The sequence below is a fragment of the Lagopus muta genome, chromosome 18, assembly GCF_023343835.1.
Source record: "Lagopus muta isolate bLagMut1 chromosome 18, bLagMut1 primary, whole genome shotgun sequence".
NCBI classification, from domain to species: domain Eukaryota; kingdom Metazoa; phylum Chordata; class Aves; order Galliformes; family Phasianidae; genus Lagopus; species Lagopus muta.
This window is the reverse complement of record NC_064450.1, coordinates 4,249,160-4,374,793: the sequence shown is the minus strand read 5'-3', so window position 1 is coordinate 4,374,793 and position 125,634 is coordinate 4,249,160. Positions and strand designations below refer to the sequence as shown.

The 125,634-nt window shown below is 53.4% G+C and overlaps 7 protein-coding genes and 2 long non-coding RNA genes across 21 annotated transcripts in view; 3 read left to right on the top strand and 6 right to left on the bottom strand.

Annotated features, from left to right (window-relative positions):
• The first annotated feature begins 4,293 nt into the window (after window positions 1-4,293).
• AANAT (aralkylamine N-acetyltransferase) lies at window positions 4,294-5,074 on the top strand. The gene is made up of 3 exons (XM_048964891.1): window positions 4,294-4,450; window positions 4,530-4,684; window positions 4,769-5,074. The coding sequence occupies exons 1-3, from the start codon at window positions 4,294-4,296 to the stop codon at window positions 5,072-5,074; spliced, it is 618 nt and encodes a 205-aa protein (XP_048820848.1).
• A 1,028-nt stretch (window positions 5,075-6,102) lies between these two features.
• RHBDF2 (rhomboid 5 homolog 2) lies at window positions 6,103-21,006 on the bottom strand. The gene is made up of 19 exons (XM_048964841.1): window positions 16,677-21,006; window positions 14,753-14,881; window positions 13,468-13,613; window positions 13,255-13,379; window positions 12,729-12,921; window positions 12,447-12,659; window positions 11,761-11,889; window positions 11,251-11,384; window positions 10,848-11,054; window positions 10,566-10,677; window positions 10,275-10,349; window positions 9,799-9,960; window positions 9,614-9,714; window positions 9,096-9,159; window positions 8,866-8,960; window positions 8,561-8,636; window positions 8,338-8,438; window positions 7,942-8,095; window positions 6,103-7,456 (listed from the first exon to the last, which is right to left on the bottom strand). The coding sequence occupies exons 3-19, from the start codon at window positions 13,594-13,596 to the stop codon at window positions 7,037-7,039; spliced, it is 2,490 nt and encodes an 829-aa protein (XP_048820798.1). The 5' UTR covers window positions 13,597-13,613; window positions 14,753-14,881; window positions 16,677-21,006; the 3' UTR covers window positions 6,103-7,036.
• Window positions 21,007-29,570: 8,564 nt separating this feature from the next.
• CYGB (cytoglobin) lies at window positions 29,571-36,950 on the bottom strand. The gene is made up of 3 exons (XM_048964892.1): window positions 36,523-36,950; window positions 30,301-30,532; window positions 29,571-29,735 (listed from the first exon to the last, which is right to left on the bottom strand). The coding sequence occupies exons 1-3, from the start codon at window positions 36,663-36,665 to the stop codon at window positions 29,571-29,573; spliced, it is 540 nt and encodes a 179-aa protein (XP_048820849.1). The 5' UTR covers window positions 36,666-36,950.
• A 4,822-nt stretch (window positions 36,951-41,772) lies between these two features.
• Window positions 41,773-47,240, top strand: LOC125702063 (uncharacterized). Of its 2 annotated transcripts, XR_007380425.1 has the most exons (4): window positions 41,773-43,081; window positions 43,160-44,976; window positions 45,157-45,310; window positions 45,395-47,240. It is a non-coding gene; the product is annotated as an uncharacterized LOC125702063 (long non-coding RNA). The 2 variants fall into 2 exon arrangements; XR_007380424.1 differs by having other exon boundaries at window positions 41,773-44,976.
• An 11,865-nt stretch (window positions 47,241-59,105) lies between these two features.
• LOC125702061 (uncharacterized) lies at window positions 59,106-62,032 on the top strand. 2 transcript variants are annotated; one of them, XR_007380422.1, is made up of 5 exons: window positions 59,106-59,150; window positions 59,748-59,854; window positions 60,859-60,948; window positions 61,614-61,703; window positions 61,955-62,032. It is a non-coding gene; the product is annotated as an uncharacterized LOC125702061 (long non-coding RNA). The 2 variants fall into 2 exon arrangements; XR_007380423.1 differs by lacking the exon at window positions 59,106-59,150 and adding an exon at window positions 59,242-59,621.
• A 1,652-nt stretch (window positions 62,033-63,684) lies between these two features.
• On the bottom strand, window positions 63,685-69,849 carry ST6GALNAC2 (ST6 N-acetylgalactosaminide alpha-2,6-sialyltransferase 2). 4 transcript variants are annotated; one of them, XM_048964869.1, is made up of 12 exons: window positions 69,828-69,844; window positions 69,439-69,512; window positions 68,963-69,268; window positions 66,832-66,924; window positions 66,683-66,740; window positions 66,184-66,358; window positions 65,270-65,435; window positions 65,051-65,189; window positions 64,692-64,795; window positions 64,531-64,614; window positions 64,010-64,109; window positions 63,685-63,922 (listed from the first exon to the last, which is right to left on the bottom strand). In XM_048964869.1, exons 2-12 carry the CDS (start codon window positions 69,444-69,446, stop codon window positions 63,695-63,697), a joined length of 1,461 nt encoding a protein of 486 aa, XP_048820826.1. In that variant the 5' UTR covers window positions 69,447-69,512; window positions 69,828-69,844; the 3' UTR covers window positions 63,685-63,694. The 4 variants fall into 4 exon arrangements, with proteins under 4 accessions (XP_048820826.1, XP_048820828.1, XP_048820827.1 ...); XM_048964871.1 differs by lacking the exon at window positions 69,439-69,512 and having other exon boundaries at window positions 69,828-69,849; XM_048964870.1 differs by lacking the exon at window positions 69,828-69,844 and having other exon boundaries at window positions 66,683-66,737; window positions 69,439-69,561.
• Window positions 69,850-72,406: 2,557 nt separating this feature from the next.
• Window positions 72,407-94,415, bottom strand: ST6GALNAC1 (ST6 N-acetylgalactosaminide alpha-2,6-sialyltransferase 1). 6 transcript variants are annotated; one of them, XM_048964861.1, is made up of 15 exons: window positions 94,258-94,415; window positions 93,619-93,791; window positions 92,044-92,959; window positions 90,249-90,532; window positions 86,072-86,161; window positions 85,097-85,347; window positions 84,537-84,684; window positions 80,741-81,359; window positions 77,734-77,902; window positions 77,373-77,544; window positions 77,075-77,213; window positions 76,342-76,445; window positions 75,711-75,800; window positions 74,366-74,465; window positions 72,413-73,997 (listed from the first exon to the last, which is right to left on the bottom strand). In XM_048964861.1, exons 8-15 carry the CDS (start codon window positions 81,326-81,328, stop codon window positions 73,827-73,829), a joined length of 1,533 nt encoding a protein of 510 aa, XP_048820818.1. In that variant the 5' UTR covers window positions 81,329-81,359; window positions 84,537-84,684; window positions 85,097-85,347; window positions 86,072-86,161; window positions 90,249-90,532; window positions 92,044-92,959; window positions 93,619-93,791; window positions 94,258-94,415; the 3' UTR covers window positions 72,413-73,826. The 6 variants fall into 6 exon arrangements, with proteins under 6 accessions (XP_048820817.1, XP_048820818.1, XP_048820819.1 ...); XM_048964862.1 differs by lacking the exon at window positions 94,258-94,415 and having other exon boundaries at window positions 92,044-92,294; window positions 92,828-92,959; XM_048964863.1 differs by lacking the exon at window positions 94,258-94,415 and having other exon boundaries at window positions 92,044-92,294.
• A 109-nt stretch (window positions 94,416-94,524) lies between these two features.
• MXRA7 (matrix remodeling associated 7) lies at window positions 94,525-116,798 on the bottom strand. Of its 3 annotated transcripts, XM_048964888.1 has the most exons (5): window positions 116,240-116,797; window positions 111,755-111,815; window positions 109,561-109,660; window positions 108,001-108,081; window positions 99,764-101,497 (listed from the first exon to the last, which is right to left on the bottom strand). In XM_048964888.1, the coding sequence occupies exons 1-4, from the start codon at window positions 116,705-116,707 to the stop codon at window positions 108,048-108,050; spliced, it is 663 nt and encodes a 220-aa protein (XP_048820845.1). In that variant the 5' UTR covers window positions 116,708-116,797; the 3' UTR covers window positions 99,764-101,497; window positions 108,001-108,047. The 3 variants fall into 3 exon arrangements, with proteins under 3 accessions (XP_048820842.1, XP_048820845.1, XP_048820843.1); XM_048964885.1 differs by lacking the exons at window positions 99,764-101,497; window positions 108,001-108,081 and adding an exon at window positions 94,525-96,901 and having other exon boundaries at window positions 116,240-116,798; XM_048964886.1 differs by lacking the exon at window positions 108,001-108,081 and having other exon boundaries at window positions 116,240-116,793.
• A 4,327-nt stretch (window positions 116,799-121,125) lies between these two features.
• Window positions 121,126-125,634, bottom strand: part of JMJD6 (jumonji domain containing 6, arginine demethylase and lysine hydroxylase) — an 8,301-nt gene continuing 3,792 nt past the window's right edge. Inside the window, exons 4-7 of the mRNA XM_048964881.1 lie at window positions 124,340-124,475; window positions 124,083-124,221; window positions 123,494-123,621; window positions 121,126-122,125 (exon numbers count right to left, since the gene is read on the bottom strand). Coding sequence (XP_048820838.1) covers window positions 122,089-122,125; window positions 123,494-123,621; window positions 124,083-124,221; window positions 124,340-124,475 — 440 coding nt within the window. The 3' untranslated portion in view covers window positions 121,126-122,088. The remainder of the gene's footprint in view (window positions 122,126-123,493; window positions 123,622-124,082; window positions 124,222-124,339; window positions 124,476-125,634) is intronic.

Below are 125,634 nucleotides of genomic sequence, written 5' to 3'. Positions count from 1 at the left end.
GAGGCAGAAAAAAATAATAAAAACACAGGAGCAGCGTTTTCCCTCTTTTCATCCTTCCCAGCGAGGAGGTCGAGCCCCAGCTCAACCAATGGGCTGCAGCTTCTCTGTCCAGCGCTCCTGGAGGAGACTGGAGGAGCAGCGCTTGGATGTTGTGTACAGCACAGCGCTGCGTCCTTCTCACAGCTCCACGGACATGTTTCCAAGCACGGCTACGGTAGCGATGCTTCTCATCATCCCTCCGATGCACGTTGCAACACTGCTGATGAAATACAGATACGGGCAATAGGCACGAACCGGTGCGCAGATGGAACTGTCCCTCTTCAGAGCCATTACAAGCTCTGCTCCGGACCCACCGAACCCCTCAGACCCCGTTTCTTTTGGGCCCGGTTCCGGTGCGTGGGGCGCTGCTGCCACCGCGCGGCCGCTGCTCGGTGCCGCAGGGTGTGTGCGGGCCGGCAGGGAGGGACGAATGGATGGGCGCCCTGCTCGGGTGCACGGATCCTTGCGGCGAAGCCAGAGGAAGGTGTAAAACGGGACTGGCAGCAGTGCCTTCAAAAGACAACGCTGCAGCTACCCCAAGCAGCGTGACCGCGGAGCACCGGGACAGCCGGGAGCAAACAGAGGGAGCGAGGAGCCGCCGGGCTGCGCTCGTGTCGTCTCTGCAAAGCCCATCCCCATAGCGCTGCTCTGAAGATGCTGAGTGCTGCTGCACGGCGAGCCTCTGGTGTTGGCCTCTGCAGCTGGAGGAGCAGACAGAGACTGAGCAGGCTGCTCTCTCTTGCCATGGTTCTGCCTTCAGTTGCTCTGAAATGCCATTTCTGAACAGCAGAAAGTTTTTTTTAATGATTACTTTTGCTGACACAGAATCACAGAATGGCCCAGGCTGGAAGGGACCTCAAGGATCATGAATCTCCAACCCCCTGCCACATGCAGGGCCACCAACCTCCCCATCTAATACCAGACCAGGCTGCCCAGGGCCCCATCCAACCTGGCCTCGAAAACTCAGCAATGGACAGGGCATCCACAATCTCCCTTGGCAGCCTGTTCCAGCACCTCACCACTCTCTCTGTAATGAACTTCTCCCTAAATCTTCCCTCCCTCAACTTCAAACCTCTTCCCCTTGTCCTGCTGTTATCTACCCTTTCAAAGAGTTGATTCCCCTCTTGTTTGTAGGCTCCCTTTAGGTACTGAAAGGCTGCAATGAGGTCACCCCACAGCCTGTCTTTGAGGGAGGTGCTCCGGCACTCTGATCATCTTCATGGCTCTCCTCTGGATCCTCTCCAACAGCTCCCTGTCTTTCTTGTACTGGGGGCTCCAGACCTGGACACAGCACTACAGATGGGGCCTCACAAGAGCAGAGTAGAGAGGGACAATCACCTCTCTGTTCCTGCTGGCCACCCCTCTTCTGATGGAGCCCAGTTGTTCCCTTTCCAGGAGCTCACGCTTGGGATAATCCCCATTTGGTTACACTAACAGGGACAAATACAGCTGGCTTCTCTTATCCTGCTCCTCGTGTAACAACCCCAGGAGCAGCTGGGGGTGCACACAGAAGGATGCATTACGTCTTTCCCAGTCCAAGCCCTGCTCTCCCTGCCAGCTCACCCCAAGTACGCAGCAATCAGCTAAATCAGCTTTATCCCCCCGCAGGCAGTCACGCCAGGGTAAAGAAATCAGCCTCAGCTGCCTGATGGGATCCTTTGCCTGCTCGTCATCTTAAAGCCTCTCACCTCGTCTTTCATCATGGTTATAAACCCCTTAGAACTTCATCACGTGCTCCATAAATAACAAATATATAAGCGAGGCTCTGTGTGTGGCTGCAGCCCCATCCCTGCTGTCCCACGGCTGTGAGGAGCCACAGGATCAGGCTGGAGAGGAGCAGCACCAGGTCCCCATCCCCATCCCACAGCCGGTAAGCCCAGCGTTTCTGGGACCTGGTGGTCCTCATGGCCTTGGGGATATCTGGTGGCCTGTGGGTCACCGTGTTGTTCTGGGCTATGGGGAGTCGCCTCAGAAGGGAGGGAGCTGGGACACTGAGCTTGACTTGCCTTGGATTTTGGAGGTGAGAGCATCTCTGTGGGCCATGCAGATGCTCTGGGCTCTGCAGTGCACAAGCACAAAAGGAGGGGACAATTTTACAACGTGTACTTTGTGTGCTAATAGTACACCTGACATACGGGGATGTGGAAAGGAGCCACAAGGTGCCCCGAACCTTAATATAGCCTGGGTTATAAACAACTATAAAAACATGCAGGAGGCTGTGTTAGAGTGACAGGGAGAGACAGTTTGACGGAGCTGGGAGGAGAGGGGTTTCCTCCTAACTCTAGCTATTCCTCACTGTGTGCCCAGCAGCCATCTCAGTGTGCACATTCCCTGCATGCCAAAGACCTTTGCGTGTGCAGGGAGCTGAGGAGCTGAGCAAAAAGCAAAAGCTCATTTCCAGAAAAGAAACACAACTCCACCAGCCCGCTGGCTGTGTGACCTGGGCTGCCAGAAGTGCCGGAGGGGAAAAGATTCAATGGGAAGGAGCTGAGAGCAGGCTGCACCCCACAGCACTTCTGCTCACGCTGGTGTGTTGGGGTGCTGAGAAGTTTCTATAAGCACAGGGGGTGTCTGAGCCACCCCAGCCTGCTGCAGAGCCCTGATGCAATCAGGGGGTGAGCAGATCTGGCAGCTGATACCAAGCTGTGAATTCTACAAACACCACAGCATTCCTGCAGTACTGTCTCATTTTGCTCCCTTCCCATCCATGGGAGCACAAAGCACTCATTCCCAGCACGTGTTGGTTTGTCTTGCGCCTGCCCCTTGGCAATGAGAACTGGCACAAGGGATGCTAAATATTTCCCCTGCCCCTGACACCCCTTGTGCCCAAAGAGCACATCCACTGCTAACCCAGCAATCCATTGAAAGGGAATCACAGCAGCACCCCATCTCACCACTTCCAGCACCCAGCCCTCAGCCTTTCCAGATGGAAAATTCCCAGCTCGCTTTGGCTCTGCCCTGTGCAACGCTTGTGCTGGTAATGCTTTTGTTTCTATAAATCCTATTAGCTGGAGGCAAGCCTATAATTAGCAGGGAAAGCCGGCACCTCTCAAACAATAATCAGAACTGACCTGGCTCCATGCTGGCTTTGCTGTGAATTGCTTTGAATATTGGCTGACTGGTGGCTCCCGCTTGGCTGGGAGCTGCTGCCACTATTCCTGCCCGCAGGCCAGGGCTGCTCGGGTTGCACTTCTCCCTGGGTTTATTAACTTGGTTTGATTAGGCATGAAACATGAGGCGGATTTATGACACAGAATCTGACCCAAGCAGAGGGATCTGGCAGAGATGTGTAGGGTAAGTGGTGATGGATGGGACAGAGCAGCAGAGACAGTCCCACGGGCCATGGGACCCATAAGGGCTTTTTGGGCAAGGCTGGGGCTCTGCTTTTCTCTGCAAGGGAACACTGGAGGACTGCTCTCCTGAGCAAACTTCTACACAAGCATTTATAGAGTCTGATCCCACATCTGTTCAGCAAGGACACCCTGACAGCACACCCCTGGATCTCCCAGCCTTTGGGGTGGTTGTGACCACAGGCACTGGAGCAGCTGCAGATGGGCTCATCCTGCCTGCTGGCCTATCTCAGCACGGCCATGATTTAGCCATACGATTTACCCCCTGAGCAAGCTGGAAAAGTGAACAAAGCCCCCAGCAGCACAAGCATGACACAGAATCACAGAACAGCCAGAGGTGGAAGGGACACACAGGGACTATCAAGTGGAAGCCCTGGCCCCACACAGCACCACTCAAACCCTACATGTGAGAGCAGTATCCCAACACTCCCTGAGCTCTGGCAGCTCAGTGCCATGCTTGCTGCCCCAGGGATCTGCTCCATGCCCAGCACCCGCTGATGCAGATCCTTTCCCTAATCCCCAACCTGATCCCCTGACGCAGCTCCAGGCTGGTCATCTCCGGTGCACACACAGCACCGATGTCACCTCTGTGCTCTGGACAGGGACAAGACGCCCAGCCCCAGCTCCATCCCACTGTCCAGACCCCTGGGGCTGGAGGTTGGCTACTTATGCCAACTCCCAGGGGTGACAGCAGGGTTGCCGTGGGTGGGTATTTGCTGTATCTATACCCACACGCATATATAGCTAAAGGATGGCAGGCAGCCTAATCCCATGCGTGATCAACAGGTATTTTCGACAGCTAAGAGCCCAGGAAGAGATTGGCTGAAACTAAAGGTGCCGTGACACCGCTGGGGCCCGGAGCTGACAGAGCTGCCCGGATAAAGGCGGCGGGGAGCAGAGCGGGATGCCGGTGCTCAGCGCGGTGCCGTTCCTGAAGCCCACCCACCCGCAGGGCCCACGCCGTTCTCCCGGCCGCCAGCGCCGGCACACGCTGCCCGCCAGCGAGTTCCGCTGCCTCAGCCCCGAGGATGCCGTCAGCGTGTTTGAGATCGAGAGGGAAGGTAAGGGGCTGCCCACCTCCCCTCCCACCCCGCCTCACCCCGGAGCCGGAGCTGGGAGCTCAGCGCCGTCCCTTTCCAGCCTTCATCTCCGTCTCCGGTGACTGCCCGCTGCACCTGGATGAGATCCGCCATTTCCTGACGCTGTGCCCGGAGCTTTCCCTCGGCTGGTTCGAGGAAGGGCGCCTGGTGGCCTTCATCATCGGCTCCCTGTGGGACCAGGACCGGCTCAGCCAGGTAGGAGCCGGACCCAGGGTACGCGGAGCAGAGACTCGGGTTGCCCTGCACGGCCCCGCTAACGGCCCCGTTCGCTCCCTGCAGGCGGCGCTGACCCTGCACGAACCGCGGGGCACGGCGGTGCACATCCACGTGCTGGCCGTGCACCGAACCTTCCGCCAGCAGGGCAAGGGTTCCATCCTGATGTGGCGATACCTGCAGTACCTGCGCTGCCTGCCCTGCGCCCGGCGCGCCGTGCTCATGTGCGAACATTTCCTCGTGCCCTTCTATGAGAAGTGCGGTTTCAAAGCTCTGGGTCCCTGCCAGGTGACGGTGGGCACGTTGGCCTTCACTGAGATGCAGCACGAGGTGCGGGGCCATGCCTTCATGCGCAGGAACAGCGGCTGCTGAGCCCTGCAGCCCACTTACACGCCAACCGGGGAGGGGAAGAGGGCAGGGAGCGAATACTGTGAGCCCTCTCCACCCCCACCTCGGCTGCACATCTTTCCCTGCTGGCCCCAGCCACAGCTCCCTGCCCACACATCTGCCTTTTGGCCAAGGGATGAGCGTGGCCCCAGCTCAGCCCTGTGCCTCACTCTCCCAGTGCTGGGGAAGAATTCAGCCTGCAAGCACTGAGCCTGCACCCCCCCCCCAGCCTTCTATAGTTGGGGCTGTGAAGGGGAGCTGAGGAGGGCTGTGCAACCAAAGGATCCGCTACGGATGGAAAGAGCCTCAGCAGAGCCTGTAAGCCTTGAGCCCCCAGTCCAAGGGTCCCCTTCCCCAGCACAGCCCAACACCAGGCATGAAGCCAAGCCCTGCTCTGAGCAGCCCTTGCAGCCACCCCTCACCCAAAGACACCTTTACAGTAAGCACGAGACCCCCGGGGTGCCCCCCACCCACGGCCACCCCAAATCACACAGCCAGGATCCTCCCTGCAGGGCCAGTCCTGCATGCAGACATCATCACCTGCCCACAAAGAGCCCTCTGCAAATGCCTTGGTCTATTGTGAAGCAGCAAATAAAGATGCAATGGTTGTTTTCTACATGCCTGCCTATCTTTGCCCCCAGCTCCATGCACAGATGGGTCCAGTCAGACAGCCCAGACCCATCCACTGCTTTTTGGGGTTTTTCAGCTTTAAGCAAAGTGGGGCCGATGTGTCCCAGGGTATCTGATGGGGTGATGCTGCCCTTGGGCAGGGAATGGAAGCCCTGTATGTCATTACGCCCTGCCCCAGGAAGGGTTTTTAGATGGGAAGTAGGGAGAGCATCCCCCTGCAGAGCAAAGACAGCCCTACTGACTGCTGCCAAACCCCCCACCAAAAGCACAGAGGGAATCGAGGCCTCGTGGATCTTGTTAAATACAGGTAGAAATTTATTCAGGGTCAAAAAAATTCCACAGCTTTTTCTTTAAAAAAAGAAAAAAAAAAAAGTATCAAAAAAAAAAAGACAACGGAGGTGAGGTGCCAATCTTTGGCTGGAGCAGCACCGGAGGAGCAAGGAATGGGGCTGCAGCCGGCCTGCGGCAGAGCAGGGGGGGCACACATGGGGCTGAGACCCCAGCACCTGGATCGTTTTGATGAGGGACTTGAGCTGCTCCTGTGAACAGCGCTGTCACACACAGCACTGGATGTCACCTGCTTACACCCTGAAGGACAAGAGGTGACACCGTGGGTCCAGAGCAGCAGCAAGGAGGGGGTCCTGAGGAGCCAAGCCCTGCCTCACCCTGGTGATCCAATAGGAGCCGAACAAAATCACTGGAGTGCTTTCTTCTATGCTTACATACCAGCACAGTGCTCCACTTACAGGGGGAACCTCACTGAGATGAGGGGAAAAAGCAGCACCCCCATCCCACCCAGTGAGGAGCCCACCATGAGGAGCACAGCTTTGCTCCTGAGCCCCTGGGGAGCAAACAGGGGGCTGAAAAATATCTTCAATCCTTAGCTCTGAGTGTGTCAGAGCTGCAAAAAAAAACAAAACAAAACAAACAAACCAAGAGGAAAAAAAACCAAACCTCCAGAGTCCTCCACTGTGGAAACCACCAGGGTCCCCCCACAGCCCATTCAGGAAAACACCTCCAGCCTCCCAAAATTAAAAATCCCAAGGCTGAGAAGTGCTGGAGGACCCCATCCCACTGGGACAGGTTGGAGAAAGGGATGAACCAGAGCGTGGCCACAGAGCCCCTGTAAGCCCCGAGGTGATGGACACGACCAAGAGCCATCGGTACAAAAGCGCCCCTGCAAAAAGGGGGGTTGTGTTCACAGTAGGATTGGCACTGCTGGGCCCGGCTGCTGCCTCACCCCACAAGCTGTCCTGGGGTTAGGAGGGCCTGTAGGCCCTAAGCAGGCCGGTCCCAGCTCCGCAGCCCCTCCGTGGGTCAGTGCAGGACCTGCTCCAGCTCGTACTTCTCGCAGAACTTGCTGGTGAAGGGCAGGCAGGTGAGGTACTCGATCCAGCGCCAGTTGATGGGGTAGACATACAGCCAGATGAACAGTGAGGTGAAGAGGCCCAGGAAGACCAGCAGGGACACGATGATCATGGCCCGCTTGCGGTACTTGTCCATCGTGCCGAAGGTGATGTAGGGCAGGAAGGCAAAGGAGAGCAGCAGGCCGCTGAGGAAGCCAAAGAGGTGGGCAATGTTGTCGATCCAGGGCAGGAGGCCGCAGACGAAGAGGAAGAGGACGATGCCGGAGAGGTTGAGCAAGGCTTTCCATGGCTTCTCCAGCGCTTGCCAGCTCTGGAAGAGCTCCACGAAGAGGCAAGCCAGCAAACCGAACTGAGACCCAGCAGGGCCCACCTGCAAGAGGTCAGACCCAATTACATCTCCCATCCGTGTCCCCACGTCCCCAGGGTCTCTCCCCTCACAGGACACATTTGCCCTGGGAGCGCCGGTGCTGTTTTGGCAGAGCCAGGCGTTGGGTACCTCCCACACCACCCCACCCAGCAAAGGGATTAAGGCACTCGACGTGATCCCCTCTAAAGCCTGCCAGCTCTGCTGCCAGCAGATTAGCCATCTGCCAGCCCGCACACACCAACACGTGGGGCACACAGCCCATGTGAGCCCCGCACATGGGGCAGAGACCCCCTCTCCACACATGGCACAACCTGCCAAGGGGTGAGACCTCTGTGCTGGGCTCTGCAGCCCCCTCCCCATGAAGCTCAGGGTGGTGATGCTCTATGCACACAAGAACATTTGCTCAGTGCCCAGCCCAGAGCTCATCTTGGGGGGGGGGGAGCAGAGTTATGGGGGAGATCCCCCCCAGCTCCACAAGCTGCCCTCACCTCCGCCCGGTACGGTAGGAAGATGGCACTGGCCAGATTGCCTGTGATGCCACTGAGGATGAAGATGATGGAGATGCGGAGCCAGCCCGCCAGCTTCTCCAGATCCCGCAGCACCGTCATCTGGAAGGTCACTGACACCAGGCAGTGGATGATGCTGGAGGTGGAGGATCAGTGTTAGACTCCTGCCCTACCACAGCCCCTGCCCAGCGCTCCCACCTCCCAGCGCTCACAGACATGAGACAGCTCACAAAGCTGTCCCCCACTGATGGCATGCATTGCTATAGCTTGGGAGTGCTCCCCCATCTCCCCTCCCATCCCATTAGGGACCACAGGCAGGCTGTCCCAAAGGATGCTGCCATCCCAAGCCACCCCCAGTGCCCACAGCCTGCTACTCACCCTGCATGCAGGAACAGGGACAGCCACAGGCGGTAGATCTGGTCGGGGACCTCCGGGTTGAGGAAGGGCAGGAGGCCACAGACTTCATCCAGGCAATGCACCTGGCAAGGCAGACGTGGGTGGGAGGTGATGGGTTGGCAGCCCATCCTGCCGGTGCCAGCACAGCGATGCCCAGCCAGGCTGCTCACCCCAAGCCCCCTGCGCTCCCCCCACAGCCCCTCACCTGTGAGCAGAGAGTTGCCTCCTCGTGGAAGTAGCCATGCATGAACTCGCAGTACTCCCGTGTTGTGATCTCACAGCTGGGCAGAAGGCAGGCAGTGGGCTCACCTGAGGCAGGGTGCACCCCCTGCTCCAAGCACCCCCAGGTGCAGGGTCCTGACACTGCGTTTCCCACCCTCAACCCCAGGGCCTCCCTCTATCCCTGGCACAACTCAGGACACCGATGGGGGGGTGCTGAGGAGCACCAGAAGAGCACACAGAACACTGCCCAACCTGCCCCAGGTTCGGTGCCCTCTGGCTGTATCTCACCTGCCCTTGGTGCCGATGCAGCACGGCCTGCCCTTGATCTGGCAGTCCATGTGAGGGAGGCCTGTGTGATTGGTTTTGGTCTCGTAGGTGCAGATCTACGAGAAGGGAAAGGAGCTGCAGTACGAGGGCTGCTAAGAGCCCACTACAGCCCCACACCGTGCTTGAGGCTGTCCACTTCCCACAGAGGCTGCGTTGGTGTGGACGGTGGGCACCTCACTAAGGGCTCTTACCGGCCACCTGGTGATGTCATCTGGCCACACATGGGGGGGATTTGAGGCCGGCTCTTCACACGTCCTGGTGACAGGAGAGGATGCGGGGGTCACTGAGAATCTCCTCTCCCCAGGCACAACCCTGCCATCAGTCTGAGGCCAGGCACAAGACAGGGGACCTGCAGCCACCCCTCTAAGGTTCCCAGACTCAGGGAGATCCTTGCATGCCCAATAACCTACAGTGAAATGCACTGCAGCCAGATCACCCATCATGTAACTTCACTGAGCGTCCCCTTAAGATGTCACGTGTCCCTGCTTATCTCAGCCCAGGGATCGGGGCAGGCAGGGCCAAGCTCAGGACAGCAATGCTCTTCAGGTAGCTTTCTGGCCCACCCACCACACTTAGAACAGACCTCACCTCCACTTCCCCACCAATTCTCTCTTCCTCATCACCGCCCCATGGCACGGAAGAGCCACCAACCCCTCGGCCAAACCGACTCCAGGCATTCAAGCTGCAAACCCAGCCCCACACAACCCACCTGGGGTCCTGGTGACACACAGCCCCTGACGTGCGCTTCTCACCAGAGCCCATGGTCGGCGTGTTGTTGTTGGGCCACTTGATGAACGTCGCCAGCGTTTCCTGCAGGGATGGAGATGCTCAGAGCGTGGGCATGCAGGAACTGCTCTGCTCCACGTGCATCCCGTGCCCCAGCCGTGCCCGCACCGAGCAGTCCTGCGGCAGTGTTTGGATGCAGCCCGATTTGTCATTCTGGACGCAGCAGCCAGAGTTCCGCTCCCGGTCCCGTTCGCGCTGGATGAGCCGCTCCACCTGGCGGTCCTTCCGGATGCAGGGTGAGAATTTGGCTCCCAGATGGATCAGGTCGATCTGAAAGGAGGGAGTGCTCTGAGGGATGCTCCAGGTCACGTGCCATCTCCACCTCCCTTCCCAACTGCTGCCCTACTGGTGAGATCCCACCCAAATGGATGGACGGCGGGCAGGGGACAGGCTCTCTCCCAAGCATCCACTGTGATGCTTTGGTTCTGGGAAATGCTGCAGAGCCCTGGGAGCAGGCAGGAGGAGCTCATAGAGGCAACCAAAGAGCAGGACAGCAGGTTAGGACTAGGATTACTGCCACGTAGCTAGGGGAGAGGAGAAGGGAGCACCCCTTGAGCCCCACCTCAGGCTGGCAAATCACTTACCGAGCTGGGCCCGATCCAGAAGTTCTCCTGCTGGATGTACTTGACACTTTCATACACACCTTTGTTCCTCAGCACCTGCAGAATGAGACCAGGGTCACACAGCCAGTTGGGGGGGGCACAGCCCCATAGTGCCACATCTCCTCCAACCACCTGCAGGGGCTGAGCCCTTTGACCCTTCTGGGGCTGCATCCCTCACCCCAACAGGATTACCCCCACTATGTACTTGAGGATGACATTCAGGAGTCAGGCACCCAGGAGGGGACAGGCCTGGCTGGGAGCTCTTAAACTTACTAACTCTGTCGTCACGTGCTGGGTGAAGCCAATGGGAGCGATGCCATACGTGCCAATGACCAGCAAGGTGATGATGATGTGGACAAAGGTGATCCAGTAGGTGAAATACGGCCTGGGGAGCAAAGGGAACAGGGTCACGGCCCCATGTTGGCACAAGGATGCTGTAGGAACCTGGGGAGAGCAGCCCTGAAGCCCACTCCAATAGGGACACAAATCCAAATTGCACCTGGGGAGCCCCAAGGAGCGGGGCTGACCCGGGCGGGCTGCAAGCTGTGCGCTCACCGGTGGCTGTCAGTGATCTCCAGCTGAGACTGCACGATGCTGCTGAGGCTGCGGCGGTACGTCCTGTTCAGACACTGCCCCACCACCCCCAGTCCATAGTAACGTTTCTTGCGGTCGAAGGCGAAATGCTTCACTTTGGAAGCGATGCGTCTGCCCCTCTGGGGGGCCGGGCCAGCTGAGGCAGCAGCGAGACGGGCACCCTCACGTCTGCAGGGAGAGAAAGCCATCAGCGAGGTAACAGCCCGGGGGCTGCCCCACTCATCCTGAGACCCTGGAACGGGGGCTGGGGAAATTTCTTGGCTTCGTTCTTGTAGCAGCATGCTGGATGTGCCCAGCACCCTACGGGTGGACGTGGTATTGGCTGGGGGGAGGTCAGGGCAGGGGGCTTGGGGTTGGCACTCACAGTGCGGTCTGCTCCACCTCTGGGGATGCCCTGACATCCTCCCCCACTGAGTGCATGCGTAAATACGTGGCTGAGAGTGGCGGTGACTCGAAGACGTCATCTGGCATGGAATAGGTCTCGTCGTGCGTGTCCATCTGGAAGGAGCACGGAAGGGAGGGGGACCACAACGTGATCCCAATGACCACACACTACAGCCCATGTGAAGCGCCCATGATCCCATCACCAACGATTATCACTGAGTCCCTGCAGTGCTGGACACAACACCCACTGATGCCCTTGCTCTTGGGGTGGGGCTAAAGCACAGACACCAGGGGCCCTTGGCACACGCAGCTCCAAATACAGCCCAAACCCCATTTGGGTAAGAGACCAACCCCGGACCATGCTAAGAGCAAAGGAGGTGGGACAAACAGGGCTGCCCAGTGAGCCACTGTCCCAGTCAGAACGCTGCTCAGCCCCACGTGGGGCACTGGGACCCCCCAGCTCCAGCAGCAGGGGTGGAACAGTGCTTGCCTTACTGAAGAAGGAGGAGTCCAGCGTGTCAGCAGTATCCACCACGTCCTCATCCATGAAGCTGGGGTACATGAAGCTCCTCTTGGTGCTCCTCTGCTTCTCAGTCAGAGGCTCCAAGACAGAGCGGCCCTATGGCAGGGGAAGCAAATGAGGGTAAGGAACACAAAGCCTCAGCGCTGCAAAAAGTAGGGGGGCTTTGTCATAGCCACTCCCAAAGCCCAGCAAGTGGTGGCAAACATTAAATGCCAACCACAGCCCCATGCAGAGGTCACGCAGCTGCCTGTTGCTCTGGAGAGCCATCAGTGCTGGGCCATGGCTGTGACAGGTGGCACAATTCTAAGTCTCATTTTAGGTCTCTGCCCCACATCTCCTTGGAGACCCATCTCCAAGGCTTGCAGGGGACTCCCCAGGTGACAGAAAGTGCCAGAGAAACTTCCCCTGCAGCAAAAGGTTGCTGGCTGGACACAAAGGCTGCTATTTTCGAGGGACGGCATATGAGACAGTTCCACTTTCTGATCCACTTTCCACCAGAACTTCTCTTTTTAAGGTTAAAACCCACCACCTCCCCCTCCCAACACGCAGCAGAGTGCAACAACCATCTTTGTGCAAAGCAAAAAGCCAAGAAACGAAGACAACAGAGGGCTGAGAAGTGAACCAAGAGGACGATCCCTTTCCCCAACACTCACACGGAGCAGCGCGGCGGCCGCCCTGAAGCTCATGTGTGCCACGGAGAGCCTCTTGCGGCGTGGCAGGCGGCTGTAAGCAGAGCGGGCACTGCCCAGAGATGCCAGCGACGTGACACCAGGGGTGTGGGGGGGCAGGACGTGGTGGGGTGTATGGGGACGGTCGGTGTCATCGGGGTGGCGGAAGGGACGGCCCCTGGCCAGAGGGTCCACGATCTGGAAGAAGGAGAGGAGTATTGGTGATGGGGAAGGGTCGGCGTGCTGTTCCTGTGCTCCGAGCTGTACCTTGGGCATCTTGGCCGGTTTGGGTGACTCGGTGCCTTGGAAGGAGGGCACCTCCTGGCTGGGCAGCTCCATGTCGCGATAGGCAGCCTTCAGTTTGCCGTACCTCATGCTGCAGTGCTGCAAGCTGCGGCGCTGCCAGTGCTGCCGCTTCCCCTCCCAGTCGCCGCTGACGCCGAACCATTCCGCCGTGCCCCTGGGTGTGTGATGGATGCACTCCAGCAGCCGCTCAGCCCCCCGCTGTCACCGTCCCACCCTGCCCTCCCTCCAGCTGGGGATTGGAGCTCGGTGGCTCAGCACGGTGCTGACAGATCTGTGGGTCGGGGCAGACGGGTTGCTGCTCCACTGAGCCGAGATACCCTGTATCAGGATGCACACAACTCGAGGCATTTGCTCCTACAGCACCAAGACATTTTCACAGCCAATTCTACCACGTGCTCATCCAACAGCTGAGCCACGTGGCACCCATCAAGGCCTTCCCTTGGGCTGGTGCCCACATCCCTGCCATGGACACCCCCCAAGCCCTCACTTGCGGATGCTCTGGGACAGAGATGTCTGTCGGCGGAAGCCCGGCCGCCGCTCCGAGTTCTCACATCCCTTTGAGCGTGGCTCCTGCAGGCTCTTGCTCTTCCGATAGATGGGCACCTTGGAGGGCTGGGAGGCAGAGCACAGGGTTACAGAGCACAGAGGATAACGATAACCAAACCCCATGTGGGACGGAGAGGTGCCTCCCAGAGCTCACCTCCTTGTGGGTGCCATCCTCCTCCGCCTCCCGGGGCGGGGGGATCACGATGGAGAGGTTGGGGGGCTTCTTGCTCTGCAGGCGGCTGCTGCTGGAGCGGCTGCTCCCATTCTTATTGCTGGATGCCATCTTGAGGGGGTGGCAGGCTGCGGGGGGGGAGCAGGGAGTGAGTGGGGGAAGGCAGCCACAGCCCTATTGCTGCATCCCTTCCTCCTGTTCTCTGCAGGGTAAGTGCATCGGTGTGGAAATGGCAGCAGGAGCATTAATGTTAATGGGGCTCTGCCTGAGGGGAACCCCAGAGGGAAGGGAAATGCTGCAAGCACTTCCCCCCTCACTGGGAGGGATGTGCATCGCTCTCTTCTGATGGCTTACAGCTACCTGGGAGACCCCGCAGGGCAGCACTGAGGCATCCCAGACAAGAGGACAGCCCCAAGGCTGCATCCCCAACACCTCCTGGCCATAGCATCAGCACAGTACCCACGGGACTGGGCATGCAAAGCGTTCCCCTCACGCACACGTTGGGCTCTTGGCCAGCAGGACAAGGCAGAGCACACCAAAATCTTCCCAGCGCACAGAGCGGGGGCTTAACAGCCAGGAGCAAAATCTTCGGGCAACCCCTTCCTGAGAGTCCCCCTGCAGCTCTGCAACACCAGGCAGAGCCTCACGAGTCAACAGGGAAAAGTAATTCCATCTGAGCACAAGGGAGCAGTCCTAAATCCTATTAGGGACTGTGGGCTCCTGCTGGGATGGATGCTCAGCCCCTTGGCCTCTCACCATCCACGTGCACCAAGGGCACCTGCCCAGGGCTCGCTGCTGACAGGCATTCCCCCATCCTGCTTGGTGTGTCCAACAGATGCCAGAGTCCTGCTGAGGGGCAGCCATGAGACAGCAGGATCAATGGCAAGGCACCCTGGAGTACACCTGCACCCTGCTCTGATCCCTTTGGGCTGCTCCTCCCCACCACTGGCCTTAGGAGCTCGGTGTCCCATGGGATGAACTCTTTGAGGACGCTGGCACTAGAGGGCAGCCACTACCCAGCACAGCCCCGTGCTGCAGCCCAAACATGCAGGGCTTAAACCCAGCACTGCTGTCCCATAGAAAAGGGCAGAGGGCTTAGAGGGCTCCCTTTCCCCAATTAACCCCACTCTCCACCAGTCTCGATGAGGCTGCAGAGGGTAACTGATGGAGAGAATCTGGATGGGAAGAAGAGAGGCACCACTGCCACAAATGTGATTAGAATCAGATGTTTGAAGCCCCCATCTCAGCCTATCCGGGATGCTCCTACCTCATAAGCGTGGCAGGGATCCCACGCAGTGCGTCTCAATGGACTCCTTCTCCCTTCTCCTCTGTCCTTCACGCATGGGAGTCCCAGGGCATGGCTGAGGTTCTCTTGCTCTGCCTGGTGGGACTGGTGCTGCAAGAGAAAAGCAGGGGTGAGAGATCAGGTCCAGCCTGCAGAAACCTTCCTGGGAGAAGCTTTGGGGACAGGGCTGTGAAAAGAAGCAGAAGCACCAGGGTAAGGGCAGAGCCATCCAAAAACATCAGGGCAGGATGCTGGGACAAAGCCACAAAGCCACACCGCTGCATGGCTCTGGGCAGCCACAGGACATGGGGGATCATGCTGCGGTCACTGGCACAGGGTGAGGGAAAGCCACTGCACCTGGCACCTTGGCTGAGACAACACAGGGCTGAAGGGGAATTTTTTTCACCCAAAGCTCTCAACAGAGTGAGAAAAAGAGCAGGAAAGAAACACAAGTGCTGTGCAGAGGTATTTGATGACTGCTGAGCTGGGAAGGCGCCAGCCAGGCGGTCCGGCCCCAGCAAGTGAAACTTTCCATCTCACTGGGGAACTGCAGATGCTGTTTGTTTTCCTCCCAGGGTAGCCAGCAATGAGGCAGAGGTGCCAGCTGCAGGCAGGGCTGGCTCCAGGGAGCCTGGGGAGATGGGGGCAGGGATATGCTGGGCACAGGGACACGCAGCTGTGGGTGCTGCTATGACCACCAGCATCCCTCATGCTGCCCCTGCCATGGATGCACTCAGCACAGCAAGCAGGACACAGGGGAAACTGGAGGAGAACTTGGAACCAATGCTGCTGTTTGGCGATGCGAAAGGAGCGGTGCTGTTTGTGCCCCTGATCCCATCACTAATTGCTCCATCAGACTCCCACACAGCTCCAGGTGAGAACCTTAATGCTCTCCGGGGAAGCACATTTGCAATGCACCCAAGCACTGAGTGCCTCCCACGCAGCGTGGGAGCAGCAGTTGGGCAGCTGTACCCCATCTGGCACCTGCAGGCCTGATCATGTGGCCAGAGCACTTTTCACGGCTCCTTGAATTAAAGCAATGCTTGGCATCCAGAGAGCAGGAAGAGGGGAGCAGCCCCTGCCAGCGAAGTCCCCTGGGTTATCCAGGCACAGGGCTGGGCAGCATCCATCCCACGAGGTGTGGGAAGTTTCACCCCACGCCAGCAAAAAGCCTCTGGGATGGGGCTGGGAATGCATTTATCCGTTCCCCTACACTCTTGGCACTGGCATGCAGCCCTTCAAGTGCTGGCACAGCTCTCACTCAGTGTGCTCAGCGTGAGAACAGGCAGCCTGAGCCCGAAACAAGCTGCAAGGAGCTGCAGCCACAGCCAGCACAGCCCTTCACCCTCCAAAGCACGGCACAGAGGGGTTTGTCAGCGCTGTGGGGCCCAGTCTTGCTCACCTCAGGGTCACCCATGTGTCCCCATAGGGGCCAGGCAGGAGAATTTTGCCTTCACCCAGGCAAGGGCTGGGGCTCTGGGCTGAGCCACGAGAGATGCTGACCCAAGGAAACACACCCAGAGAGGAAAGTGGTGGAAAAAGTGACGCAGCTCACACATGGCATCAGCACAGGGCGATGCCAGGATGCTCTGAGCAAGGAACCAGAGCAAAGGGACTGGCAGCAGTACCACGCACCAACCCACAGAGCCCCCATACAAGACACTGCTGACACCCCTCTGAGGCAGCCCTGCAAAGAGCCGTTCCATTAACAGAGCACCACAACTCCAGCACGCCCATCAATGATTCAGGAGCACACTGAAGCTGCCCATCAGCGCTGGAGCCTCGGTTACACTGAGATAAAGAGCTGCCTTCGCCTTGCCAAGCAAACCTCTTCAATCTGCCCAGCACCTCCATGGACTCCCCAAGCGTGTCAGCCCAAACCTAAAACCCAAAGCTAAAACCTTACCGAGAGCAGCCGGGCCGGGCAGGAGCCTGACAAGTTCCCTGGGTGCGCAATTGGGAAACTCTCCTCACTTTCCTTCTGCCTATTCCCACAGCAAGCAGGACGTTGGGCAACTGCCGCGTGGTTTGTTCATCCCGGATGAGTTTCAGGCACTCGGCACACCCTGGAAGGAAGCAAAACCACGCGGCCGAGATAGAGGCACCAACCCACGGAGCGTGCTGGTGGCTGTGATAACGCTGAGCCAGCTTTCCTCCTCCCCCCTCCCATCTGCACGCAGCTCGGGCATTGGGTGAGGAGGGGAGGGCAGATGGGCAGCACGGCTGTGCATTGGGGCACCTCCCCGTGGCACAACCCTACAAGAGCACAGATCCCCCGTCAGGACCACCTCCTCCCCACAGCAGTGCTTCCAGGAGCCGTGTTTCTCCGGGTTTCCTGAGCCACTATCTGCACGGAAAGGGAAGGACTTGCCCACAATAGCTGGATGGGGATCTTCCCAGCCCACTTCCCAAGGCACATTCATTCCCAGCACGTCCCCCTCTGCCCAAGGAGTTGATACCCAAATACCCCCCAACCCATTGCAAAAAGGCTCTGCTCTTTGTGATCCCATCTGCAGCCCCACGTCCTCGCTGTACACGCACCCCAACACCACGTGCAGCACAGATTCCCCAAGCTGCTGGGCTTCATTAACCCGGCTCAAGCTGCACAATTCTTCAGAGCTTCCCCAATTCCTGGTTGGGCTCGGGGTCCCCCTGTGCAGGGTATGGCTCTGCAGAGCAGGGAATATCAGGGCTGTCCCCCAGCTCGCTCTCACTTCCCCAGATGCAAAATTCTTTGTGTGGGAGGGCAAAGGGCAGACGCTCATTCCTCCACATCTGCAAGATGCTGCTGCTTTGAGAGCTGCTCTTGGAAAGAGCACGCGGCCAGGATCTGCAAACTCCCTCAGCACTCTGCTCCCAGGAGGAACGTCCTGCTGGGGTCCCTGTGTTTGCTGGGGATTTCTCCTGAGCTCAGAGCATCGCCATGGGATACGGCAGCAGGAGGTGATGCTCGGTCCTGTGCAGAAGTTCCACCCACCCAATCATGAGAGAACTGTGGGCATTCAGTGCAGCCCTCACCACAGCCAAACAGTGAGGAGAGCTGCTTGGCCCCAGGCTTGTATCTCCTGGAGCAGAGTGCTTATCTGCACACAGCCACCCCCAGGCTTGTGTCACTGTCCCACCACTGCACGCATACCCACCCCTCCTCCAAAGCATCAGCCAGTTCTGCAGCCTCATTATCTGTCCCAAATTCCATCCAGGAAGGTTTATCCCACTCCTCCCCAGTGCAAGACCTGCATTCCCCACAGGAAAGCCCAGCTGGGAGCGGTCTACCCTGTCCCACACATCCCATCCAACGCAGCACGAGCAGAGAGCACACAGCACCCAAACACAGCAACACCACACGATGCTGTGCCCCCATCCCAGCCCCACTTCCCTGCTGTGAGCTGCCAAGCCCTTCCCAGGCCCAGCACCCCTCCTGCACATCATAGCAGCATGCCAGGAGCACACTCTGCAGCCTCTCGGGTGCCAAGAGCCGTTGCCTTCCTCCTCCTCAAGCTGGTGTGGTCCCAGCATTCACTTACCCATCCCTCCCTCCCCAGGGATGCTTTGCCATTCATTCCCATCTCCCAGCTCCTTGCTGGCACACAGGCTGCACCCACAGGGCCCCCACCTGCAGCACGCTCACTCCCAGCCCTCCCCCCAGCTCCAGCATTCCCACAGCCAGCGAATTACAGGGATAACCCAGCCAAATCCCCAGCACAAGCTGCTGCATGACGCACAGCGGCACCTTGGAGCTGGGCAGCATGAATGCATGGACACAGCCCTGCCCTGAGCTGCTCAGCACTGGGGACATGATGGCACCATCTATGGGGAAACCCACAGCTCCCAGCCAACCTGCTGTCCCTGGGTACACAGAGCAGCCCCTGTGATGGGGTCACGGATGGAGCTGAGCCTCGCTCGGCCCACTCTCCCCATGCACACATCAATGCAGCCCCATGCTCAGCACGTGGCTTTGCACCCACGCCTGCCCCACGGATGTGGCATTTTGCAGGTGGGGAAACATGAGGCAATGTCTTAAAATGAGCTGCCCGCTCACAGACATGGAAATTGCAGAGTAAAGTGAAGGCAGTGAGGTGTGGGCAGGCAGCAGGGGAGGTGTTGGGGCCCCCCACACAAAGGTTGAGCCCACAGCCCTGCTGCAGTGCAATTATGTGAGAAATAGAATCATAGAATGGCTTGGGTTGGAAGGGACCTCAAGGATCACAAATCTCCAACCTCCCTTACTGCATGCAGGGCCACCAACCTCCACATTTCATAGCAGCCCAGGCTGCCCAGGGCCCCATCCAACCTGGCCTCGAACACCTCCAGGGATGGACGGGGCATCACAGCCTCTCTGGCAGCTGTTCCAGCACCTCACCACCCTTATAATGAAGAACTTCCTCCTGACATCCAACCTAAGTCTTCCTTCCTTCAACTTCAAACCATTTCCCCTTGTCCTGCCATTATTTACCTTTCAAAGAGTTGGCTCCTCTCCTGTTTATAGGCTCCCTTTAGGTACTGGAAGGAGCTAGAGTGAGAACGGCAAGGCTTTGCATGATGCTTGCAAGAAAAAGCACAGCTCTCAGCACTACTCAAAGGCTGGGGAAAAGATTGTGACCCCAAACACCATAAGATTCCCAATGACCCTAAAGCCTGGCTTTCAACACCACTTTGCTGACATCCCCAAGCCCAGCGACCACTGGACAAAAGCTCTTCCAAAGCAACGAGTGACGTGGGCTGTATGGATTTAAGAGAAGTAACGTGGTCTCAGCCTTCAATAATTTACTCACATTGTGCAAACCCCCTGCGGCACAAAGCCCCCCCCCCGAGAACACAAAGGAAGAATGGGGCTGCAGGGACATCCAGGTGGGGTTGGCTCCGGCTCTGTTTGCATGAGAGAAGTTCTGAGGGTTTTTGCTGAGCAAAGTGAGGTCCACTCACTGCTCCCCACCTCCTCCTTCAGCCCTCAGAATGGATGTGGAGCCCAACGCCTCCAGGGCTGTTTCCCAAGGGAAGGATGGAAGCGAGGCTTCCTTGAGTTTACACCAAGTTAAACAGGGGTGACATCAAAGGTAAAAAACAACAAAACCAACCAGCAGCCCTCAGACAGAGGACAGCCACGTGCTGCAGCCAAACAATGCGACCCAATTCAACGTGAATTCCCCCACTCCTCCAGCCCATCCCCAGGAGCTTCAGCCCCATACCTCTATGGGATTCAGGACCTGGCCCCACAGCACACACACACCCATCGTTCCCCAGCTCCCTGCTTGCATGTGTGCCTGAAAGCCATGCCCTCACAGCCCTGTGCTCATCACAACACAGCTATTTTGCCATCACCCCTCAACCCATGCTGTGGTTTTAACCCTCATCCACCCCACAGCTCCAGCACCCCTGGGTGCAGCTCCCACTGCAGCCACCTCTGCTCTGCAGGAGCACAGCAGCAGCGCTGAGGGTCCCAAAGCATCTGTGGTAAAGGGACCCCAAAAACAACAAAGCAGAAATGTCCCAATGGACCTCTAAGCATTCATGGCCAAAAGGGTCCCCAGTCAAGGGGTCCCCAGTCAAGGGGTCCCCAGTCAAGGGGTCCCCAGTCAAGGGGTCCCCAGTCAAGGGGTCCCCAGTCAAGGGGTCCCCAGTCAAGGGGTCCCCAGTCAAGGGGTCCCAAAAGACCCCAAAATATTTGTGGCCAAGGTTTGTAAAGCATCCCCAAGCATCCGTGCCAAAAGGGTTCCCAAAGTGCCAATGGCAAAGGGACCCAAAGGACCCCAAAGCACTTGCGACAAAGGAACCCAAAGGGCCGCAGAGCATTTGCGGTTCGGAGGAGCAAAGCGTCCCCGTAGGATCGCACAGCACACGTGGCCGGGGGTCCCACAGAGCGTTCCAGAAGACCCCGAGGACCCCGAATTCCCCGCCCCCCGGAGCTCAGCGGGAATCCCCGGCGGTGCCCGAGCGGGACGGTGACGCCGCGGGGCCGGGACTTCCTCCTCCCGCCGGGACCGGAGGCCACAAAGCGCCCTCTGAGGTCTCCGGGTGCGGCTGAACCCGGATCGCGGTAACAGCGCCGGGTGCCCCGCAGCACCGAACCCGGCACGCGGCGCTCCGGGGCACTGCGGGACCCTCCGACGGGAACGCTTCGGGATCGTTCGGCCACGCGGAGCGGGGGGAAAAAAAGCGGCCGGAGACAAAGCGGGGAAAGGGGGACAAAGTAAAGCAAAGCGGCGAACGCAGCAGCCCTCCGCCCGGCCCGGGAACGCGACGCGCTCACCTCGCCGCATCCACGCCCCGCTCCCACCGCCGCTACCGGCGCCGCCGCCTCCACCTGGGCCGGGCGGGACGGGGCGGGGCCTATATGGGGGCGGGGCTTCGGCGTGGGGGCGGGGTGTTTCGTGGGCGTGGTCTGGGAGGGGGCGTGGCCCCGCGTAGGGCCCGCCCCCTAGAGCGCCCCGCCTGGTGCTGCACGTGGGTGCTGCCGGTGCCGTGTGTGGGTGCTGCCAGTGACATTCATTGGGTGCTGCTGTCGTAGCAGGGTGCTCCTCGTACCATCACGTGGGTGCCCCCAGTGCCATGTATGGGTGCTTCCAGTGCCATGTGTGGGTGCTCCTGGTGACATTTATTGGTGCTCCCGGTGCCCAACACGAGTGCTCCCACTGCCACGTATGTGTGCGCCCAGTGCTATACTTGGGTGCTCCCTGTACCATACATGGGTCTTCCCCGTGCCATATATGGGTGCTCCCAATGCCGCATGAGTGCTCCCAGTGCCATCCATGGATGCTCCTGGTGCTGCATGTGGCTGCTCCCAGTGCTGTACGTGAGTGCTCCCTGCTGGCTACTCGCGGAGCCCTCCCCTCCCCCCTCCCCAGCTGCTGCTGGTGCTCACAAGTTCTGAGTCCCTGCGACAGTGGAACCAAGCACTGTAAGCCCACTGAGGAAGGTTTGGATTTTAAGCACTAAAAGCCTCTCCAGGGAGCACCAGAGCCGTGTGCTGTGTGGTGCAATTCAGGGCCAAATTCAACACAGGGCATTCCCAGGCATGGCTGCTGTGCAGACAGAGGGCACCCACTGCTCACAACCAGCTGTGAAGCTGAACACCTTCCCTACCACAGCTGCCACACTGGGGCTGCCTGCTTCCTGTCCCTCCAAGACCCCCCAGTCCTCCCCTGGGTATCCCCAGCCCTACTGCTGGGAGCTGGGCAGACACACTGCAGGTCTGGGCACATCCTGCTGGCTGGGCTGGATTTGGGGTGACACATTCCCGAGGTTGGAGCTGTGTGGAGCTGCAGAGCCAATCATATGCGCTGCACAGGGTGTCTTGGCCAGAAAGGGATGGCTGTGAATTCCATGGGGAAACATCTGCTTCTGTGGTCCTTTACACCGGGAAACCAGCTCCAAGCTGAGATTCATCCCACTCATATTGATAAGCTTTGTGGTGCTGAGACATTTGCAGTCTGCTTTTGGCATGCCTGCACTGCCGAGGCTTCTATATGGGAATGGGTTTTGCCGTAACATAAACTTAGTTTCACACCTTGCAGCCCTGTCCCTGCAGCTCAGCGCTGAGCTGCACCCCCAGCAGCCTCCTCCCAGCACTGAGTCCCTGCCCTTTTCTGAGAGCTTCTCATGTGTCGCATCCTACAGAAGCAAGGCTCCAAGCCAGCCCTCCCCTTGGCACCCTCACGTGGGTGAGATCAGCCAGCAAATCTGTTCCTGGTAGAAATGAGGGTGGAAAAACCTTTGGGTTCCACCCAGCTGCTTGGAAGCTGTGGTTGGAGGTGGGTGGAGCAAGGCAGAGCCAGGTGCCTGTGACAATGGGGTGACAGTGAGGAGAGGTGAGGTGGGGGTGTCCTGGCACTAACCTCCCTGGGATGGGCTGCAAGCTGGGGCAGGAGGGAGGAGAGCAGGGACCTGTGCCAAGGTGCCAGGCACCGACATCTCCCTGTGGCTGAGAGGGGACTTTGGAAGCAGCAAGACCTGTCCTCTGCCTTGTTGTCACCTTCACAGCCCCTTCTGCACTTTGGTCTTCAAAGACTGCTGGAAAAATGTCCATGTTGGGACAGCGGATGCATCCTTCCCTGCGGGAGGGCTGTGCTGAGGCTCAGGAAGGGAGAGGCCATGAGGGTCACCCCTGTGAACTCAGCAGAGCGTTAGGCAATAAGGAAGCAAAGTAAGTGACCGAAAAAACCCCAAGGGAGCAATGTTACAGCGTTACACCAGTGTGCCTGTGAGTCACCTGCGGCCAGGCAGTGTGCCTGGGCTGGATTGTCCCCAAAGGGCTGCAGGAGGGGACACGTTGCTGTGCACCTCATGCTGGGGCCGGGAAATGTGCTGAGGCTGTTTGCAGCTGCTTATCTGAGAGCTCTCAGCTGGGAGTGGAGCTCCTGGGCACAACCCAGGTGTTTGAAATCCACCTGTCCCATTGCCACCTACATGGCCCAGTACCACCAGCACGGCCCAGTGCCACCCGCACAGCCTGGAGCTCACTGCCTGCAGCGCTGCCATTCCCAGCACGAACAGCAGAGGCCAGGCCACAAGCGCTGCAGGCACTGAAGCTGTTCCCTGCAGCAGCAGCAGAGGATGCTCGGCCTCTTCCACCGTCCAGCAGCTGCTTGACACTTGTGTCCATCCCATACAGACTTGTGTCCCGCACCAAGCGTGGTGGCACAGCTGTCACCCCCCAGCCCGTGCAGGATGTGTTGTCACAGTGAGCTGACATCCCCCAGAGAGCCCACCCCCACGTTATCTCCCATCTGTACCCCCTTCACTGCTGCTTCCTCCTCCATCAGCCTGCGGTGGGAAAGCACTCGGAAATCAGACATCAAATGCAACAGCAGAAAGGCTGGTGGGAGTTTCCCCTTTGGGTTTTCCTCCTCTGTTATTGCTTTCCCAAAGAACAAACCTATGGGAAGGCGCAGGGGCTGCTCCCTTGGTGCCTGTCACAGGGCCATGTGCTGCCCGTGGGGGTTTCTTTCCCCTGCAAATGGCTCTGATGAGGCTGGAAATAGCTTGGCGGTGCAGGGAGGCTCTGCCTGGTGCCTGCAGTGATGGGATGGCACAGGGAGGAGGAAGGATTGCAGCAGGCACGCACAGCAGCACAGGGGCTGATCTTTGAGGAGCAGTGCTCCTCGCTTGCTGCTATTTACCTGCCTTCCCAAGGCTCCTCCTGCACAGCCCGACCTTGGCTGGTGCTGGCAGCCCCGCTCTGTGCCTCAGACCGGGTGAACAGTTTTGCACTATTGCTTAGAAAACATCCCTGAATCAAATCCCTGTGCTGTCCTGCTTGAATACAGAAGCACCGCCGTGCAGCGGAGCCGATGGTTATTTTATTTGAGGGTCTGTTTGGGTGATCAGCCTCGAAGCTGCCTGAACACACAAACAGCATCTGCCAGGTGGTCCTCTGAAGCTTTGCCTTAAAGCAAATATACCACCAATTTTTTATTAAAAAAAAAAAAAGGACTCATAATAAACATTAATAAATCCTGGCGAATGCTGAAACTCCCATCTTCCCCGAACGGAGCACAGAGACGGGCTGAGAGCTGCTGCAGTGTGAGGGGCTTTCTCCGTGTCCCAGTTATCTCACTCCAGTGATCCATGTTCCATGTCCTGGTTATCCTTGCTCCACATCCCAGCTATCCCCGTTCCATGTTCCAGTTATCCCTGTTCAATATCCTAGATATCCCCACTCCATGTCCCAGTTATCGCTGCTCCATGTTCCACTTATCCCCCTCTTCTTGTCTCAGTCATTCCCACTCCATATCCCACTTACTCCCACTCTATACCCCAATAATCCCCCTCTCCATACCCCAGTTATCCCCACTCCATGTCCCAGTTATCCCTGTTCCATGTCCCAGTTATCCCCTCTCCACATCCTGGTTCTCCCCACTCCTCCCAGCCTGGGGACAACACGAGGGCTCTTCCATAGGGTAGGACAAGGAGGATGCAGCAGGCTGCCCCCCCCGATCCCCCTCCTGCCCTCAGCTCAGCACCCAGGAGAGGAGGAAACCTGGCTGTAAATACACCCGGAGGATTTTTCTATCTGCGATGCTCACTTCCCTCCCTTGGCGCTGCTCTCGCATCCCTCGGCTGCCAAACTGCTGGGAATTAATCCCGTGCTGACAGCGTTTACATTGGGCTCTGCTCAGATAAACCATATCAGAGGTGGAGCCGGGCGAGGAAGGAAGGGTCGTGCTCCTGCTTAGTGTCAGACCGGCTGCTCCTCATCGCTGCAGCACGGAGCTTCTGGAATGGGGAGAGCACAGCATCCAAGCCCTGCAGGACTGAGGGCTTCTCTTGCACCTTACCTCAATGTACAGTGGAGAAAAGAAGGGAAATGTTCTTCAAGTCAGTAGGAGCCTGTGGGCTTGGTCTGCAGCCCCATGGCATGTAGGACACAGGGACCAGTGTCCCTCCAACATCTGGTTTGGATCTTAGCATCCATGCTCTGCAAATGGAGGGCTTCTCCAAGGGCTGGTTTTAATGAGCGTTTGCACAGCACAGCTCTTGCAGACTTCATTTCTCCCTGGTAGGAGTATTCCTCTTTCTCTTCTTTGGTGTCTGGAGATGGAGGTGGATGGTGATGGAGATGGAGATGAGGTGAGATGAGATGGAGACAGAGATGAAGATGAGAAGGAGATGGAGATGGAGATGGAGATGGAGATGGAGATGGAGATGGAGATGGAGATGGAGATGAAGATGGAGATGGAGATGGAAATGTGCCGCCTGGAGCCCACACCTGCAGGGACCCCATGGCCAGATGGACACGTGGCAACACAAATCCATGACGTGGCCAAGAAACCAGAATCCTCCTCCCTCCATCCTTCAACTCACATCTACCATCCTTCACCACATCGCTGGGGTGGTTCCTAACATCTCCTTGGCCAAGGGTTCCTCCTGCAAAGCAGCATCCCTGGGCTGTGCCACGTGGCAGCTTTGGGGCTCCCTGGTGCCCTTCTCCTGCATTGCATCCCATCCCCTGCCTGTGGGGTCCAGGTCACGGCGCAGTCGTCACAGTCACCCCAGTGACGGGAGCCAGGGGTAAATATTAGTACAAAGTGAAGGGCTGTGTAAATATTTTCTCTCTGCAAGGTATTGCTGAAGTTCCCGGCTCCTTTGTCAACAGCCTTTAGGAAATAACAGCCGTGTGCTGGTGATTTCCAGGCTGCGCTGGTTCTTGTCTCAGAGCAGCGTGCCAAGGGCGGGGAGCATCGTGACCCCACAGCAGCTCCCAGTCCCTTTTCCCCTGGTTTCCAGGCCAACATTTCCCACCTGGAGCAGAGCAGCATGCCGTGCTGACCGCTCGCTTCCACCTGGAAGTGCACACAGGATGTGGCAGAGACTCCAAGGGCGGCCAATTAATTGTGCTGACAGCACCGAAAGGTTTTCCCCGATAAGAGGAGATGGTCAGAACCAGCCCTTTGGTCCCCTCGCCATGGCCATGGCTGTTGGGTTTGCCTTTGGCCGAGCCAGATTGGTGCTTGCTGGTTGCAGCGTGCCACGGGCACTGCCAGCAGTCACAGGGAAGGAGTAAGGCCCTCTTGTGCAGCCCTACCCGGCCATACAGTGGCCCCCAGAGCCCCTCGGAGGACACACACTGCCCACCAGCATCACAGCAAAGAAACCAGGAGGAGCCAGGGGGGCTTTGATCGATTTATCCACTGAAGATACAAGTTTCAGTTTAATAACACCATTCTGTCTGGTTACAAACATACTAAAAACCTACAAAAAAAAAAAAAAAAATAATAATAATAATAAAACCAAAGAAAAGAAAAGAAAAAAAATAAAAAAAAGAAAAGCCAACCAAACAAAAAACCAGTTACATCCATCGTACACGAGACGGCATGTATAAAACCAGCACGGAAGCGCCGAGGAACACAAACATGAACAGCATCCGCAGCAGCATCGTAACGGTAACACACAGAGCTACACTGAACCCCACGGCTCCGTGTGGGGCCGCCAAGACGAACAAACAATTAGAGACAGCTCTGGCAATGGGAAGAGTGAGCGGCGCGGTCTGTTGGGCGCTCAGACCGCGCGGGCGGTTTGATCCCTCTCTTCCTAAGTTGGTCCGTGTTGGGGTAGCGGGGTTCCTCCCTGCTCCTCTGGCACCTGATGGGCAGCAGGGGGCTGAGCTCTGGTCTCTGGGGTGGCTGAGGGCAAGGGCACAGCCCACGGGGGAACCTCGAGGGGCAGCGATGGAGGGGCGCAGGGTCATCAGGGCTCCTTGTCCAGGTGTGTGTGATGTATACGTATGGCGTGTGTCAGCTGTAGCTACGAGGGGACAGGGATGAATGGAGACTCTGTTCTGTCCTATACCCAGCAGGCACACACGGCTCCATGTCCCATCCCTTTGCCTTTGGGTACACACCCGGCCAAAAGCTGGGGGGAAGGATGCAGACTGGGAGCACTGGGCGAGCTGGGATGGGGTGCTGGGGGCCGACCCTGCCTTGGGGACACCCAGTCCTGCTCCTGCTGCTGGAGGGGGACACCGGGTCACAGCACCAAACCCTGCCCTGCTGGTGGGGCAGCAGCTCTGAGCACATGGGAGGTGCAACGTCACACTTCCCAAAGGGCTGTGACACGGAGCAGCTGTGACACACGTGCACACGTGCTGGGGAGCTGCACTCAGAGCCAGGACCAACCCTTCCTTTCCTTTCTTTCCCACAGCATTTTTCATCCCTCTGTCATTCCGGAATGATATTTTTTTTCCATTTTTCTGCTCATTTTCATCTCTCCCCAGCTGACAATTTTCCTGATTTAAGCAATGCTTGCTCTGCCGAGGGCGGCGAGGAGGGGGTGTTCTCTCAATCTCCATCATTTCCCTACACAAGCTCTGCCCCAGCCGCCCTCCCTGCTCCATTTTACGTCCCACAGAGCTGATAAAAATAAACATGTTTTTGTTTGCGTCTGTTTGAGTGGTTTGCAGTGGGGCTGACGGGGGTGGGACAGCAGCTGGACACATCTGGATTTGGTTTAGAAAATATGCCTGGAAAAACAGCCTGTCCTACGCACACATGCGCGCGCACATGCAGTTATAGGACTGCTGTTCTGGGGGGAAAAAAACAAAGGAAAAAAGGGAAGAAGAAATCAGCCCCGAATAAAAAATTTCCGGTTGGAGGATATTAACCTCAAAGGTTAATGCACGGACTTTGTCTGAAGATGAAACATCTCTAACAGAGCCGGCCCAGGTCTGCAGAGCACGGAGAGAACGGAACGAATGGGCTTCTCCCATCTGCATGAGCCCGGTGAGCACAGCTGCCCTTTGGGAGATGCTGCTGCAAGCAGTGCTGGTGGGCTCAGCTTTGGGGGCACCTCGTCACTTTGTGTCCCCTTCCTTTCCTAAATCCTCTGTCCCTGCACACGTTGGCTCTATTCTGAGCAGTTTTTCCATCCAGTCCATCATACCCAGGGCCAGCTCCTGCCTCCGCCTCTTCTGGTTTGGCAGTAGGGTGGCCAATGGAAGAGGGCTGGGTATGTTACCAGCTAGGCAGCAAAACACCCAGAACAGTGAAAAAAAACTGAAAAGATTCCCTGTGGGTGTCTAAATAGCAGTGGGTGAGCAAAGCAGGAATCGCTGGCTGGATGCTTGGAAAGGGGAGGTCACCATAGGGACATCATGGTATTTGTCATAGGCACCATCCCCATCAAAGCTCTAAAAATCACAGAGATAGTTTGGGAAATAGAGGGTGACAAGGACGCCAAAGCTTCCTAGGGAATGTGTCACCCCCAACTTTCCACCAGCCTGACCTACATGCATGTGGGAGTCAGTAGGGCAGCCCCTCCATCCCCTCCACTCTCTGGCCAAAAGGGAAACTGAGGCAGCAAAACGCCGCAGACTCACCCACAGCCCCAGCACTGGGGCAGGATGAGACATACAGCCCCAGAGCCTCACAGGGCATGGGGCAGCCCCCAGGTAGGGCAGGGGAGCACTGCTGGTCCGTGACTACACAGACCGACTTCTAGCAGGCACTTTGTTTGCAGAAGCCCAGTTTGACCCAGAGGGCAGAAATACTCCCTACATAAAGCAGTGTCAGCATCAACAGAGCTGGGACCTCCCTTCACACCCCATCCTTCATGTGATGGATCCTTCATCTTTCCCTATCCCAATTCTTGAATTCCTTCTCTCCAGGCAAGGGGCCCTGGTTCCACATCCCCACCTGACAGACACACAGCGGCCAAGGCACAACGTGTGTCACTGAGCCCATCCTCATGCATGTCCCTGGCGCAGGGACCCAGCGCTGCGCAGGGCACCCAGGGACACCCTGCCTTCCTGCAGTGGGGACGAGCGGCACTTCTGTCCCCTTGCTCCCTCCAGCCCCAGGATGGGTTGCAACAAATAAGCCACGAGAGCTGCGGATGAAGCGAGCGATGGGTGCTGCAGCCTCTGGGCCGGCTGCCCTGCGAGGATGAGCAGTGCAGGCAAAGCAAAGTGCGGCGGTCCTGATAAGCATCGCAGCCCAAAAACAAGAAGCTGGGCTGTCCTGGGGGCGAGGCATGGAAAGCAGAGGGGTGAGCAGTGCTGCACACCGCTGCGTGGCAAGGCATGGGCTGTGGGAGGTGATCATGGACCAGGACAGCGAGACGGAGCCAACAACCAACGCACCCTTTGCCCACATCCCGTGCTTCACCCCGACCCACCCACACCCCCGTGGTTCTTAGTTTTTGGCTTGCTTACTGATATATTTTTTGAAAACCCTATAGAGATCCAATTGTGATTGGCATCTACCAGCACTGGCCGGCCCCGCGCGGAGCAAAGACCTCGAGAACAGAGCAGGGCGGATTCCTGGCGCGTCGCATCCCTCCCTGCCCCTCGCCCGTCCCCGCGGTCCGCTCACAGCGTGGCACTGGGGTAGGACACCCAGCCTGCCTCTTTGTACGCGGCTGTCACGTGGGTGTAGATGAGGGTCCTCATCTTGGTCCACGCGCCTTGCGCCTCTGGGGTGAAATCGTTGCCGTACGCCTCGGCGATCACCTCCAGCATGACGCCAGTGAGCTTCTGCGGGGGACAGCAAAGGGTTAATGAGCTCTGCAGGGAAGGCAGAATGAGTGAGCTTTTTTTTCCCTAAAGAAATGCAAGGCGGGGGTTGAGTTCTGGGCACAAGGCTCTCTGCTGCATGGAGGGGTGATCAGGGCATTGCAGCGCTCACAGAGGGGCTGGGCAGGAGGCTGACGCAGCGCTGCCGAGCATCTCCTTAATTTTGGCAGCTCTAGTGCCATAGGTGCCATCCACCCCACTTCATTGCTAAAAGAACTCAAGAAAGACCCCACAGCTGTGCAAGAAGAGGTGCAGGATACAGGCAGGACTCTGGTGGCGAGAGGAAGTCCCAAAAGCTCCAGAGTTGGCCGCCTCTGGGGATGCTGCTATACATGAGGCAGCATCTCGATAGGAAACTGCAGGAATGAGGGGAGCAGTCCTACAAGCAGCACCACCAGTCCTCCCTGACTCCCCATCAGTGGTCACGGTGGGGATGGGTCAGCTGTTGGTCTCAGTGGTCTTAGTAGTCTCTTCCAACCTTAATGATTCTAAAGCATCCCAAGAAGTTTTCCTTCCCTCCCTTTACCTTAAAGTAGATGGGCTCCACTTTGTGCTTGAGGGCATGGGCTTTGCCCACCAGGGCCAGAACAGAGGAGACCTTCTCTGGGTCGTTGAGGTTCTCCACCACAGAGTTGATGGCACCCATGACCCGCTGGGCGTGCTTCCGCAGCTGCAAGCTCCTCTCCATCTCCAGCGTGTCGTCCATGTGCTTGAACTGGCTGAAGTATTGTTTGGCAGATGGAAAGTTGACAAAAAACCTTGGGAGAAAGAACAGACAGAGCACAGTCAGGAGAGCAGAGGTGCTGGGAACAGCCCCGTTACCTCCAGCACAGCCAAGGCGAGAGCTCATTGAATTGCCGGGGAAATACGGTAGGTTTCGTCAGCCTTTCTCACTTATCTACTACAGAGGCATCCCAGTTGGATTTTCATCTACAAAGCAGAGGCAGGACTGAATTCCTTATTTTTTCACCCAGAAACTTCAGCCCAGCATGCTAGATGCCATGGCCATCTCCTGTATGTCAAGACATCTCCTCCTGCCTCAGAAAGATGGAGAAAAGCAAGCGAAGCTCGTCCTTCATCCAAGCAAGCCTCTCCCTGCCTATCTTGGGCTCTCTTCATGCATTGCCACCCAAAGAGCCCCTCCTAACCCAGGATGTGCCCAGCATTCACAAATCCACTTCTCCAAAGAGCTCCCAGCAAGACCCCAGCCCAGGTCCCCAAGTCCAAGGAGCCACTGCCAAGACATCCCCCAGGCACCCAGCCTACAGATGGGGACCCTCTTTGCTATGGGAAGAATCAAACCCCACGAAACTCAGCTGGAACGAGTGAAGCGGCTGATGGCAGGCAGCTGTGCCCAAACGACATCTCAACATGCATCCCTTTCCCATCTGATTCCCATCTGATTCCCATCCCTTTCCCATCCCTTTCCCATCTCATTCCCATCTCATTCCCATCTCACTCCCATCTCATTCCCATCTCATTCCCATCCCATTCCCATCCATCATTGCATCCCTCCAGCATCAGCTGGGATTATCACCCCACTCACCACCCCACAAGCAGTGTCAATTCATGGATCTGCTCACTTCCCACCTCATTACCCTCCCTCTCCCTGCTCCCAGCCTTCCCTCACTCCATTGGCTGGTGCACAACTCATGGCATTGCCAAGGAAGCGGCTCAAGGGCTTCCTTGAGCACACTGCTCCCCAAGGCAGCTGGGATCCATCAGCCCAAAATAGGTTTCAGAGGTGTGAAGAGCAGAAAGGTTGGGGAGGAAGGAGAGTGGAGGGGGGGGGGGACAAGATGTTGTTTGGAAACTCACATCAGGTCAGTGTCAGCAGGAATCCCAACTGGGAGGCTGCCTCTAGCTCCCATTCCCATGGATGTCCTCAGGCCCATCCCGTTGTCTCAGAGATGCCATGGGGTGAGGGATGGTCGGGACCCATCTCAGGGCTGGGGCACAGAGTTGGCCGTGGAGATGGCACTGCGACTGAGGTTCTGCCTGGAGCCCTCCCCAACAAGTGCATGCCTCAGCCTGGAAATCTCAAGTCCCTGTTTGCTGTTAGAAGCTCCCTGAAAAGCCCCATCTCTCGTGCTCTCAGCATGATGAGAGGACTCAAGGACTGAGCTTGGAGTAACCCCCAGAACCACAGCACAGAGGGACCAAGCGCAACCCCAAGGCCGTGTCCTCCACCCACACGGATAGAGGCTCCAACTCTGCTCATAGCATCACAGTTCTGAGCAGGGACCCCAAGCCTGGAGCAAATCTGAGCTGTCAGAGCCAGAAAGAGAGGGAATGAACCTTTCTCGTAGTTGCTAATAAACAGAGAAGATTAATTTAACACAAAGGTTAAATATAACCCAAGGGAGCGGGGGGAGGATGGGGGGGGGAGAAGGGAAAGGAGGAAGAAATAAAATAACTCAAACAATAGTGAGATAGAAGAGGTGTTCACTGGGTTTGTTTCTATCCACAGAACATTTCTGAGAGTTCAAACAGCTCAGGCTCTGGAATTTTGTTGGCTCATTACTCGTGTGTGTGGTTCGGGCTTTTTTCCTTCATTGGAGTCATTAAAAATATGACATTTACCATTGCATATCACACGAAATTATGATTGATGGAAAGCAGATGCCTGAATCCCCATCTCATTAAATTTCTTTTTAAGCGGTTCCATTCTGCACCCGCTAATTTGTTCCCGGCGAGCTACATCTGGACCGAGCACACAGGATGTCGGAGATGTTTTCCTCCCTCTTTTGCCCTTTTAACAACTTTAAGGACACAACCTTCACCAGTAGCAGAGCCAAAGGAAATGATTAAGGTGCACAGCGCCATGATGCTGCTCTCTGTGCACAAGGAGCAGCGCTGCTCCCTGCGCGCCTTCCCCACCTTCCTCCCTTCCCCATCCCTGTAGCAAACCAAGCGGGGCTGAACCCCAGCTCCGGCCCTTGCATGGAAGAATTAAGGTTGGAAAAGAGCCCTAAGATCATCAAGTCCAACTGTTCCTGCCTAGCATGGCCGGCACCAGCTGGAAGCATCAGTGCTTCGTCACCCTGAGAGCTCCAACCCGACCCATAGGGAAGGCAGCCCTGGGCCCACCAGGTTGCTGGGATCCCTGGGATGAACACCTGGACACTTTCTGATAGATTTTCAAATCCCAGAATATCCCAAGTTGAAGGGACCTATAAGGATCATCATCGTTTTCCTACCGATGCTTTCACGCTTTCTCTCATTCCTCTACGTGGGAGAAGCTCTCAGCCATCCCCACATCCTTCCCCAGAGCTCCGAGCCCCGTTCTGCTCCAGTGCCCACAAAGCAGCTGCTGGAGGTAGGCAGGTGCTATTTATTGAGCTCAGGATGGCTCAGCGCTTCGCCTGCACCTTCCCAGTGCTGTTCCAGCCACCTGTATGTAGGTTTCTTTCGGGGCTGGGCTTCTGCAAAGGGATTGGGATGCTCCAGCAAAACCCAGCAGGAAAAACCCAAACGAGTTTGGGGAGACGGGGATCCCAGTGGTCTGGGATGGGGAGCTGCAGCCACACAGAGAGCACAGCCATGAGCCTCTACTTCCAGATACAGTGCTTTAAATCTTCCCCCCCCTCAAACCCTTTTTCTACCCCTCATGGGGAGTTGATTTTTTGGGAAATGTTCCTCTTGAGCATCCTCATGAGCAGAGCCCTTTTCTCCAGGAAAACATCCATTCAGACTGACCGCAGTGATTCGTGAGTGCATGACATGCAGTGGGATGGGGATTGTCCTTCTGAGGGACCCCACTGCAAAGCATTTTGGGGAGGGGGCTCAGTTGGGATGCTTTGCCCTGAAATGTACCTTTTGGCACCAGAAATAGGCTCCTTGCCCCGAGGGACACCCGAACAAAATGCATGGCACCTGCAAAACCATTGCTTTAAATGAGATTCTGGGGGGATTCAATCCACTGATTTGATTCTGAAAAATAGAAAGGGTTTTCTGCAGAGCTGGACTCATTCCTTGGGCTCTATGGTAGTTTATCCTGGCGTGCAGAATGACTGCTGTGCGTGTTGTGCTTCTCCAGCTCTGAGCACCGAGACTGACAGAGAGAGCAAAAGAATGGGAAATGTGGACAGGTGGTGATGGGAGCAGAGAGAGAGGGATGGGGAGGCCCTGCAGCACAGGGCTCAGCACAGCTGCCACACTGAGAGCGGGTCAGACTGGGAGTTAATGGAGACTGCCCCTGGGTTTCCTCCTCAGGAGCCCAAGGGGATCCATAGAGTTTTGCAGTCCCACACCTGTGGCTGCAGCAGTGGGTGTGAGGGTCGGGATGTGGGGACTTCCAACCCGTAGAGGTTTCCAACCACGCTCGTGTTGGGCACATGGCTGCATGACGCTGCACTGCGAGCTCTGTGCACACACACCCAGCCTCCTCTGAGGACCTCAGCGGGCAGCATTTTCCCAAAAGGAACAATTCCTAGGTTACAGATGGGGAAACTGAGGCACGGCGATGCACCCAGAGCTACGGGCAGGCTCCATGTGTGCTGCAATGTGTCTCTCCATTACGCTGGCTGGAACGACCCAGCCGAAACGCAGTCCCACATGTGGAGCTTAAGGGTGCCCTGCCCATCCCCATCCCCACCCCCAGCCCCAATCCCACAAGGGTTAAGGCAGCTGCTGTGAAATGGATCCTGGCAGCGATGCTGCAGAGGCCCCACGCTCCCCAGGAGGAAGATGAAGCTCCCCCGCCGAGGAAATGGTCAATTAGCAGCATAGTTCTGACCGCACGGCGCAGATTCCCATGATCCGGTGGCTGCGCTGCCTGAAACCCTCATTATCTGTGATCATATCCCGTCGGATCCCAGAGGCTGCACAAACTCAGGACCCCGCTGTGCTGCTGGAAGGACCATAGAGATGTGCTATGGCTCTGAGCAAAGCTGCAGCCACAAGGGCTGGAGCCTGATGGCCAGTGCTGGTGCACAGCCTTGAGCCTCAGCGTCCCCATCTGCAAAGCAGAGGGTGGGTGAGCCAGCATGGAAATGGTGTGAGGAGGAGGGAGATGCACTGGGACACACAGCAGAACTCCTGCAGGATGGTGGCACTGCAGACCCTCACTCCAAGCTCGCCCTTTGGTTGGGCAGCCCCCCTTCTGCCATCACAGCGAAGGATTGGCCCCCAGCTTGGGCTCAGCCCTCAAGGTGCAGAGGTGGCTGTGAGCCCCCATGCATTTCCCGTAGGAAAAAGTCATCACCAGCCCAGAGCAGGTCCTGGAAGATAAATGGGGAAGAGCAGAGGAAACCTCCGTGGGGCAACACAACTCCCCAACAACAGAAATGCAGCTGGGCTCTGGGCATGTGCCATGGTTAAGGCTCACAGGCAGCCAGGTCCATCCCAGGTCTGTGATACCCTGCTGGCACTTGGGAACACCCACCACCACATTGCCACGGCACCCTCTGGGGACAGGCAAGTTGGAGCAGAAACTTGGATGGGAAGAGTTTGGGTTGGGAGCAGAGCTCAGCCACACGTCCCCATGGTTGCACCTCACTCTCCTCACCCCTGCTCTGAGCCCCATCGCTGCACCCTAGATACCAAAAGCAAGGAGTTGCCCTGGGCTAATTCCCCCATGGCATCATCCAGGCAGCATCCTGCCCAGACACCTCTTCCCAACACTGCCATTGGCAACACAGCTGCTGCACACTGCTGGGGCTCAGCCCAGCTCCATGCCCACCCCTGTGCATCGGGGACATGAAGGCAGTGAGGACGCTGATGCCGCACTTTCCACTCCCCATTACCCTGTGCCGGAGCTCACAGGACTGGGAGAAGGAGCATCTTGGCTTCCCAGGGTTGGGACAGGAATTCTCTGTGCTCTGCATTTCCCATGGGCTCAGGGCATCAGCTATCAGCCCATGGAAAACTTTTAGATGGCCATTCACACAAAGCACATGCATGCAAAGGGCTCACACCCCACACAACAACGAACAGCAAAAGGAAAACCTTCCTGTCCCTATTTCCCCTCCAGCAGAGCATAACCCTTCCTGATTTTGGCATGATGTGAGAGTTTGCATTTTGCCCATTGCAGCCACCCAGCCCCATGCTGCTGGATGATGCTCTGTGCCGTGGGGCAATACTCTGTGCTGTGGAGCGATGCTCTGTGCCATGGGGTAATGCTCTGTGCCATGGGGTAATGCTCTGTGCCATGGGGTGATGATGCCCCATAGCTCAGGCAATGCTCAGGGCTTGGAGACCGCTCGGTGCTGCCACCCCCTTTGCCCCCACCCCATGTGTGCCCTCCGTCCCCCCCCCCCCCCCCCCCCCGCCACCAACTCCAGCGCTCCCTCCCCGCCGACGCTGCCGCCGGAGGGACAGATGGTGCCCTCGGAGACACCTGCTTGGGTTTTATCTTGGCTCCCAACTTGCATTATTTCACCCGCCAGCCTGGGACGTACCAACGCCATCCGCACGGAACTCAGTGGGGGGGGAAAAAAAAAACCCCAAACCCAACCGCAACAAACCCACCCCCGGCGAGCCGAGCCCTGCACCGCGCTGCCTCCGCGCTCCCCCACCTCCACGCGGGTTAAGGTGACCTTTCCGATGGAAACCGAATCCCACCAAGTCCCCGCGGTGCTGCCCCGCTCCCCCCGTGCTGAAATCGGAGGAGGGCTGCGAATCGTCCCCGCTCCAATGGATGCTCCGCGCTCCCCACTCGCTGTCATTCATCGCGTTCCGCTCTACAGACCGTTCTGTTTTTGTCTATAAAGGGCTTCGCTCGGATTTGCTTTCTTCCCCCCGTTACCTGATGAGTATGGAGACTCCGACGTCCTCGCAGTTGGCGTACACTCTGCTCCATGTCTCCTGAATAACCTTCTTCTCCGCGTCGGAGATCTCCTCACTTCGCTCCCACCTCTCGATCTCCATTTCTCCCTGGACTTTCTCCATGGGGAGCTGCGTGCGTTGCGCCTGGAGCCGGGAGGGGATGTGAGTGCGAGCGGCGAGGTGTGCGCCCAGCAGCTGCGCCCTCAGAGCTGGAATTTCGGGTATCTCCTACAGCTCGGGTCTCCCCATGGCTGTAGCAGCTCCCGCTCAGCCTGGATGCGGGCGGCTGACTGATGGGAAACTGCCGAAAAGTGAAATATTCAAAGGCATCGCAGGACCAGCCTCTTCCAACGTGTGAACGTGAGCTCACTTTCCCCTCTCTCCTCCTCTCTCCCACTCCTCCCTCCTGCTCTCAGGGAGGGCGGGGGGTGGAGGGGGGGGGGGGGGGGGAGGTGGAAGTTGTTTTTTTTTCAGCCTTTTCAGCGTGGAGGACATAGAGAAGGCGAAACGCGCTGCTGAAGTTGTCCTCCCAGTGCTGGCTGGGCCCAGCGCTGCCTTTGGGACGCCCACCACCTCCCGGAGGGACACATCACTTTCTGTCCTGCAGATTGCAAAGGGAAGGTGGGGAAATTCATGTCTTTGGGAAAGGGTGTGCAGGAACACCTCCGTGCTGCTGGCGGGTTGTTTGTACCCAAAACCATTTGCAGGTTGCTGCAGACCCAGGCTGTCAAACTGGCAGCACAGGAAAAGGGAGAATGCTGCTGGGACTTGGAATGACCACCGGGCCTGCAGAGGGGGTGGGAGAAGCAGTGGGGATCCTGCAGTGCCCTGGCAGCTGCTGCACATCCTGACAGAGGGACAGCAGGCAGACAGACAGGGGACAGAGCAGGGGGACAGACAGGCAGATAGGAAGACAGGCAGATGGGCAGGCAGGCAGGCAGACAGACCAACGGACAGATAGGCAGGCAGGCAGACAGATGGACGGTGACAGATGGGACAGGTGAACAAACAGACAGGCGGATGGAAGGCGCAGCTCCAAAGCACACCTGGGCAGGGGCTGGAGTGTAGCTGAGCCCTGCTGTGGCCTGTGCTCTGTTCCTGCAGAGCTGCCAAGGCTTTTTGCTGTATTTCTCCTCCAAATCATCCTCAGCTGCCACTCTGCTCTCAGCAGGAAAATCGTTGGCATCAGCAGATTTGTGCTTACAGCTGTGAGGGGAGCAGGGGGGGATGCTGTCCTGCTGCAGGCCCAACCCAGCAGAGCAGGACCCCCCTGCCACAGCCAGAGCTGTGCCCTCTTCCTGGCAGCAGGGCTTGGGTGCAGAGTATCGATTCTGTGTTAGAAATGAACGAGGAGCCCCTGAATATTTCCAAGAGGGTCCCTGCCCCTCTCTGGGGATATCACACCCAGCTCTGCCACGTGCTTGGCTTCTTCCCCATGGGAAGCCACACTGAGACACGTGGGGAGGACTGTGTCGTGGTGGAAATGTGCCGTGCCAACCCACTGCCTACCAACCCCAAACACAGCCCTCAACTTCTGCATCTCCTCCCAGATGTGAATCAGAGCCGTGAGCACAGCCCCACACTGTGACAGCGTCCCATTTCCCCCAGCTAACGTGGTAGGATGTGACACATTCCAGGAGAAAGCTGCTGCATTGACACTGCTGCTCAAAACCTCAGTGGGTCAGCATCGCCTGCTGTCACCCTGCTGGTCTTTGTCCCTGCAGGGACCTGAGTGTCCCCCCAGTCCCACTGGGGTTAAGTGCAGCACAGAGGGAGGTGGAGGCCCTTAGGACACAGTGGCATTTGCCACCCTGCCCTCCCACATCGCCTCTGCTCCTTCTCCTCCTCCTCCTCCTCCTCCTCCTCCCTGCGCTGGGTGCAATGAGGAATGCACTTGGCTCCTGAGCCTGGAGTGGGAGGTGAAGGCAAAAAACACGACTTCAGCTCCACAGCGCGTGGGACGGGGATGGTGGCAGAGTTCCACCCTTGACTCCTCACTGAGGGTGAGGTGCAAACCCCATAGCCAAACCACAGCCAAACCTCACAGCCAAACCCCACAGCCAAAGCCCCGTCAGCTCTGGATGCTCTGGGCTGAGCACCACTGTCCCTTGTGCACGGGGAGGAAAAATAAGGAGACTTTAGGAAACAGCTTTGCGGTGCCTGCAGCAGCCAGCGCACCAGGAGGGGAGGATTTAGCCTAAAGCCTGTGCAAATGCTCTGTGCTTATTGCAGGTTTCCTTCCTCCTGCTTCTCGGATCCCCAGGGAACCATGCAAAGCCGGAGCTCCTGCTCCAGCTGCGGCTGTGCCAGGGGCTGAAGGGGGGCAGCAGGATCTCCAGCTGAGGTTGCACTGCTTGTCTGTGTCCAGACCCCATGGGGTGAGACCCCCAGGTTCCATCCTGACTCCATCACCCGTAACCCCAGCACACCCAGGTGCTGATTTGCTCCCCTCTGCCCATGTCCCCCCCCCCCCGGCAGTTCTGGGCAGTGCCAGGAAGCGAAACCCAACTGTTTGTGCAGAGCAAATCCCGCAGCAGACATTCCTCCTCTGATTGAAACCAGACCTCACGCGATGCTGCCGGGGCTGCTGGCGAGGGCGTGTTAACCAGAACAGAGCATGAGATCCCAAAATGGGAGCGGGGTCTCTCTGCCTGGGGACACGGGTTGGCCAAGTGGGTCAGGGTCCAAGTGATGGGATGGAGGTGTGTGGGATGAAGGTGTGTGGGATGAAGGTGTGTGGGATGGAGGTGTATGGGATGAAGATGTTCAAGATGAAGGTGTACGGGATGAAGCTGAGTGGGATGGAGGTGTATGGGATGGAGGTGGGTAGGGTGAAGATGTGCAGACCCAACAGCAGCAGCCACAAGCAAAGAGGAGTGAGGAGGATGAGGCAAGGAAACCCCCATGGCCTTCTCAAATGTTGTGTCATCTCTTCCCTGAAACCAAACAAAATCAGCCCACACAACTTAAAATTCCAGCATTAGGAAATCCAGGGGAAAAGAAGGAAGCGGAGGTGCAGACAGGGCTGGGAGGTGGGTGCTGCCATGCTGCAGGCAGGGCCTGAAGCTCCAGGGCAGCACTGGGAACTGCTCTACAACCCGGTCCCATGCCGAGAGCTCTCCTAAATACCCCAACCCCACCCCAAGGCTTCGGGGAACAGAAACGGTGATGCAAGTCGGGATGAAGCAATAGTGCTGGGAGGAAGCAGGGAATGGGGATGTGGCGTAGATGAGATTTGCTCCTCTCCATCCCAATCCCAGCAGGAGCCAGCTGAGCATCGTCCCCATGTCACAGCCAGTGAGTGGGGATGACAGGGTTACTGGAAACAAGGTGACACTTCCAAACAGATTCTCTTTGCTGCTCTTTCCCTTCCTGAAGCCGGCCTGGCTGTGGCAGGGGTTGCTCAGGAAAGCCAGCAAGCTAATGTATTCATGTCATCTTGCATTTGGTGCCAGGACATGAAGTAAACACTGTCAGGGACCTCGCTCAGGTTCAAAGACGAGCCCTGCTTCTTATTCCGATCACATTATCCGTGGTCCCCGTACAGATTCATTGATTCATATCTTAAAAAGAAAAGCCTTCAAAACCCATTAAGCCTGCCTTGCCATTCCAGCCCTGCTCTCAAGGGCTGGGGCAAGAAGCATTAACTAATCTGCTCACATTACTTTGCCTTTGAGCCGAGCATCTCTCGGTGTCAATCAAGCGTGTCTGGAAGTGATACGCTCCGGCGCAGGGCAGCGAGTTCACTGCATGGAAAATCAATGTAGGAGCCCTCAGCTGGGCGCTGGGTGGGCAAAGACACCTCTGGAAAAGAACCCACAGATGAGGCTTTGCCGTGGTCTTACCGATGGCTGCTTTTTCTCAAGACCTCAGATGGTGTCTGGGACACAAGTGGGGACATCCTGGTGCCACCAGGTGTAGAGAGGAGCAGGCCAGCCAGAGGAGGTGCTTGGGATGGTCCCAAAGAACTCCCATCCCGGTGGAACCACTGGGGAGGGTCCATCCCCTCTAACCCGCAACTGCAGGGACTGATTATGGGATGAGCTTGGAAGGATTTGTCTTTACAAATATGTTCAGTGTTTTTTAGGGCTTGGAAAGGTCCATGAGGATGTTGTCACCGAGTGGGGATGAATCACAGCATCCCAGTCTCTTGCTGATGGGATGGAGAGCCAGGATCCCCCAAAGCTCACTCTGCTTTCTCTTTCTGACCTCATCACTTCATGAACCAGGCTGATCAAGGCTGCTTGGATCTGACCCTGGTTTCAAAACCCATTTGTATGGGGAATCATGTTTTCCAGCACAGAGGTGTGGGGAGAGGTGTGCGTGCTGCTGAGAGAGGGGAGGGGGAGGCAAAGCCATCCTGCAGACATTGGGATCAGCTGGCTGAGACGTGGCCATGGGGAATTACATGCAGGGCTGAGCCTGTCAGATTACCCGAGCGGGGAGGGGGGAGGGGGAGAGACAGGAGATGGAGGGGAAGGAGAGGGGAGAAGGTGGGTGAGGAGGGGAGGGAGGCACGTGGGGAATAGGGGGCCCCCAGCACTGGCCCCATGTCAGGAAATGCATGGGATGCATGGGGTGGGAATGGGCTCTGTGTATTGGTGCCCACCCCACTGGCATCTGTCTGGATGCAGCTCAGCGCTGAAGGTTTCGCAGAGCTCCCTCTCCGATCCCACCCGAAGGTCAGAGGAGAGCGTCCTCATTTGCTGCCTGTTAATTACTTCTGATCCTGCTCTAATTCCTCCTAACACCATCCCCGAGAGCCTCCAGGTGGCTGCTGGGCAAAGGGCAACACCAGGGCTGGGACAGCGGGGTCCTGGCAGGAGGGACGCGAGGGGCTGCGTGGTGATGGAGCCATGTGCACCACCGCCCTGCTGCTCGGCACGCTGGTCGTGATGCTGCGGAGGCGCTTCTCCAACAAAGTGGAACCGTATGTCCTCCTCTGCCATGGGCTTCGGGTCCCTGTAGCTGGGTACAGGGTAGTGAGGGTGGCCCTGGGGTGGATGGCAGTGGGTGGTTCAGCTGGTGGGGAGGTGACAGCTGGGATGGGAGTTGCTGCAGTCCTGTGGTTACAAAGCCGTGCTGGAGAGCGTGGTTGGTTCTGTGCATCCTCACCTCGATGTGCTCACGATGGGAGGGAGCATTGCTCCTGTTGGGTGCTCACTGCCTGCCCCAACGCCAGGCTCAGCCGGAGGTTTCCACTGTAGACATGCAAATCTATTTACCGACGGAGGCTGGAGACATCCGAAAGTGGGGAGGTCAAATTGGTGCTTAATGAGCCAATTAAGCCAGCGCATGGAGAATAGGAACTCGAGGCAGGGAAGGCATCTCCTCCGCTGTGCACACTGCAGCCCTCCCCTACCTGCATTGTCCACTGAATTAAAGCTGCCTGAGCAAAGAGGGGCTGTGTAGGGTCACCAGGGCTCTGTCCCCAGTGGAGTTGTGGCCACAACACGAGCCTTGCCCTGGGCTGCTGGGAGCTGGACACAGCACGAGGGCTCCATTCTAGGCTATCTAAAGCTAAAGGAGCAGCAGGTCACCTCCTGCCCAGCCTTGCAGCGGGTTTGTAGCAGAGAACAAAGCTGTTTCTGCAGGGGAAGGTAACAGGTTTTCTGCTTGCTCTATTTTGGACATCCATCTACCCACCTCGCTCTGTGCTGGCATAAATCACTGCAGCTCCACTGACAGGTTTATACCAGGAGAGAATTCGTCTCCAGCCTTGAAAATAGAAGTGACAAGAGGGAGAGAAAGAAGTGTTGCTGGTCAGAGACTGTGGAGAAATGTGAGAGGCGAGCAGGGCAGAGTGGAGCAGGCTTCGGATGGGCACGGCAGAGGGTGGGCAGCCTCCTCCATCGGGTGCAGTTGGCTGCTGGCGGTTGTGTTGGGGTTGGGGTTGCTTTGGGCCAGGCAACCCCTGGACTCCACGCTCCGCAATAAAGGCCAACATTTCCATTGGGATGAGCCCAGGATTAAGGATGGCTCTGAAATCCAGTGCGTGCTGAAGACTGGAGCACATGGGATAAAGCTGCTGCGGTGCAGGAACGTCCCCGGCTCTGACGTTCCCGTGCATCCTGGGCAAAGGACACAACCGTACAACACAAGCAAGATGAGATTATGTAAAATCCCCTGCTCATTGACCTCCTTCACGTCCTGTCTTCTATTTATATGCCCTGGGGCTGCCAGGGACAGTGCGGGGTGTCCTCGGTCTGTGTTGGCAGGGCTGGGGTGCTCAGCTGTGGGGTGGGGGTCAGGAGAACCCTGGATCTGGCTCCCACATCCCACATGGAGGGACTCCAAGGGTTTCCTCCTCACAGTGCTCACCTGGACCAACCTCCCCATCCAGGGACAGGGAGGTCCTTGGGCTTCAGCGCTTGGTTTTTGTCACCCAGCAGGGTTCTGCTTGCTATGTGTAGTTATGGGTGGCTGCTCGGCTTCCTTCCTCAACTTCTTTCCCCCAGTCTCCAGTGAAGCACAAGGGCTGCACGAGGGGACATGAGGTTGAGAAGGTAGAGGTGCCATCAGCCAGAGCTCTGTGCGAGGTGGGAGCAGCCCCTCTGCACCTCGGGCTGCCAAAAACAGAGCCAGTGGCGCAGCATCATCTGGATTTCACCTCCCAGCCCCATCCCCTCTGGGAAGCAGGATGTGAGCTCCTCATTTCCAGCACCATCAGGACACGAGCTCCTCATTGCCAGCACCAAGCAGGACGTGAGCTCCTCATTGCAAGCGCATCTCCGGGCTGGAGCAATCAGCACACAGCAGGCAAGCACAGACAAGTGTCAGCTGAATCTCTGTGCGATTTTAAATACATTAGTGAGGCCACGAGTACAGCTCCAAGCCGATAAATAACCCCCAAACCAACCAGCAGGAAAATAACCCCCTCCTTCCACCGGAGACGAGGCAGGAGGCAGCGTTAGCATCGCTTTCCCCCTTGTTTCTAAGAGCAGATCTCCGTGCTTTAATCCAGAGCCACAAGGGTCAATTCTCTGCCACTTCTGCGGAGTCATTATACTGCCTGTTATATAAATGTCTGGGCATGCACAAAAGGCAGCGCTGGTACAGAGGCTCCGACACAACTCTCTCCAACACCTGCTTTCAGCTGGGGAGAGAGCCGAGCGCGAGAGCATCTCGAGAGCTGTCACACTGAAAGCTGCTGTCTTTCAAGCTGAATGGAGGTCTAAATAGCTCTCACTTCTCCTTTAGAATCTCATTTCTAAATGCAATTAATATTGGCACATGCATAATGAGAGGCTGACAAGTGAATGCAGACTCTGGCAACAAGAAGGCAGCCCAAGTGCTATGTAAATATTACAAATCCTCACTCAGAGCTGACCTGGGAAGACAGCTTTCTGATGATAAAACCCAAGTGACAATGCCACTGGATTCCGACATCTGTCACAATACTACCTGCTGCTACATAATGTGCTACGCCAAAAGAATCAGCTCTCGCTGCTCCTTAATGCAGATAAAATGTCTATTTGCAGAGTGTAATTAATCTCTTCTTCAAAATCGGGAACCTTAGTGTCCTTGGTAACAACATGCCAGTGACTCAGAGCGAGTCTCAGCTTTCTCCTCTGGTTTTTGAGTGATACTGGAAGTGACCCCCAGTTCTTGCAATGGAAAGGAAACGGGCATCACAGGTGGAGGAGCCACGGGGTGCATGGGGTGGAGAAGGGTTCAGCCCTGCTCCGGGCTCTCTGATGGTTTGGGTAGGCCAAAAGGGAGGTGACCAACATTAGGTCCCCAAGGCACAAATGCCCCTTGATCTCACTGATCACCATTGGGTGACAACATGAAAGCAGCAGTGCCAATCAGAGCATCACACTGCACACTGCTCTGCCCCAGCTCCCACCGTGGGATGGGACCCAAAAGTCAAATCCTCCACCCCAAAGCACTCAGGGCTGCAGCAGCTTTCTATGAACACGGCTAGGAAGCAGCCACTGCCGCCGGGTTCTGCTCACTGACCCAATTCCAAAGCCCAAGGGAAGGATGCACGCCGCGATAAAGGGAGAGATGCTGGAAGGAGGAGGCGATGAGGAATTGTATGATTTATTTATTTCCTGGCAAAAAAAAAAAAAGAAAAAAAATGATGTGTTGGCTGAAATCAGCGTATTCCAGGCCAAACTGTGCTGCAGCAGAACCTCGTGGGACTTCAGCTGAACAGAGCTGGGGAAAAACATAGGGAAAATATGGGGAAAACATGGATAAAAGGCAGGTTTGGGCGATGATGAGGGCTCAGCTCCTTCAGTGCAATGCTGTGAAAGATAACACCTTCCATTTGGAAAGCCAAATGGGTCCAGATGCTCCCAGTGTAGCCCAGTCTGGGCTCACCTCATGTTTTCCATCCCCAGGCACCCCAAGGGAGAGGAAGAAGAGCCCAGGAGGGAGGAAGGCTCTGAGCCTCGCGCCACCTAACCGTGCTGTGGAGCCAGACCAGGTGGGATGGATGACGTGGGAGAGAGTCATGGAACGGCTTGGGTTGGAAGGACTTCTGGGGAAAGTGTGGAAATGAAGGAGAACTGGGGAGAAAAAGCCTGTTCTTTTGCCTTTCTGTCCTGCCACATCTCTCACAGGCTCTGCCTGCTGTTTAACAGTGGTTTCTCCATGTTTCTCCCAGGATTTACAGGTCTCTTTGCCTATCGGTGAGGCTGTGTGCGCTCTGGAAAGTGGCTGCTCCTGAGGTGCATGGAAATAGAGACACAGAGCCTGAACTGGGCAGACCAGGGGGGAAGAGCCCTTTCTGGCACTTCCAACAGCTGCCCATCTCCCAGGTGAGGGTACCTCCAGCCACGTGGATACGGGGAGCATCCTGGCTCCTGGATCACCTCAACTAACAGCTCCTTCTCCTCCTGCAGCCTCCCAGCCTCAGAACACATCGAGAACCCCTCCAAAACCCACCTCCATGGTGCAGCTCAGGGTGAACCGAGGCCAAATTAAATCCTGAATGCTGTGTCCGGGGGGGGCTTTGGGTAGTCCCACAGCAATGCCCTTTGGGAGCCACAAGGCAGCCCATGGGCACGGGGCAATGGCACGTTGTGCTCCCGGCGCTGGGACTCTCCCAGCTCTCCCACCCGTGCACACACATTAATAAAAGATCAGTTTGCAGACGCAGTTTGCTGTAGATGACAGCATTAGAGGCGCATCTGGTTTCTGCTAAGCACCGCTCTCGTGCTGGGTTTATTTGGTCCATTTGTGGCAGGGAAGAGTTGCTTTCGGCATTCAGTGGTGTCTCGTGTCTGGGAGAGGTGGGGGGGAAGATGTATTTTTGGTGCAGCTTAGCCACAAAAATTCGGTTTCAGAATAAAGACAAATATTCCTGTTTTCTATCTGCTGCCAAACGGAGCCTTCGTTTGTCTGAGAACTTGGCATCCTGCTGGAAAAAAGATGTTCTGATGGGAAAAGTCCATGGGTTGGTATTGATCAGGCATTGGGACTGGCAGATGTCAGCTTCAGCCTGGCCAAGAAAGCAGTTCCCATCCTTTCCCCAAGGGGTGTGAAGGAGGAGGAGGTGGCGCTTTTGTGGTTTTGGCTGCTTTTGGCTGAATGTTGGCACAGCAGTGGGAAAGGCAAGCACCTAAGCTGGGCTGCTCCCAGCTTCACTGCACCTCTCAACCCTTCCCACCTGCAGGGCGCAGGCAGACACTGCAGCTCCCTTCAGGCTGCTTCTCTGCAGGGAGAACTTGCTGAATGTCCACAGAGGTTTCCTAATAGATTTCTTTTTCCCCCTGAAGCTTTTTAATTAAACCTTTCCGATCCCAACTCACTTTTGATTTTACTTTCATAAAGGCATTGTGATATTCAGGAAGAATAAAACTGCTATTGTACCTGGAGCTGCCTTCATTTCACAGCAGAATGAAAGCAAATGTGAAGCCAGTAGTGCCAGGAGCAGAGGGAATGCCCATGCAGCACAGGAGAGACTGGGGGCTGGAAAGACAAAAGCTTATCTGGATGGGAGCCTCAAAAGCAGAATCAGCTCCTTGGATGCTATACATCACCTGGGCTCCCTGGAGGTGCTGGTACTGTTGCAGCACTCTGTGTATTGATTTAAGGGAGAATAAAGGTCAGGAGCTGAGCGGGAGGAGGCTGAGCACGTTTGGGTGGGCAGTGATGAGCGGAGCTGCGTGTGGGCAAGGACAGAATCGGGAAGGAGATGAGCCAGAGCTCCAACAGCCCCAACACGTGAGCGCAGAGCCCGGCACAGCTCTCCTGGCAGATGGCTGAGCCCACCAGCAGGGCTCATCCAGCCACAGCCATCCCAGGTTTAGGGAAAACCCAGATTTCAGCCTAGGCTTTACCATCAGCAAGTCTGACCTTTCCTCCCATTTGGACTCACACACATACGTAGCCAAAAAAGAGACAAAATAAAAGCAGAAAGGAGCACGCCAGCAAAGCGGAAAGGCCAGCTGGACGTGGCACAGACGGCCGGCGCTTTGGGTCACTGCGCTGCGAGCCGTGCTCCATCAGCTGCATGGGGGAGTGGTGGATTTGGGGCCGAAGGTTTCCTGAGCCAGCCCTCAGTCTGGGGACCTTTGGGACGGATGGTTTCATGAGAAATAGCCTCGATTTACTCAACCCGTTGCAGCAATCGGCGGCTGGCCGAGGTGGCTGCCGCCTGTGCCGGGATGCGTGCTGATCCCGGGAGGTCTTCAGTGGGTGGGAGGGGAAATTTGCTCAATCTCAGAAACTGCATCGCTGCTGCTGGCCAAAAGCTCACTGTGCTTTACGAGAAGAGCAGGTCCTGCAGTGTCAGCCCTCGTGGCCCCTCCTAGGGGATGCATTACTGCTGGGGAGGAAGGGAGGGTTGGGACATCTCCACCTCCCGAAAATATGTTCTGGGAGAAACCAAATGGGAAATGGAGGAGTGGGCTGAGCACAGCTGGGTTGAGGACCTGCAGCCCCACAGAGCCTTACTGGAGGCGAAGCCTTGGGCTGCACTGCGCTGCTCCCCGGGGTCTTGCTGGCTGTCTGCTTTCATCATTGCTCTGTGAGAAGGGAAAGGGACCACACAGCAGCAGAACGTCCTGGAAATGTGTGAGGGAGAGCGTTCCCAGAGCCCTTCCCTCTCCCCTCGCCTCCGTGCACAATTGGCTATGGAGGATGTATGGCTCTGTATAGGCTCCAGCTCTGTGAGATAATGCTTCGCAATGACATCCCTAATTACAGCCAGCAGGAGCACTTTCCCAGCTCTGATCGCACACGCAGTTTTCTGCTGGACCAAAAGAGACGGGACCCAAACTGGCTGCATCCCCTCTGATCCCAAGGCATCCTGAAAGTTCCTTGCATCCCATAACTTGTCCTTTCATAGGAGAGAAAAGGAAAAACAAACAAACAAAAACAAGGAAAGCAAAGCTACAATAGAAGCAGGAGAAGGAAAACACTTCAAGCTTCTTAAGTACCTCATGGAAGAAAAATGCTTCTTGGGGCTGTTCAGGGAAAGAGAGGGTCAAATGTCCCTCATTACTGCTGATTTACTCAGCGGGCTGGGAAGTGGGAGAGGGAGACGGTCCAGCTGCCTGCTCTGTGTGCTGGAGCCTGGATCTGGGATGGGATGAGGACAGGAGATGGGGAGGAGGCCGTTTAATGGGGCTGTTTCCCAGCAGAAGGCACAGAGCACCCATCAGCAGACCGGGACCCTGCGGGCCTCACCTGCACCAACGCAGGGTTGGGCTCTGGGCTGCCCATGGCAGCTCAAGAAATCATTGACTTTCAGCCAAGGGCAGAATAGGAGCCCTTCATGGGGTGGCAGGCAGCCCTGGGCAGCTGGAGCCCAGCAGGGAGGAAGGGAAGAGCGCTGGCCCAGATTGGAGGGTGTAAAGCAGCAGGGTTCCTCTCCAGAGAGAGCTCAATTACATAGATTTACACTTGCTGCGGATTTGGTCCATTCAACCCAATTAAAACTGCAGAGGAAGAGCAGAGGCAGGATGTAATTACCCGCACTGGAATCCCGGCTCGGAACAGGAGGCAGAGCTCTCCGCATCAAATTAATCCCTGGTGCAACTCTGCCCAACTTACACCGGGGCTATAATTGGTCTGAAACATTTTAACTATCTCATTTAATGTTATTCATGCTCTGCTGGAGATGAGAATGTTTATCCCAAATGAGAGACTTTAATGCTGCGTAGCAATAACGGTGCGAGGCTTATGTGGTTTCTCATTTACGCGGGTGCTGGGGGGGCAGATTGTCACCGAAGATGTGGCTCCCCAAATCTTTAACCATTTCCAAAGCTCCTGTGGAGGCTGCTGTTGTCTTTCTCATTCCTTCTGCCTCCCGGCTCTTTGTAGGCATTACCCTCATGTGAATTTCCAGGGTTTCCAGACTGCTTTTAACAATGCTGAGCTTTCAAGTTGCTTCCTTCTAACTTTCTCCTATGCCTTCTCAGAGCCTAAACAGCATCGATTGCTCCCAGATGTCTGCAGTTTGCTAACCCCGGAGCAGCGTTGTGCAATTGTTTGGAAAGAAGGCTGATAGCAAGCAACATTCTCTTTCCTGGTTCACCAAATTACTTCCTGAACAGAAGAGCAACGAGATTTATCATGGGGATGCAATCCTTTGGCACCAGGTGGCTGCAGGGAACAGGCGTGGAGGTGGCTGAAATCCTCTGGCTGATAAAGAGAATTCTCCTCAAGCACAGGTTGTTCTCCAAACCCAATTCCCCCTTGTCCTCTCAGCAGGATGCTGTTGGGGTGATGAACCCATGGAGAAGCCCAGGAGCAGGGACTGCTCTCACCTCAACTGGATCCCAGCCATGAGAAGGCCACAAGCCAAAGGCCAGCAGCACAGTGCAAGTTTTGCTTGTCCTGAGAGGATGCATGTGCAGATTGCAATGGGTCTCATGGGGAGCAAGGAGCATCACCCGACTGGCCACATTCCTAACGAACCCCACAGCCCTCCTGACCCCTGCTGCTGTCATGCTTCAGCCTCTCGCATTGCTAAACATGCACAAAACATCTCCGTTCCCATAGCAGGGTGTAGCCGAGTTGGCAGGAGACGAGGTTCCTCTCATCCATCAATCCGTCTTCCCGGGGTCACCCCAAATTTCTCAGTGCCTCCACCCATCCTGCCTGCATCCTGCAGCCCCCACAGCCCCACGTTTGCAGGATGGATGAGGACATCTCACAGAGCACGTGGAGCAGCACGCCTGGGCAAGGCAGGCAACAAGCAGAAGCACAGGAGTAGGAAAAGAAGAAGGGAAAATAAACAACTGATCGGAAAAGAGCATCCAGGGAGCATATTTATTTAGCAGAAGGCTGAGTTAAAGGACAAACCAACCTCCCCAGCTTCTTGGATGGGGTTGAATGCCATGGACCAGGAGGGTTGTGTAGCTTCTGAAACCCAGAGTGTCCCCAGTGCTGAGATAGACAGAGCATCCCCATCCCCATCCCCGGCTCCAGCCAAGGTGGTGGGAGCAGGACAGACCCCTGAGCTCCAAGTGAGAAGCATCAGTGCTTGGAAAGCGCAACCAATTTGCTTTTAGTACAGTTCATGCCTCTCCTACAGTGCCTAGAATAACAAATTCCTTCCACCCTCCAAGCCTGAATGCTGGAGGAAGCTGCTGAGAAACTTAATTGATTAGCTGGATGCGTGCATGGAAAAAAATTGCCAAGCATCAAGGAAGTCACTGTGCTGTCAGTTAATGCTAGTGGGAGAATAGAGAGACCAGCTGCAGGTTTTCTATCACACAGCCCCTTCTTTTAGCTTGGGAACAAGGAGAGGTCTGTTGTGATGGGGTGACCCATTCTGCAGTCATATCGAGGGCTGCAGCATCCACAGCTGACCACCTTCATCCAGGGAGGGCAGGGCTGCCTGCACACCTCACCCCATGGGGCTGATGCTCTCAGCATCCCCAGCTCTGCCCCCACCTGCTGCAGGGTCACTTGAGGCTGTCACCATGTAGGATTGTTTCCTGGCAGGAGAAAACAGGAAGCCAAAGGCCTGCGAGGGCTGTGAACTTGCCTGTCATGTTCCTTGACAGCACCAATACCTTTTGCTGTTTGTGTTTTTCTCAAACTGTCACCACCCATCACACCCCTTGTTTAAACTCCTGATCCCGAAAGCTTCCCCGAGCCCTCTGCAGAAGGAACAGAAGCAGCGTACGCCGTGTCCCAGGGGTCAGATGCTGTCACAGAACCAAGAGCTGACACCACCAGGCTCTGCAGCTCCTTAGAACAGGCAGAGCCAAGCGTGAGCCAACACTGAGCCCCCGCTCCCTAGAAATGCTCAGCCCCACTGTGCTGAGCAGTGCTGCTCCCCTGCTTCCCCCGTTGCTGCTATTTGACCTGAGCAACCCAGAGGAATTTTAGTCACGGTGCATTCCTAGCACAGCATCTGTTTTCTAGAGCAAAACGGGAACAGCTGCCAAGAAACAAATCTTCCCCCGACGCCTGGCACTTCTCATGGGTGGAATGAAACTTCTTGAAATCCCAAGAGAAAAACCACCAGATCTCAACTGCAGCAAAACCCATCCCCTGCAGGGAGGGGGCTCCGACGGGGACTAATGAACTCCATGATAGCATCCATACGGCACCGCTTTGAAAGGCGGAGGAAAAGAGGAGCTAAAGAAAGATCCCTTCCTTAGTTGAATGCTGCAGGAAGGAGTGCACTTTGGCTGAACCCCCAGCATCCACCTCCAGCTGCCCTGTGTCCTGCTACCTGCCCAGGCTTGCTGCGAGCAGCAGGATGAAGTCAGGTAGATGGTGCTGATAGGGAACACGGAGAGCTGACACATGGCGCTCTGTGAAAGGGCTTCTGAGGTTTGGCAGGGCTCAGCAGGGCTGCTGACACAGCCTGGTGCTACCGGAGTCAGAGGGGTGAGGAGGGGTGCACAGAGCGTGGCATGGGCTGTGTCTGACCTTGCAGAGCTGGCAGGGGAACGCAGCCCCTTCCCACAGAGGTTCATACCCCAGAATTACCTGGGTGTGGGACAGAGCTTGCAGCAGCACGCAGTGCCCATGGGTCGCTCCGCATTGCTGTGGCTCAGCTGGTTTCCAGTGGAAGATAAAAGCTGATGTAGGCAGTTTCTGGCTGCTGGGAAGAGAAGGAGCAGAGCTGCTCAGGGAGCTGATGCAGTCAGGGAGCTGCTCTCCAGGGAGCAGTCACAGTGCTGGCTCCAGGGAGGCAGCAAGGCCATACGCATTTCCTCGCTCCCCCAACTGAGACTTGTCTCCAAAGCACCCACTGCAGTGCTCAGCAAACTCAGCCTGGTCTGACAGCACTAAGCCTGATGGATGTGCACTCTGCCCCTCCTTGGCGTACCGTTTTAGCCAGAGCTGCTCAAACAAACCCAAGCAGAACCGGGCACCGTTTCTCCACCCGTGAGGCTTTTCAGGCTGGAAGTTCACAGCTTGCACAGATGTAGCGCTGCTCTGCTCAGTGACACCGAGCGAGTTCCAGCTTAGATGCATTTCAGTCTTTCCTGAAGGTGATGTGAAGTTCACATTGCATCACACAGCACATCTGCGGTCACCGAGCCCCAGGAGGCTGCTGTGAGTGCTGCAGTGACTGAAGCTGCTGGCTGCAGCAAGGCATGGCAGCTCTTCAGCTCCTGGGTTGAACATGGAGAAAAAAAAGGGGAAAGAAACATCCAATACTTGAGAAAACAAGAGATCATAAGTGATCCAGGTTCTCAGGTCAGGTCTGCAGAGCAAGGGAGCCTCAGCAAGACCAGACTGCAGCTTCCCCTTCCGCTTCTTGGCTAGACCAGGCCGTTCTGTTACAGCAGCACAGGAAACGTCCACTGCCGCAAACACCATCTGCTGAGGAGGAGGAAGGTTTCACACTGCGTCGCTCTTTTATCTCGCTGGAGGTTCTGCATAGAGCTGGCTGAAGTTGGAAGAGTAAAGGAGACCCCTGGGGGAGCTCACCCAGTGCTGCCTGGGGTGGTGCTGAGCTGCCTGGAGGAGGAACGTGGGGAGGGGGGACAAGGCACCAACAGCAGGTGGACCAGCAGCTCAAGGAAACACCACAGGCACCCTCACTGCAGGACCTGCAGGTAGGTACAGGAGTGACAGCAGCAAAGTCAGCTCCTAAAACCCCCCAGTGGGCAGCGGGGCCTCTCTGCAACAGCATCTTCTTGCTGCAGCTCAGCACCACACCAAGCGGTTGAAGCAGGAACACAGATATTAGGAAGCAAACACAGCCTATTTCTATAGCCACACAGGCTGTGTATGCCAGCCAATGACGGGCAGTGACACCCTGGGGTGGTATATACCCTGCAGGGTCTGAGCAGGATTGGGCAGGAGCAGAGCACGTGAAAGCAGGCAGCAATGAGCCCTGAAGGGGGCTGGTGGCCAGCTGAGACATCAGGTTGTTGAGGAGCATCGACCTCGCTGCTCCCCGGGGACCTTGTTCTCATAGGTCCCCCCACCAAGGACACAGTCTCTCTTTCTCAGCCCAAGGTCTACCCCACGTTAAGAAGAATGGCCCCTTTCCCCAGGATCCCCATGGGGGCAGATGCTCCAAGGCTTGGAACCTGGAGAGCAGCCACTGGTCTCCAGCAAACCCTCTGTACCCAGGGCTTCAGATCCCCACCAAGCCCCCCTCAGCTTGGAGCCCAGCCAGGACGCAGCTCTCACCCTTCAACTGAGAGAAGCTGAATTGAAGTCACTTTACCAGCTGCGTATTCAGAGACTATCTAGGGTTTCTGCTGTGTTAATGCACCAGGTGCTGGCAGTGCTTACTGATGTAGAAGAGGAAGGAGAGGCAATGGGTTAGGAACTGGAAGCCCCCACATCCTGCCCCTGTTTCTTGCCCCACTCCCATGCAGGCACAACGCTCCACTGAGCTCCCCAGCTCCTGCTGAGTTTCACCAACCACGAACCTCAGGGCTGGGAAAGAAAAGCATCTCTGGGAGCACTCACAGCATTGATCCCATGCTGAAATGCCCCAGCGATGAACTTGGGATCCTACAGCACGAGGTGCTGGCCAAGCCCAGACATCAAAGGCACTGCCTGTGCCAAACTGCAGCCTCTTGGAGGGAGATGTTAGAGCACTGATAATGAATTTGGAGCCTCCTAAAGTGTGCTGGCAGCTGGATCTTCTGGGCAAGGAGAACCCTGCCAAAAAATTAAGATCTGTTTCTGCATAGCTCAAACAGCAAACTTGTTTGTCTTTCCTCCTTCCCCTCCCGATCCTGTTGTTGTTTTAAACATTTACAGAGAACTTTATACTGTTTAAAGAACGATTTGGGAGGGGGAGAGTGTTTCTACTTTTTTTGCCAGCTGCTCCAAGTCAGCAGCACCACACACACAGCTTCTGGGAAATCAGGTGCTGCGGTTTGAGATGTCACCACCCCTCAGCATCCCGGGCATCCGCTTCAAAGCCTCCACCAGAAGGGCCACCCCATAGCCACCGGCACGTGCAGGAGTGCCAGCCCCTGGTCTGCTGCTCTCCCCACAGCTCCTCTTCAGCCCCCATATGAAGCTGTGCTTTGTGCCCCTCATGCAATGGGGAGAGGTGGAAGAGAACGCTGGCATGGCAGAGCACATCCCCGAGCAGAAGTGCTACGGGAGATCAGCCATCTCCTGTGGTGTGTGCTCACCCGCCCACTGCCTTCAGCAGCCAGGCTGCTCGAGATGACAGCTGAGGGGAGAAAGGAGAGCACTTGGAATGCGCAGGAGGAGAGCTGGCTGAAGGCAGACCTACCTTTATGCAACAGCAAAGGCATGGGGTCAACAGCAAAGCAGCGGCGCACACGCTGGTGGTTCATTCGGGAAGAAAGGCACATGAATCTCTGTCTTTTGCGGGCAGCTCTCCAAGAATTTGGGGGCTGTTGGAGTTGTACTCGCAACCTGGCAGGGGGGAAGAGAGCAGGGAAGGCTGTTGAGAAATGCTGGAGGATTCTGCAGGATGTTTGAATTGAAAGAAAGGACAGAGAAGCATGAAGCATGCTGTGGAAGCAGGATGTGGGATAGAGACAGTGTTTATACAGTCAGCCATGGGCTAATCCACAGGAGGCTTTGGAGACCATAAAAGCCATCTGTAAGTGGATAGATCACATTCTACAGGAAACTGGTGGTTTAAAACAATGCTACCCTCATGCTTTGATCTGTCCTGAAGCCTTGGGAGCACAAAGAGAAGAGGAGGTTAAGTAGGTCCCTAAGTCCTGCTGGCACAGGCAGAGTGGTAGGAAGGACCAGTTGTGGACCTGCTCCCAAACAAGAACTTGGGGCCATTCAGACAGAACTACAGCAGGCAGGTACAGGGCAAAAAGGACTCTGGTTCCTCTCAAAGCTCAGGCAGACCAAGTCTTCCCTGCAGGAAGGGAGCGGGTGTCACAGACCCACAGAGAGGCCAGACAAGTTCTTGACATTTCCACTCAAGAGAAAACCCATGAGTGGATGCACAGAGTGACACCTGGCTCTTGACGACTTAAAAGGACATGAAACAACGCGACCTTTCGTGATTTAAAAGTGTTATTTCACATACAGCAACGAAACTAGCAGGGATGGTATTCTTCAAAATACCTCAGAGCAATCATCTCCTTCCTCTGGTGCAAACAATGAGAAGCAAGAGGTGAGCCAGAGAAATGGCATCTGCAGTTCTCCGCTTTCAGTACGGAGATGCTGGGGATTCATATTGTTCTCCAACTGAACCGCTTGACCTCAGTGCAGTTCAGGCTAATTACTCCTAAGAATACGTTTGTTTGCTCCCTGCATGGCTGGCATGTTTCTTCTAAGAGTGATAGATGAAATATCGCTTTTATGACAGCACAGTTTGGGTTGACTGAATCAACGGCTGTTGGCTGAGTAATCCAGGCAAACAGAAACACTGCTTGTGATAAAAGAAGACCTGAGAATTTCCTCATTAGTGCCTAGATATTTTTATACCAGTTCACTCCCTTTCTGCTTACCATGCCTTTAATCTCCAAGGCTGATGCAGAAAATAGAGGGGATTCATCTCTCTACTCAAAGCAAGGTCATCTCCTGGCAACTGCTTATTGAGCTGGGACAGCACACGGAGACTAATTTTGTTGCACTGTGCTCAGAACTCAGTTGAGGAAAGGGGGAAGAAGTGGGAAGAACAGTGGAGGGAAGCGAGAGGGAAATCATGACCATTCTGGGCTGAGTGGCTGAAGCTACCATTTCTTCTGCTGCTCAGCACCAGCAAGGAAAGGGAACCTTTCTCTTTCTCCATCACCTGCAGGAATCCATACCACAGTCCTGCCTGAAGAAACTACCGCTCTCCCAGAAAGGCCATCTTTTCATATTCTGTAAAAATAAAGCTCTTACCATTCTTTGTACAAAGCAGAGCATTTCTGAGGCTGCTAAAATTCTCTTTTGGTAGCTTGGATGAGTGGGTTCAAGCATGTATTTAACATTAAATGGAGGCCCAAGCTTTGCTACCAGGAAAAGGGTGTTTAGTTTGCAGCATGCCTTGTCCTGCGTGGGAAGATGTTGCTTCTGAGCTCCAGAGAGCCTTTCTTGTACTGCTTGGGACCGACTTGAGGCAGCAGGCACCAGGCGTTGGGACCTCTTGGCAGGCTTTTCTTAACACTACAGATCTTTTTCCCTTACAAGTCTGGCACCTGAATTACCAGCAAATGATCTCCAGCTGTTCCACAGGGGACTGCTCTTTGTGCACTGCTATGCATGCAGCACACGGAGCAGAGCCAAGCATCCATCCAGCTCCTCAGCTTCTCCTCGTGCTTTGTGCAATACAGCCATGCAGGGGGCTGGTGCTTGCCAGACACAATTAGCTATAGGGGATGAGCCTCTGAATGTGCTCATATACCCCAGTTGCTTCCCCCAGCCATATGTCAAAGAAGATAACCACAGCAGGCAGCTCTGAATCAATGGATGCTTTGTTTCTCCGGGCTTTGGGAACCATGTCTGCAGAGTGGAACTGCTGGAAGGCAGAGGGGAATCAAGCTGCTATCACTAAGTATGGAGAGCTGCTCCCCAGAGGGTGTTACAAGGCAGCCAGCAGGGGAAACGGGGTGGGAAACTGGGAGGAGACCTTGTCCTTCAAATAAAGCGTGGGATCAAAGCCCACCAGAAGTTGAAGGGGTTCTGTCATTATTTCTGTTCGGTTTTCCTTTCCTCCCTTCCCTTCTCTGTCACACATTCTGCCCCTTTTCCTGTTCTCTGATCAAGGAATGACCACATACTCCACAACAGTGCTCACACTTCTTTGTAGAGGTTAATGCTGTGGCTTTGCAGGACAGAAAGAAAAACCTTCAGAAAGCAGAAAGTGGGGCCTTACTCCAGTGCATGATTTGCTAGAGGAAGTAATCCACTTTGGATCAGCTGGTGGGAAGAAGTAATCATTTTGGGGCTGCTCCCAAGAAACAGGAGCCCACCATGCCCTTTTAATTGCTTTCTCTATTTGCTCAACAAAAATAGAAGTCCTTTGAAAGACTGAAGGAAAAAAAGCACCATAATTGATGGAGATCAGCCACAGGAAATCTACCAGAATTATTCCAAATTACCTCTGGGAGCAGCTTGGCAACTGCCTGAGGAAGCAGAACACATTCAACCAGAACTGCCCGGACCAGACTGCAGCTCCCTTCACGTCCGTAGCTTTGCAGAGCTCCAGGAGAGCCACCATGTTCCGCTGACCTCCGGGCGGCTTCACCTCGCACTGCAGCTCCCAGAAGTTCGCACGCTGAAGATGTGTGTGACAGGATCGCCCTCTAAAGGGAACAGCTGAGAAAACCTCATCAAATCACGCAGGCGAAGTTAAGAACGTGGGCACGGCTGAAGCGACGACCACTTCTCACCCAGAGCCTTTTTGTTCTGCCTTCAAATACGCTTGTAAACATTATTTACGCTCTGCAATCATGAATAAAGACAGCCACACTACTGCACGCTTAGCTCATGCCATTCTCCTGAGCCATTAACTCGTGGAGTCTGCCCCTGGCTGAGCTCATCCATCTATAAGCATAAGTAGGCAGCTACTTTGTGGTGTGAGCATCATCCGTGCTACAATTAAGAACGTTCTCTCCTTCTATAATCTGAACTCCGCACAAGGCAGGATTTCGGCTGCTTTATTTTAAAACTTGATGTCCCTCAGGGATCTAAAGGGCTAATTCTAGTTGCTGGGTTTTACGTATTTGCTTCTCAGGAAAGCTAAAAGCAGGCAGGCAGGCTGCCAGCCACATCTTCACAGAGGAAACGAAGGCAGTGTTAATTACTGCCTTCCTGTGTCTCACTCTTCCTTCCAGAAGGCTCTCACAGGGCAGGAAGGCACTGAAGCTCTCATGCAATGAGCCAGGGGTTCTCTGCTCATTGGCTGCTTCCTCTGTGCTCCTTGCCTGGGCAGCTCACGAGGTTCTCTGCAGTTCCTGGAAGGCACAGAGGGCTGGGAAAGGCTTCCTAGGCAGACGCTTAATAGGGGAAGAGGCTTATTTCTAAGAGCACACTGCTGTCTCTCTGCAGCCTTCTTGTCTCACTGTAATAAAGTGATTCTTGCAGCCTATTGACATTTTAAAAGAGACTTTTAGGAAGCAATACGAGCCATTCTGGAGAGCAAAGAACTTACCAGCCAGGTTAAATCCACACTCCGGAAAGAATCAAATACTAAAATAGGAGCAAGGCCAGGAGTGTCCAGGCATTAAAAACAAACACAACTCCATACTGCCTTTTCCTGGGAACTCGAGTGCTGTGCCCACAGAGGGCCTCCCATGTGGGCAGCAGCTCCTGGCCGTCCTGCTGCCACCAGAGGAGACCCTGGGGCAGACACCAGGCTCCTTGGTGGCGCAGCTCCCTGGGACAGGGCTGGGTGCTGTTGCCAGGTCCAGACAGATCTGTCATCATGCTGTAGGATGCCACTATAAGCTTTGCTGTGGAGAACCAGGCACCTTTATGTTTGAGGAATGCATCTTCCCTCTGAGCACCTCAAGGAAGCGCATCCCCCACTCGCAAACATCTCAGGGTGACACCCGTTACACGCTGGGCTCGTATCCATCCTCAGATTCCTCCTCTTTCAGACTCAGGTTTGCTCAGTCTCCATTTCCCGCTGCTTTCCCTCACAAGGTTGGGCAATGCTTCGGGACCAGCAAAAAGCCAACCTTACAAAGTCCTATTTTCCCTCCCTTTGCTTCAGCTGCACCACAAGCGATCCCACAGCTTTCAGGGCAGCTTTTTACCAGCGCACTCAGCCAAACACCACGCACCCAAAGCACGGCTCACACATTAACTACTGCCTAACCCCAACCTCCAGCCCACAAGCCCTTCTGAAGCGCCCCTCCTGCGCGGTGAGCTCACGCTTTCAGCCCTTTGAGGCACTCTATGGCCACGTGTGCCTCCCCAGCAAACAGAGGGCAGCTGGGAGCACTGATAGTGCTGAGGCCTGGCAACCGGCCCAGCACTGGGCACGGCAGGGCAGCATGGCCTCACTGCGGCCTGCCCCGCTGGGCCTAAGGGAGCGCCTCTGGAAGAGCCAGGCCTCGCCCTGGTGAGGAGTTGTGTGCGTTTATTTCCTTATTTCTCAAGGAGCACTGAGGGCTCCAACGTTGCACAAGGCCGCGGGGACACGGCGCTGCACTACGCTTCCCGGCAGCCCCCGCGCGTCCATTTTCTCGCTCCCTCTCTCGCGAGACTTGGTGGGCGAGGTGGGCGCGCGCAGCCCGTTCTTCCGGTCTTCGTGACGATATGGCGGCGGTGCTGGTGGTGGTGAGTGGGGCGCAGCGCCATCGCCGGCAATCCGTGGTCGCGGCGGCACCGGAGAGCGCGGGGAAGGCACGGACGGTAGCGGGGGGCTGTCGCGTACCATCACGGCTGCTTGCAGAACGCAAGGCCTCCGTGTCTTCTTGCGGGGAGGCAGCCTTTCCCCTCCCCCGGTGAGGCCTCCACGGCGGCGCGGCGCGCCGAGAGGACACGGCCTCGCATCCGCCTCTCCCTCTGAGGCGCCCAGGCCGGACCGTTAGGCCTGACGTGCAGCGATTCCTCCGCCGCGAGGTGCTCAACACCGCTGTGGGTTCGGCTCAGCGCAGCCGTCAGCGCAGCGGCCGAGCGGAGAGCCGCGCTGCAGTGCCCGAACCCGGCCGTTAGGGGGCGCTGCTGCCCGCCGTCCCCTCGCTGTGCTCATGGCTCCGCGTGCGGGGCGGACCGCGCTGTCTGGGTTTCGGCCGAGCCGGTGATGAGGTGGTTGGTTATCCCTGTCCGAAGCGTTCCGCTGTGGAAGTGTGACTCTGAGGCTCAGCGTCGGAAGCGAGGAGGTAAAAGAACGGTTTGTTATGTGGACTAACTCTTATCTCTCCGTTCTTTCAGGTGGCAGCATGTTGTCCAGCAAAGGGAAAAACACCCTTTGCACTCACCTTCCCAGGAGGGTGAGTCTTTCACCGGGCTGGCAGTAAGCCTGCATCAGCAGCACAAAGGTGAGAAACAGCAGCACTCAACTCCTCATACCTCAGTTTTCTCCTATTGCTGGGCTGTAGAGATCAGGCTTGTTCTGCTGTGTCAGGTGATACCCCTCTGGGCCCCTGGGGCTGCTGGGAGGAGGTATGAAAGCCTGATGGCTTGATTAATGTAATTAAGCCAATCAAGACTGGCTTTGTTGCAGCTGCCATCTGAGTGTGCAGCCCTTTGCTGCCATGTAGCGCAAGCTGAGAGGCAGCACACAATGAATGGGAGCTTTAATGTGGTTGGTGCCCTGCAGAGCACCTGCTTGTCAGCATTGTTGAAGATGAGCAAGAGTAGAAGGGATTAGAAGTAGATTGGATGACAGCTCATTGTGGAGACGCAGTTCATCTCATGAGTGTGTTTTTCACAGAAGTAGACCTAGTGAAAGGATAATTGGTCTGTGTGCTTATCTGGAGGTGTGCTGGGATGGTTTTAAACTCGCATCGGGTTGCTGGGAGCAGCTCACGCAGCCCAAAAGGTCACCAAAAAGAGACACTGGAGAATCCTTCCCCAGGACAGATGCATCTTTTTGCGACCTGCTTGAATGCATTTCCCAAGATAAATCCATAGATAACTTATATCTCACATGAGTGGGTTATTCTCTGCGAGCTGTATGAGGCATTTCTGTACAATGAGAAGTCGCAGACTGCATGAACAGCATATAAAGGTCTAAACCACCAAAGCCTCTGAGCTCATATTTTTTTCCTAAGGAAAGGTTTAAATAGCATCTGCCTCCCAAAGCCTCTTGTCTTGACTGAAACAACTCGCTGACAAACATGCCCCTTGGTTTCTGAGGGACTGGTTTCTGCTATGCTAAGTTGAAGGCAAAGATTGCCCATCTTAGAAAGGAAAACTTGTCCAGTTCTTGCTTTGTGACTTGGGGCTGGTTTTTGTCAGAAGGGCTGGAGGAGAAACAAAGGCAGGACAATCTTAGCTTGGAGGGTTGTTGCTAACAGCATTCGATGCAATTTCCATTTAGGAGGAAAATGTTGTGCAGAACCCTGGGGTTGGATCATCCCCCAGAGGCAGCTTTGGCGAGAAGGCAGCTGTGAAGTCGGACCTCAAACTGGTAAGAGAATCTGTGAGTATTTCTGTTAATCTTACACTCTTAGTGCCAAAACTGCAGGCAGTGTGACTCATCTGCTGACGAGAACGCCTAATCTTTGAGCAGTTCCCAGGAAGGACACAGCTCACATGGCTGCTTTTGGGCGTCCCCGGAGAACTCAGGGAGTTGGTGAGAGCAGGGCAGGAACAGAGCCGGTGATGTGCTGTTATCCCTGTCTGACAACTCAGCTGTGAAAGAGATTGTCCTACTGAGGCTTCTGTGTTTGTTCCCCTCTGCAGTTCTCCTACGTCTTGCACAGACAGAAATGATGCAGGTGCCCATGAGGAGGGCAGAGAGCAGCAGCTGTCCTCCTCTTCCTGCAGTTGAGATGCACAGCTGCAGCACGAGCACTTGTCTGTATGCCTGTATCTGCCTTAGGAGCCCAGATGTGGCAAGACTGTGCAGGGACCATAATAATAAACATAGGCTGCTGTTGTCATAAGTACAGTTTAGTTCTACATCTTCGAAGAGCTTTTAAGTTGCTTGTCCAAACAGTAAGGCACATTTGGAGGGCAGATAAGCACATTTTAATCTTGCATAGTCACTAAATACACACTCTGCTAGAGCACTTTATCTCCAGGTGGCTGACAGCTGCGTTCTGCTCAATAGTTCCATGCTTTATTTAACAGAACTCATGTCTGTTTGTAGAAGATCTGTTCTGTGCACTGATGGGCTGAACCAGCAGACTTGACGGCAGCACGCTTCCGTAGGAAATAAAGGTTGGTATACAAAAAGGGAGGAGATGTTACTGCAGCCAGCATGGTGGCAGCTTTGTCAATACAGATAGGCTCCAAAAAGCAGTCACAGGGAAAAGCACATGGAGCTTTGGGCTTCCAAGGAGCAGGGGGGGAAAAAACAAAGCATGCTTTTGGTCTTACAAGGGAGAGGTGTGTGCTCTTGAGTCAATAATGCACAGCATTGGGAACTTTTCAGCTGATGGTTGCTTCTGCTCTGGCTCTCTTTTCCACAGGACCTGGTGTGCAGCTGGAGGAAGGAGCAAGTGGTTCCTGCAGTGCTGTTTTTGAATAAAACAAATCATTGAAAATCAGAGAGTCAAGTCTTTTTTGGGTATCTGCTTTGAACAGAAATGACTTTGGGCAAGTAGAAAGGATTTCATATTGAAATGCCTTCTGAAATAAGAGCAAGCGCGAGCTTACTGTCTGCCTCATACAGTCTCCAGATTTCATTGTCTTCCACAGGAGAATGCCAAAAGTTGAGGAGATTGAACTCAGTAACTGTGACTATGGCTGGTCTGGGGCTGTGAAAGATGGGCTGCTTGTGGTCGGCTCAGGCACTCCAGGATAAGGGAGCAGTGACAGGCAGCAGGGTAACATCAGGGTCCTGGGCTGCTAAGGTGAGAGATTGGGGTGCCTTAACCCCAGGCTAGAGGGGAAGAAACCTGTTTTAAAACAGGAGCTGTGTGTGAGTACAGCAGGTTCTGGGCAGGGCTCATGGTGAGATGCTGCACCGTGTCTGCATTGCTTTTTCACAGCTGTTCTTTGCCACCTGTGGCACCAATGGGTTCAGAGCCACGCGGGCTGTGCTCTCACTTGGACTGAGGAGCTTTTGGTGCTCTTGTAGGTGATGTGAGAACCAGAGGCCATGTCATGGAAGAGGTTTTGCTGAGTGTTTGTATGTAAAAACAGGCGTAGCAGGCTGCCATGGTACCATTGTGCAGTGTCTGCCACGAACAAAGGTTAATTGGAGGCGTACCTGAGAAGGCAAACAGGGCTCCACTAGAGATTACATCTGAAGCAGGTCGAAGCAGCTGAGTGCAGCTTTGTCACAAAGGAGGATGGAGCTGGAGGGGAGCACGAGGTTCCCTGGCTCTCAGCCCTGTTATCTCCTGCCATATCTGCAATTGTCCCCTCCACCCTTCAGCTGACGTGCAGCAAATGGCATCGAGGTGAGAAGAGGCTGCTTTCAAAGTGCCCAGCGAGCCACTGCAGCCACCGCCCTGGGCGCTGTGTTCTTCCAGAGCTCTGCTTGGGCACCTGCAGCGTCCCTGCAGCCCCACTCCCACCCCTAACCCACACTTCTGCCATTCCCAAATCAGAGCCTCGCTGTGTTACAGGAGACAGGATGCTTTGTCCAACCCACCCCATTCACTAAACCAGGCCTAGAAGAGAATAATGACTCAATGTTCCTCTAATTACACCAAGTAATCAGATCACACCGCTCCCTTTGCTGTGCAGCATCAGCCCTGCAGCCACCACCACTCCACTGCAGCAGTGCTGCATTACACAGGACGGGGGAAGGGTTGAAGACCACCTCCCTGTGGGTTTCCTTTTTTAAGTACCACGCTGCTGACAGCTCTGCCCTGCAGGTTCTGCAGCCCAGCCAGTGTGACTTCGAGGCTGTAACTCCAGAAAGTTCCATGAAGTGAGGTCTGGCAGATGCGTGCTTCCCCAGCATCTCCTTCCAGCACCACGTTGTCCCACCTGCAGATGAATGCTGTGCTTCCCATGGGCTGCTGCTGCCCCACAGACATTCTCAAGGCATCAGGAGCTCACAGCCACGTGCAGAGGTGTCCCAAAGCCACGCTCAGAGTCACAAATGAGATGCTGGAGGGCCCTGAGGAGTTGCAGGATTTCCCCGCCAGCCTTGGCTCGCCCTGCACCACCACCTTTGCTCTGCTGTCAGCTGCAGGCCCTGCTGCTCAGGCTGGCTTGTGGGTATGGGAGAGCCCTCCAGGGACAGAAGGAGGCCTTCAGGAAAGAGGAGAACTTCTGTGCCGTGCTGAGAGTCCTTGCAGTGGGACTGAGCTGCCCTCACGCTGATACAGCTGCATGATCCCCGCCTGGTGCAAACTCCTCCACAGCTCTGCTTCCAGCAGCATGTCGTGGTTGGCGTAGAACACCAGCGGCTTCTTCTCTGGCTCGTAGTAATGGTCAGAGAACTGCTCGTAGTTGGCCGTGATGAACCCGTAGGCACTGACCTGTGGGGTGATGGGACAGGGGAAGAAGGCTGGCGATGGGCTCAGGGTGGGAGGTCCCCCCAGGCGCCGGGCAAGGCGTCCCCTCACCTGGTCGCAGGTGTGCAGTGCTGTCAGCAGCATGAGAGCCCCAGTGCTGGGCATGTAGAGGTGGCCGTACTGCATGTCCAGGAGCTCTGACCTCAGGAACCTGCAGAGCAGAGGCAGCGCTGGGAGAGGGGCATGGCGTTAAGACCCCCCCACCAAACAGCAACGTGAGGCAGGGCACCCACCAAAACGTGGCCTCTCATGGCATTTAGAAGGGGGAATATGTGGATGCTCTGATGTCCGCTGCTAAGGCTCAATACATTCTCTGCCATTCAATACATTCTCTGCCAGCTGCTAAAACGCACCTCCCCATTATTTAAACTTGCCCCAAACCAGAAACACCGAAAAACAAACCCAAATCTTTGGACCTTCCCTCTGCTCCCATTAGAACAGTTCAAAACCAGCTATGAAATGGAGGGCCAGGTGAATGCAGCAAGGCTGCACGAGCCTCCCCACAAGGAGGAGACGTGAGCATTGCAGTGAATGGGATCTGCAGGGGGGAACATCTGCCTCCTCATCCTCACCTGGTCGTCAGGTAATGCAAGAAATCGGGATGCAGCAGCTTGAACTTCTCTGCGGATGCTTCCAGTCCAAAATACTTCTGTGGCCTGCAGCAGGGAGAGGAGAACTAGTGTCACCTGGGGTAGAGCTGGGCATGTTGTGGCCCATTGGTGAGTTCACTCACTCGTCACCCTTGTCCAAGCCCTCGGGGACCGGGCTGCCCTGAATGGCCGACCTCAGCATGATGTAATCGCGTGCGTCCGAGGGGATGAAGATATACTTCAGATCCTGCAGCAGGAACACAGGCATGGTGGGGACTGAGGCTCCTGAAGCTTGGAGGAGCCTCAGGGGTCAACTTATCACAGAATCATTAAGGAAGGACCATTAAGATCATTTGTTGTAACCAGCAACCCATCACCGCTATGCCATTAACCTCATAATTCAGTGCAACCTCCGCTCTTTTCTTGAGAGCCTCCAGGAATGATGACCCCCCGGCAGCCCGTTCTCAGGGGTGGGCACCCTGACATGCCCTCAGGGTCTCACCTTGCCCTGCGGTACCTGGCTGAAGCCATATGCCTCATAGGCAATGAGGGAATTCTTCATGGTGTTCACCGTGAAGCCGTAGAACGAAACCTTGGTCCCAACATCCTCCTCAAAGCCTTTGATGATGGCCCCATTGAGCCTGCAGGATTGCCATGGGACAACATCCGGGGCTGGGCTCACCCCAGCACCCACAGCCCCGCTGTGCCCTCCCAGCCTTACCTGAAGACCAGATCATGTGCATCGATGGCCCGGCCCTGCCGTGAGCCATTCAGGATCCCCCCATTGCCCACCACGGCGCAGCGCACGCAGCCCCCGGGGAAGTGGTCACGGCCAAAGAGCTGAGTGTTGGAGGAGCTGTTAAGGAGATGCAGGGTGCTGCCCACAGCTGGATTGGGAAAAAAGGGAGAAGTACGTGTCAGCAGTGCTGGGAGCACTTCAAGCACGCGTGTGTGGATAGCTGCACCTCAGGTGGGAAGAATCACAGCATTGCTACGGTTGGAAAAGCCCTCTAGGATCTCTGAATCCAACCCCAACCCACCCCCAGTGACCACATCCCTCAGTGCCACATCTCTGTGGTTCTTCAACACCTCCAGGGATGGCGACTCCACCACTCCCTGGGCAGCTGTGCCACTGCAGCACCGCTCTTTTGGAGAAGAAATCTCCTCTCCCAGCCCCATATTACTGACCCCGCTCCCCACAGCAGCTGCCCAATGCTGTACAAGGCACAAGGACACATCTGGACAGCCCCAGACCTGTGAGATGCCAGCGCCGGCCGCTTCCCCTCCTGACAAAGCCTTCTTGCAACCACCCCCTCCTTGCTCCCCCCATCCCCATCACTTCCCTGCTGGGGAGAGCAGTGAGTAGGTTTGGACTTGGAAGGGAAACAATCTCCACTGACAACAATGGAGCGGGTTGTCCGAGGTCTTCCGTGCCTCAGTTCATCATCATGCACACACTGGAGCTTTTATTTGGGGAAAATGTCACAAGATGCTGCAAAGTAACATTTGCAAAGCTGTCCCCACCACCCCGCTCCCTGGGAGTGGGAACAGACTGAGATCCCCAGCTCCTCTGTGAGGTTTCTCCATTTCTGACCCTTTCTGTCAAGGTCCCCTTGAGCCCCCCAGGCTCCATACCTGCTTGGGATAAGCCCTGCCAGCCGTATGGGACACGTCGTGCCTTCAGCCTGTCCCACGTCTCGGGGTTGAAGTGTTGGTCCCACATCAGCACCGGGATGTCAAATTGGAAGAGCTCCTTAAATGTGGGGTCTGCCTTCACTGTGGCCACCACCGAGCGGGGGCACAGGGTGGGCTGCAGGGGGAGAAGGGTCAACACTGAGCCTGGAGAAGCCTCAGGAGGCACAAAGGGGAGGTCAGACCCAGGGACAGAGCTGCTCCTTTCTGGCTGCTGGAGGCACAGCGCTGCCTCGCGCCTCCGTGTCCCAAATGCAGAGCCCATCTCCTCAGGGTGCTGAAGGATTGGGCTTTATGGAGATGCATGTGAACATCTCCTACCCCGGGCACCTGGATGGAGCACAGGGACAGCCCCAGCTCACAGGAGCAGCCTCTCGATGTGGGGCAGGCTGGTGGCCCAGGGGACAGCACCAGGGACACCCCACGTCCTGCTGATTGTCACCTGCTTTCCACTGGGTTTGGGCTTCTCCGGCTCTGAGGATGGTTGGGAGAACTCCCTGCTGGAATGGGAGAAGTATAGCAGTGAGAAGGGTTCAGGAGGCTCCCACACACACTGGGGCCATCATGAACTCCCTCTCTCCCCCCAGTTACCTCTTCACAGTCCCTCTGAGGTCCTGCTGGTGGCTGTTGTCTGGATGTGAGGTGTCTGGGCGGACCAGGAACAGCAGCTCTGGCTGCAGCAGGCTGCAAGGGGACAGCAGGAGGGTGACACCGAATCCTCAATACATTCCTTATCCTGACAGCCCCTGCCCATCACTGCACTGGGAAAACAGTGGGGCTATTAGGGCTCTGCAGGGGGGTGCAAGGGTGACTGAGGAATGCTCTGATGCCCCACATCAGTGCCACCCCATGCTTGGAGACACAGCAGCGTGCCCCCACATGAAACAGGGGAACAAAATCCCTCTTGTGCCCATACCTCCACTGCCAACCTCTGGGGGATGCACTCTGCACCTTGAGGGGCTCAGTGCCCTATGGGTGCCCCTGAGGCAGCTCAGGGCCGGGCAGGAGGTGGGAGCCCACCTGTGGGGAACAGGCTCCCATTCATTCCTCCCTGTACAGAAGGGCCCTTCTGAGCAGCAGGTGCTTCCAGCAAAGCGGGGCATTGTGGAGCAGACAAGGGCTCCTTGTTACCTGGGATCTCAGGGACAGGTAGAGCAGGTGGGGAGCGTAGCTCTGCCTCCTCCCGTACAGCAAGCATTAGGTTTCCTCCACTGTTCCCCACTGCAGGGGAGGGACACCTCCTCCCCATCAGCTCCATCCCTAGAGCTGATGCTCACACCCCACCTGCTGTACTGCAGCCATCTCCCACACGGTGCCAGCTGTCTGTGGCAGGGCTGCTGCCCAGCACCTCCTGACATGCAGTGTCCCCATGCCCAGCAATGCTTGGCTGCCCCAGAAGATGACAGTGGGGCTCTGGGAGGGGTGCGGTGCTGGGCACCATGAGTTGAGCCAGGGTGCGTTCAGTCCCTGTGGTGGCACTCATCAGTGTGGCATCTTTGCTCTGTGGTCACTCTCTGCTTCCAGCAAATAAATGGGAGAACACATGCTCTGTCTGAAGCAAACGGTGCCAGAACCATTGGAGGCAGCTGCAACAGCAGCATCTGCTCCATCCCATTGCAAAGGGCTGAGTGTGGGGCCTCCACCCCAGCACAGAGCCCATGTGGGACACTAGGATGGGCAGAGCTCCACACTCAGGGCTCAGCACCTTCCCAAGCCCTGCGTGCCCCCACCAGGCTGCAGCAGGAGGAGACCTTGTACACACTGTGCTCCCCAAAACGCAGCACTGCTCAGCCACCCTTTGTGCCCCAATGGGAGGAAAAGCCCAGAAGGTCACCCCATACTCGTGTTTAGCAGTAAGGAGTGCTGCACCTGTGGATTTCAGTCCCAGCTCAGCCCTGTATCAGCTGCCAGAGCAGCGCTGGTGGCTCCAGGTTGGTATTTTTGGAGGCACAAGCAGAGATTACGGGGCAGTGTGTTTGCAAATGCTGGGAATCGGAGCCAACGGGACACGAGCTGCACTTTGGTATTGGGATTAAAGCCAATGGGAACGATCCCAGGAGAGCTTTAGAGCTGCCGTGGGGTTCAGCTTTTCCTCTCTCTCACACCCAGGCACGAGCCCAGCACTGTGCAGCAGCTCCTGCCCGGGCTGTGAGGTGGGATGGGTGCACAGAGCTCCCACTGGGGGAGATGCAGCCCCAAGGCAGCCCATCCAGCTGCATCCCAGTGCCTCCCTGTGCAAACCGGCCTGCACCCAGCTGTCCCTGTGTAGGACCGGCTGTGGTCCTACAGAGTCTCCCCTCTGTCCCATAGCACCATCCCTGCTCTCACAGCCGTGCACCCGGGGCTGCCCAGCACCCAGCCCAGAACTGGGTGTGCTCAGGGGAAATCCGAAGGGGCAGCAAAGGAGGAGATGCCCATTGCCGGAGTCTGGGAGTTTGCGGGATGCCGGCAGCCGTGCCCTGCTCTTGCAGCTGCGGTGTAGGGTCAGCCCTTCACCCTGCAAAGCAGCCCCTTCCAATCCTGCTGCCGGCGGCGCTCTGATCCCTCACCCTGAGTCCACATAGGGACCCTGGCACAGCAGCCCAGGAGTCCCATACAGGACCCAGGACACCCTGCGGGGGGGCGGGGGAGAAACAGCCCTTCAAACAGCGAACAAAGCGGGCACGGAGGGGCCGAGCAGCTCCCAGGCCCCCCAGATCCGCCCCACACGCATCCCCCGTACCTGGCCGCGACCCTCGGGCCGCTGCGCAGCTCCATCGTAGCGTAATAGTGCCTGTAGAGCAAAAGGGACGAGGTGAAGGCTACGAGGAGCAAGAAGCAGAAACGCTTCCAGCGGGGGAACCCCATCGCTGCTTTCCGGATTGGGTCCGCGTGGATCCGAAAGCGGCGGTGCTGCGCTGCTCCCCGCAGCCGGGACGGTCGGACGGACGGATGGATGGACGGACTGATGGATGTTCCCGAGGAGCGGTGGGAGGAAGGAGGGTGTGAGCCGAAGGGAGGAGGCACTGGGCGGACTGGTTCAGACTCGCTGAGAAGAAAAAAAAAAACCACCACTTTTGAGCCGCTTTTGCTGCGCGCTGGGGGTTAAACATTGACTCAGCGCGGCTTTTGCGTTTGTTTTTTCTTTTTTTTCTCGCCTCCCTTTCACGCCACCCCCTCGCTGAGCACAAATCGGAGCTTTCTCCCTTTTCCCGTAACTTTTTCATCCGCTTCTCACGTCCGCTGCTCCCACGCCGGACCCCGTGGGCGCATTGCGGCCATCAGAGCTCGGTCTGTAAGGGCCAGGTTGGGGCGGAAAGAAATGGGGAGGGAAAGGGAGAGGGGGAAAAAAGGGGGAAAGAGAGGGAGAGGGGAAAGAAGGGAAAAAAGAGGGGAAGGGGGAATAAGGGAGCCTGCCCCAGCGCTGCTGGAACTGCCCCCGGCACCCGCAGAGGAGCTGCGAGCGGAGGGCTGGGGCTGAGCCTGGCTGCTTTCCGAAGGAAAACGTTCAGCTTTTTCTTCGAGGGTATTTCCAGATACGTTTTGCCAGGTTCATCTAACAGAAGAAAGCAAACCAACTCCAAGCGATCCCTAAATGGTTTTCTTACGCTGTGGGACGGCATCCAGCATTGATATCTAAGGGTTGCCTCAGCTCATGTGATTCCTTTTGACCCTTCGTTAATCAGGGCTAATTGTTACCCACTGTGTGGGTAAATCACAAAGGAGTCAGTGTGGCTCAGCCCTGGGGGAGCAAAGCAGCAGCAGGCTGGGGAAAGCCATGGGTTTGCCTATGGAAATGCCTACAGCCCTATAACACAGCTCTGCTGCCTTCCCCCATCAGGGTGGAGGAGCTGCTCTGACATCTCCATCAATTTCCACTCCGCGTGGCTTTTTGCTGTCGTTTCTTTGCTGAGATACACGGTTCATCTGCTCCACTTATGTTATGGCACAACACATGCTGGCCCACACCCTGAAGATAAGCTGTGCTTGTTCAGAAGCTGGGTAAGCGCGATAAGGTTATAGGATGATAACTGCCATTAAGGTTAGGAAAAGAACACACAATAATCATGATAAGAACTATCATCCTTAGCCTGAGCTGTGCATTGGGGCAGTTGATTCTTGGAAGTCAGGCCTGAGCCATCCACACTGCTGGGGCAAATTGGGAATCACAGAATCATTAAGGTTGGAAAAGATCAAGGTAGTGATCCAAGGTCATCCAGCCCGACCGTCTGCCTACCACCAATACTTACCACTAAACCACATCCCTCAGTGCCACATCTGCACGTTTCTTCTACAGCTCCAGATGACTGCACCACCTCCCCTGGGCAGCCTGTGCCTGATTTCTCTTTGGGAGAAATTTGTCCTCAAATTGAATGTAAGGAATGGGAAAACGGGCATCTGTTTCCAAACCTTCCCTCGCCAAGTCCTTGCAGAGGTGAAATGCCTTCACAGTCCCTTGTTGTCCCAGTGGAGCTTCTAGGTCTTGGTGCAGGGAAGGGCAGCACAGAGGACATTTGGTCACTCTGAGCACTGGGCTCTGCCTTTGTGTTTTTCACCCCAAAGCTGCCCAAGGAAACGAAGCATCCATCTCCACTACGGACAGAGCGGGATGCAGCACTGAAACCGGGTTAACGTGGCTCATCTTTGTGCCAAACCAACTGGATCCTGTTGGTCAGCTGTGCCCTGTGGTGCCCTTGTGCTGCCTGCAGAAGCGGAAACATCAGAGGGACGAGGCTCCTCCCTGCCCCACTGGGCTCAGCCCCATTTATCACAGAGATGCCCGTGCATGGCAGAGCTGTTGGTCAGCCCTGGACCGCTGGCTGGGGCTGAGATAAGCTGAGCACACAGTCCGAAGGGCACGAGGCATTGGGTGAGGCTTTGGGATCTGTCCTGGATGGGCACAGAGCTGGAAAACACCTCTAATTGTGGCGAGCTGATGGCACTCCAAGCGCTCTCTTGGCTGCTCTGGACCAAAACTGCCAGGGTCTCTGCAGGCAAAACATCCCCTAGATCTGCTGAAGCAGGGCACGTGGGGGCTGACCACGCTCTGTGTCCTTAATGACACAGCATCACTGAGCACAACTCAGTGCTTGCCTCGTCTGCCTGCAGGGTTCCCATGGCGTGACAACCCAGGGATCCCAGGATGTTCTCAGGACCCCCTCCAGGATCTGGGCCCCAGGGCTGGGTCTGCCCATGCCTTCAGGTTGCCACATCTCAGGAGCTGTTTGCCTGCAGGGCCCCGCTCCAGTTCCCTCCCAAGGCACTCAGGGAAGGGAGGTCATCCTCTGCTTTGTGCAGAACAAAGCCTCAGGTCGCTCCTTTATCTCGTTCACCCTCCCTTATTACCAATAGCTTTTCTTGTCCAACTGGCTTTCCCTGCTGCCACATCCCTGAGAAGAGAGCACAGGTCTACACGCAGAGGTGAGGAAGGGTGCAAACCTCACTGAGAGGTGCCCCCAAACCCACTCTCTGTTTGGGTAACACAAATAAACACCAATTCCATCGGGCAAGTCACCAACACGGGAAGGTTGTGCTGTCTCACACCACAGAAAGAGAAGAGAGGGAAACCAAACAAAGGGTTGGAAGCCCTGCCAGGAATGCGGCTCTGTGAGCAGGGTGAGTTGTCTCTGCAACCCAGCAAGGAACAGCTGGGGGCTGTTAACTCCTGGGTACCCAGTGAGAAGGACACAGCTGTACTTACAGCTCATGGCTCTCTCCATCATCATCCTCCCAAAAAAGCAGGGCTGATGTGACAACGCTTTCAGAGTGTGATGGTATCAAACTGCTCCTGTGTGCACCCCTGTGCACTCCAAATAGCTTCCATGCCATAATCCATAAGGGCAGGTGGGCATCACGAAGTGTGGGACGCGAGGGGCCAACGGCCCACTGGGACACAGCTTTTGCCACACCTGGATGCCCACAGCACAGCCCTGGACAGGAGCTGCCACCTGGTGGCACAGGGACAACGCTGCTGGCTTGGATGTGGACATTTGGAGTGGCCCAGAACCACATCCTTGGTCACCAGGGCAGCGCTGGAGAGACTGGGGCTGCTTCAGCACAGCCCAGCATCACCAATTTTGCCCTGCCAGGCACACCAAACCACAGGGCTGCAGACATTCCATTGTGTGGCTCTACCCTAAGAGAGGAGCCAAGGGGGATCAGGTTCTGCTGGTGGGGACATCGTCCCAGGGAGTTCCCTCTCCTTGACTCCAGGGACCCTCAGCTGCAGAGGAGATGGGTGCTGGGGGCTGCCAGCCCATCCCAAAGGCTGGGCTCCTCGTTTGCTCAGCAGGGCTCAGCCCTGCCCTGTTTCCCAGAAAAGAGGGAGACAAAAGAGGAAGAGGGGGAAGGGAGTTTCTTTCTTTTGAAAGGAACTTCTTCCAACTTCTTGGGAGGAGAAAAGCCCTATTCAGAAGGGAAGAATACCCAGTGGAGCCGGTCACCAAGCAACCCACAGCAATGCATGGGCAAGGAACAAAGCTGCCTCCCTGCCCACCCAGAGCCCCTAGACTCGGGGCAGCAGCCACGCACAGGACTGCAGGGCACAGAGCCTGTGGGTGCAGCAGCAAAACCCTCCGTGGACTCTGGGGGGTGACTGAGATACAAGATACAAACCGCATCTCAAAGGGCTGCAATGGAAATCAGCTTGGGTAAAGCAGTGCCGTTTATTTTGTTTGCAAAAGCCCACTCAGAAGGCCAGTACTCCAAAGGCTTGCTGGCTGCAACAGTGCTTTTCTCAGCACAACATAGGCAGGCACTCCAATCAGCAGCAAGGACAGACAGCATCCATCCCTGGACATTGAGAACTCTCATTTCTCCCGGTAGGAGAGGAAGCACCATGCTCCTGGCATAGCCAAGCACCAGCTTCTGCACCAGACTCACTACATGCAGTCAGCAGCCAGGGGAGCCCCACAGCAAGAGGCACAATGTCCAGCATCCTGCTGCACTCTGGAGAGCTCTCCCCTTCCCTTGTGCTGATGGTGAAGTAGGCCAAGGTCAGCAGGCTGGGCACCAGACATCACAGTGCTCCCCAGGAGGTGTCACAGCAAAGTCACACTGGGAACTGAGATGCATTTGGAAGTTAAGAGTTCAGTCTTTATGTCTGCAGGGAGCAGAGCAACAAGAACACTTCCAGGACACAAATCATCCCCTTGAGACAGGATGGTCCGTGTCCCCTTTTCTATCCACTGCTTATCAAAAACACCCAGCTCCACAAAGAGCACTGCTCACAGAGAGAACCCACCTACAGCAAAACTAGCCCCTAACCATCTCCTTGCAGAGGGAGAATCTGATTAAGATAATGGGCACTGGAATCTCTGCTATTCAGATTCATCCTGGATTTCTCTTTCCCAGCACCAGAGCATACAACCATCCACAAGTCAGGTGGGACTTGTTTGGAGGCACTTTTCCCTTCTGTTCCCTTGGTCTGTAGAATATGCATGTTTTAGGAAGTGTTGTGAGAAACTAAAGATACCAAAGGACGGAAATATCTCTGTGCAGCTGAAGCTGGGCCTGGAATTGCAGTGCTAACCCTGGCTTCTGAGGTCCTCTTCTGTTCCCTGTGAGGTGCTGTTGAGATTTTCCAGGCAACGGCCCTCTCCACACAGTCAGGGTCTCTGGTAGAGCTTCATGATGTTCTCATCATGAAGCCTTTTCCACACCTGCTTCTCCAAGTTGAAGTCATGGTTAATGTAGAAGACCAGGCGTTTCCACTCCTTGTCATAGTAGTGATCCGAGTATTTCTGGTGACCTTCTGTGATGTAGCCATAGGCACTCACCTGGGAAAGACAAGAGGGCTCAGCAGGGAGATATCAAGGACAGAGGGAGCTAAATGAAATACAGGACAGCTCCCAAACAGGGTGGGAGCACAGAAAAGGACGCCTCCCAGTGACTCTGCAAGGGCACCCAATATAGACCAGGCTGTGAAAAGAGGCCCCAGAAAGCCAACATCCTCTTGCACTGACTGCCTGGGGGGCACAACAGCTCTCAGGTCCTAAAGCAGGCTGCACAACCTTTGTGTGAACTATTTTAGGGCTGGTTTTTTTTGTGCTCACCCTCTAGCTGACAAGGCAGGGCTGGGGACACCCACACTCAGTTACCCTTTGTTTCCAGACAGGGGTGTGAGCAAGAATCGTACCACCCTTACCCGGTCACAGAGGTGCAGGGCAGTCAGCAGCAGGAGGGCTCCTGTTGTGGGTCTGTACAGCCGCCAGTAGGGCTTCTGCAGATTTTTAGATTTCAAGAACCTGCAGTACGAGAGAAGAAAGCACGGAGCGGCTGCTGAGCGCGCTGGCTCACGCTGTGCATGGCTTGACCTCCTGGGCTTGTTTGGCACTTTCCCTCCTTGCAGCAGCTTGTGGCCACACTGAGCATTTCAAACAAGCCACGACTGCTCATGTGTGGGTAGTGCTGTGTGCTCAGTGAAGCACAAGGCCAGTCCAGAATGCTTCCATCACCTGCACTGAAACCTGCACTGAACCCAGCTCAGCCCAAACTTTACAGGTCAAGAAGCAGCGGGGTTAAATGGGGACATGATTAAAGGACTTAGTGCATTCAAATCACTCCCTGTTCCTTGCCTTGCAGTGCAGAGGTGGCTTTAGAGTCCCTGGTATATTCTTCCCATCCACATTCAGGAACGAAACACGATGCAGGAAAGGTGCAGAAGGAGGGTCACAAAATCTGCTAGGAGCTGCTGTGTTTTGTGCCAGCAGTTGTTAGGAAGGTAGGAATCCACACATTAAAAATAGAATTTGAGCTCTCCTGGCCTTGGAAAGAGCCCAAGTCAGAGAAGAGAGAGAAGAATGAGCAGGGGAGTGCAAGCCATCTGGCACTGCATTTGCTATCTATCAGAAAGACATAATGCAGCTCTCAAGGAGACCAAAGGGCAAACACAATCAGAGCTGGCACAACAGGAGCTCTTCTTCCTATATCTCCTGGTCATGTGTGGCCCACAGTTGGCAGATCTTACAATAGTAATAGTATCCAGGGCACACTTGTGAAAATGAGATGCAAAGAAGTGCAGTCAGGCCAAATAGGATGCTGAAGAAGAGCCCATTACTGTGCTTGAGGGAACAACTAGTCCCTTGAGTTAAGACACGATGTAAGGAGAGGAGGGCTGTTATGGAGCCCTCCTCCAAGGTGCTGAGCAATGGGTAGCATGAAAGGTTGGTCCTGAACAGGCTAACTATCCTGGCACCTTAGCAATGCTCTGCTCACATCTAACGCTGCCACTTGACTCCTTTTGGATGCAGAAAGCCAATCTGTCTGAGAGCTGCTGCTTCTTTTGCTCACAGATGAGAAGTTTGTAGGTCTACCTGCAGCTAACATCCCACTGCAGTACCACAGAGCACCTTAAGTGACTGCACACTGGTGAAGCTAACCCCAAATCTGCTGGTACAGCTCAACTGCAGTTACAAGTCATTGGGCTGGAAAGAGAGAGCACAGAGACAGAGAGATGCTGCCAGCCAGAAAGCACACAGTTCCCAGCTCACCTGTTTTTCAAGTATCTGAGGAAATCAGGGTGAGTTACCAGGTACTTATCCATCGTGAAATCTTCATCAAATCTCTCCCGGGGCCTTTGCCTAGGGACAGGAATAGGGAGACACTCAGGATAAACTCCCGTGTTTCATTATGGCTGGAAAGCATCAGCCTGATGTACTTGGTGGTGAGAGAAGAATCACATTGTTCAGTTATCCTGCAACGTTTCTTAGATGATGACAAAGCCTCCATAGCAGACTGCAAGAGTGGCAACAAAGATGGAAATATCTAAAACATGCATGTGTACAGATAAGACTTGGTGAAATCAGCTCTTTACCCATGAGTAGGACCACACACAGACACCAAAGCAGAGAGCAGTTCGTGTTCATCCCACAGAAACTCAAAGCTTTCTCTGAGCTCAGACCACAGACCACTAAAAGCAGCTACTATAGAAATAGCTAGGAAGGAGGCATCACAGCAGTGCTCACAGCTGGGAGGGAAAGAAGACATTTCTTCAGATAAATCAGATAAAGAAGGGAGGATTTAAGCTGGTCTTGCAACTCGGCAGACTGAGCACTGTGGAGATGAAGGTACAGCAGAGAGCTCCACACTGAAGGACGTAGAGGTGGGGCTGGTTTGCTTTACCCATAGCGGTTCAGGAATCCTTTCCTGATATCCTTGTTCAGCAGAAGAGCCTTCAGCCACTCATAGTCTCTAACTGCCTCCAGGAAGTGAATGTACCTGATATGCTAAGAAAGAAAAAGTGAGCGTTAATGAACAACACAAGAGAGACATGTCCTTTAACACCAAAAAGCAAGCAGACATCTAAGCTGACTGAGCTGCTCAAGCACACACCGGTGCTCTGCAGCTTTTAACCATCCCACAGTGACAGAATGGAGAGAACATCTGATCCATAGCTACTTCAACATGCTAAAGGTTTGTGAGGGTGGTTGAACACTGGATCAGGCTTCATAGAATCACAAGGTTGGAAACAACCTACAAGATCATCTAGTCCAACCATCTCCTCATCACCATTGCCACCACTAGCACTAGCTTCCCAACAAGGTGGCTGATGACTTGCCTGCCACTGTTCAGGAGGCAATTGGAGAATACCTGTAATAATATGATTTAGCTTTGGCAGGCCCTGGTGTGGCCAGGCAGTTCCAAGTGAGCTATTCTATTATATTCTAAAGGGCTAGGGTAGCACTAGCACAATTTGCCACCATGAACATTCACTCTCAAGCCACGGATCCCTCACTAAGAGTAATGCTGAAGTGTTAGCTCAGCCCCTTTGCCCACCACGCATGAGAAGATCAGAAATGAAGGTCACAGGTTAACAGAATCCTGTCAAAGCTGTACAAGCATTGACCTGACTAACCTTCCCCTGCGGGATCTTATTGAACCCTTTGCGTCCCAAGTTCTGGAGAGAGGACACAAGGGAGAATGCTGTGAATCCATAGAAGGAGGTTTTTGTTCCCACATCCTTCTCGTAACCTTTGATGACAGCTCCACTCACCCTGTCCAAGGAAATCAAACAGTTAGCAGATAAGAGAAAAACCTTTGTGGTTCTTCATCTCCTCCTGCCACCAATCATTTGGGCAGCTGGCAGTCAGCACAGCTTCCTGCTGGCCACGGCAGGCTAGCTGTGTCTCCCAGGAACCATCAGGTCGTCTCACCGGAACACGTAGTCATGGGAGTCGATCTCCTTGCCCATTCCAGAGTTGTTCAGTATCCCTCCATTCCCCACAACGGCACAGCTGATGCACGTTGACACGTTTCTGCTACTGTTGGCCAGGAGCAGCTGCTGGTGGGGATTTGGGGGCAGGCGTGACATGACTTCTTCTACCACTGTGAAGCAAACATGGTGGAGCATTAGCATCAAGAACCTTGAGAATGGACCCGGGGAAACCACCACAATTTCCTCCACAAGATCCACCTAGCTTGATGTGTTTGTCAAGGAGGTCCTGCAAAACACCCAGCATACAGTTCCTGTGGGAAGTTTTCATGGTCCCATTCTGACAACCCTGGGAGACTCACGTGAGTAATTCAGCTCCATGAAGCCATAGGGAGGTGCAAAATGCTCCAGGCGTTCCCACTCGCTGACATTGAAATACCTCTTGTCTATGAAGAGTGTGATGTTTGGCAGGAAAAGATCTCGCAGCCAGTCAGACTTGGCAGCCTTGGCTCTCACTGATTCAGAGCAGGTCTTGAAAAACAAGAAGAAACAATAAGGGCTGATTAGCAGTGAGCAGATAAACCTGTCTGAGTGCCTATGCACAAGTGTCATGTAAAGAATCAGAGAAACTCCAATGGATCATCCACTCCTCTCAGTGTCCCCATTACCACAGAAATGAGGCACAATAACAGATGAACAATTAGATGATGCAAAATTACTTACAGTAAGGCAGGATTACCCCAAGTCTCTGAGACTTTCCTCTTCAGAAAAACAGGCCTGTAGCTTTCACAGGTTTTAATGGCCTCAGGCCTCACTACCTGTTGCCAACTGAAACTTATAACAGGTGTAACCTGGTCATGGTCTTATGTTTTTCTTTAAATGTACCAGATAAGGCCAGCAGTCCCTTTTGACAACACAGCTCACAGGCCTTTGATCTCAGATACAACATGCACACACATACTGACACACAGGTGGGGTCAGATCACCATTGCTGTTCCCTTAAAAGAAAAGAAAAAGCACACAACTTATTCCATCTCCTAAAGGAACAGCAGAGCAACTTAAAGCTGATAAGAGAATCCAAGTCAGCTGGTAACAAGAATGGTCTCATTACAGCTGGCAAGCATTAGGCTGTGTGTGCAGATGGAGAGCAGAGAGCTCCAACTGTGGTGGATTTTCCACTGAGTCAATTTAGCCTTTATTCTCTTAGACATCTTCCCCAAACAGTTATTACAGTATCTACCAGAGTACAAAAAAGAAGACCAAGTGGACCTGTGTGCCCACCTCAAAGCCCCAGAAGTGGCCAGGCTTTACCAAAGCCTTGCAGCTTGCTCACAGCTGAGCTGGGCTCCCTGCTGACGTTCTGCTTGTCATGACAGCACTGCAATGATAAAAATACTGTGCAGGGTTTGATGTTGGTGTCATTTCATTTTTAGCGTGTTACGTGTCCAGAGACAGGGATGTTCAAGCTGTACTTTGTACTGTTTGAGGCCTGGTACTTCTCACAGCTCGTTTGGATCAATACAAGAGGAATTAGGGGAAAGTCTGACTGTGCAGGAAATGAAGGAAGTTGGAAGCACTTGTAGTTACTCCTTCTCTTTGCAGAATTAGAGATGACATTTGGAAGCAAGATTCAGTGCATGATGTCTAAATCCATATCCTCACCAACAACCCTTCTGCACGTACTTCCTCCATGCTCCACTATTGTGGAAGGGTTTTCCCTGCTGTCTCAGCTGTTCTGCATGCCCAGATGCTCTGCAGCCCCAGTTAGAATGAAGAACACTTGGCTTCCTGCTGAAAGATGTTGTCCCTCATCTCTCTGCCAGCTCCTGCTCTGCACTCTGAGATAGCTGCATGTCTTCTCCAAGGAGCTACAGAAGACAGAAGCATCTGGGAGTCACCAAGCAGGATCCAGCTGACCTAACCCCACTACATGTAGTGCAGTAGCACAGGGCAGGAAGGGCGACGGACTGTCATATATGGCACACGCACACTCAGCCTCATATTTTGCCCACTCCCATTTGTATTTCGGGTGCCTCAAGCCCAGGAACAAGGATGCACATCCTGCTCCACACACATGATTGTGAGCCAGGCCCTTCTGCTGTGTCACAGTAAGGCTGGGCCAGTAAATGAGCTCAAAGGTTTAACAGCCAATTCTATTTAAAAGAATCACGAATCTTCTCCTCTCATGTGGCTCAATGCCACCCTGGCACAACCTGTCAGCAAAAGAATGACTTGCACTGCCAAAAGGGGCAAAGACCACAAAGGAGAAAGAACTCAGAAAGAAAACATCAAAACAGTAAAGTTCACCCCTGGATATTTCAGCACTGCAGCTAATCTACCTCTGCTCTCTGTGTGTCTCCCAAGGCACAGTGGGGTTGGCATTAACATTTTCAAGAGAGCAGGGGGTGGCCTGAGCAGAATGATGCAGTGCCTGCAGCCCTGGCAGACCTCTCCAGCAGCACCAACATTCACCTTAATGCCACCAACAGCCTCCGCTCTGCTGTCTCTGGAGCAGTAAGATAAGCATTCACCAACCATCACCTCACTTTTCTTTCACTTCACTCCGACTTTAACTCAAACAAGTGAGAAAGCCTCCACTTCAGTGCATCGGGATCCTCCTCACTCCCACTGCCAGTGTCACTCCTTACAGCACAGCACAAGCACAAGTTTCCCACTGCTGCCAAAGCTTTTGACTCGCATTACTACATGTCTGCTTGGGAAAACAGATTACACAGATGTACTCCTGTTCCTTCCCCACAACCCTGATTACTTTAGCCTGGCTGCATAACACAAAGATCAAGGCAAATCTGGGAACTGTAAAAGCTGAGTCCTCACCACAATGGAGATGTTCAGTTTCCCAGGAAATGAGACACCCGTATTAGGACCATGATTTAGGGCTAGGCTCTGAATGTCTGTCACAGACATTACCAGACTAAGTGTAATGGCACTTACTTCAGGGCACTGTGCTACACAGAAGCTGTGTTATGTGCCTAAGTCTCCTATGCAACAGAGCAAAGCACTCAAGACTGGAATCACTTTGTAGGACATCTAGCAGCAGAGATATTCTCCCCAGCTCCTGATGCTCCTGAGTTATAGAAAGATTGTTCTGGCTGACTTTTAAAGAAAGGAACCCACGAAAATGGGTGCAGCTCCAACAACTTCCCATCCTGGAGCATGGTGGAGGACAGGCCAGGCCAACTGAGCCATACTCACACAGCTCTCCTGCTCTGGGCCTCAGCAGCACCTGCCTACATGAGTGGGTTGATCTGCCAGCTTGGACATCAGCCTCTGCTCTGAAGGGCAAAGATGCCCAGGAGACAGCAGACAAAGAGGTCAACAGGGACATACACACAAGGCCATTACACCTACCGATGCTGGAGATGAGCTATCCAGTATGTACTCATCATCAAAATCCCACTGAGGCTCAGTCTTGAAATCAGCAGCCCTCAGTTTCTTCTTTTCTGTCACTGTGGCAGCCTGAGTCACAGGTCTTATGGTTTTCACCGACACAGGAGGCTCTTCTGCCTTTGGTTTGTCTTTGGATGTGCTGTTTGCATGCACCACCTTCATCCCAAAGGATGGTTTCACAGTCACCTTCTCTTTGTCTCCCTTCATCCTGGGAACTGTTTTCTTTCCATCAGCTTCCTCTACCCCTTGATCTGGCCTTGCTGTTGTTTTCTCCTTTGTTCTCTCCACTACAGAGGCTGTTGATGCTGTTGTATTCTTGATTCCCACCACCTCAGGGAATGGTTTCACAGTCACCTTCTCCTTGCCTTCTTCCACCCTGGCAACTGGTCTCACTGTTTCCTTCTGCTCTTTCTTCCCTTCCCAACTAGGTGTGCTCACAGCAGTATTCCGTTCGAGCCACGTAGCGTTTCTCTCCAAACCAACCTTCAAAATGCTCCCATTAGCAGAATAGTCTGAGCTTTGCTGATCTTGGGCGTCCACTTGTAGCATATGTGAGATGCTTTGGTAAATCTTGAGCTGCCTGAATGCAATCAAAGGAAAAGCAGACACATCACAAACACTTTCCACTTAACACTGAGCAGCTTCCAGCACAGTTCTTGTGCTCTTGACTGCACTTCAGATCACTTCTGCACACAACTATTACATTCAGATGACTTGCATTGGTATCTGCAACTGAGTTTCTGCAGGGAAGTAAAACACCCTTGTTAGAAGGATGCTGTCTGAATTCAATTTCATTTAGTTTAGTCCTCTTTGGGACTTAACTCACGAAATATGCTCTACGTTGGCACTAACTACAAACCAGCACAGAATAGCTTTGCCCTGCCCAGGGCACGACAGTCCCCAGGCGTGTACATAGAGCACTGCAGGACCCTGTTTCAGAGACACCGACTTCAGGACATGGGACACAGCACAAAGACAGACACCTGGCATTCCTTATGCCTTATTTATCAGCAGACAGGTGTTAAAAATATGGAGATCTTACAGAGCTCAGAAAAGGAAGTCTAATAAGGAGTAAAATTCACTCCATAAGCATGCATCACTTCTTTTACACCATCTCTATGACATTGGAAATGACAGTCACAAAAAGACCAACTGCTACCATATGCTCTATAATTTGGTTCCCAAAACAACCAGCTCATCACCAAAACTGGCTTGCCTCAGAGAGACCAATCAGATTTAATGCAAACTGGTAATATCCCAGGATCAAATCCTAAGGGATTTGAGAAAGGCAGTTCTATCTTCAGATTTACTTAATATATCTTCCAAAGAGAGCACGCCACAGGTCAGACACAGCTCCAGTGCAGATCCTGCCTGAGGAAGCTAAATGTCCTGCAGAGAGAACTCAGATATAATAATGCAGAAAAAGACTGTACAACCCCCAGTTTCACCACTTGAGTTTGGGTCAGAACCAAGGACTGAATCCAGACCTGTAATCTGGGGTCACAAGGCACTGTTTCCTTTTCCCCTCAGTTACTGCAATGGCATCACACAGCACTCACCAGCTACAAACACCTTACAACAGGCACTTCAAAGCTATTAAATACATTCTAAAGCTTATATGTGTACAATCTTTCTTCTATACATAGAATCCTAGAGTGGTTTGTGTTGGAAGGGACCTCAAAAATCATCCAGCTCCACACGGGCAGGGCTGCCAACCACTAGATCAGGCACCCAGAGCATGCCAACCTCTAGATCAAGCTGCCCTGGGCCCAACCAACCTGGTCTTGAGCACTTCCAGGGATGGAGGTGCCTCTCTGGGCAGCCTGTTCTAGCACCTCACAACCCTCTCTGTGAAAAATGTACCTCTGCCATCTAATGGAAACCTTCCCTGTACGCACAGTTGTAAGGTGGAACAGGAAAAAGAAAGCTGAAAAATTCTGCAAAGCTTTTACATGCAACAAAAGTTTCCATAACAAACAGACACAGTTGTCAGATCTCACACTTGGCCCCTTGGGTGGTACAATTGTTCAAATAACTTGTTTATTTCATGATTCTGAGAAGTGCTCCCAAGGTAATAAATGGGAAAAATGCATCTCTGCAGGTAAGAGGTTGGAGCACTTTGATTACTGCTGAGGCTGCAGAGCAATACACTGAAGTGATTAGGAAATTATTAGCCTAGAATGGCTTTTAAAAATCAGTTGATATAAAATGGATACTTGGACATTTACAACATCATTGCCAGTAAAAAGAGGAGCCTATCAGCTCTTCCTCTATTTCCTCTCATTTAACCAGCTTCAATCAAGGATGCAGTGGTTGCTTCCTATCATAGCCCTGCACATTTAAATGTGTCACTGCATACTCCAGTAAAAGGAAATATTTCACTTATATTCTAGATAAAAAGACATTTGGTAACATGGAGACCAAAATGCAAAATGGAGGGCTCTGTGCATCCAAAACCTTCTTGCAGTCAGAGGCACGTGGCCAGGCACTTGTGCCTGCACAGACCTTGATCCCTGATCAACTCTTTAAAACCAGACAACTGGTTCAAGCCAGTTAATCAAACAGCAACCTCTGGAGTAGAGCTGGCAAACAACTGTGGAAGCACAATAATACTTACTGTCACCTCCTTCTCCAATTTACTGAGCCCTGAAGCAAATGAAACCAAGACAGTGCTGCTTTCTGTATTTCACGTTACGTACAAAGGCACAGAAGTAGAAACAGAGACAACTACATACTGCACATGCCTGGGTGTGTTCTACATAAAGTTTCAGCAGTGTTAAGTGTCTCCAGGATCTTTGCAGGACAAAATGGTCTAAAGAAGCCAGGAATAGAAAAAAAAAAAGATAACTTATATCTTTATCATGTCAGCGTGGCATAAGTGTGCCAGTACACTGCATGTTTGTATTACTTTAGGAATCAAGTGCTGAAGTCACTATAAATGTAAAGGTATCACAACAAATTCAATGTCTAACAATGCAATCGAGGCTAGAATTGGGTGAGGTCCTTATGAGAGCTACAAGGTAAAAGCAAATACATAGTGCCAAACTATGGGAACACAGAGTAAAAGCTGCTTTCTTAATACAACTGTGCAGGGAAGCACTGGGAGCAGGCAGTACAGCAGAAGAAAGTTTGGCTGCGATCTTCCAACACTGTGCTCCGATTGTATACAACACAGCTTTCTAAAGGAAAGTGGTCATCAAAGTCAGAGCCAAAGTGCAACTTTCAAGATTAAAAGAGAGAGGGAGAGAAAGCGAGCAGAAGCACCGTATCCACAAGAATGTACTGCAAGTAAGCAGGGCTCTTACCTGAAAATGCTTTTATCCATGCCAAACAAGGAGCTAAAACAAGTAATGATGAGGGAAAGGACTGTTAAAATAAGGAGCCAACGGAATATTCTGGGATCTTTAGAAAGCCTTCTGATTAAAAACCGCATAGTGAGAAGCCCGGGAGAGATGGAAGCTGTGCTGCTGCTGCCCAGAGGTGTGCCCCATGCAGCTATTTCCAGGTGTACTGAACCAGTGGGCTGGTCTTCTCTCCGGATTTGCCTGCAAGAATGTTCACACCCTCTCTCCTAAGGCTCCTTGTATCTTCACACACAGGTCCAATTTGTCAGACAAGACAGCAGTTTTACACCAATTCTGTTATTTAAAACTTACTGCTACCCAAACTGGGGAAAGAAACACTTTCTACTACAGACAAGTTTCCTCTATTTCCCTCTATGAAGTTAGTCTGGTGTAAGAAGAAGGAAATCCTTTACCTCTAATCTGGTGGAGGCATCACTGGGAGCATTGGTGTGAAGTACAAGAGCAGCCACACTTGCAGTCAGAGAAACATGGAATGGCTTGTAACAGACCTTGAAGATCATCCAGTTCCAACTCCTGTAGCACAGGCAGGGTTGTCACAGACTAGAGGAAGAAAATGGGTTTCAAACCACCACCAACCCGAGGGACCGGGAAAGATTCGAAGCATAAGCACAAACAAATCTTTGGTTTCTTCTTCTTGCCATGACTGTAGCTCCAATCCAAAAGCAATCCCTGCCCACAAAAGCTGATAAGATACACACATCCATTTTACTTCGGGAGTGCTTTGCTGCAGATCAGAGCTGGACTCCTTGCAAATCCACCACAATGCAGAGGAGTCAGTGCTTACAGTCAGATTATCTGACAGTTGCAGCCAGCCAGTCCCCTCTCTCTCCAACCAGCCAACCCAACTTTCAGACTACCAGAGTTCAGTCTCACTTTTTCACTTCCTAAAAGCATGTCAACTTCACCTCAATCTCACTCTGCTATGGCCAACAAACTTGTTACACAGGCTCACCTGGTTCAGGAACACGTCCTTTGGCTCTGAGCTGTCACACAGACAGATGGCACACAGATAGTTTGCACTCTCCAGCCGTTCTTTTTGAGCTCCCTGTCAAGTTTCCTCCACTGCCACGGCCAGGACCAGTCCCTTTTTGGGGCTGAACTCTTGCCCCATCCCTTCACAATGGTCACTGAGTAGACAGAAAATGCCAGTGATGCTACTTCAACACTGATACAGGGCATGGATGAACTTGGGTCCACGAACAGCTGCAGAACATAGAAGACATACATCACTTTGGTGAAACCACAATACCATTTCTTTCTTTGTCTTCCTTATGTTTGAATCATGTCATCACGTACAGAGAGACAACTGCTTTCCACACTACTGTACCTCAGTAGGACAAGTAGAACCAGGCTTTCCTCATCACTAGTGTCAGTTCAAACAAAGCTCCACTGATGCCATGTGCACACAAAACATTCTGAGGGTAAATGAATCCCTGCCACAGCTTTGAGGGCACACACCACGCTTGAGTGGAGTTATCAGCATATCCAGATCTAGGAGATGGTGTTTCCCATTGATCCGTAGCACCTGACAATGTCTTGCCCTGTCCCAGTTTCCCCAGTTCATACCATGCAAATCTGCACTTTGCCAGAGACTGACTTGGCAGCCCAGAACACCTCTCCCCACTAGCAAAGGGAAAGGCAAACAGAGATGATCCCCTGCACCTGAAATGCAGTTTTACATACTACAGCAAACAGCTATTTTAACTCACAGGGAGCAGTTAAATATTAACCCTGATAACTCAAGTGGGAATGGCTCTTAGTCTGGAAGCTGGTTTTGTGCAGTTCTTATCAAAAACAAAACTGGGAATAAGTTTTTGTTGCCAACATCACAAATGTTAGAAGCTAACATTCACACTGCTCCTAAACACACAGAGTGCTGATGTTTGCTCTAAGTTACAGGAAAGCCAATAAAAAGTTTCATGCCTACCTTGTCCCAACTGATGCATCCTAGCATCTGCAGGCAGTCCCTGTAGCTACATCAGCAGTAACTGCATTTCTTCCTAATAAATTCCACTCTCTGGATTAAAGTGAAAAACATCAGTTATCAGAGGACAGAGGAGAGAAACAACGAAACAACAGATTTGAAAAAGTCCTTGAAGCAACACAGGGAGGTTGTTAGCCCAGGCTATGCTCCTCCATCTACAGCAAAACATTTCAATCTTCCCCAAGTGAACCTGGGATCAGAGGAGATCCATTGAATAGTGAGAGGCATTTAGAAAGGGTTTGGTCATGCAGCACTCAGGAGCCCTGAGCAATTTTGGAGAGCCAGGTTACAGGTCTGCGAGTGCAACATGCAAGCAGCAATTCTGCTCACATCTCCAAAACATTGTCTTACGGGGGCAGCTGTTGGTCCTGAAGCACTGATATGCAGCACATACAGCAATGGCTTCATTTCAGCCTTTGTCTTCCCAGCCCTCTGCACCTTTGGGCATTCTGCTTGGGAGAAGCTGCTTGTGTGTGACTACAAGGCATGTATTGTTAACAGAATCCCAAAGGGAAGTTCTGGAGGCAGTCAGCATTTTCCTTCGACTTCCTCCATGTAACATTGCTGCAAACCCAAGAGCCACGAGGGATAGCAAGATTCCCACAACCAGAAAAAGGCAGCTTTCTTTGCTCTTGAGGAGCTGTGCTAACAATTGTGGAGAAGGTCTGTAGCACTCCGCTCAGCAAAGGCCGTGCTTTGGGGAACAGTCAAATCTCTGGCAGGTACAGGAGCTGAAAGCAGGGTCGCTATGCAAAACATACAGCTTTTCACCTTCCTGTATTTGCGCAAGGGATGAAAAAACAAACAAACAAAAATCCCAAATCCTAATGGGTTTCATTTCCTTGGAATAGTATTTCATCTTCTTTTCACCCTCGTTGCTGAAATCAGCCTGCCAGAGCTCAGGCAGCCTGGGGAGCTCAAACACAAGGTCAGGTGAGGAAGTGTGGCTGTACACTCAGCCATGGTGAGGGATGGTCCACTGAAAACACAGACCAAGAACAAAGCTGCTCCCTTACAAAGCTCTGTAAGAAGCCTGATCGCTGGGACTTACTGGGCTCCCAGCCCATAGAAAACTGTTTTTCATTCACCTCCACTGCCAGGGAGATAATTGGCAAGACTGCAACCTGACACAGGCACTGGCAACTTCTCAAGGGCCACAGGGCAGACGCCAGCTTCCTTTCCCAGATTAGAGGTTCTGTGTGCTCCTCTGGCAGCCCTACCAGCAGTCCCAAGAGATGCTGCTTCTCTCATTGTGCAGAGACTCCAAGCTCCTGGCCCAGCACAACCAGCTGCCAGCAGCAATGCCTACACCACAAACTATTCTGTTCTTCAGCACTGAAAATAAGACTTTTTTTGAGTGAAACCCAACTGAGGCCAAGTGAAGATGGCTCTTTCCTAGTACTTTTCTAACATTTTGTTTAACTCCAGATCCACTTAACTATATCTTTAGTTACATCTTGGGCAGACAAAAGGCAGATTCGTCTGTTCTGTTTATTTTTTTTAAATAAGCTTTATCACAATCTGATCTGTGTGCTGAGGCTGTTAGCACAAGTCTGAGCTACACCAATAAAGCAAAGCTTCCTGAGGGCTGTGTATCAAACCTTGTTTATTCACTTGTGCTCTGTGTGCTTTCCACTTCCTCATGTCTGTGCAAAGGAAGAGGGCATGCCAAGATGTGCTGCAAGAGCAGCAGAACTGCACAAAGAATGTGTAAGCCATTGTGGTTTTCAGTGCTGTTTTGCCTGTGTGGTATCCAGCCTCACCCAGCTGACCTGGTAAGGAAACAGCCTGAAATCTACTTTATGACAGCAGATGTCATGGGTCTGACCTGGAATATTTCCCCTACTTCCAGCCAGCAATGTGAACACAGGCAGCTCTCCCACACGAGGTAAAGTCCTTGCTTGGAGCAATCACTTGCTTGGAGGTAGGCTATAAGTGCTCTGAATTTGCCTATATTACAGCCACTAATCACTGGGACTCTTTCTGGTTCTTTCTGTTATCACAGCTCCTGCTCAGGTTCTTTGAGGTCCTTGTGGCCACAGCTAGAGGTGCTAACCTCTTAAATGGAACAGACTGAATTTTCCATCACTGCTTTTCTGCTTCTTCAGCTGTTTGCCATGGACCCTGCCTTGCTTAAGCTGCAAAACTGAAATGGCACTGGTCCCTGCATTCCTTTTTCCTTTCTCAGAAACACCAAGCTGAGAAGACTGATGGGCCTCCTCATCTGAGAGAATTTAAAGAAAAACAGCCGACAAATAAACAAAAAGAAGTATGCTCCCAGCAACAATGGCTACACACTCAGTTGTAGTTACACAGGCTGGAAGCAATCAATGCTCCTTTACCCAAATGCCTCCCTAAACAGCCTTTTGTCTGTGCCATCCCAGCAGGAAGCCTAGCCTATCAACACGGAGCTGACAGGCAGAGAGACGAAACTGACATCACTTCAAGGGCTGATTTGTGGGTTTTGTGGATTGTGGGTTTGGTTTTTTTTTATTTCTCCTTTAAAACCTATTGGTAGAAAGTTAGAGAATATTCTCTTCCTTCTGTGGAACCTCTGAGAGAGCTGTTTACTCAGCAGCAGGGCAGTACTGCAGACAGGTGAGCAGCTGATGAACTGAACTCGTGGTCAGCTGGCTCCTCACCTGAAAATCAGCCCTTCAGTAGAAGGATTGCCCATCAGCTGCTAGGACTGGGAGCATTCCTGGATTCTCTGCCACTCTGGAGAAACATAAGGACCACAAACCCTTCTCTATACCCCTAGCAGGGAATGCAGGCACACCTCTCAGCATTTCACATATACCTGCAAAAATAAGGACCTGCACCAAATCACAGTTGTGCTGGTCTACCACGTTTCAAGCCAAATGTGCAAGACTTCTTTGTAAAGATCTTCCCCCTATTCTTCCCTCTAATTCAGCATCAGAAGCCACCCCTTTTTAGAACTGGAAGAGCAACTGTGCCATTTGGCATCCCTTGGTGTGAAAAGTGCTTACAGAGTAAAGTACCCTGTAAGCCTGCTTGAGTGATGTACATCATGGTGTCCCTGCCTTACAGCTGGAAAACTGCAGCCTCACAGTGCCTTCCTCTCTGTCCCTGGTAGATGCATCAGAAAAGTGATTTTTAGCTGCAAGAATAACAAAGCCATGGGGCCTTGTGAAAGGCGAGATGGATTTACTGCTGGAAACTGCATGCTTCTCTTCTCTTTTATCTACTGTCTTCCATTCAACAGTTCTCCCGTGTTATGTAGAAACCTAGAAGGCCTTGTGCTACCTTTCTTCATCTCACTCCTATTAACTTTTGCCAGCCAGGAACAGAAGGTGACTCTTTGCCACCCCATTTACACACTACCTATAAATATGCTGGGAAAACCACAGGCAAAAACATTGATGAGAAGGAGAGCAGCACACTGTGCTATTGTAGTGAAAATGTCAGATTCTTTCATTTGGGAATGGCATACCAGTCTCCCCCAGTCCCCTGGGAGCTACTTATCATCTTTTCAACTGGGGCTTGTCTTGCAAGCATTAGATCTCTAGGAAGGTTTGCACAATGTCAGACAGAGCCAAAAGGGATCAGCTGGTCCGTTTCTAATAAAAGTGTTTTATTGCACATCTCCACCCATGAGCTGCGTTTCATAAAGACAGGTACTGCTCCAGTGCAAAGTGTGGCATGGAGCTGCTCACTGACTGGTCGTCTTTGGTTGGGGAACAACTGCATTGTGCATCACTTGTTTTGTATATTATTCTGTCATTAATATTATTAATTTCCCCTCCTGTTCTGTCCAATTAAACTGTCTTTATCTCAACCCACGAGTTTTACTTTTTTCCAGTTTGCTCTCCTTTCCCACTGTGGTACGGGGGAGTGAGTGAACAGCTGATACCAGCCACCAGTCAGAAAACTAATTCTCCCCAGGTAAAACCAGGATGACGTTCCACTGACCAGTTTTCATGATACCCATCATGTTCCAGTCAACATTCGGTCAATATCTGAACTCATATTTGGACCTTTATCTTACAAATGTAAGTAAACGTCAGTCCAGTTTACTCCAAATAAATTCACATTGGTTGAGACGATGCATAAAACAACCAAGAGGAGACTGTTATCAAAGCAGACAGAATTAAATTACCTCAGTGGTGTTTTCCAACCCAAATGATTCCATGACTCAGTGAAAATAAGAACTTGAGAAAATAACTCTTCTGATAATTTAACTGTGAGTGCTGTGAAACTTTATGGCAGTCTGAGCATTCAGTAGTACAGAACAAGCAGTTAGGTTTATAGCATTTACGTAATTTGTCTGAAAGCACTTGCAAATTAAATTACTGTCTTTCCTTCAGCTGGTTCTGAAACATGATCTTTGCTGGAACAACGCCGTCAGCCATGCTCCAGCACCACACACTTCTTCAGACAAGCCTGAAATAAACAGAAAGGAGACAGAGTGGTCAAAGGCAGTTCACCACATGAGAATGTAACCAGGATGACACCACAGGTCCTGCTTTTGCCCAGAGCTACACGGCATCTTTTTGGTTTTAGCTTCATCTAGACACTGGTGGCTCCACCACAACGTCCTCAGAGTGCTGATGGCTGAAGCCACAATGTTCCAGCAGCTCTCCAGTCTCAAATGGGCTTTTTGCTTTGCTGCCACCAAAATATTTCACTGATGTCCATCAAGTCAACCTATTTAAATCACTCAAATATTTAAATCACTCAAGTGCCCCATGAATACATTAAAATAACTATACTGCTTCCAGGATGGAAGTTCAGGTCCTCTCTAAAATGTCATCTGATTTCAGAATTAGAAAAATACACAGTGTCCTCTGCTTTAATAGCCCTTTAAAGATAAATAGGCAGATCTTCGTTTGTGAACTTACACATGGTTTGCTACTAACCTATTCAGAAGATAAAAGTGCTCCCTGTCACGTCATGTGGCTAGACTTTGGTTTGTTATCCCCCCCCAAATTTATTGCCTAGTTCAACTGCAATAAATTTTTTCCTGTGAAGCCATATCCTTTGGTTGTTCATTGTTGCCCATTGAATGCTGTACTCATAGATAGGAAAGTCAACACAAAATAGTGTCTTAAGGATGCCTGACCTTTGCCAAGGATCCAGGGACAGGTACACCCAGTCACGTGCAGCTGCTCTGCCTGCCTGACTGCACCCAAAGGGGCCAACATCCAGGCAGGCTTGGCAGTCACTAACAGTTACCTGAAGGCCGACCCACGTGGCACTCATGCCTGCAAACCTTCAGGCACCAATTGTACAAAGTCGCCTCGAGTCAGAGTAGAATCCAGTTAATGGAACTTTGTTTCAACACTGCAATTTGCAAGTGGAATTGATCAAGGTACCCATTCTTAGCCCAGTCCTTCCCAAGTGCACTGAAACATGCCATCAGCATTCCAGCCACACCTTTCTCTACAATGAACCATGAACTGATGCATTGCAATCTGCCTTGGGACCCACATGTTTAGAGAAGGTCTTGTACAACAGCTCAGCTATCAACCACATGCTGAGATACCGAGGACAAAGCCACTCATTACCATCCCAGATCCTGAACCCAAGTGCCTGCACGTGCATATCTTCACAGACATGGGAAGGGTCCCTTGTTCTCAGCTGGGGATGGTCTGAGGGTGGTTATGGCTACAAAGGGCAGGCTAAAGCCCTCCTGTTATGATACAATTAGCAAGAGGGGTTCTGCCTCATCTCTCCTTATTGAAAGGTGAACAGAGACATCAACAACATGGGCTTCTCAGTATAAAAATTATTAAACTATCAATGCAAGATAATTCCTGGGTACAGGCTATCCATCAGCAAACAAGGATGACAAATCACCCTTTATTAAGAAACTGTTTGCCACAGAAGTCCAGGAGAGGAGCTGACAAAAAGAATGTTTGCAGCCAGAGAAGAGCTGCCCTACAAGAACCCACCTGGAGGGGCAGCGTGGCTGACAGTGCCATCTGTAGGATCTTCACATCGTGCAGCTGCGTCACATCCCAGGCAGAATATTGCTGTGTTGGCTGCTTCCCAGAAGGCTTTTTCTCGAAGTAACGAATCTATAGTGCAGGATTTTCTTTTATGTCTTTGTATCACACAGAAATTTCTCTCTGTTGAAGTTTTATTCCCACTGCATCGACATCAGACTTCCTGCCCTCATTTTGCTCTCCAATGCAGACGCTGTCTGTAAGATCAGACACAGGGGAGAATGCTTGCAACCAAAGTCTCCAGAGGACCTCAGGGGCAGCGTGAGGGATCCTACAGTTGTATGAATTAGGTGTAAAACCACACAGCAATTTCTCCACCTCCACTGTGCTGACAAATTACAGAAGACAACAGGGTTGTACAGGACAGTATGCAATTTCCTCAGGACGTTTTAGGGAACTGTCTCATTATCCCACTCACAGCACTGTTAATTTCACAATGCAATGGTAGGGTTGTTGGAACTGGCATGGTCTACGCACAAGGGGGAAGAAGGACTAAGGCAGCCTGAATATAGCAGAAATATACAATCTCCTCCTAGAAACAAGCCTTCAGAATGCCACTTCCCCTGCTTCAGGGTGACTGGGATTCATATTCCTTACTATTTTGCTTCTTCATTAATGCCATGTGGCTCTATCCTACCACAAGGACAGTGGATATGACGCAGGAATCCTTTGCTGCAGATCAAGGAAACCCAGCCCACACAGGAGGAGTAACTGGCAACACTTAACCTACAATTTTCATGCAGTGCTCCTTGAAACAGAAGTCTTCTTCCTTCAGACACAAGTAGTCCTCTTGACAACAAACTTTTATTCCAGTGACTCTTAGCTAACTTGGTGCACTTGACTGAGCCAACAAATACTCATCCTGCAGATGAAACAAAGCTGAACTCTTGGGAACTGAAGGACTAAGGAAAGATTTACATTAAAAGTAATAGCAGTAATAATAATCTGGTCCCAGTGAGGATGAATTACTCAGAGTTGAAACAGGCTGGGTGGAAACCAGTGAAAATATGACTTTTCCCATATTTAGCAATTAAGTTCAGCCAGTCCCAGAAATGCCAGATAAAAAGCAGATCACAACATACAGGATTCATCAGAAATTTGCTAAAGAGGAAAAGACTGTGCACTTCTTGATAATTCTTGCTGAAGAAAAACAGTACCTGAGGTTGGAGTTGGAGCTATTCAGGACCTCTGCTATTTGCACAAAACAACAGCACCATCCAGAGGATAAACAGTACTTGCATTCCCCTCCCACCACCTGCCACCTATCTACAGAAATTGTGCTATATAAACTTTATCACAATTATAAGTGAACTAAGGCTGCATTTATATTAATCTTGGGTAAGAAAAGCTCAGACATTTCAGGAGAGTGGTAAAAGAACTCCCAAAGAATCAAACTTTCCACCTCCAGGCAGCTCTGTCAGCGCTACCTCTCACCAAGCGTTCTCTGCACCAAGACTGCAATCTCTTCTCCACTGCTGAGGTGGAAAAAATGACTCCAGAGAAGATGAACAGTCACCATACCTCATCCCGGGTGATGCATCACAGCTTCACAGCCAGATGTGCTGCAGTGAGCCCACACATGACTGCACAGAGAAGGCACGCAACTCCTCCGCTACGTTTGGCCCTGTTAGCGCTGCCAGTTTTGGTGTTGTGTTGAGGCTGCTTAGGATTCCCCAGGACAACGGCTGTTTCATCTGTTTCCACAATGCAAACTCTTCAGTTTGGCTTTATATGAAAACAGTCACACTCCCCAAAGCAACTCCCGGAAAACAAGCAATTAACCCGTTTCTATGCAACAAAAGAAGATAAAGCAATGTAACGCTTCCTCTGTTTATTGTAACAGACACAAGTTAGCAGCTAAGGAATGTAAGCAGCACACAGCATTCTCAACAGCTGATCACACCGTGACTCACCCACTACACAGCCCTACCTCGGTGCCTGCATTCCTGACCTACTTTGGGAAGTAAGGCAGCGTTACAGACACGAGATTTTCAGCTTCAGAAAAAGGAGCATCTCACAGCTACTCCAAAGCTCCTGGCTGGGATCCACTACGTGGGTTTAATATGCAAAAGGTAACAGTAATTCACACTCTCGTGTTTTGTTCTGTTTCCTAGCAGAAAGCCATGCTCACACAAGGCTCTAGCACTTCATTTTCCTTACCATCAGCAATCTTTACCAGCTGGTGCTGCTCCCACAATGCACAAACTCACAGACTCCTCACAGCCACTGCGAGCTTCAGACGGGGTTATTTCACTCTCCACGTGAGATTATATTGTCTAAAATAGGCTGTTACAGATAACATGCTTTTTGAGCTCTGTTCCCACCATTTTTATAGGATTAAATGCAGCTATTACGGATTCACGGACCGTGGATTTAATTCTTTTGTCAGACACACGGAACCTGGACACAGCACTTAAGAGAATGAAGGGATTTGGAGAGGGATTTTTTTTTTTTTTTTTTTTTGTCTTTTTTAGTGCTACGACAGCCTCAAAACTCGTCTGGAAACTCATTCGAACACGCAAAGCGGCGCCGCCATCTTATCACGCACCGCCCTAATAGCGCGGCCCGGCGCATGCGCGCCCGCCGCCCCGGAAAGACACTGCACTCCCAGCACGCATGCGCAGTAGGGCTGCGTCACACAGCGCGCATGCGTATTACATGACAACGGCGGCGCGGACGCCTTTCCCGCGCTGCCCCTCCCGTGCCGTGGCGAGCTACGGGTGCCGCGCGGGGAGCGGGCGGTCGCCATGGCAACGAGGCCTGCTGCTGACCCGCCCCGCCTGCCACCTCTCCAGGCGGACGTGGCCTAGGGCCCTCGATAGACTTAGCCTTATTCCTCTCTGAAATACGGGCCTTGTCGATGACAGCTTTTACCGCTGTCCTGTCACGATCGTGGAGGCACTGCTCTTAGGAGACAGGATGGGTTGGTGGCAGCCACTCTTCCCTGTGTGGGGTGGGCACTGCGGGCACCATTTCATGATGAGGTGCTTGGGGAGGTGTTTTTCAGACATATTCATGTGCAGAGAAGGCTCACGTGTAAAAGAAGAAATATAAAAAAACTCTGGAAATAAACTGTAGAGTCTACTAAGCAAAGTCTAAAAGTCTTCCAAATCTGATTTCTCTTTTGCTTGCTTTCAAGAATAACCTTGGAAAAAAATCCCATTGCCCAGATGGAACGAAAGAGAATTCCCACATAGGAATTTCCTACCTTTCTTCCGTTTTACAGTTTGACAAAGGAAATTGTGGTTCCCACACACAGCAAGATGTTGGTCTGCTTGATTTTTCACTTTGTGAGACACCTTTGACCACGTGCTGAACACGAGAACACCCAGATATTTAGGTTAAGTCATGACTTGGCAGTAGAGCCAGCTTGATCTCATAATCAGCATGCCCTGGCTTATGTGAAAACAATTAGAAGATAAAATGATTCCTAGAAGTCAAAAAGCATACAGTGTTACGGAATGTACTGTAGTGGGAAACAGTGACCACATAATGTGGTTCTTGGTGCCATCAGGCTCTAAAGAATTGTACAAAATAAAGAAAACCTCATCCAAAGAGACCATTCCCTAAAACGAGGTCAGAAAACGTGTGAATAGTTACTAAAACCAAGACAATCCTTTCCAATAAAGTATTTAACAGGATTTCATGAAAGCTACACAAGAAGACAATCAGTTTAAATTAGGAATGCTGACTGATTTACTCTGCCTAAACCGCCAAGGTTTGATCAAAACTGTTCAAAACACTTGATAGCTTCACAGAGATTTCCTAAGTGCGTAGATTCTCGCATCATTTTTGCATTACAAGAACACAATCTGAGTTGAACGCAATTGTCCTTGTAAAGATGCCAGCCACTTTTCTGCACTGCTTTCACCGGTGTCAAGAGGCGAAGAGATGTCTCTGCTCCCAGGATGCAGCCAGCTGCTGTTTTCACAGGCATGAAGCTGAGCTCAGCGGGGTCAGCCGGAACCATCTTGGATTTGTGTCAAAAAGCCAGTGTGAAGGAGGATGAAGTATTCCTTTCAAGGAGATGAGAATGGCAGCTCACATCTAATCTCAGCACTAATGCTTTGGCTTTGGCTATTTGTTTTCTAACTGTAGGATTGGAAGCCTCTCTGCCAAGAGAGGTTGTGCAGTCTCCATCTGTGGAGGTTTTCAAGACCCAACAGGATAAAGCCCTGAGTAACCTGGCCTAACCTCACAGCTGATGCTGCTTTGAGCAGGAGGTTGAACTACTGATCTCCTTACGTCCCTCCCAACCCATGTCCCTTCCAACCTGAATTACTCTATACTATTCTTTCCATTCGTTTTAAATCTGCTCTTCTATCATCTTTGGCTTCCTTCAGCTATCAAAGCAATACATTACAAAGTTTGAAAGTTCATTCCTACGGAGCATGACCAGGAAGAAGTTACAAGTTTAACTAGATTATGTGACTGAGACATATGGCTCAGCCAGAGATAAAATCTCTACACAAGTCAAAAATACCATTACAGTTCTTCAAGAAAAAAATGATTAAAAGGGTGAAAAACTGCAAGTCTTAAGAAATACATATCACAGGCCTGTGTGCATTTGCAAAACAACCTGGAAATGCAAAATAACTACTGAAACACATTTATAGCACTACAATCTCCACAGTCCTGTATAATAATGACCAAGATGACTTTTGGGCATCGTCTTCACTGGCTGTACGGTTATATATCATACAATTTAAGCTGCTCCTTCATGTCTCCTTCAGACATCTCTCCAAATGTGTCACTCTTTTCCTTCATGAGCCTGAAGATGGCAGCCAGCTGCTCTCTCTGAACCCTGTCAACAAGAAAAGGAGAAGTAGGAATAGCCAGTCCCCAGCAGGCGCTCTGAACAAGCTCACCAAATGAAACATGAAGCCAAACGTGGGTCATTTTACAAGCCCTGTTGACTGCAGGAAATCTGCCCATGCAAGATGAGAAAGGGACAGCCTCTGGTTCTGCATCCTTCACGCTCACAGCTATCTGATTATCTTGCATGCCTCTCTGCATTTCTTACGGAGATAAAACTGCCTGCTTTAGCACCAGCTTTGGAGGAGTACCTTAGGGCTTATCTATGCTCACAGTTTCAGGATAACTCCACGTGTGGAAATCTGTAAGATCACCACGTCCCAGTTCAGTGGGCTCTATAGCAAAAATGGATTAAGCTTCATCAGCACAGCATCCTTTCATTCTGTAGTGAGAGCATGCAGATGCAGAGTAATTCAGGAATAGCTGTTAAGTTTTAAATTCATATCTTAGTGTAAAACTAGAGACTAGACTGCCTTCCACTGTGGACGTGACTTTAATCAGCCACTGGAAGACAAGATCACAGGCTGGAATCTGCTTTGATTCAAGAGTTTGTCTGCCAGTGTCAAAAAGTGAGATGAACTCACTGTCCAGCAATGAGATGATTCCTCCGTGGGCAGAATCAGACCAGCAGAACATCTACCTCAGATTTCCAGCCCTAAAGGTCCCACAGTTGATTGTTAATTTCCTGCTCCCCATAAAAGCTCATACCCTGATTTTTGCCTTACCTGAAGCAGTTAACCATTGTTATACGTCCTGCAGCGCAATGATTGGTATCTGCCACAATGCTTTGTTCGAGGAATCTTTATAGGAGAGCTTATATTGTTCACATATTTACTGCTTAGAGATAAAGAAGGGAGGGCTGCATGAGAATATCATGTATTCTCAAATGCCTCCCAGATGCCTAATGAACGAACTGATGCAACTGCCTACAGTTTTAGGTCAAAATGAATATTGCAGGTCTGTGGAGTCAGAATTCAGCAACTCAGAGCAGAGATTTGCTGCAATCCAATTTGTTGCTCTTCCCGTGTCTTTAGCATCACTAGACTTCCCCTCAGCTGGAAATATTGATTCTTGCTTTTATTTCTACAGTCACCCTGTCGAGTGTCCTTTGTCCCCATCACAGCCCGCTCTCCGCACAGGGCTTTAATACGCTGTAATTAATCCACTTAAATGGAGGCCAGTGGTTAACCTGGGGTAGTCTTCCTGCAAGTCCTGCGTGGACAAGCTATTAGCTGTTTCCATAATAGGAGCAGTAAAAATACCTATGGACAGGCAAAGCCGGGACGCAACCCTTGCCTGAATGAAGAAAGCACAGCATCAACAGTTAGAAGCACGCACACCAAGAATGAGTGGAAGGAGACAGTCAGGAATGAGCTGAGGAGCCCTCGCATCCCAGTTCCTATCAAGCTCTGTGTTTTCCCCTCTGGGCTCAGCCCCAGCAGGAGCAGAAGCAGCCAGCTGTCTTCCCAGCACCATCGCTGCAGGCAGGGCAGGAAGAAAGCACATCCTGGCAAAAGGAAGTTCATTTGCCAATTACTTCCTATTACAATTAAAACGCAATTATCTTGAGGCCAAATGTATCCTGATGTTGGAACCTTTTGGTTATGAAAGCTCTAGCCACAGCCTGTCCAGCACCTGGATTTGTCTATCCTTTATGCATGTTTCTCTGCTCACATGAAACACTTCCAGCTGCCCTTTCCAGACCAGAGGAGGTGCAGCACAGTTGTCACTGATCAATATTTTATTTTAGATCACCACTGGGTACCAGAGGGCACATTTCCAGACTGATGTGGAGAAATCCAATACAAGCCTTTGCCTCACGTGTTGGAAATGCGGGCCAGCTGCAAATGCTCTGCTCAGGTCTGCATCCATCACTTATTATCTCACAGACATTAACAGTAGTGAAACCTTCAGCTGCTTAAGGCTTCGTTTCCTTGTATTCTTGTCTCCAAAACTGAGATCGCTGACAATCCCCACTTATTTTTAAAACACAGCATCCATACATTCTGTCCATCCCCTCGACTTTAAATTTCACGACTGTACATTTGAAAGCAGAAATCAAAGAGGTGTTACTGCTCTGCACTTCATAATCTACAACAAAGGGAGAGCAAAACGAAGATAAGGAGAGAAAAGAGCCTGAGAAAGAAGAGAGAGACATCAAAAACATGAAGCTGATTTCAAAAAGGAGCTTCTGCTATCAAAGGCGACCTTGTAAAACAACTTTGTAGTGCTCCAGGTTGTATTTTCTTGGTGATTTCAGATCAAAACTATCCCATTCACAAGTAGAATCGTTCTCTCTTCCCGTAACTGCTGTCCTCAAAGCTGCTTGGATTCAAGAAGTCAAAGAGGATTTTACTTATTGCTGACAAAATAGATTAATTAAGGATTTTTCAAAGCAGCCTAATTATTCTTGATAGGGAATTGAATTTGCATACTTCACTCCCTCAGGCTCCTTTAGGCACTTCAGTCTCAAACTTCCACAATTAACTGGCGTTTTGGAGCAGTTAGATGTAGGTATGTTAAAGCAGATCTAAGCTTCAGGAGCTGCTGGGCATCTGTGTTGGCAGCAGCTGAAATCCTGGGCAAAGCTCTGCATTGGGAAAGATTGCTAATTGCTCCACACACAAACAAGGTCAGGATGCTACTGCAGCACGGAGCTGCTCCAGCAGGAACAAGGGAGAACCCAGGCTTTCACCACTGGCCTGACTTTGTTCCTGTTGGAGTCACTTCTAGGGTAAAAGGCACAAGAAAACAGAATGTACCTCTAACCTAAAGTCCAGATTTTCAACACAGATCTCTTGAGGAAAAAGTTACAAGCTGCTGGAGAAAGGGAGAGCAAGCACAAACCAAATAAACTATTCAAAGGTTTATTGGACCAAACGAAGGCAATTTTTACAGATTCAAGCCACTAGAATGACAGTCCTTCATATAAGAGCCACCATCAGATACAAAACAAACAAACAAAACAGAAGTAAAAAATACCCAGACAGCCACTTGAGTTGAAGAAATAGTTTGACTCGCTGCCACTAGCAAAAATCTGGACTCAGCTATAGACTTTGCTGGATGTACGTATTGCCATGTAACAAACACAATGTATATAAGGCATTCTTTGCATAGTTGGGTGCTTGGGACACAGAGTCAGCTAGCCAGCACCAAAGGGAGACAGCAGCTGTACTAGTGGGTGTTGAAGCAGAGGGTGTGCCTAAATTCGTATGCAAACCACTGAAGACGCTTGCAGTTGTTGGCTGGGAAGGGGCAGCCCAGCCTCTTCTAAGCTGAAGCCTCCTGCTGTTCTTTAAACGAGCCCTTTTATTAAGAAGTTGCCAACCCCAGGCGCTGGAAAGGACAACTGTGTACAAGGTTTCAAGTATCGTCTGCATAGGAATTAAAAAGGAAAGAAAAAAAAAATAAAAAAGAAAAAGCAGCCTGTTGGTTTTCTGATATGTTTGCAGCTTTAGCCAAGAGGCTGTTGTCCTGCAGTGAGAGAAGAATTGAAGGACGCGATCCCAGCCAGCCTGGTGCTTCTGCAACATCACTAGAGGACTTGGGCCCTCTTCTCACTCCAACAGACCAGCTGGCTTTCATTCGCAGCCTGCTGTGCCTGGAGCATGTGTACCTAGCCAAATTCATCCCCTGACGAGCTGAGGAGAGGTGCTGAGATGTGGCTCCTGTGGACAAGCCACTGGGCTAGCAAGAAAAGAGGGCAATGGGATAGCAAGCGGGCAGAGAAATGGGGAGGGCGTCTCTTCCAGGACCCCCCTCATCTCATGCTGAGCTGTGGGAGCCCACAGTGCCATAGCTACCTCCTTGGGTCTCATCTCTTGGGAACAGAGCGGGGAAGCGTGAATCCAGATAACAACAGTCAAAGTGTGGTCTCCGAAGCCTTCACCACAAACTGAACAGCTAAGCTATCAACCTTCCTCACTCCTCCAGTCTTCCATCTACCTGCAAGATCAGCTCTTTGCTAAAATAACTACAGAAGTGAGATTTAAGTCAGCTAACATCTTCTCTCCCTTACTTTGATCCCACTTCGTACCTCCACCCTTTGGAATAAAGTAATGTCACACAGTGTTTGAAATCAGTCAGTTCCCACTCCCCAGCAGCACAGAAGGATTTGGCTCTAAGAAACAACTTGGTAGTCTGGTACAAGATCCAGGCCAGTCTGGGAGAAGAGCTACAGTTCACCCACCCCTCTAAAGAAACAACACTGACTTCATGGCAGGGCTAATACATGGTGGTGAACAAAACTAATAGGCTCGCTGCAAATTTGGTATCCAATTTGGGTTCTGTTTGAAGGAGAGGGAGAAAGGTTAACGTAGGATATCCCAGCCCCCCCAAACACAACTCAGGTCACTCATTGGGCCCAGCCCCAGTCCATGGAGACACACAAGGATCTCCTTAAACTTGATACCACAGGAGTTTGTGAAGAACTCAACTTCAGAGCAAGAGGGATGCCAAGTTTTGAGGGCTTATGGATTCTCTTATGGGTGTGTTTGGTTGGTTTTGGTATTTCTCTCAAGCCTTTAAAGATGCCAAGGGATTTCTTTAGGAGGAGGCTAGGGACAACTTCATATAGTCTTCAGTTCTGCAAAGAGAAACAAGGAGAGAAGAGAAATATTTCAGTCATTTCACCCCTCAGGATGGTTTCATTATTATTCACATAAATGAGCAAGGGGATAACTCGGTATGAGTGGAGGAGAAGGCAAGCCAGCTTTCCCCTTCTGGGAAGAGTAAGTCACTGTTTGCAAACCACGTGCCTCAAAGGAGGAGGCACGTTTCCTCATCAACTGCAGCAGGATAGCTGAAACCCAGTCAAAGAAGTGTAAATCCTCTCATCTGGCATCAAACCTGAATTGCAGTCTTTCTTTCTGACCTATGATGAGAGCTGAAGAAGTCCAGCTAACTGGAAACCTTCATCAGCTCCAGGGATTACTGCCTCAGTGTCCCATGCAGAGCTGTCTTGGGCTGCTCACACACTTGTCCAGCCCACATTCCTCCTGCCACCTGCAACCAGATGAGCCAGGATCCGGTTTCCTGGATGAATGGGTCAACCTTTCTATTGATCTGTCTGACCAAAGAAAGGAGGCAAAACCAACAGACTCTATAGACCACAGCGCTTCCCTCCTCTCCTAATACCTCAGGGAAGGAGGGTGAGATTATTAGATACATTTTATGGATGGAGACATCCAGGCACTCCCCAAGGTCTTGCAGCATGTTAGCATGAATGTGGTCCCTCATTCCCAGCTTGAACCCTTCAGATGCTCTGCCCTGACTGCCCCAGCTGCTCTCGTGGAATGCTGTGACACACATGGACCACAGCCTAATTCCCCTGAATTCAGTAGGATTCGCAGTGCCCAACACCTGAGTCTCATTCAGACGTCACCTGCTCCTGGCAGCTACAACATAAAGGCAAGTTGCAGCCTCATTTCTTCCTTATTCCTCTGCAAAAAGTTCAGCTGTCTGCTGTTTTGTACAGACACTCAGCAACCCGGATCTCAGATGGGAGATGAAGGCTGAAGCCTCACAAGGGCCCAGGGCTCCTCAGGCAGTGCTGGGGAAGCTCAGCAGCCAACCCATGATGGCAAAGAAAGAAAATTCTCCAGAGTGGATAATCGCTCTGTGGGATTCGCAGCACTGACCATCAGATCATCCTGCTCAAGCCACACAAGCGTAATCAGATTTTACACATGAGGGCATAAGCTCATTGCCGTGGGGGCCCAGAAGGAGAAGTTCCCTCCAGCGTGCCACAGTTGGAGTGGGGAGGGATGGAGGACATCAGGGAGAGTGGATGGGGCTCAGATGCATCCCCTCTGCAGGGATACTCACCTAAAGGACAGGGCTGGGCAGACAGTAGGGGTGAGATCTTAAACAAAGCATGGACTTGATGGAGGATATCTGTCAAAACCACAAATTCCCTATCGGCAAAACAGGGATACCCCTTTCTGCTCCTGGAGCAAGCTGGGAGAGGGATTAAAGAGCATGAGGCAGACTGTCATGGGAACATCAGGGCCATATAATTCCCTAGAATGAGAACCTCCAACATTGCTGCCACGGAGCCTGAGAGATTTAATTATCTTAGGGTGAGCCATGAGCCACCACCTATCCTTGGGTCTTCCCTCCTTTCCATTTGACGTGGATGGTGAAATCAGCCTTACCAGCATTCCTTCCCCTGGCAGCATATGAATCAAGCCAAGTTATGGTCTTTTTTTAATGGATTATTTCTTCACATATAGATTATCCAAATTGCTCTTGCCCCAGTAAGGGCCAAGTCAATAAATCATAGTGTCGATCAACTGGATGTGGTCATATGCAAGGAGCAACCAGAAAATAAGGAGCTTAGACAAGGGCAGGTCATTGGTTGAAAATGGCTCAGGAGCTGAAGCTGAGGACACTGGAGCATGAGGTTGAACAAAGCCTGAGGTAACTGGTCTCTGCTGCTGAGGAAAAGGGAAGGACATTTTTATCCCTTCCTTTTTGTCCTGCTTGCAGTTCCTCTGCAATCTGAGATCAGCATCTGCAGCACAGGTGGAAACCAATGGTCTCTGATGGCCTCAGAAGCATGGCCCTCACTCCAGCTCAGCAATGACATTGGCACTGGAGCGTGGACTTCTTGTCTGAGAGAGCAGGCAGCATCCCAGCACTAATGTCCCTCTTGCAGTCAAAATCCACAGCAGGAGGTCAGAAACCTCACAGCTCATCCCAACTGTCCATAGCTTTCCAGAGGGGCTTCAACACTCTCTGAGGAGAAGATCCCCAGACACCTTGCTCTAACCACCTCTGGGAATTGCAACCATTTCAGGAAGAATTTTGTCTGGAAAGCTGATTTTCAGAAGCGTGGAGCATTCCCAGCTCCTTCCCCTAGCAGGTAAAGCAGGCACTCAGCTTCTCAAGAACATCAGTCCTCTGGTCTGAAGTGCTGGCAAGGAGGGTGCATACCTTCTGGCGTCAGGCTCTTCTCGTTCCAAGGCTATGATTCACCTTTGAGGCTCGAGAGCAGTGAGGAAAGGCCACTGGCACTGGGCCTGGCATTGGGAAACCAGGCTCCCCCAGGCATCTCCCTCCCATCTTACTACAGAGACTACAGTCTCGTCACCATTGCTTCCTATGTCTCTACCCTTGCGGTAGATATCATCTCACTGCTGGCAGTGAGCATCACGTCCAGGACCACAGTACTGCAGGAACAACACGAGGAAGGACTTACTAAATCCAAGCTTCCCCTTCAGTCCCAAAATTGTGGGCCAGCTTCCGTCAGTGGGTAAAACATGGAGAGAACTTAACAGCAGAATATGGAGAGAGAGTGCTTTGAAAGAGAAGAGTGAGAGAGTGAGAGGTACCAAAGGGAGATTTTATCTGCACAGATCTGAAATTCCTCCAGTGGGTGCATAGGACCTTGGGGATGCCTGTTGCTCCTCAGCACACCAAGGCGGCAGCTGAGGCAGCAATTAGGAGCACAGTCCCAGCAGCTCAAGGACAAGGCTGGCAAGGCTGAGCTGCCCTTGCTCAGTGCCGTTTCAAGGCAGAAGCCTCCTACGCTTCCCAGCCGCAGCAGTGACAGCTGAAAAGGCCACAGCACAGCCAGGAAGGCAGCTTGAGCTCTGCCAGCTCAGCTCAGCTCACCTCCTCCAGCTCGATGCTCACCCCTTTGCGATGTTTCTGAACCCGAGTCCATGTTACAGAAGTGGAGAAAACAACAGATGGGCCAACCTATGCTTGCATGCCTGGCTTCCTGCAGCCCATGATGCCACAAGGGAGGCAGCCTGGGCTCCCAGAGAGTTAGCAGAGGGAACAGCAAGCTGCCCATGCAGCGTGAAGTTAAGCAGAAGCAAATAGAGCCAAGTTGTGAGCGCTGGGTGAGGGAGATGCAAAGCAGCCACAAGCTGGGACAATTCGGGACCTCAGCCAAAAGGAAAAACCCAGGAGCTCAAAGCAGAGTCTGAAACTTCATCCCACGGCAGGGCTGGGGACTCACAGCCTGCAGAGGAGCGTCTGGAAGGTTCCCCCCAGGGATGGGAGAGGAGAGGAAGGGCTCTACTAGCCTCCCCTTTCCCTGTGTTTCCAAGGGAGGCATCCTGAGCTGCTCCGTGGGACTCATGACTCAAGCAGACGCTCTATAAATAGGGCCTGAGCTCAGCTCCACTGATTTCTCATAGACATTTTCCCTATGGAGAAGCATCACAGGCAGGGGAGTTTGGTGGGTCCCCCTGTACCCATGTGCCCCTTTCCTCCTAGGCTGTTCTGTGGCTGAAGGCAGCCTTCCCCATGGCCAGTGCCATCCCCATGGCTGGGGGCCGCAGTGAAGCAGTGGTCAGCCTGATCTAAACAGAACCCCACATTCACAGTGCTTGTAGCCCCCTGTTGCTACTTCTCCTCCCTCAGCCCAGGGCGACTATCGTGCTGCAGAAGATGAAGAGCAAACAAATAATAAAAATCCAAAGAAAGCCAAACTTACCAGCTTCCCTCATCCAAATGAAGTGCCATGCTGGACAGGAAAGGACAGCAAGCAAGCAAGCCAGGGCCATGTGATGGCAATGCAGGAGGTGGACAGGGACAGATGCAGAAAGAGAGCTCTCCTGAAATACAGCCTCCCCCAGCCCAGACCACCCACTTTTTCTACAGGGCCAGCAGTGGACATATTCAAAACTGGTCAAAGTCCAACATCTAAATCCTAGCAGCTGCTTCCTGCCCTTGTGTTCTCAAGTCATCACTGCAAGCATTGTCTGGTTCAAAATGGCACTTCGGCACAGCTCTCCCTAAAGCCACAGCTGCATCCCCATTTGATCTGGGATGTCTGGCAGAGCAAGATCAGCCCACTAACAGCCCTAGGACTGTACTTGTGCCCCATCCAGCCTGGACAGGCTGCACCACTCCAGTGCCACATCCCCATGTCTTCTCTCTGCCTTTCCCTGCAGCTAAGGTCTGGCCATGCGCCCTGCCTTGCTGAAACTCCAGGGTCCAAGCCTGGGTTTATTTAGTGGCTCGTAATTAAGAAGCACTCTGGACCCAGCTGGGGGCCAGCCAGCTTTCCATTGCTAACTGATCACCAAGAGAAGGGCAGTGGGTAGGATTTACAGCCATCCCATTCCCTTTGCTTGAACTCCAATTTGCAAGCAGTACCTTCTCAACCCACCCATGGCTGGCCAGGAGAGCCAGAGAATTAATCCCAGAAGGGCTGAGATGACTGTGGGAACCACGCTTACTAGCAAAGCAAACACAGCAGCCCTCCCTACCTTCTCCCCAGTCCTGTAGAGGTTGGACTGTGGTATCACCGAGCCATCCATCACACCTGCAAGCAGCAGGCTCTGAGCAGGCTGGGGCACTGAGTTTCACTCACACACTGCTTTAAGGGACAGAATGCTGTGAGGCTTTTCCAGCCCTGGAGGTGCCCTCACGTTTGCAGCTGGGCCCCTCAGGGTCAGAAAGTTTGCTGTCCTGTTTCTCTTGCTTTCCCCTTCCCACTCCACTCCTGGCACTAATTTAGGTTATGCAAAACCACAAACATCTCATCCGAGTACACACGCAGAAAACACAGCCTCTGCCTATGCTGCAGCCCACACAGCAATGAGAAGCATCTTAGTGTCTCATTGCTGGCCAGGGAAGGTGACTGACTGGGAAGTGCAGCTGCAGCACCCAGAGCTTGGGGGACAGCTTCTGGTTTTCTACCTCTGCCTCTCCAGAAACCCAGAAACAAGAGAAGACAAAGAGGAAAGAGCTTCCTATGGACTATCGTGTGGGATCTGCTTTCCCTTCAGCCTGCACACCTACAGAAGAGTGGGAGGGACTCAGCATCACCAAGGCCAACCAGGACTTGCTGGGACCTGCTCTATCTTGTAGAAAGAGAGAACTGAAAACAAAAACCTATGGGAATCTCTCTCCTGGTTGTTTTCTTTTTTTACTAAAAATGCAGCCTTGTTGCAGCTCTCAGTGCTCACTGCACAAACAAACCAACCCACTAACAGCCCTGGGGCTGTACTTGTGCCCCATCCAGCCTGGACAGGCTGCACCACTCCAGTCCCACATCCCCACGCTTTGCACCGTGGCAGCTGCAGTTGGCAATCGATGACCAAAAGCCTCAGGTGCAGAAGAGATGGATTTGGGAAATATGCAATGCTGGCTTGACTCAAGGCTGCATCCTTCCCCTGCTCCCTTCCCCTTCCTGCTCAGACTGCTTTTCTCCCCCAGAGGAACAAACGCTACGTGCTTCTGTTCTCCATGTGCTGGTAACCCCCCAGGTGTGCAGTGCCACCAGCCAAGCAGATGTGTTTGCCACCAAGAGTGACCGTCCTTCCCTCCTGAGAAGTCCTGCTATTTTTTAAGACTGAAGTAATCAAAAAGCAGGAAGTTGCATCACTCCATGAAGGTCACATTCCTTCCCTTTTGAGTCCAGATTTAGCGCCAGTTTGAAGCTGCAAGATTCAAGTGAATAGCAGGCAAGGCAACCACAGCTTCAGGAGCGATGCAGAGTATGAGCAGAAGTGGGTTTTAGTTTAAACAACCCTTCCTACTGCATGTCTCTCCTCTCCTGTCTATGGGTCTTCCTGTAAAAGGAATGATCTCAGTGGCATTTCCAAAATCAGGTGTCCCCAAATGAAGGGCTCCTGATGACAGACCACAACAGGCAGTCCCAATTGGGAGCCTTGCATTCTGCATGTTGCTTCCAAGCTGCTTCCCACAGGTGCCTGCTGGCCCATGGGGGTCAACTGAAGGGTCAGCAGCAGGCTGAGCCCCCACCTCCAGCTGTGTGCCCTAGGGCTAACCACCAGCTCACTGCCCTCATTTTCCAGGTCAGGAAATAGAAGCATTCATGGTATGTCTGAGCTGAGGAATCCATATGGAAGAGCTGAGCAGCTGGACGTGAGAACCCTCCATTCCAGGTCCCTTTGGAGTGCTCGTGGAAGTGAGATGGAGCAGGGGGAGCAGACTCATTAATCTGTTATGGGGAGGGAAGGGAGGTGGGAGAGATGGCTCAGAAATAAACCCTCCTCCCCCCAGAATAAAACAAACCAACAAAACACCACAGCAAAACCACCAGAACACATTAGCAGATGTTATCCATGGTAACACTACTTCTAAGAAACGGCGCATCCTTACCAAACAGATTTGCAAGAGTGTTTGTGGCCGAGGACCTAAGGTACTTGCTACAGAGATGTGAGATCAGAGGTCAGCTCAATCCTGCAACATAAAGGTGGCAAACCTGGGTCACAGCGGGTCGGCAGCGGTCAGAGTGCAGAACGCATGGAACCAGGGAGAGGGACGGGGCTCGGGGGGACCAGGCTGAGCTGCTGCCCTCTGCTCACCTGGACCTCACCCAGCAGCACCTGGACCCACACACCACCCTGAAATGAGAAGCTGCTGATGGCACAGGGAAGAAAAGGCAGCGACACAGCAGGACAAAAGTAAAACATAAAAACACAAAATTCATAAAGCTGCCGTAAGGAAATGAACAACACAAACAGAGAGGAGAGACAGCAGAAGGGAGCAGTAGGAAAACGCGCTGCCAATGGCCCTCAGTGTGCGAGCTGCTGAGAGCTTCCAAGGCGTCCTCAGTGCCATCTGCCAGCCCTGGGGGCACAGCCCTGCCCTGGGACGTGAGCACTGATACCCATCCTTCAGTCCAGAGAACAAAACCTTGGCTGGGGATGCAGCGAGAGCGACGTCCCCTCACTGCACCCACAGGATGCCCAGTGGCTTTTGTTGCTACCAAGGAGCCAGCCCTGCAGGTCTCCCGTTGGAACCCTCACGCAGTGATTGCTCAGCTGGCTGCTGGAGCTGCAGAGGGTTTAAATGGACCTTTTGCAGTGGATTTTGTACTGGTGCTTAGCAGGATCCCCCAAAACAATTCCCATTGAGCCCTGTGGGTTGGGATTTCATTCACATTCACTCTGTTCATTCCACCATCCCCTCCCCACGTGAAAGCAGTGATGCCAACAGACCTGGCAAGTGTTGTACAGACTGCATGCTCCAGGCATGATAAAGACATAATGGGAAGAAAGCAAACATTTTCCTGATGCCAGCAATGCAGGGTCAGCCCAGAAGCAGCCAGAGCTGGCTTGCATGGCTGAGACCAGAGCGTGCAGCCTAAGCAGAGCGCTGCTCCTAGCAGAGCTGCACAGCAGTGAACCCTGAGACCTGTGGGCAGAAAGGGAAGGCATCCCTTGGTGTGAAAGTGGGGCTAACATGAAGGGAAATGGTGCAGGATCAGCATGTTTAGGGCAGCCTGCGTGGAGAGCTAGGGCCCACAGCCCTTCCTTGGGGATGACAAGGGAGGGACCGGCATCTCCTCAGCATGCTGTGGGCCACACTGGGATACAGAGCTCCAAAGCTCCACATTCACTGCCTTTGCTCCAGTATTTCAGAGCTGTACCCAAACCCTCAGGCAATTGACAGGGCAAAGGGAGGGGAAGGGGCAGTCAGAGCCTCAGTGGATGGAAATCAACGTGGTGCCAATGGGTCCGTGGATATACACCAACTTGCACAGGTGAGACATCAGGTCTGAGCATCCAGAGGAGCTTGCCCAGCTGCAATGAATCACTGCGGCCCTGTATCTCCTCAATCCATGTGATTGTATTTGTGATGGTGTGAGATCTTGCTTCAAGAAACTGCCAACCAGATGGACTCAGGTGAGAAGGGAAAAAAGGAAACTCAGCATACCTTTGTTCTTCCTCAAGCTCTTCTTTGGTCATCATTGACTTGTACTGGTTTCCCCTCAGCTTTCCAGGACTGTACTTAAAAGAGAACGTCTCATCTGCAGCTGGGGAGGGCAGGACAGAGGAGAGCAGGAGATGGTGTGAGACAGAAAGCACCTGAGAGGGACATTCAGCATCCACAGGCTCGAGCTGCACGCCCAGCCCTACTCCCATGCATTCACCCATGAGGCTTCCACCATCGGTTCCAGAGCCTCAGGAAACCCTGAGGTATCTCTCCCCTCCTCCCCAGGGGCCCCTTTCCAGATCTCCCCATCTCAGCCTCAGGCTAATTAGTGCCAGAGCTCACGGATCTCGGATCTCGAAGCAAAGCTGATCCTTTTCCAATCGGATTTCATTAGAGCTCCGTTTGCTTTTAGAAACCTCTCCCCTTCCTTATCTTCCCAGAGACAACAGAGAACAGCAGCGGTGGGGGCGATCCAAAGGGCGGCCCTGAGGGCTCACGGAGCCGCGCTTATCTGCAGCTGCTGATCCACAGACCTTTATCTCCCAAGGACTGTGGGATGGAGCTGCCTCGTGTCAGCTGCTCAGCACAGCTGCACCCACAGAACCATCTGCTGTCCTCACAGAGCCCCGGGGCTCCTTCCGAGGAGCCCAACAAACAGAAGGTGCTGTGGCCCTGTATCTCTCCCCTCCAGGAGGAGCCTGACTGCCTGTGCATCTCCAGGACGCTGCATGTTACCCTCAAACCCACCATCCTGGGTGATTCCTCCAGGCACCAACGAGACCCCATAAAAGTGGTCACGAAAGCGTATGGAAAGAAAATCAGCTGCTGCTGTTGCTTTGGGAGATACTGGGAGGGAAAGAACAGAAAGAGAGGGTGTAACATCCTGTTCCTTGCCCTGGTGCAGCCCAGGAGTTATTTTATTACCTTCGTACAGCTCGCCTGATTTCAAGGACAATTAAAATCATTTCCCCCATTGGTTCTCTGCCAAATTGAGATTTTGCCTGTTCAAAAAGGGCAGTTTAATCGCTGCTCCACCAGAAAGGAACAAGCAGCAGGGAGGAGAGGTGGCCACCTATCTCACTGCCCACGTGTTGTGGCTTTGGAAACCGCTGGATGTTTTCTGAGCTCAGGAACTTTCTTTGCAGACTGAAAACAAACTTCAGGAAGCACGGAGCAGGGAGGCAGGGCTTTCACGTGGCCGGCTGCAGGGCAAAGATGTGACCTACTTACCAGGAGCATATGAAAGAAAATATTTATTTTTCATCTCTTCTCTTGCATTGCATTGCAAGAGCTGGCAGTGTGTGAGCCGGGTGAGAGCCCTGCGAGCTCAGCAGCTGCCTCCTGCCTCCCATCTCCCAAAGTGGGGCTGAGCTGCTCTTGTGCACCATGGGCTCGTGGGGATGCTGAGCAAGCTGTGAGCCGTGCCCGACTCCATGTGAGCTGCCCCAAAATAGCCATGAACCAAAAAGGGCACAGCACCATCACCATCATCCTTTGGGCAGCAGACGCCCATCATTCATCCAACCAGATCTACCAGCCCCAATAACACCCCTGATGCTGCACGGAAGCCCAGCAGGATGGAACACACACATGTCTTTGTGGAACCCTGTCCCCTACAGAGGGAAGGCGCTTCTCCCACCTCACGAGATTAAAATTTGATTCCCTGTGGCATTAGGGTAATCCTCCTGAGCCTGGGGATTGCCATGCTGTGCCTTACCCGGGTTGGGAGGAAAGTGGGGCAGAGCAGGAGCAGCACCAGCACAGAGGGATGTGGGCACAGCCCCACTGACACACTGCTGCTTGATGGGCCGCCTGCTTTGTTTTCTCTGAGCACAGCCACCCCAGTGAGGCAATTCATCATTTTCCAATCAACTAATTGAGTAATTAGTTAAATGTGGCTCTGCCTACAGACTCCAGAGATGTGCCTCGAGGGGAGGAAGGAGCTTTTGGGGTGCTGCTCCAAGGGATTGAGCAGTTTGTCTGCTCCCAGGTATTTAGTAACAGTGACAGCCCAAGGGTAGGGGCTCTTCTGCTGTGTGTGGATCCCCAGTAGCTGCTTCTCCCTCCACGTCCCTTCATTTTGGGATGTTGGGTCCTTCTCCCCTGCACTGCTCAGAGATGGGGGACCATCCCCAGGCACTGGGGCTCAGCTTTTCAGACCATCCCCGTGGGGCACTGCCTTTCTGGCACTCACCATCATCATCCTCCGTCTCTTTCACCATCAGCTTCTCACTGTCTGAGTCTGGATCTTCCTCCTGCAGAGGGAAAAGACAGAGCAGCCATGATCAGAAGGTGCTGTTCTACATCACCTATGAGAGCCCTCAAAATTGGGTACTGCTTCCCTGCCCCATTCTGAGAAGAGGGGAAAGGGATGCTTTGCTAACAAGCAACGTTCATTAGTCTGCTTCCTTCTCACTGCCTAGCAGTGTCATGAGAACTGCCCTCTCCCCATGCCCACGGGGCTGCCATTACAGTCATTTCCTCCCTTGGGCCCTCAAGCACCAAAAATAGCCCCAGGAGCAGGGAGGGAGGCTTGGAGCTGGGTCTGGGGCATGGAGGGGCCCAGCAAGAGGAGCATCCATCCCACACAGACACGGGCAAGCAAAGCTGCCCCCAGCAGGAGCCATCTCAGCTCAGGATGCACAGGGAGGAATCAAACAGCACAGAGTTTTAACACAAACCAAGCCTGGAAGATTTGGGGTTGCCTCCCACGAGTCGCAGCAAGCTTTATCAAGGCCGGATTCCTTGCAGATGGAACGTGGGGAGGGAGAGAACAGCTCCAGCCCTGGAGATAAGACCAGGACACAGGCAGTGCCCACACACGTGCCTTCCTCCCTGTGTGATGCAGGCAGGAGGGGAACCAGCACGGACCCCGCACTGGGTTTGCAGCGGTGGCTTCATATCCACCACTAAGCGTGGTACTGCTCAGACCCAGCATGGTTTGTCATCGGTGAGGAATGCGCATTATTCACAGCCCCTTGGCTTCTCCTCACCACCCAGCTCCCCAGGAGGACACGTGGCTGACACCCCAGCAGCCATCGCTATTTTGGGCCACGCTTCCAAACATGGGCACTCACTGCTGATACCTGGGCAGCCCCAGGGCCAGCAGAGCAGCACCCAACAGAGAGGATGCTCAGCCCTGGCCCTGGGGGTGCTGAAAGAGAACTGTTCCTGCTCCAACCCACTGGAAGAAACATTTGATGGGAGCAGAAGGGGAGCAGGCTGGGCTGCCAGGCCAGCAGGCGATTGCTATGTGCTGTGGTCACACTGGGGAGCTCTGCTCGTGGCAACTGCTTGCTCACTACAGCACAGCATTTTTCTGCTCAGAGGCAGATGCCAGCAGCTCCCTTCCCCCCGTGCTGCAGCCCTGCCTTCCACAGCCCTGTCCTTCTGTCTGCCTGGTCGGGAGCAGCTCCCACAGGCAGCCCATGGGATGCGTACTGGAATGAGCCAGGCGCTGCTCCTGGCCATGGGTGCAAGTCCAAAGAGCACATTTGCACCCTGAACACACAGACAGAGTCTAGAAAAGCCCTCAAGACCCAGGACAGCACTGCTGGCAGCCTTTGCCCCACGGCCACTGCCAGATCAGTGGTACCACAGTCACACGAGGATGCGGTGATGCTGAACCACAGTGCTGCAGAGCAGGGGAAGGCACAGCAGCAGCCCTGGGGATGCTGATGCAGCAGTCGGGCTGCCAGGATGGAGAGCAGTTTCTGCAGAGCTGACACTGCGTGGCACAGCCAGCACACGGGTGGGACAGACACCCCCAGCAGGAGCTGCCAGGAGCTCCCATAAGCAACGCCACCAAATCACAGCCCCCCCAAACCCAGCGCAGGGTTAAAATCCCCCAATTCATTACCTTAAATAACAATGCGGCAATACAGCTGTCTTGGCTTTTGGCAGACCTTGGCTGTAGCACTCAAACATTTGTTAGCTCATCAGAAATGTGCTTTGCCCTTTAGCTTCCATGGCCAGCGAGCAAACGCCCACGTGTGAGCCTGACTTGGGCAGTGCAGGCTGCAGACAAAAGCAGCAGCGAGGATGAGACCCCATGGGAGGTTTGGGGCACTGAGCAGTAACAGAGTGCTCCCCAAAAGCCCCACTCATGGCTTTCCCAGCCTATGAGCCCTCTTCCAGCCCTAAAGCATCTCCCAGGTGGGAAAGCCTCCTCTCTGTCATAGGGCAATATAGGCTGAGCTCCCCATCACCCTGTTTTCAGCTCATTTATGGCCAACCAGAGGCAGTTCCTCCCTCCCCACAGCAGGTTTCCCTCCTCTAAAGGGATGCAAGGAGGGGCTGCTGGGTCCCCACCCCTTCTGCTGTCCCGTGGGCATGATGGGGACAAGCAGAGCCCCTCATCCATTCCAACTGCAGGGAAATGGGAAGGCCCTGGGCTGCAAAGAAGGGGGGAGAAAATTACCCTGGAAGCTCCCAGCCCCACGTTGCCATTTATGGCTGCGCCTTCTGATCCAAGCCTGATGCAAGAGTTTGCAAGAGGAAGGCAGCGGGGAGCCAGACAGAAAAAGAGAAGCCAGGAGGGAAAGGGGAAGGAAAAAGCCTTTAAAAAGGGGGGAAAAGGAAGCTGATGGGCCAAGTTTGGCAGAGCAGCAGCCCTTGGGTAGAAGAGCTAGTGGGAGATTTGGGGATTTCTGCTCCTTTCTGGCAGGACCCACGCTGAGCTGCCACAGCTCTCACCCAGCAGCTTCTCATTAGGGCAGCAGCATCCATCACGTAACGAGCTCCGACAGCGACAAACTAATTAATTTTTTTTGTCAGTGATGGAAGCCAGCAGACACAGGGGAATCACCACCAGAACCCAATGGGAATGAGGATCTCCTTCCCCTGATTCCCCCTCTTTCAGCCCTGCCCAGCACACGGAGAATCACCTTGCCCACCAGGGCAGGACAGGGACCTTGCAGGACAAAGGCAGGGACCGGAGCATAAAGGCAGCAGGAGGGAACACAGACAGCAGGGCGATGCACTGAGCACACCGACGCTGCTTCATCCATCAGCACTTGCTTCAGTGCTTAATGGCTGCAGAGAACCTGAAGCAGCACGTGCTGAGCAGACAGCAGGGAAAAGGGGAAAGGCCTCGGAGTGCAGAGCTCAGCCCACTGCTGTCTGATGCACTGGGTCTGCCGAAAAGCTCCAAGTCTACAGCAGCACGATGCTGGTCTGAGCCTCTGCTGAGTCACATCAAGGGACTGCAGCCCTCAGCCACGAGTAGGGCAGGGCTCATTCCCAGCCTGTGCAGCTCTCACTGCTTCGACCAAACTCCTTCCCATCCACACCTGTTAACAACTGCTTGGTGCCAGAGCAGCTCACCCTGCCCTGCTGCTGGGAATCACTTCCCAAGGAAGCAAAACCTTGTCCTGTATCGTGGAATCACTGAGGTGGGAAAAAAATCATTGAGTCCAACCGTCAGCCCATCACCATCTGTGCTTTGCTGTGTGAGGCACAACCTGCACTGAGCACAGTGTCCTCCAGGCTGTGGGCACCCTGGGCTGTGCTCACTGGGGCACCCAAAGGGGAGAGGAACATCTCATACAGACGGTCACCTTTGGGCAGACAGAACTGCATTGCCACGTTCCTGAAGGAGGTTGCAGTGGTGTCTGCTCAGGAAAATGCGACTGAAGAGCAGCCAGGAGGGAGGAGAAACATTCCCAACTCGTGTTAATGAGACGACAGAGAAACTGCACGTCCTGGGTGCTGCTGAGCGATCCCAGCTGGGATACAGCCAGTGAATGGCAGTCCTGGGGCTCCCCAGCCCTGCAGAGCACTGAGAAATCCCACAAGTCATCCCAGAGATGGACAGATGTCCCCAGCGCTTTTGGGAGGCTGTGACGATGGGGGTCTGCTTGAGAGCCATCCCCGTAGCCAAGGGATGGTGCTGGGACTCAGGGAAAGAAATGGGAGATGAAGGAGGTGGGAGGAGGGTGAGGTCCCAGCACTGCTCTGATGATCACCATGGGACACAGAAGTGCCAACCCACTGCGCCTCGCCCGCTGCGCCCGGTGAGTCAGTAGCGATGCCTTCCAAGACAACGGCTGTCTGTCCGTCCGTCTGCACACTGCCCAGCAGCCTGGATGCAGTCACCAAGGATTAGCAATGCTGCTAATAATAGCCAGCAGGCAGCCAGGCCCCAGGCTGTGCTCCCCAGCTCAAACACGTCTGCATGCCCTGCATCCCTCCCGGGTTCCCCGGTCACCCTGTTGCCTGCATCCCTCGCTGGTACAAGGGGTGGCCCCAGGAGAAGCACCATCAGTTTGAGCCCCTCGAGGGTCCCCAGGCCCATGGCACAGAGCATTAACGCAGAGCTCATGGAAGCCAGCAGGGCAAACTCCTTCCATGGCCGCTGGGTCACCCTTTTATTTTTAAACAAGATCCGGAGCTGGAGGAGGATTTACCAGGCAGCCCCCCCCAGTTCAAGCACGGGTCAGAGCTCAGGGTGGGAGGCCAGTAGGGTGCTGGGGGGGGGACACGAGGGGGAGACCTCCCTGGGGCTGCAAGGACAGCAGTTGGGGCATCCTCATGCTGCAGGGGGGCGATTTGCTGCAACCCACAAAAAAAGGGGGGGACAGAAAGAGCGCACACCCCCAGCACCTGGAGCAGCTGCTGGGAAAAGGACGTGCAGCCCTCCACGCGAAATTCGCCTTCCCTCAAGCCTCCCTCCCCTTACCTTGCTCTCTTCCTCCTCCTCTTCCTCCTGCTGCTGCTGCTCCCGGTGTTCGGCGGCGGCCGGCGGGCGGGGGATGCTCTCGGGGCTCCGCTCGGCCGCGGATTTCTGCTCGGCCGCGGATTTCTGCTCGGCCACCGCCGCCTCCTTCTCCTTCTCCTTCTCTTCCTTCTCCTCCTCCTTCTCCTTCTCCTCGCCGCCCGCCCCGACCTCCTCCACCGGCACCCGGCTCCCTTCTACCCCCGGCCCCTCAGCCGCTCCCTGCGGCTCCGCTTCGCCCCCGGCGGCCGAGCTCGGCTCCTCTCTACCCGGCTCCGCTTTGCCCGGCTCCGCTTTGCCCGGCTCTGGCTGCCGCTCCGCCGCCCGCTGCCCCTCGCCTCCCCGCAGCTTCACAAAGACCGAAGCGAGGACGATGGCCAGGACGGTGAAGAGCAGCGGGACGGCCAGGTACAGATCCACGGTCACGTCCATGCTGCCGGAGCCCGAGTGCGCGGCCACCCGCTCGGCCTGCGGCGGGGCTGGGCAGGCTCTCAGCAGCCTTCACCCGGCGTCATCTCCCTCGGCCCTGCCCACAGCCCCGGCCCCATCCCCTCCCCGCCCAGCCCCGAGGATGGGGGGGAAACACGGCTCCGGGCAGGACGGGCTCTTCGAGGGCAGCGTGGAGGCCCAGATGGGCTCCGTGCGATGCTCAGCGAACGCTCAGCCCTTGGTGGGAGCTGGCACCGCACGGCAGGACGTCCCCAGCGAGGAACATCAACGTGAAACCCCAGGAGCTGGGGGTGGTACCCATGATGGCAGGGCGGTAGCCATGGGAACCAGGTGACACTCAGGAGCTGCAGGTGGTGCCCGGATAGCCAGGTGCTAAGGATGGCAACCAGGTGACACCCACATCAAACCCCCAGCATCACTCCTCTGCCTGCCCCAAGAGCTGCAGGAGAAACATAGCATAACCAAGCCATAACCCTGCTGACCAGGTGATGCCCACAGCACGGGGGTGACATCCCTGCTTTGGGTACACAGTGATGGATGACACAAACTGCTGTCACTGCCATCAGGAGGCTGAGAGTATTTAGGTTACAGGAGCCTCCCCACAGCACAGCGAGGTGCACCGAGGGACTGCAAATGGCAATGCCCAAAGACTGGGCTGCTCGGAGCCAGCACAAGCCCTGCCAGGGGCTGCGGCCCGGCTCTGCCACCGAGGACTTCCTGCCCCTCGGGGGGATGAACCACCGCTCTACAAAGCGCTCTGGAATCACAAGGTTTAAGCTGTGCACAGGTAAAGGCAGCGCTGAGCTCCCTGCGCTGCACAGCGGGAGCAGACATGGGAAGCCCGCAGAGCTTCCTCCGGGGAAAAGGCTTCGGGGAATTCTGTGGGAGAGGAATATTTGTATTGAGCGGCTGAAAACAGAAGAAAAACGGATTAAATCCCCGGGGGGGGGGGGGGGGGGGGGGGAGGGAAGAGGAAGGAAGCGGAGCCATCCCCGATCCTCACTGCCATTTATCGTTATCACTAATCCTATCAAGCGGCTGCTTGCGTGCGGATCGTTGTATTCTTAGTAACGACCCGTCACGGTGCTGATCTTCCCCTCTGTGTTTTGTGGGCTCTGAGCATCCGAGCAGCCCCGCAGCTCAGCGCTGCGCAGCGGGCAGCCGCTCCTTCCCAAGCGCGTTCTTAAGCTCAAACTTCCACGCACGTTTGACTCGTCAGATGCAGGTGACGCAAAGGCGGCAGCATCCCTGAGGAACATCAATAGGAGCAGAGCAAAAAGCTCCGCGCAAAGGCGTTGCGGCAGGGCGGGTGCTGGAAGCACCGCCGACCACAGCATCCACTTTCCTTTACCAGCAGCGCGTCTCTACAGCCGTAGCCGTGCAGGAGCGCGGCGGCGGGGTTTTGCGATAAGGCAGAGCCGGGACCGCGCTGCCCTCTGCCGGTCGGAGCCCCGCACGGCTGTGCCGGCACAAAGGCCGCTTTGACGCAGCGCTCCGAAGGGGAGGAGAGGACAGAGGGGCAGCTGCAGAGCTCAGCCGACAAAGGAGGATTGAGGGGAGCGGCGATCACGGCACGGGCAGCATCGCCCATCCGCCGCGACGGGCCGAGCACGAGGGGCGGCTCGGCAGGAGGGCCGGGGAAGCGTTTCGATCTACGACGCGCTTCTGTCAGCTCTGCTCGTTTACCTGCAGCCGTTGGTTGCAGCCAATCTCAGCGCGCAGCCCCACGGCATCCCACCGTACTGCAAGGAAGGCGTGGATCATCGGAAGGTGACTAAAAGTAGTTCAAAAAGTGACTAAGAAACAAAAGAGTGCAAAATAATTGATTTTATTTCAAATAAAAAGCAAAACCACAATCATCCAAACGAGACAGTTAAGAGTATCCCAGCTCTGCTGGACGGGGCCGTAAAAGCAGCTGATGGCAGAGGCAGGGCTGGGGGCTCAGGCAGGCTGCTGAACGGATCAGTTTGCCCCTTCCTTCCCTCCTTTGCAAGAGGAATGCAAGAGGAATTCCCGTTGCAATGTTTATTTCCATTAGATTAGCACACACGGCCATCTCAGCTGATTCAGTCAGCAGCCTTGCTTTCCACCCCACAACGGCTGGGGATTGGAGGAGGAAAAGGCTCTGGGTTTCTTATGAAAGAAGCTGCTGTCTTCCTTCCAAGCATGTAACTGAGAAGACAACGCAGAGCCAGCCCACCCAAGCTGCAGAGGGGAGGAAGGTTTGTGTGCCAGCACCTCCTCAGCATCACCTGTCCCCAAGCACTGTGCAGCAGCAGTGCTGAGCTGTGTGCTGCACTTCTGAAGGGGCATTAATTTACTCTTGAACCCCCAGAGCAAACAAGCCTGCGCTGGGGAGCAGAGCTCACGGCTCCCTTCCCTTTGGCAGGGCAGGCACAACACCAGGAAGCCCGGCCCAAACCAGCACGCAGCTGCCAGCAGCCCCAATGGAGCAGGCTGAGCACGGGGCTGAGCAGAGCAGAGCTGCTGTGGGGCTCAGGGCAACGAGGGGCTGGCTGGGTCTGCTACATCCATGGCTCTACAGTAGGCAGAAGCAGTGGGGTTAGGAAGAACATCAACGCTGCAAGGAGCACAAGTGTGGAGAAGCGAGAGCACAGCCGTGCTCCCCAGCCAGCCTCCCACACACATGGATCCAGGCACAAGGAGCAGCTTCAACGCTGTGCTCTGGCATGGAAGGGGCTGGAGAACATCCCCTTCTTGCTGTAAGGCCAACACCCTGATCACAGTTAACTTACCCACTTCATTTCTTATTATTTTTAAATCCTCATCTAGCAAAATAGCAGAACCTCCTGCTTAGAGCAAGTGACAAAATGCCAAATGTTCAATTCTGGTCAGACAAAAAGCCTCATTCTGCCTCCATTTATGTACCATGCAGCAATTCTGGAAGGGCCACCGGAGCAAACCATGTGGCCAAAAGTGCTGCACGACATCCCAAATGTTTTCTGCTAGGAAGAGCTAACGCCTGGTTAGGAAGCCTCAGCTTGCTCAGTATTGCTGGAAAACTCATAGGAGAAGGAAGTCAGAGCATCTTACACAGTAATCACATTTCAGCCTCACAACACCCCTGTGAGGTAGGTATTGCCCCTTCTTAACAAAGACAGAAGCTCACCAACTCAGTCGAGGCAAGAGCCTGTAAAGGAAGAACCAGAGATCCCAGCAGTCCCAGTTCCCAGGCAGCGCACACAGCTTTGCTTCCCATCCCGCAGAGCTGGCGGTGCTGGGGTTCATTCCAAACACTGCCTTTCTGTAAGGGACCTTCAACAAACGCAGCCTCTGAGCAGAAACTGCTTCATTTCACCCCATGAAGAGTTCACAGGCACGAAGGAATAGAATGCTCTGCGCTTCGGATCTTCCCTGCTGTGCTTCTGGTGGAGCAGCGCTCGGCCTGTGCTGCAGGACTTCAAGATGGCAAAGCTGATCTCTGCATGCCAAACACAACAGCGAGCTGCAGCACCTTCCATACACAGCAACTGCAGCACCAAGGAGGGCAGGCAGCCTCCTCAAACACAGCACACTCCTGTCTCTCCATTCCTCCAAAGGCAGCAGCTCTCTCTACCTGCTCTCTCTGAGGACTACATGGGTTGTGCAGACTCCTGGCTGTTCAACTGAGCAGGAAATAAAAGGCAACCCTGGGCAGAAATGCTACTGGTTTGGGAAGTTTGCTTCAAAGTGAAGTAATCTGGAATAATCTGCGGTGCCCTACAGGGCAGGCATGTCCACGTGCACTTATGTCTGTGACTAGAAGAAATGCAGGGGTCTGGACAGCTAACACCAACACCAACAGTACACCAACAAACCTTCTCTCCCTCCTCACCAACACACTGCTCCTACATGAACTGACTGGTGCTGGAATTTCAGAAGCTGAGCTCCTGCCAAATGGAGTTTGGGCTCCCTTGCACAACAGGACCCAGCCCGATCTCCAAGAAGGGAGAGAGTGTTTAAACAGGAAAGAGACAGGGTTAAAATAAATAAAATCCAACATTCCGGCTGCCATCAAACCCTGCAGATACAACAATTAAGGCTGCCAATCTGCTTTTTAATTCAGCTACCAGTTCTGGGCATCAATGCAGGATCAGTACATGCACGTCACTTTTGCTTTCAACCTCCCTCTCTCAAAGAATGGCTGATGTGAGATGTAAATATACAATAACACCACCTCCTGGGCCTCAGGAGAGCACTCAAGGAAGCATCCCAACACAGCCAGCTCCTGGCTGCACTGTGCAGGTAGAAAGGATCTCTTCCTCTCAGCACATCTCCAGCAAGACAGACCTCTTTGCTGACACTACCAGCAAAAGCCCCTGTGAAAGGAACAGCAGATCCAACAAATCCCTTGGGGATGAGAGCTCTACCTGCCGTGATACAAACGCACCTACACAGACTAAAAACATCACATTTCATTTGTATAAAGCATCACACAACAATACGCCCCCCTCCCAGTCCTTTAAAATTGGCACTGCACGTTTCTGAAGCCATAGCCTCAAAGAAAAGCCATTTACACACATGAACCACACCGGCCCAAACAAGTCCACGGCCCCAGAACTGCTCAGTATTTAAAGCCCAGCAACTGTTGTTGCTACGTAAGAGTCAGATTTTGTCAGTTGTTGCCCGGTGCTGAACATCACACCTACACCTAAAGGAGTGTCATTACTGGCAAATGCTGACTTTTCCCCCTCATGTTTTTTGCTGTGCAAGAAACTCCAGGATTCTCCGGCTCCATCGAGATTCCTATGGCAAGGTGCTAGTGCATCTGTCACTGCACAGAGCAAAGGTAAATGGATCATGGCTGGTTAAAAGGATGCACTTCAGACGTGTACGTGTGGATTAAGAGCACAAAAGATGCTTCAGGTGGGCAGTCAACTCCACTGAAGTGGCTTCAGTGCTTGGAGCATCCATCCCACCTCCGCCGCCATCCCGCTGGGCCGAAGGGCTGCTGTTCCCTTCCTCAAGTGTACAGGACAACATGTAAACATAAGACAGTATCAAAGCAAGGCAGGTTTCTAGGTTTACCTGCTGGTTTTAAAAAGTTCTTTAAAAACTGACCGTTGTCTTCCTCGCCAGTTACACAAGCCATTCAATACTTGGCATGTCCACAGCCACGGATGGGCTTTTAGTGCACTCGCTCGGGGCGCAGAGGGGACAAAGCATTGCACGAGTCGGGGCATCCCCCCTTCAGTTAGTAAGGAGCCAACCTTGGACAGCACAGAATGAAGACTGATGTTTGGACTGAAGGGAAGAGACCAACAAGGATTGTGAGGAGCAGGAGCAGAAGGGGGCAGGACAGAGCTGGCTGGCTGCTAACGGAGCTCCGATGGGCAGCTGCCTCTGGGTGGGTGCTTTATCTCTCAGGGGTAACTGCGGCCTCCACAAGATTCCCTAATCCTGTCAAAAAGAAGAAGTACAACTGCCCGTCATCAGCTGCAGCATTTCCCCTCACCCTGGGGCACAAAGCACAGCCTGCAGGCTCACTGTGTGCTCGCACTTCCCACAGGTAGGATTTTATGTTTAAAAGTGTTTCTACCAACTAAACCATCACAGTGCTGGAGCCAAAATCCCACCCCGTGCTCACAGAGAGGAGCAGCCAGCCCACAGGAAGGAGAGCGGCGCGTCAGGCAGAGCTGGCTCTAGGTAGGGTGCTACTTTTTGCAAATTTGAAGTGCAAAGAACTGAAAAAAAGCACAGGACTTTCAGCTGTGCACACAGGGGCTGCGTTTTTCACACTTCTTCAGCAGGGTCTGCATTATGGCTTGTTGCATCCTGCTGCTCATTGCCTGCCTGACAACATAGCTGGCTGCCGAAAGGGTGTTCGACAGCACCTAAAGCAACTGCCAGCAGGAGAGCAGTGCATCACAGCAGCTGAATGGCAGCAAGCAGGTCTTCAGGCAGCATCCTAACAAGCACAACGCTGGGTATAGAACAGATGTCTGGACTTCCTCAGGTAAATGACTGGCACACCTTCAGCAGGTCACACACTGTGTCACCGCACCCAACAGCTCAGCAAAGGAACTACGCAGCAATACAGCAGTGTTGGTTTACCAAACCACGAGGAATTGGCTTAAAAAATCTGGCAGGCCTCTTCTATGTGAGAAAAAAAATCTTCATTTAGCAAAAACCTGTTTGACTCATCAGCTCCCAGTGACTCTGCACATAACTGAGCAACTCCACAGAACTTATCCCAAACAACAGACGTTCTTGGTTCTGCAGAGTTAATGCTTTCTCCCTCTAGCCTGACCAATGAGAAGTTTGTATTATTGGTTTTTTAAATAAGTAAACACAGACATCTTACATTTTGGCAGAATGTTGGCTTTAACAGATAAAGCAGTGGGCCAGACTGAAGTAATCCAGACAATAATAAGAGAAAACATAGAACTGCTTGAAGGTTTTGTTTGGACAAGGCATCCAAATCTGAGCCTGGCCCGATTGCTCCTCATCTCAATCTGTTCACTTTTCCTGTGTGCTCTCTAAAGAGCACAATGTTCCATCTCTCCCATTAAAAATATATATAAAAATATATTCCCTATTAAAAATAGAACTAGGATAGTAATAAAAGCATTTGATAAAGTACTTAAAAAATATATATATTATGAATCTTAGTTTTCAGTTTGGAGTAATTCAAAGCACTGGCCGACGGCTTCACGTCCTGCATGGAGCAACCCCTCCATCCCTCTATCCTGAGGACCTGCCCTATCTCAGCTCTGCCTCCTGCTGTCCTCTCCTCCTCCTAACAACCAGCAGCTGCCATCAGGTCACCTGGAGGAGCTGCGCTCTTTGCTCACGCAGTCGTCCTGGGAAGTCGTATCGCCGTTCCCCATCATGCTGCACGTCCTCCTCTTCTTCCTGCGGTGCATCATCCCCTCTGTCTCGGAGCCAGAGTCGCACTGAAGCACGGAGAGATGAAAACAGAGCTTAGAGAAACCCAGGAAACTGTGCTCGTGAGTTCAGCACAAAAACCACCTGGGCAATTCTGGACAATTCTGTTCAAAGACCAGCTCAGGTTGAAGAAATCCGTTTTAAATTAAGTGTTGAAAACCCACAAAGAGGCACGGTTAAGATTGGTCACAGGCTACAGTGTGTTTGTGGTGAGACAACTGATGCATTCATTTTGGCTCCTAAAAGGGTTTGGAGGGTTTTTAGTAAGGGCAGGCAGCACTCTGTGAAGCACTCACCCCACACCAGGCACTCAGGGCAGTCCCATGCTGTGCCTGTCTCTACTCTGGTCCTCATTCCTCCTCCCCGTTTGAAAACCATCCAACTTGTCACCATTATAAACAACCACGGCTTGGTAAAATGAGTGACAGATTTGTATTTTAGATAAAAATAGACCCCAAAAATATGTTACCTCTGAATCAGAGTCGGAGGAGCTGGAGCTCGAGGAGCTGGAAGAATCACTCGAGCTATCAGAAGCAATACCAGTAGATTCCTGTAGGTCAACCGAATCAGCCAGTGCTGCCAGGTCAGGATGCTCCTGCTTTAGGATCCTAAACACAGTTCCAATTTCAGCATTAGTCTTTCAACACCAACACTACACAGAGTCAGATGGTTTTGTTTCATTGATTTCTATAGGTAACACGAAAAGAAAGTTATTAAACCTCTCACCTGTACCACTTCCGTGATAATTTGGGTCTCCCTCTCACCGTTTTGTGCCACACCACGGGGAAGTTGGTACAGCTGGCAAAGTTCTGTGTGATGGCAATCGTTGTGTCCAGGTTGAGAACTACGTGCCACCAACCACCTGCAAACACAGCACCGTGAGCATTGCTGCACATCCAGCAGCTGCCACGCATCTCTGTCCCGCAGCAGAGGCAGAAACCAGACCCTGCCTCCCAAACCCAGGTGAGCCTCCCACCAGATCTTCTTTCCTCAGCCTTATTTCACAATTCATTCCGCTCCTCTGCAGGTTCTCATTACAGAAGGCTGCACAATGCTCTGGCCAAATTATCCACCTCACAGGCAGTGAGTGAAGATCTGAGCTGACAGCAGCATGCTGCCTACTGACAGCCTATCTAACAGCATGAGCCTTTGTAGCCCAGGCTGCACAGAGACCCTCTGTCAAGCTGAGCACACTTTCCACGCTGAATTAGCAAGGTTCTTGTGATTACAGGCCAGCCTTTCACTTAAAAATAGATGCAAATTGTTTCCCTGCACAGACTAAGAATAGACAGCGATGTTCTTCTCACCCACTTAAAACCTCGAAAAAAGAACAAAGAAACAGTTTAATGGAAATTGACAGCTACAAAATCCTAACAGAGGGGAGAGGAGTCACTACTAAGTGCCAAGGCAGTCATAAGGCACTCCTCAGACATGAAATCAGCTGTGCAACACAGGCAACGTGGATGGCAGCTCCGTGCTGTGATGCAAGATCCAGAGGTCAGACTGCAGGCACTGAGCTCACCCACACAATGCCACCCACTGCCACCTCAGCTCCCAGTTACAGCAGGCACACGTTGCACAACCATCTTCTGATAGAAGGATGCCTTTGCCATCTTCCTTTAGCTTTTGTTTTTGAGATTAAGCATAACCACAGAAAAGTGGGTGGAATGCATCAGTGACTTTAAGTATTTCCTCCAGCCAAGACAAATCCACGTGCAGACTGCCTAAGCTACAAAATCCAGTGGTGATCATGCTGTGGTGTTTATAAACTCCAACATTTTTGGGTCTGAGAGTTACTAATACTCAAATACTCAGCCTTCTCTCTTTATTTTTACGTCTCAGTGTTTTCCTATTAATAGGATCACAGTCCTATGAATGTGCAATGCAAGTCTGACTTGTTTTGCCACCCACACCACATGCAATCCTACACTGCAGGCCGTTGTATGTCAGGGCAGTCAGAAATAACTGAGCAGTGCAGAGAAAGCCTCACAACATACAGCCCTTCTGAAACAGCCCAGAGT

Excerpts from the sequence above, each read along its gene's own strand:
- AANAT (XM_048964891.1), top strand. The coding sequence starts at position 4,294 with ATGCCGGTGCTCAGCGCGGTGCCGTTCCTGAAGCCCACCCACCCGCAG. Across the intron at positions 4,451-4,529 it reads GTTTGAGATCGAGAGGGAAG|CCTTCATCTCCGTCTCCGGT; the intron begins GTAAGGGGCTGC and ends GTCCCTTTCCAG. Across the intron at positions 4,685-4,768 it reads ACCAGGACCGGCTCAGCCAG|GCGGCGCTGACCCTGCACGA; the intron begins GTAGGAGCCGGA and ends CGCTCCCTGCAG.
- RHBDF2 (XM_048964841.1), bottom strand. The coding sequence starts at position 13,596 with ATGGCATCCAGCAATAAGAATGGGAGCAGCCGCTCCAGCAGCAGCCGC. Across the intron at positions 13,380-13,467 it reads AGGATGGCACCCACAAGGAG|CCCTCCAAGGTGCCCATCTA; the intron begins GTGAGCTCTGGG and ends TCTGCCTCCCAG. Across the intron at positions 8,961-9,095 it reads ATGACATCACCAGGTGGCCG|ATCTGCACCTACGAGACCAA; the intron begins GTAAGAGCCCTT and ends CCCTTCTCGTAG.
- CYGB (XM_048964892.1), bottom strand. The coding sequence starts at position 36,665 with ATGGAGAAAGTCCAGGGAGAAATGGAGATCGAGAGGTGGGAGCGAAGT. Across the intron at positions 30,533-36,522 it reads GGAGTCTCCATACTCATCAG|GTTTTTTGTCAACTTTCCAT; the intron begins GTAACGGGGGGA and ends CTTTCTCCCAAG. Across the intron at positions 29,736-30,300 it reads TGGAGCCCATCTACTTTAAG|AAGCTCACTGGCGTCATGCT; the intron begins GTAAAGGGAGGG and ends TGTCCCCCGCAG.
- ST6GALNAC2 (XM_048964869.1), bottom strand. Across the intron at positions 66,925-68,962 it reads GGCCCGAGGGTCGCGGCCAG|CCTGCTGCAGCCAGAGCTGC; the intron begins GTACGGGGGATG and ends GTCCCCTTGCAG. Across the intron at positions 65,436-66,183 it reads GCAGGGCTTATCCCAAGCAG|CTGTGGGCAGCACCCTGCAT; the intron begins GTATGGAGCCTG and ends TTCCCAATCCAG.
- ST6GALNAC1 (XM_048964860.1), bottom strand. The coding sequence starts at position 84,212 with ATGCGGTTTTTAATCAGAAGGCTTTCTAAAGATCCCAGAATATTCCGT. Across the intron at positions 77,903-80,740 it reads ATAGCTCATCTCCAGCATCG|ACCTGCTCTGAATCAGTGAG; the intron begins GTAGGTGTAATG and ends TTGTTTTTCAAG. Across the intron at positions 76,446-77,074 it reads ATAAGATCCCGCAGGGGAAG|CATATCAGGTACATTCACTT; the intron begins GTTAGTCAGGTC and ends TTTCTTTCTTAG.
- MXRA7 (XM_048964885.1), bottom strand. The coding sequence starts at position 116,707 with ATGGACGTGACCGTGGATCTGTACCTGGCCGTCCCGCTGCTCTTCACC. Across the intron at positions 109,661-111,754 it reads AGAGACGGAGGATGATGATG|CTGCAGATGAGACGTTCTCT; the intron begins GTGAGTGCCAGA and ends TGCCCTCCCCAG. Across the intron at positions 96,902-109,560 it reads GAGCTTGAGGAAGAACAAAG|GGTTCAGAGAGAGCAGCTGG; the intron begins GTATGCTGAGTT and ends TCTTGTTGACAG.